Below are 144179 nucleotides of genomic sequence, written 5' to 3' on the forward strand. Positions count from 1 at the left end.
TAGTTTTGACATTAACATTAGTTTTCACAAACCCCTGCTTACACTTTAAAGACTCAACTTACACAACGATGTATTGCTAGACTTTTATACATCAAGCTTTCAACATGCAAGAATTTCATATAATACTTATGTTTTTATCGATGGCTTACTAAATTCTGATATAAAAAAAATTTAAAAAATTCTGGGGTACAATAAATAATACATTACTGTTATTATTACTAATTTCTTGTAAAAATTAAAAATAAAAAATTTCAAAATTCGTTAGAATATATATATATATATATATATATATATATATATAAAGTAAGTTGTTATTGTCATGAAAAAAAACACCGCAATGAATTTACCAAAACGAAGCTAATCAAAATTATTAATTGAAGAATATTAAACAATAGCAAGATATCGCGGGCAAAACTCCTCGGGGAGACGTTTAATTTAGATTATTTATAATTTCGCGGCGAGTGGGCGCGGGCCAAGATGCTGGTACGAGTCTACGAGCTAATTTCCAAAATAAATATTAGTTCAATCAGACTCCACTGGCCGTAATATTAGTCATTGTGGGGCTACACCGATGTTATTGCAGAGGCTTAATCGTCATACTTACTTATACAGTCTATATTGTTTTAGGTTTTAGTTATTATTTCATCTAAGTTAAAATGAATGTTTTTGCAGTAATTTTATGTCTGTGAAGTAATCATAGTTATATATTATTCAAATTAAAATAATATTAACTTCGAAATGTATGGTTTATGTTTTAGTTATTATAATATCTAACTTAATATATTCAAAGTAACGCTACGACTGTTATGTACATACCAATTATTTTTTGTATTTAAACTATAACAATTACGTAACATACATTAAAAATGTTTATGTTAAAAGACTACTAGACTCCACTTTATTAAACGGTTTTTAAACGGTTTTATTTAGCTCACCCCGTTTGTTTTATTTTTTATTTATTATTCTTGGGTCAAATTTAGTAATTCAAATTTCACCCTCTTCCTGTCAACCGATTAATCTGAAATTTTGTATACACTTTGGATTTTGGTGACAATACAATTATGTTTATTCATTATCATTATAAATTCAAGATGGCCGCCGCTACAAAATGGCGGATAATTTATGTTTTATTAATCCCATCAATATGGGTATCAAATGAAAGGGCTCAACAAGCAGAATACAATATACTATAAAAAATTGAAATCCAAGATGGCGGCCAAAAATGGCGGATAACGTAGGTTTTATCAATCCCATCAATATGGGTATCAAATGAAAGGGCTCAACAAGCAGAATACAATATACTATAAAAAATTGAAATACAAGATGGCGGCCGCTACAAAATGGCGGATAACGTAGGTTTTATCGATCCCATCAATATGGGTATCAAATGAAAGTGCTCAACCAGTATAATCAATGTACTATATAAAATTAAAATCCAAGATGGCGGCCTCTACAAAATGGCGGATAACTTAGGTTTTATCAATCCCATCAACATGGGTATCAAATGAAAGGTCTCAACAAGTAGAATACAATTTACTATGCAAAATTGAAATCTAAGCTGGCCGCCGCTACCAAATGTCTGATAACAATTTTTTATCACTCCCACCAATATGGGTATCAAATAAAAGGGCTTGACAAGAAGAATACAGTGCACTATACAACCTCAATATTTAAGATGGGCCTTGCAATAATGAAGCACTAAATGAATTAAACAGAATGCGAAATAAAAAATAAAAACTAGAAAATAAAAATAGGTAAAAAACCTTTTTAAGTTAAACGGTTTTATGTTAAACATACATTGCAATGTTTAAGATAAATGTACTAAAAACCAAAAAATAATAAAATAGATACAGTCGTGGGAATTATAAACATATGCATAGACTAGACTAAAATAAAACCGTGGGGCACGTCAATTGTCTACAAATTATCGACTTAATGTGCGATAGAAGAATCGTTTAATTCGTCGTTAAAATAGGCAGTTGGCCCGCAGACGGTGAGGAAATTACTTACTATTTTCTTGCTCATGGAAATTCCAATAGTTATACACTCCATGTAAATAAAAGAGATGTTTCAACTAGTTTATCGTTGGACATTCACACTGCTGGCTGGCGAGGAATCGTTTCACTGCTCGTAGTTTGTCTTTAATCGACAAAACATATGATAAAAGTACTACTCGCTCACCACTATGAAACCCTAAAACTCGCTTATAATCGAGCTTGCTAGCTTGTTTCCACATTCTAGCCCTACTTATCACACGTCCATCGTTGTCGGTTGAACAACTGCCTAATTATAGTGTAACATTACAAAACAAACATTTTAATCAACGATTGTAGACAATTGACGTGCCCCACGGTTTTATTTTAGTCTAGTCTATGCATGTTTATAATTCCCACGACTGTATCTATTTTATTATTTTTTGGTTTTTAGTACATTTATCTTAAACATTGCAATGCATGTTTAACATAAAACCGTTTAACTTAAAAAGGTTTTTTACCTATTTTTATAATATTTATTTATTCAGATTATTTTTGTTGTCGTAATAAAAACTTAAAATTTTTGTTTGTTGAGACTGGTTTTAGATTGAGATTGGATTTAAAAAGAATGTTTTTCTTAACGTGAATCAAACCTAAAGTTACTTATCAAATAAACGACCAATGATTAGACGTAACACTAATGGCTTACTTAGAAAGTTAGTTACTCCTATAAAAAATCTAAAACTTTTGGATTTACAGGTTGCAATTAAAAGTGTCTCACTGATAAAAATGGTGTAAAATAAAAATACAGAACATTTTTTCTATTTTTGAATATCATATCATAATGCGTCATACATCAAATAGATGGTTTTAGCAGCTTCATAACGTAATTTCCTGAGTAAAATTACAAGCTATGTCTCCAAAATATTATGACACGTAGTAATTTAGCAAAAGCGGCCTGAGACATATCCCTCGAAGGAGGCATTGTTTTCAATAAATTAAACGGACCAGGCGCTCCGCAAACAGCCGACGGGCTCCGTCAACACAATTATTATACTCGGACAGCCACCCTTGTTTATAAACATCTCTAAATAAATTAACTGGACTACGTTACAATTGATAAATCTAAGAACTGAAGAATTAACATTTAGAGCTTATTTTTTGGGTTCTTAGTACAACATATCATATTTCCTATTATTACTGTCTACTCTTTATCTGCATTTTTGTCGGTCGTTTCCGCTGTATGACCATTAGGTCTAAAACTAATAAACTATACCAAAAAAAAAAAACAAAGCGTTATAAAATAGAGGAATAGTGTTTTCTGTAATTTCGAATGTAATAATAATGAAAATTTTATGTGAGGATAAATAGCTTGGATACAACTATATAATGAAAGTATTTTATTTTAATTTTGTTGCACTAAATATACACAATAATTTCGAATTGCCGACCCTATATATATATAAATCCCCCTCAGGAACTACCTTACTCACCAACAGGAATACAACACTGATTGGAAGCAGTATTATTTAGCTGTGATCTTCTGTAAGGTCGTAGTACTACCCCAGTCGGGCTGGTCCAGATTTGAAGCAGGAAATTTCCCGCTGGCTCTACCTTAGTGAATTCACTAGTTCACTATTCACCTCAGTAAAATTTAAATCATCCTTTACCAAACACAAATATCTTTTTCGTTTCAGGCAACGGGCGAACAATGAGTGCACGGCCTACAGCAGCCGGCACTCGGACGAAAAAGCAAAACCACGCTAACATACCATGTCCTATCGAGGATTGCGCACGATTTACATATGGAAAGCTTCCTGACCATCTAACTAAGATCCACGGCCTCACCGGAGCAGAAAGAGATGCTCTTAATGAGCAACAGAGAAAAAGATTTTTTAATGGAGAACTTTGTCAAGTTCGGTTCTTGAAGGAATCAGCTATTCGAGATCTCTGGGGTGCCGATTATGAAGACCCCCGAATTCGCGCTAAAATTCATCAAAGCTACGCTCTTGTTAAAATAAGGATAATTCCACTAGCTGCTACTCAACGCTCCCGTCCTCTAACAGAACAAGATGCTAATGTTTTAACCGCATATAATGCAAGAACTGCTCCACGTCCAACTCGAGTACAAAGAACCAGAGCTCGTCAACGACCATATTCCATTCCAGCAACAAGCCCCGTGGAAAGTCGAGTATCTAGTGAGTCAAGTGAGGAGGAAAATGCACGTGGCTCTTTGCCTCCTTCACCCCCGCCATCCTCACCTTCTTTGCCACCATCTCCAGCACCTTACGAATTACAACCTGTCGAAACTCGATTGCGAGATATATTTGATTCGAAAATTGATGCAGGATATAAAGCAGTGATCGATGATATGAAAAAGTCGATGACATTGGGTCGCAAGCTCGGAACGCGAAAGCGAAAAGCATACAGAACATACCGACGATATGCAAAACGATTAATCGCATATTTGCATAGACAACATTCACCGCTAGCGTATGATGTAGACGTGTTGCTGTGCGGGGAAAGTCAAGTATGTGCATTTTTGGAAAGAATAAGTAGCGAACACAAAACGAAAACGCTGCGCAACTACATCGTCGCTGCAATTAAATTGCTCGATTCTCGACTATTTGCAATAGAAACAGATCCTTCCAGTAAAGAAAAAGTTGCATCAATGACCCGTGTGTATGATGTTTTGCATGGGCGTTTGAACGCTTGTGATAGGTTACTAGCACAAAAGGAAAGTTGTCAGAAAGAAACCGCTAATTTCGACAATGATCCTATGGATCAAACCTTTAACGAAAATTACGATGATTTGGTATAAGAAGGGATAACTTGGATATTCTGAATTTTAGTAATTTGAATTCGAATCGTATTAAAAATACTATGTAAATAATGCTCGATCTAGTATTAATTTTTAACGTAGATTTTTATGTGCTATTATGTTATATTAGCTCAGAATACATATAATGACGTTGTACATATATCGTAACACGTGTGGAAAGCAATAACCTTCTTTTAAAAAGTGCGGTGGTAATAATATTGTAGTAAATAGAGTAGTTGATTGGAATAAATATTTAAACACAATTTGTTAAGTCTATACTAATATAATATTATAAAGCTGAAAACTGTGTTTATGTGTTTAAGCGCGCTAATCTCAAGAACAGCTGGTTCAATTTGAAAAATTATTTTTGTGTTTGATAGCCCATTTAGCGAGGTCAATTTTTTTCTCATATTAACGCGTGTTAATTTACATTATGTAATTGTCACAATATTTCGTGATTGGAAGAAGAAAAGAAAATAATAATACCATAACATAATAAATAAAATAGTACAATATACGCGACTTAAATCGTACTACAGCAAAAGTCATTGTTGACAGTACACATAATTTTGTATTGGATCGGAAAATCCGTGCGTGAAGAAATCATCCTGCGGATGCCATTGCTGCTGTCTCTCAACCGTCTTAATAATGACCCAACCTTTTTACGAATTAGTGCTAACTTAACCGCGGGGCACAGGATTTACTACAAAAACAACACAAGATTATCATTATTTATATGGTCAATAAAATCAAATCAAATAAAGTATATTTATATGTCCAAATTAAATTGTTATCGTAGTAATTTAATTTTTAACGATTGTGTAATGATAATATAAAACACAAAGTAGCTACTTATTCCTAACACTTAACATATTGTTTTTGTTATAATTTTTTATTTCAAACTTTTTAATTACCAAATACAGATGTAGTAAAAGGGAAGGAGTTGGTATTAAATCTAGTCGATTATTGTGCAATGATTAGTATTTTTTAATCTTATTTTTAAACTTTATATAAATATATTGCCATACTAGAAAGTTAATGTAAATAAAAAATTCTTGCATATAGTGCTTCGAATACTCGTTTTCTTAAATGATATAAGAATTTCAACATTATTTATTAATTACTAACTTATTTTATTAACTTAAGGTAATAAATACTTTTATTTATGTATGTGTCAATCTTCCAGACGCAATTGTCGCTAATCTTCTTTTAAACAGATTTTTGATTAAATATCATGTATGTATAATAATATAATGTATGTTGTTTTTCTTCGTTGTTTTGGTTTTCCGGAAGCTTTAATGCAAAATTGAATTTAATCGAAGACACTGTAATTGATTTTACACTTTTTGGGCAGTATTAACTCAATCCGGTGTATAAACTTTAAAAAAAGTGTGTTGGTGCAATTCACACACGGCAGAAGTGAAACTTCTGATAAATCGTAAGAAAGTAAGGCCAATGGCAAGGCCAGGCAATGCAAAACCCGTTGCTTACGCGTTTTCAGCAGTAATATATTCTTTTTATCTAATTTTCCCTGTACATTTATGTGTTTCTTTCTTTATCGTGACGTATTTTCGTTTCATTAAGTTTCAAATCACAACGATTCTAAAGAAGTTTCACTTCAAAAACAATAAACGAAATTAAAAAATTAGCTCTAGTCTTTTTTTGTACAATTATATATAGTTTTTAAAATTTAATAACTATGCTCACACTAGAACTCTTAATGGAATAATAAAATCTAGTCATCGAGTAAATTAAGACTAGTTTGTTTGTACGAATTTTACTTCTAGTCACTTACTTTATACTTCTATTAATTAGTCCTAGCTCATAAGTTTAGAATAATTGTTTTTATTTTGTTGTAAATATTATATTCGCCCTTTATGTCGAGCGATAATAAATGTCATAGACAAAATAACAACCTGTTATTTTATTAACCAAAGAAACTATATATATAGGCTTAAATATAGGCTTAACATGTACATCGTGTATTTTATAATTATATTATATAACTCTCAGAACATCTTTATAACAGTAGAATCTCTCGCAGCTAAGATCGCATTTATTATGTAAAATATTTGTGTAGGTATATAACACGGACATCATTAATTTCACTTATTCCTCGCTGTTTGATCTATAATATTAAAACGGTTTTTATTTTATTCACTACTATGATATACTAGAGTGGCAAAGAGATGCTGCCTTGCGCCCGGTCCTTGAGCGGTGGATGCGTCAAAAGCGCAAGCCCCTCACCTTCCGTCTGACGCAGATTCTCACCGGGTACAGCTGCTTTGGTGACTACTTGTGTCGGACGGCCCACAGGAAGCCGACGACTGAATGTCACGATTGTGGCGTGGCGATGGACTCGGCCCAGCACACCCTCGAGGTGTGCCCGAGATGCTGCGTCGCGATTTGATGGCAGTCATCGGAGGGGACTTGTCACTCCCGAGCGTCATCACCGCGATGCTCGGCGACGACGAGTCCTCGAAGGCGATGGTCTCCTTCTGCGAGACAGTAATGTCCCAGAACTACTTAATGCGCCACCAGTAACGCCTCTGTGCCAGTGTCGAGCTGGGATGGGAACCCAGTCCTGCTAGACCCGGTGTCGTCGGGATTTTCAGAGGTGAACCGGATAGTCCCCATGGAGGAGAAGTCTGGCCTTTTCGCCGAGGCCAGTCTGCCGCTGGAAGAATCCTGTTGCTTGCAGATCCGGGACCCTCCAATTAAAGCGGCTGAAGGATCCCCGCAGGGGTTTGGTCGGTATTGCACCCCCAAGTGCTAAAGCCGACACCGGTCTATATCATCCGTAAATGGGTTTCCAAAAAAAGGGTGGCAAAGAGGTGTACGGTTCGTTTGATTGTAAACAGATACCGCGGCCTAGGGACGCCTGTAACATCAGAAGTGTTGAATACGTATTGTGCTGATCCTACCACCGACCGTTTCCAGAACTGTGGCTACCTCACTCACCACAGGAAGAAAACTGGGCAAAAACAGATCTAACTGCGATCTTATAAATGTTAGTTTAATCTCTATTTTTAACCAACTTCATAAAAGGAGGAGGCTACTCAATTCTACCGTATATATATACATATGTCGAAGAGGTGTGTGGGTCCTGACTCGGTAGGTCTTCCTCCATACTCGTCCTCGTTATTTAAGGGCAGCGCGTCGATCACCCCACTACTCTAACAGCTGCTAATTGACAACTGACATTATCTGAGGCGGGATAACTATCTAAGCGCTGGCTTTGAAATACACAGGCCGAAGACGGGCAGCAGCGTCTTAGGTGCGGCCCGTCCGCCCTGCGGTCACAAACCCGCCTGCCCAGCGTGGTGACTATGGGCAACACAATAAGTTCGCCCCATATTTGACGCGAACTTGTGAAGGCCTATGTCGAGCAGTGGACTGCAATGGGCTGAAATGATGATGATGATTATTATTATTATCTGAATACACCCAAGTCAAACTTGACGTTCAGTATTCATACTCTGCGACATTATATTAGTGCGTTTGTTAATGATATTCGTCTACTTACGTTGTATACCTATTTCACAATAAAATGGATCCCATGTAAACTTATAGAAAAAATTAACAATGGTAACGTGTAAAACCAGATTCTACGGAAGTCTTCCAGCTAATAGGTAATTGGTTTTAAATTCGTGGAAATAAAAAGGTTTGGTTTGGCGGTGCTTATATTATGGTGTTAAAAGGTAAACTTGTGATCTCATAACATCTAAATAATCAGAAACCTTATTACAGCAATACTACATTTTTTTACTTTAAAAATGGTTTTTACGCTAATAAACAGTAAAAATAATACCACAAAATGTCTGAAACAACAACCATGACAAATTTTGTTTCAAAAATCTTGTTCTATTTTTAACACATTTAATACTTATAAGTTTTTCTTCCATTTACCACACGAACGCTTAGAATAAAAATAAAACTCAATCTTTGTCTTTTCTGGGTAGCGCTATCTAGTGTCGAGTAGTGACAAACTGCAACAATGTATTTTTAGATGAGGCGCTGAATTTCCACATACCACAGTCTCTGGTTAACTTATGATTCCCTAGTACATGGCGATTGTAAGTGCCTGCTCCAGATTCTCCACTAGCGGACGCCCACGTTCCTAACGTTCCGAAGACATTCATGAAGTGCCTTTTCTACCTACTTACATAATATTCAGAGAGTCCTCCTTCGAGTGACTATTCTTTGACGTTTTATTATATGTATCGTTGAATAAAAGACTAGTGCTGCCACTCTTTTTATTTGGTAGCTATTATGTTTTTTGTTTTATCTATGATAATTTACTAAAAATTAAAAAGGTACATATTATAGGTATTTAGGCTTACTCGTTACACATACATATTCTTATGAAAATAATTGTTAAATAAAAGAATATGATAAATAGCATTTAAATATGTTTATTTGTGGAAACTAGAAGCATTAAAAGTTTATTTACTCCTTTTTACATCATAATCTATTAATTTTATTTTGTATTCGTTCTGAGTAAACAAAATAAATTAGGGTATGACTTTTTATTTTCTTATACCACGTAAGTAATAAAATAAGTACAAGAATAAATAGTGGACGTAAAATGTTAGTCATGTTTAAAATAACCGTAGGGCAAGCGTTTGACGCTCAGAACAGGGTAAACATACGACAAGCCGTTCGATTTCTATTTTAAACACTTATTCATAGGTTATTCCTGTACCCACTGCCTTGAACCATCAAGCACGACCTACATAAGTTTCACGACTACAGAACATTCGAGATGAAATAATTATTTTAAAAACCTTCAATGATTCACAACGAAAGGTTGGCAAGCATCTCCGAATGGCTTCATGGGTATTTTTTACTTCGTCTAGCATTAATGTACTCGTAGGTTGTATAGGAATTCGTGTGGGTAGGTAACGATTTGGAGCAAAATAAACCCCGTTAGACGATTGTTGCAAATAGATTTTCTGTCTGTGTTGGAATTCGTTATATATTTTTTTTCGATGGAAGAAAAAATGGTACTTGCGTGTAATTTAATTTTAATAAATTCAGTATATGTATAGAATGGTTGTTATAACTTATTTCTTGTAATAAAGTGGAGAAAATTGATTATAAATACAGTATTTTCTAACTCAATACTTCATAATTGTACCGTCATAATATTTGTGAGGCAAAGAATAAATATACTTCGAGATAAAATTCAAAGTTAATAACCACTCTTTAAAATAAGAAAAGAAAGGTTAATTTGAAAAAAAAACTTCGATTAACTTCTTTATTCAAATATTCTAAAACAATTATTATTAATAATATTTCCTGTCTACATATCAATCTAAATATAATTAAATATATTGAAGCCGACGTACTAGTGATTAACAAGTCGCACGTGCGTTGTGCGGGTATAAATGAATGACAGCAACCAAGTTGAAAAGTGCACTATCAAACAATGCAATACAAACTGGTTGACGTCACGCGCATTCGGTGCAAAGTGCATGTATGCACCTTAATCTCTTCGCATTCATGTTGCCCTGGTGATCGTTCCTTTTGTGAGCGACACCAAAGGGGCCCTATCCCCTTCGAGAGCACCCTTCTCTGGGTCATCGCTCGTCAGTCGTCACTCGGTCACTGGCCTCGGCGACCTTCCTTTGCTTTTTACGTTTTCTCGTTTATTTAATAGAACTTAAGAATTATTTTTTAAGAAAACACATTCATTTAAGTTTATTTGTAGAATGAATTAATTACCCTTACCATAGATTTAAAAAAAAAGCATCCAAAATTTATTAAATTCGTTTCTCAATTGACTATTTGTATGGTGATGAGTAAAATAGGGACATCCACCTAAGCTGGATGGATGTACCTAATTTAACATTTCTTTTATTTAATCGACTATAAAGCATTTTGATTTCTTATTAAAAAAAATTAAAGGTCACCACCACCATGAAATGGATATAATGTTATATACTTACCATGAGAAAAACCTTTTTCAATAAAGTTTTATAAGTGATTTTTTTATATATTTAAATTATAACTTAATTTACAGCTTAAAATAAAATAAAATAAAATAAATGTATCCAATCACTACATATCTAAAAACATTTTTTTATTTAGAAATTACTCATAAAAAGTGAGACGTATTTTAAACGATGATATGCAAACAAACAGATTAATTAAAATGCACTTCATTCAAAGACTGTTCTTACCAGGAACTCGATGAACACGGAGTGCAGAAATCGAAAGAGTACTGCTATGCAATTTTCTGCATTCTGTTGCATTTTATATGTAATTATTAGTAAGCCCTTTAAACTGATATGACTTAACTATAGTTTTATCCGTGAAATTGCAAAATTATTTTAATGTCTAAGTTAATGTATCTAGGTATAATAATATTATCTATCAGTTTATTTCACCGATTACCGAAATCAACTAAATTTTTTGTTATCAATGCAGAAAAAAAATTTTCAAACTTATTATATTAAACTAGTTGCTGCCCGCGACGTCGTCTGCATGAACGCTATACAACACTAAAAATACCTACGATTATACCTTTTAAAATAATATTCATTTACCCGTTTCTTCTTTACATTTTATATCTACAGAAAAATCTCACAGATGACGCTGCTTTAAAATTATCTTGTCTACTTATAGGTATTCATTTAATTATGTTTATCGGCTTAGTTACTTATGTTGCGTGATTTTTATAGTGTGAAGCTAGCTTATATAGCATGGTTATTAACATAATAACAACAACATTCAAATATGCGTCGTTAGATTACACGTTGTTACAGAATGCGTTGAGGAAATAAAGGTTCACTGCTCGTTCCCGGTAGGTGATAGCATGATAATATGTAGCCTATATGTTGACCCGACTTTTTAATAATATTTATGCCGAAGTAAATCCATGCGGTACTTTTTGAGTTTATCCCGGACATACATACAGACAAACAGACAAAAATTCTAAAAACTATATTTTTGGCTTCGGCATCGATTTAATATCACACCCCAAGTATTCTTTTAAAAAAAATATTCAATGTACAGTTTTGACTTTCCTACCATTTTATTATATGTATAGATTAGATTTTTGAATACTTCTTCAAACAGAAATATAATGTAATTCAATGCAATGCTTTGGTTTAAATATTGTTATGTATTAGATACCGAAGACAAACAATTACGGTTATAAAATGAAGCGTGTCATACCTTCTAATTATTTTCCTGAAGATGGCAGCACCTTCGGGTGATTATGTTGAGACTGATACGTCAACGATTGAGAAGAAATTTGTAAAAATAATTAAAAACGTACACACAGTAACACTCTATTTTCTTTGCTTGATCATTCGCACAAATATGATGTCTGACGATCGTGATAATAACGACGATCTCGATCCAGTATCTTAGCGTATAACGAGTAAAATTTTTTTATATAAGTTCGTTAACGTGTTTTGTCTGATCAGTTGCCCAACAATCTCCTTCAGGTTAAAAATAGTCGCAAGTTTTCAGGACAAGTTGAACATTTTATCAATAACGTGTAAGAGAAGTTATTTCCATGTCCATTTGACTGTCTAATAAATAAAATAATATAAGATAAGATAATTAATTACCACTGTTTGTTCGCCCAGTAAAAGTAACATGTTACTGGTAGGTACTTAGACAAGTACTTTGCAAAACTTTTTAACTTTTTTGTGGGTGATTAAATACTGAGGCAACAAACAAAGGATAAAACCGTTTGTTCATTACATAAATTTTACTTATTAATAATTTTACCAGGTATAACTTAATTGTAGGTTATCGCATTTATATACATCATTCAATTTTGATGGTCTTCATTTTAGCAACAAGAAGAACATACATACATACATAAGAATTAGGACGTTACCTCAAACTTACCAAGAAAAGTTTATGGCTTTGGTACGTATTTCTATAACAAAGTATTTCAGTAATCGTTTCTGTCTACGTAAGGAGATATTTTCGTCCGTCGTTAGCTCGTTTCTGCGTAGTGTCCGTTCTCGCTGGTATTTACACCGATATCGCTTTGCTCCGTATAAAACACGTAAGGTGACTCAGTAGCGCTTATTTTGTTCTCAACTTTTGCGAGAGAGCCATCTAGTGTCACGCGTGTCAAACTCGCGCGTGTGGACAGTGTAACCGTGTAGTGTTTTTAAAATCCTAGTTATTTTATAATGCCTGGACGTCCTATTTGGCAGGTAAATACGAGATAAATATAAAGAAATATAAATAATCAGTATTTGATTATAATAAAATGCTTCAAAGTATTTATAAAATACTTTAAAAATAATTAGAAATGTATTTCATTAATTAGTTGTTTAATCTTTCTTGTTTAAATTTGTTCATAGCCTTATTAATATCATTACAGCCTATACAGTCCACTGCTGGACATAGGCCTCCACAAGTTTACGCCAAAAATAACTTGAACTCATGTGTTTGTCATTAATAACAGATTGGTAATTATTTCTATTTTTCATGAACAAAACAAGATGAGTAAGTCACATGACCTTGGCGTACCTGAAATATCAGGTAAACGAAATTAACTCATTTTATTTTCGTACTATTTTAGGTGATTAGTTAGTTTAAAATAATTGACAAATATCTCTTATACAAAGTTTATTATTTACATTATCAGTTGCGTTTAAAATAAAAACTACATTAATATTAGTATCACTCAAATAGTATTAAAGCAACATTTTTAAAATTATAGATTAAGTATGAAAAAAATTTAGTACGTTGACAATACTTAATTAGATAAGTAACCCAAATTTTAATTAACTTATGCTTCAATGTACCTAAAAGTCTTTATTAAATAATAACCTATACTCATATAATATAGACATTGTGGCATATATTTATTCAATTGCCTTTTTATTTAATAAATGTGCTTTTACATCCCCGATCATGAAATTTGCGGGGAGATTGTGAAATATTCGTTGTATAAAGCCCAATAATATATCTTCGATAGTCTTTGATAAAATTGGCCTCAAAGACTCGGAGACTGGCCGCCAGTTCGCATTTAGATAAGCATTAGTGCTATCCTCTGGAAAAAAAAAACAGTTTACCAATACACACCACATTGACATGACAGACGTATCACTTCATTTCATTATAATTAAAATATAAAATTAAAAAAAAAAATAATACCGGTTAAATACAAATCATTATGTTTCACGGTGGATTTGCACATATCATACATATACACATATCACATAATAATGGAAAATAAAAAAATACAATAGGTAAAAAGCCAGTTTTGTATCTAACGATAACAGATTACATAAGTACAGTGAATATAATTGAAGTAAAACTATTGTCTTTACGCCATTGAGTTATTTAGTAATAATAGTTCAATGCCTGACTTGGGGAGTAAGGTGAATGCGTGACGCTCGCTTCATCTTCGACCTCGTCTCTGCTCTAGAGCTAGACTGGGGTCAAGAGTAAGCCCATAACATAATAAATAAAAACAAAGACAAGTGTGATTGACCGAGGCGAACGAAAGTTGAGAGGGAGATAGATATGTTAGTGAAGAGTTCTAGCTAATCTCTGAAACGACTGGACCGATTTTGACGGGACTTTCACTGGCAGGTAGCTGATATGATAAGGAGTATCTTAGGCTACGTCTATTTCAACACTTGCTTAATTTTATAACTCTGCGAACATAAACTTTTTTGTGAAATTCCACACGGATGAAATCGCGGGAACATCTACATATTTTTCTTATTTAATTTGAATAATTTATATATATACATATAGATGGAGCTAAAAAAGAGTTACTTTAGTCGTACTGTGGTCGAAAACACATTCGTTTTTTATGCGTGTGTTATATACATATAAAAAAAAATTTTTTTTGATTAGATGAAAAGATTATAATTAATTTCAATTGAAAAAGGACTACTGAATGCTATATCACATTTACATTGCTAAATTGCTTCGACGATTGGGACGAAATCCCGTCGAACAAGACAGAAAAACACGGGTTGCGAAATAATAGGCCCGTTGATCTACATAAAAAAATAAACAATGAAAAAAAAATATTTATTTAAATGATCTATAAAATATTTCTGAAGGAGGAAAAACGAAAATACAATAGATAAATTTTCTTTATTTTAGGAATGATTTTATGGAAATATGGTTGATGAAGTTGTTTCGCAAATAATATGGCGAATTGGCAACGAATAAACGTGCTTCAAGGTTAAACAGAGCAACAACGTCACGGTTCAATGTTGCAATTTGTAACATGAATGTACTAGGGACTCATAAGATTTAAAGATAACAGAATATTTTGTAATATAATTACTATTTAGTGCCATCTATTATAGAATAGTAAACTCAGCATTTAACAAAAGTTGTGTAAATATAGTGCGACATACATACGATAGATGGCGCTAAGGGAATTAATTTCGAGACATAAACTTACCAAGTGAAGAAATACCATCGAATAAATTACTCATATGTAATTTGAGTCCTCCAATGTTATATTTTACATGAACCTTAGTTACATTGAAAAATAGTAAGCCATCCTTTTCATATAGCTTTACATCGCTTACAATATCTATTGTCATGTTACCTAAAAGAAGAAAAAGCAGATTATTTTCAGATATTCAATTAAAATGCAATTTATTATTTTTTTAAATATAACTTACTTGGTTCAAACCAACATCGCCCATTACCAACCAAAGGTATTAATAATATTTTTCCTTTTAAGTCGTATGTGCCCTCTATTCTTATTTTAGGGACACGAACTCTTGTATAAAAATCGTATGTCTTACCGTCTACCCTAAAAATTAAATACTATTATACATAAAATATAATATTAACGTCCCAAATCTTGTGATCAAGTGACAGACGTAAGAAGTTGTGTGTTTCTTGTATTAATAAATGTGCCAAAGCAAACTTACTGGCTCAGCAACACTTCAGTGTGTCCAAAACCTGTTACCACGACGTTATCAAGAGCGGCATTAACATTAACTGGCCCATCACCTTGTAATATTCTTATTTTAGGAATATTTAATGGATCTATAGGAGGTAAATCTATTTCTGGTAACCCTGTAAAAAGAGGTTAATCGTCATACCATAAAAATTGTCACCATCGTGCTTAAATGTAAACAAGATGAAGAAATAGCACTTTCGCTTTCTGCAAGTGGTGTCCCACTATACTAACACATTTCGTAATTGAGACTGTGCCACCAAAGTAGCTTATGAACCTACATATATTATGACTTTTAAAGAGATCTTTTATTTATTTGTTGTAGTTACATCATACCGCAGTGATTACGATATAATCTTTGATCTTTTTTCACAATTCTATTATCGATATTTTTTTATTAAAAATGTATAACTTATGAGTTTATACTGTCTTCGCAATATAACTAAGAGAGTAGTAAAGTAAAATGATGAGGTAACATTAACCAAAGGCTTACTACAAGGAGTAGGTGAGCAAGATGCATTACCGTTGTGCAATATAACAGACACTGCAACGACGACTTACGCAGCTGACTGGTCTACTAACCACATATTACCTACTTGTTCATAATATGCACCATCATTGGAAATGATGCGTAATAGAATGCAATAATGTGAGAAAGATGGAAAGTAAATAAATGGCGAAATATACCGGGCCCCAAAACATTGAAGAGTTGTTGTACGGCTTCTTTAGAACAATCTTCGAAATCTGGATCACTTTTAAAGCACGTCTGCACGAAATTTGCTAAAATAAACAAGATTAATAATAATTAAATGTACACAAACATGCACCTACCTACACTATTATAGGTATACCACCAAAAAAAATATTAAATTCTTACTTAAATTTTGTCTTGCTACAATGATAATAATAGTTGCTAATATTCAAGAGTTATGATGTTTAAAAATTCATTCGTTACCAAATCAGATTGATTGTAATTAGAATTAGAATAGTGTTATTATGGGAGCACTTAAGTAATAAAATTGTATCCAAAAATACTTACGCTTCGTTTTATAATAATCAGCAACCGTCGCTGAATACTGGAGCACAACGGTCACTATAAACAATTTTAACTGCATGATTTATTTTAAATTCGATTGATTTCTTGTATAAACCTTCGGTTTGCGTGCCCCGAGCTGGCTGCTCGAGGTGGTAGGTTGTGACTGTCGCTGTACCGATTTGCTCGACGCCGCATTAAAAAGTGGGGATCACCACGCAATTGTCTGCTAAGTAAACATGATTTAAACTTTGTCCTTCTCGACTAACTAATGTTGACGGTACAACCCCTTATCATTATTTAGATTTTTTTATTAACTCTCGCGCCATGGCGTTTTATGTTGCAATAGATACTTAACCTGCATATTCAGCGACAACTGTCTACGGTTATGTAATACTTAGTTTTTGTTCATTCTATGTTTTTGTTCGTTCTATGTTTCCGTGTAAGTATTATTACTACTGATGGAAACTTCTCTGTTACGATGTTATTACTAAAAACTTAAATACATTTGCACATTACATCAATTTTCTTTTTCGTGGATATAGTTCAATAATTCTTGGGTTTATTTGTTATAACCAAGCGGCGTTGTTCAATTTTAGTGCACGAGAAAAGTTGATCTTGTTATAGTTTTAGAATTCCTAAGGTCAGAAATAGAAATCGTAGCGTCAGAAAGTAAATTTCGAAATTTAATTAGCTATGTTCAGATAGATTTCATCCCATTTTGAAATATTACCTCAGTCAGGGGTTACCTGTGAACTAGAAACCACTTAAACTATTGCCACCAAGTTCCTGTGTAACTAGTTTTTCTAGTATATTGGTCGGTGAAGCGATGCATTCGTAACAGAAACCTAATTATAATGGATAACAAGTGTTACGCTGGTTCCATATCAATGGCTTGAACATTACGTCTGTTAGGTAATCAATATTTTTGTTTACACCATTTTATAAAATCTTAACACAATATCATAATGAAAAAAACAAAAACAAAAATATTATAGGCATATCTACGTTTTAAATACTGGTTTATTAATACGGCTATGTAGGTACATAACCAAAAGGGAAGTATTATGAAATTATTACATTAGTGGGGTGAATAGAGAATGGCTTTGTAAACTTAAAAGGACCTTGAACGGTGAATGCTTATGAGCTTACACAACAACAGTGAAGTGTAGGATAAGGGAACGATTAGCCTAATGTAGTTTTTACATAAAGTTCAGTAACGTTAATAACACATACTCTTGATAATCTGAAATTGTAAAAAAAGGGCATATAAGATTTAATTTATATTGACTACATTTTTTGTTCCTATAATATCGTGTTTTTTGTAAATTTTTAGCTACAAATTCTGTAAATCTTTATTTTTTCTCGAAATGTAGGTACTCTTAGTGTAAACTTTAACTCTATTTGCTGCTAAATGTATCAAAATAATTTGTAGAAGCGTATTTATTTTATTACATAATAAATAACACGAAGCAGTTTAAATAAATAATTTCATATAAACCTAGTAAATCATTACAATAATAACTATAAGTACTAATTGCTTTAAGTACCTATGTCAAGGCCTTGTAGTTAATCATGAGTGAGGATAAATTCAACAGTCCATCTTCGCTTCTTGGCTCCTGGTCAAGATAAACAAATCATACAGACGCCTGAACCCACGCATGAATGATACTACCGTTCTTTCTGGAATTTTAAATAAAATTACAAGATGGGTTGAAAAGATCTTTCGGTGTTTATGCTACCCTGATACTTTGACTTTGATTGGACCACTCCTGTGTGTTGTCTTGTATATAAAAATTCTCGTGTCGTCAATGTTAGTTAAAATACTCCTCCGAAACGGCTGGACCGATTTTTATGAAATTTTGTGTGCATATCGGGTAGGTCTGAGAATCGGCCAACATCTATTTTTTATACCCCTAAGTTATAAGAGGGGGGATTAAGGGGATTTATAACATATATGGCAAAACAACGTTATTTATTATTATTATAATAAAAACATTTAAGACCTGTTTCGCCAGTTGCGGGAAAAGTTTATCCTGCAAAAATTAGTTACGATTTACGCCGTTAGGACCGGTTTCACGTCAATTAATAAAGTACAGCTCTAAGACTCATTTTTGCGAATAGAAATCTCACAAATACATTGGAATTCGATGGTGAAAAACAATAATACTTATATCAAAATCTTTTGTCTGTTAGATATCATTTTTAGTAAATTTATTGTTCTTTAATAAATGTTATGAATTGTTCTAATAGTGTTTACCTAACTATCAAAACAAAAAATTTAAGCAATGTATTCAAAAACATCGCAGCTTCTGTGGTTATTTTTGTGTTACCACTCTATTTTATTGCTTGAAAACGGGTTAGGATTGATAAAAATACCTATAAAGTTGCATCGGCCTCATATGTTCTCTATTGATATTCTTACTAAGATTTTGTTTTGTTTGTGTAATATATAATGCTGCCGTTTTAAGACATTACATCAAAGTGAAAATTTATTTTATAGTGACCTACAGTTGACAGGTAAGGTCAGTAGTTTTTTGATAAATAATTATTCCTTCATGTTTATTTATTTTGTGACACAAAAAATGTATATTTCGACTAATTAATACAATAAGCTGATGTGCAGATTTCGAAAGTCGGTATACTCTATAGAGGCAAAGAAAATAACAACATAGAACACTATTAATAATACGTGTATAAGCCAAAGAACTGTTAAAAATACTTTAATTAATAATGTCACACTCATGCAATTTATTACTCATGTCTGACGGAACATATGTGTGTCAGATTTCGAGACTCTATACAGAGCACAGTTATTACAAAATTCTTAATGCTTCATTTACTAAATATATAAATATGAAAAATAGGTTTTTTTTAAATATTACAAACGTTTTATTTGTTTTCCTTTATAAACTTTTATTAATTTTTATTTTTTTAAGTAGGTATGCTAAAACGTACGGTACGTTTAAAAATTGTAATGTCATAAACTTGAAAAAACTTATAAATTGTATTAAACTCTTTTCAAATTTTAAAAAAATTCAAATTAATAAATTAAAATAGATGTTGATTGGGTTTACGTTAATTTTCGCAGTTACAGGTCTAATTTTAAAAAAATGTGTTACATAAATTTGTCTATTGAGGAAAGATATAAGTTGGAAACATGAACGGTAGGGGTAGGACAAAATTATTAAACGGAACTAATCTAACAAGGGCAACATACATGAGTTCACGCATTTTTGGCGGAACTTTTGGAGGCCTATATCCAGCAGTGGACTGCAATAGGCTGAAATGATGATGATGATGATGAATCTAACATGTACCGAAACTACGCACAAGTGAAACCGCGAGGGTTACAAAGCTGTCAATAAGTGTTACTACACAAAAAAAAACACTGTTTCTTTTTAACTATACCATCTCAAATCTAAAATATTACATGGACATAAGATATTTTGAAATATCCATAGTGTTGAAATGACAGGTTAAGTCAATTACTACATTATACTTTCGCTCGCATCGTTTATCTTTCAACAATTTTGCTCATTTTGTAATAATCGAATGCTTACTTGAAATAAAATTTACCAACACAATATCTTTGTGTATTATAAAGTTACAAATAATCTTAACTATATAATTATGTATGTAACTTTAACTATGTATGTAAGATTATTATATATTTGTTACGTTTTTACGGTTTAACGAAAAAAAAACCGACTTCAATTACATCGACAAGTAATACAACGTAGGTAGACGAAAAAATAGTCAAGTAAATACGCATTATCAAAGATTACTCCAAAAGTTGTAATCAGATCTCGATGAAATCTAAATGTGACCACATGATAAACATCGGCTTTCGATTAAATTAAAAATGATCAAAATCGGCACGGTACACCCAGTAAAAAGTTATGCGAATTTTCGAGTTTCCCTCGAATTCTCTGGAATCCCGTCATCAGATCCTGGTTTCCTTATCATGGTACCACACCAGGGATATTTCCTTTCCAACAAAAAAAGAATTATCAAAATCGGTTCATAAACGACGAAGTTATCCCCGAACATACATAAACATATATACGATCGAATTGAGTAGCCTCCTCTTTTTTTGAAATCGGTTGAAAAGGGAAGGGGTTGGTATTTTTTAATATTATTTTTAAACTTTATATAAATATATTGCCATACTATCCCCCTATCTCCGAACATACTTAAAAAATATATAGATATGTTCGGGGACAGGGGATTATATATATATGACTAAAAAAGGTCAAGACATGTTTATTTTTATTACTACTTACGAAATTAACTACCAATACAATTTTAACAAGAAGTTAACTATTTCTTAACTCACATCCTGTCTAGTACGGTTTTAGATTTTACCATAAGCTTTCAGTGAACAGAAATTTCTAAAAGGCTAATAACTACGAATTACCTTAGTTTTTATACTGAGTTTAAAAACTATTAATAATTATTTGATAAAAAAAGGCTAAATGACTTCTAACGTTAGGTCTCAATAATACTTATGTTTGTTTCTGAATTTGTTTACCAGAGACAGAATTTTTACAAAAACTCCATTCAAATTAACAAGAGACAATAATTTCGTCAATGCAAATATAATTTGTGACAAATATAAAGAATTTTAAGTATTTACTATTTATTAATTATTCTCATGTGTATTTTGTTTCCTTTTTTATTATTCTTAATATTTATTGACAAAAGTGACAAAAAGAAAAACAAACTTGTATAAAACGTTTTTATTTAATAGTATAAAATATGTACAAAATTACATTAGTCAGGTAAAGAGGTCTTAACAAAATCCAGAATAGATTTTTTTAAGATATTTAATAATTTATTGCATTCCTCTACGATAAATCCGTTACGTTTAAATTCAATCCAAAACAACAAACTAAAATAGTACAAACATTCATCGAGCAACATAAAAAATTAGCAGACGTAACCCTGAGAAGTTAAAAGATAAATTAGCTAGTTTTGAAAATAAAATACTGATTTTCCGCATAAATTGACGCTGGTCTTATGTTTGGCATGGTGGTGAAAGGTAATTAGTAAGTTAATTACATATGGCGTGTGTTGCCAAAACCACCATGGCCGGATTGGGAGGCGCCTTTATTATAGCCCATTTGAAGATTGAGCTCGGCGTTGTGGGCACGAAGTTGCTCTTCCGTGAAGGTTCTTTCATTCTTTTCCGCCATCTTAGGTCCAAGATGTGGGCCGTTAAATTCAGGATGTTTTTGAGTCTACAAAATAAAAAAATGTTTTTGTTATTTCTTTCATAATGATAGAACTATAATGAAAGTAAAATTTTTAAATAAAACACTTACTATTCTGCCAAGCGCATACAGGCACAGAGTGACTTGAGGAATGTTACGTCTCTCAAACAAATCAGCCGTCTGGAAAATTTCTTCTTCTGGAACACCATACTTTTTAATGGCAGCCTGGAACCTGAAATAAACGACGTTTGAACGCTATAAATAAAGCAGTGTACGTCTGAAGTCATTTTTATTTATATCAAATGGGAATGGTCACGATTTTCTAAGAAAATGTGTTATTATATGGATAAAAATTACCTTTGGATATTTTCCATAAGCTGAAAATTGGTTCCTCTCTCTTGAATCTTTTTAACTGAACCAGGAGCAAGTTTGTTAATCAATTTACAAAGCACAACACCATCCTTGAGGATGTCTTCATATTCACCCTTTGGTCGAGCCTCTCCTAGGATATTGTAGATCCAGGTTAGAACTTCCTCCTCCTGATCCTTGTTTCTAGCCTGAAAATATTAATGTTTATGTCAGAGACGTGAATAAAAGGAAAGTTTTTGAACAACAGCCATAAAATAGCTGCTCCTTTGCCAAGTCGTTTGATGGTAGAACGACCGGATTCCAGCATCATATCCGAAAATAACATTACGCAAACCAACGGATGTTAAATCAGTGATGCGCCTGGAAAGCTTGCGAGGAAGAAGGACGCGTGTACTTATCCATTATTGAATGCACTCATTTTTTAATATGTCATTTATCATCACGTTTGTTAATATGTTATTAAGACCTATTTAGCGTTGTGAAGGGTTAAAACTACTCAAACTTTTCATACAATAACAACAAGTATATTTTTTGAAAAGCCAATATGTTTATGTAGTCACGTCCGTCAAAAAGAAAGAAAATATTAAAGAATATTAGAATAACAAAACAATCAAGTTCTTACTGGCATCTTGTGTGGTAGTACAACTTTTTAATGAACACTAGTATGAAACGGGTGTCCTGATCTGTATCAAAATGTTGACTGACTTCGAAGCCGCCCGCCCAAAGCCGGCGGCCAGCGTCCGCGGGGGCGGCGAGCGTCATTTCGCCAGTTGTTTGCAACGCTTTTTAAACTCAAGCGCAAATGTAATTTTAGTTATTACACCATTGCCATTCAGACGAAGATTGCTTGATGGGTCGTGATTGTGACGTTTCGAGATAGACGAAATCATGATTTAATAATGAAATAATTCATGTTAATTTGTCGTATGATAAGAAATAGTTTTAAGACGTTCAGTACGTTGTATATTTGTTCAATATTGAAATTTTACTTCTTGACATATCAATAACCAATCTTTACAGTTTTATTAAGCACCAAGCATTTTATAATACGTTTTAAAAAGTTTATAGTTCATATTATTCCCAAGATTATTTCAAAGCTGGAATGTATGAACGAAAACTTATTTTATTGTTAGGTACTTTATCTGTTCTCAGTTGTTTAAATTAATTTAAACTAATACCGAATTTATAGTATCTACATCATTACAGCCTATACAGTCCACTGCTGGACACAGGCCTCCACAAGTTTACGCCAAAAATAACGTGAACTCATGTGTTTTGCCCATAGTCACCACGCTGGGCAGGCGGGCTGGTGACCGCAGTACTGGCTTTGTCGCACCGAAGACGCTGCTGCCCGTCTTCTGCCTGTGTATTTCAAAGCCAGCAGTTGGATGGCTATCCCGCCACCGGTCGGCTTTTTAAATTCCAAGGTGGTAGCGGAACTGTGTTATCCCGTAGTCGCCTCTTACGACACCCAAGGGAAGAGAGGGGGTGGCTATATTCTTTAGTAGTACCGTAGCCTACAATATGCGAGCATAGTATCTACAATATACGAGCATTTATCTGTTCCCATTTCCATCGATCGAATAAAGTCTGATGTAATTTCCGGCTTTTAAATCTATTTGTGTTTTAAAAATAATCTTTGCCTCTTTTGATTCAATCAAACTGTAATAAAGAAGAAACAAATACGATAACTAGTTTTTAACGGCGTAAAAAAGTGTGCGACAGGATGATGTATAAATTACCAACTTGGTAGATTTCAACTAAATCCATTAAACAGGTAGCACTTGATTTATACCGAGTCTAAAATATGTTTTCTAAATTACTTCGGAACTTAAGGAACTTAAGTCACACATTTGTATAGATTTTTTACATAAATCGTAGTTATGTACTTGTTATTAAAGGATTTATAAAAAAAAGGAATTCATTTATTCGACTTGAATTGAAGTTGATTCATTTTTTTTATTTTTTATTTCTGAAATGTTTTTAAGGAGACGTTTTGGATTTCTTTTATTTTTATTTCTAGTCAATCGCATAAAAGCATAAACATCGTCGCTTGGCAAAGAAAAATAAACTGCGTCTTATATCGTCAGCACATAGATTTGAGGATTAATCCCAGTTACGAAAAAATTCTAAACTTTATGGTTTCCTAAGGTAATAAAAAGATTTTATTGGTACACATTTGTTTAATAATAAATTATACTTAAAAATAATATCCTACATTTAAATTGTAAGGCTTTGTTTTGTGTTAGATAAAAAAGTTACATACAAATACAAAAGTTTCAAGAGTAGGTAATATGTATAAAGAAAGAGCTTTTACCCAGCAGTTTACAGGCCGTTTCAATTAGTCAGTAAATCGTAAAAGTAAGCATACTTTTATCTTAATTGAAATTTGGTATTGGTGACTTTATGCAATCTCTTTTCCTGATATAGGTACTCGTAGACAAAGAACGATAAAATTGATACGCAACGGAAAACGCCAGGTTTAAACACACTTTTGACACGTTGTGGATGAAACGGTAAAACAATATTGATCTTCGAAATAAAATACTGATTACCTATTTACCAAGGTACAAAAATTCCTTTTTATGTTGAGAGGGCTAATAAAAATATATATTCGTGGTAGTACTCTTTAGTTGATCATAAAGTATAAATTATAGTTATAAATTCTTGCCAAACTAAAATTGAGCATAACCGCAAAGACTTGTTTATTTTAAATTATGATTTAACCGAAGCTAAAAATAAATAATGCTTGATATTAAAGTTACGTGTTCATATTTATATTTGCCGATAAGCTGGTGTCTAACGAGAATGCAATAATCTGGGGGCACGGTAGTGCCCCCGCCAAGACGAAAAAAAAAAAAAAAAAAAAAAAAAAAAAAAAACGAAAAGCACTACCTATCTTTTCTCGAAGCGCTTCGTCGTTTTTTTGAACCCTCATAACTTGGGTTTGGATTATACCAGATAAACAAAATTCTGGGGATATGATGTCAATAGCGGATTTATTAAACATATAAAGTATCTAAGATTTTATTTTTGTGTTACCCACATTAGGAATTCTAAACATTTTGAATATCATATCAAAAATTGACCGCTCCAGCGGGGTTCGAACCCGCGTCTCCGACGTACCGTGTCGGCGCTCTAGCCAATTAAGCTATGGAACGATACACCCGCTCGAGCGAAATTTTCGATATGATACTTTTTAATTTCGGTTTAAGCGAACCGTGGCGCCGTCTATAGTGAGCTCTTTACAGAAACCCGTAACTATTCAAAGTTTCATATTACAATGAAAATCTTTGACAGGAGACGACACCGTGCTATTTTTAATATCTAAGATTTTATTTTTGTGTTACCCACATTAGGAATTCTAAACATTTTGAATATCATATCAAAAATTGACCGCTCCAGCGGGGTTCGAACCCGCGTCTCCGACGTACCGTGTCGGCGCTCTAGCCAATTAAGCTATGGAACGATACACCCGCTCGAGCGAAATTTTCGATATGATACTTTTTAATTTCGGTTTAAGCGAACCGTGGCGCCGTCTATAGTGAGCTCTTTACAGAAACCCGTAACTATTCAAAGTTTCATATTACAATGAAAATCTTTGACAGGAGACGACACCGTGCTATTTTTAATATCTAAGATTTTATTTTTGTGTTACCCACATTAGGAATTCTAAACATTTTGAATATCATATCAAAAATTGACCGCTCCAGCGGGGTTCGAACCCGCGTCTCCGACGTACCGTGTCGGCGCTCTAGCCAATTAAGCTATGGAACGATACACCCGCTCGAGCGAAATTTTCGATATGATACTTTTTAATTTCGGTTTAAGCGAACCGTGGCGCCGTCTATAGTGAGCTCTTTACAGAAACCCGTAACTATTCAAAGTTTCATATTACAATGAAAATCTTTGACAGGAGACGACACCGTGCTATTTTTAATATCTAAGATTTTATTTTTGTGTTACCCACATTAGGAATTCTAAACATTTTGAATATCATATCAAAAATTGACCGCTCCAGCGGGGTTCGAACCCGCGTCTCCGACGTACCGTGTCGGCGCTCTAGCCAATTAAGCTATGGAACGATACACCCGCTCGAGCGAAATTTTCGATATGATACTTTTTAATTTCGGTTTAAGCGAACCGTGGCGCCGTCTATAGTGAGCTCTTTACAGAAACCCGTAACTATTCAAAGTTTCATATTACAATGAAAATCTTTGACAGGAGACGACACCGTGCTATTTTTAATATCTAAGATTTTATTTTTGTGTTACCCACATTAGGAATTCTAAACATTTTGAATATCATATCAAAAATGACCGCTCCAGCGGGGTTCGAACCCGCGTCTCCGACGTAGACGGCGCCACGGTTCGCTTAAACCGAAATTAAAAAGTATCATATCGAAAATTTCGCTCGAGCGGGTGTATCGTTCCATAGCTTAATTGGCTAGAGCGCCGACACGGTACGTCGGAGACGCGGGTTCGAACCCCGCTGGAGCGGTCAATTTTTGATATGATATTCAAAATGTTTAGAATTCCTAATGTGGGTAACACAAAAATAAAATCTTAGATATTAAAAATAGCACGGTGTCGTCTCCTGTCAAAGATTTTCATTGTAATATGAAACTTTGAATAGTTACGGGTTTCTGTAAAGAGCTCACTATAGACGGCGCCACGGTTCGCTTAAACCGAAATTAAAAAGTATCATATCGAAAATTTCGCTCGAGCGGGTGTATCGTTCCATAGCTTAATTGGCTAGAGCGCCGACACGGTACGTCGGAGACGCGGGTTCGAACCCCGCTGGAGCGGTCAATTTTTGATATGATATTCAAAATGTTTAACATATAAAGTTTCAATTGCATAGCTCTTATACTTTAGATTTTATTGATACCTAAAAAACCCCGATTCCGTCACTCACTGATGATCATCAAAATTCATAGAGTACTTCCTGAAGTCCCAGAAAGCTGAAATTTGGTATGTAAGCTAGTATTAGTACACAAACAACAAAAAAATTCTAAAACTTGGAACTTTTACCCCCCAACCCCTTAAACTAGGAGATGGAAGTTTGTATGAGACTTCCGCAAATTTTGATGCTAGAGGTCTGAAAATTGATATAGGGACTCCTTGATATAGGGACTTCTTTCGCACTGTCAAAAAGTTATCAGATCTCATGTAGAACCAAGCTTCTAACTCTACACGCCCTAACTCTGCAAACCCTAACTTTACAAACTCTACACCTTAGTCAAAATATGTGGCTTGGCCGTTTCGTTACTACCGGCTGCCGATGTTGTAGATGACGACTTTCCTGTCTCATTTATATATATGTATATTTTCTTTTTATTTTTTATTATATGTATATCAATTATTCTTCTTCTTTTTATTTTTTCTTTAATAGAACTATTGTATAACAGAAACGTAATAAACAGTGAATAAATTTTTCACCTTACGCCCACGTGACGGTAGCGAAACGGCCAAGCCACATATTTTGACTAAGGTGTAGAGTTTGTAAAGTTAGGGTTTGCAGAGTTAGGACGTGTAGAGTTAGAAGCTTGGTTCTACATGAGATCTGATAACTTTTTGACAGTGCGAGCCATATGATCTCGTCTTGGCAACATTTTACATGAAAATGTTTTTGGTGGGATTAATAATGTCACGGAAAGAGTAATTTCGCATTGAAGGAATAGTTTTATATCTATTTATGTGACATTCAAAGCTAAAGGTTAGACTTATTTGTAACAGATTATTATGACAACATTAACATAAATAATTTCTAAATCTAAATTATGAACAATCTAAAGAAATATTTTTGTGTCCGTTAATTCTTAACATGATTAGTTTGTACATAGCTATTACAAATACTTATTAAGATTGTATCTATCATAATTAAAAAGAGGAAACAAAATATCACTAAAGATAAATAAAATATTCTTTCGTCCCCTAACGGACTACAGGTCGGTAATGTTACCTGAATACTAGATAAGAGTATAGAATATTTAGTTACAGACTTACATTTCTCGACAATGAGACAGAGATCTATCAACGCGCATTGAATTTGCCAAAACTATTTTTCAATACATCATCTTTTAAATTTCAAAATTTCGTAGAAATTAAATAATTTTCATACATTTTCAGTATATTGTGATTACAAAATATTGTTGATATTCATTTAGTTGTATAAATACATCTCGCACTGGCGTCCTTCCAACTTAAGAGTCGAAGTACCAACGCTTGAGTTGGCACGTGTCGGGAAACCCCTTAAAAATTAACATTTACAGTTAAATTGTGTATTATTTATTATGACATTAGTTGAAGGTTGCTTTAAAAGTTTTAACGTGCAACTTTTAAAATAAAATATAATATAAAGCTGTCTCAATTTCTTAATACCTACTTGAAAAGACTGAGTTATAATAGGTATACGTTGAAGTATTTAAAATTTCTTTTTTTTTATTTAAAAGCATTTTAAGAAAAGTATGGAATTAAATCTTTGTGATATAAAACCTTCTTGTCATAAACATTATAGTTATATTATAGGGTAGTTGTGTAGACGCTCATCGAGCTTTTAAAATCCAAAAAAAAATGTATAAGATCAATGTGTGGCGCCGGATATTTAGAAAGTTGTAGACTATTATTTAAATCGTTGAAAATACTACCATTACCTTCGCTGTACATCTTTGAAGTTTCTGTATTCGTAAAAAAGCATTTGTACCTCTTCAAGACTAATTCAGATATGATATCACGAACAACAAGATACCCACAAAAGTTATATGTACCTACCGTTTCAAAAACTACCTATTTATAAAAAAAATGTAAACTGTATAATCAAGATTTATAACACGTTGCCTGATACCTTAAAAGATCTGAAAATTGCAATGTTAAAGAGAAAATTGTTTGATCTGCTGCTGGAGAAAATTAATTACGATGTTATTGACGTTTTGTTGCACGGAATTTAGAATACCAATTTAATGACCTTAAAGATAGTTAAAAACGTGACATCTAAGAATCATTTTAATTGTGGTATATTAATTATATAGTTTTAGGAAGAAATTATATCATAATTATATGAATAATGTATAAATAATTTAATAATGTATAAATAATTCAATGATAAATAATCTATAGTTACTATTAATTAATAAGCACTGTCCTATTATATAGTACCTATATCTATAAGTAGGGACTACTCGATACACTTTAAGGTGCTCATTATTTGGTGTCCTTTTTGAACAACTATGAATACTGTAACTTGAAAACCTATATCTTGGTCTAAATACCTTTTCATAACCTAGAAAACACATCAAGTAGTTTATACAAATTAGGTTTGCATACATTTTAAAAATTGTTATAAGTATTAATAATTTTTCAAAATAATTGTGTTTGCTCGCAAACGAAAAAAAAAACCGACTTCAATTACATCGACGAGTAATACAACGTAGATCGACGAAAAAATAGTCAAGCAACTACGCGTTATCAAAAATTACTCAAAAAGTACTTATCAGATTTCAATAAAATTTATATGTGACCACATGATAAACATCAGCTTTCGATTAAATTAAAAATTATCAAAATCGGTACACCCAGTAAAAAGTTATCGCGGATTTTCGAGAGTTTCCCTCGATTTATCTGGGATCCCATCATCAGATCCTAGTTTCCTTATCATGGTACCAAACTAGGGATATTCCCTTTCCAACAAAAAAAGAATTATCAAAGTCGGTACATCCAGTAGAAAGTTATGCGGTATAATACAGCATAGGTCGACGAAAAAAGCGTCAAGTAAAAACGCATTATGAGATATAGCTCAAAAAGTAGTTGTTAGATCTCAAATAAATTTAAATGGGACCAATTGGCACACACCACCTTTCGATTAAAACAAAATTTGTCGAAATCGGTCTACCCGGTCAAAAGTTCTGATGTAACATACATAAAAAAAAAGTCGAATTGAGAACCTCCTCCTTTTTTGGAAGTCGGTTAAAAAATGTACGCCTGATAGCGATCATCACTCATAGTAGGGAATATATCCGCCAACCCGCCTTGGAGCAGCTTGGTGGATTAAGCTTTGTTCCTTCTCCTACATGGGGAAAGAAGCCTAAGTCCAGCTGCGGGATATTACAGGCTAGTGTAAGCGCGTATTAATAATTTTTCATATATGGTAAAAGTTAACTTGATATACAAAAGATCGAAAAATAAAAATGCCTGTTTAACTGTATTATTTTTCTCTGCAGTGCGCTGGTAAACGTGAACCAGAAAAAGAACAAGAGGCACAGAGATGGATTGAAGCAGTTATAGGAGAGAAGTTCCCAGCGGACCTACCTTATGAACTGGCTCTTAGGAATGGCATCATCCTTTGCAAGTTAATGAACAGACTACAACCGGGCATCATCTCCAAAGTTAATATTTCCGGTGGAGATTACAAGTTTATGGATAATATAAGCCAGTAAGTGTTACATATTATAATCCTTAAAATATTGTCTTTTAAATATTTTTACTGACATAGTACTGTAAGTATACACTAAGTATATAATAAAAATTACAAGATACAGTTATGTCCCTGCGGTGAGTAAAGTGATCAGAGCTCCTGGGAGGGATTGGGGTTAGGGTTGGCAAGGCGACCTAGTTGTATAAAAATAAACTAACTAATAAATTAAAAACGTTAGTATTTATGTTTGTAATACTTTGTATAATTGTTAACTTAGTATTAAGGTAATGCTTCTTTTTGAATTTTTTACAAGAAGCATTTATTTTCTGTAAGTGTTGTGAATAGTTGATTTTTAAAACAAAGAAGTTACTGATTTATTTTAGTAATTATTTTTTCTCTTTTATTAAAGATTTCAAAAAGCTTGCATCAAATATGGAGTTCCAGACGTCGATTTATTCCAAACTACTGACCTTTGGGACCAAAAGAATATAGCTCTCGTGACACAGACCATATTTGCTCTCGGCAGAACGGTAATTTTCATATTTTAGTATCATATTATTAGTACATATTAATCTTTATTTCTTAATTTAGTAAAGGCACAGCAAGAAATATCCTGCTAAATCTGAAGCAGCCGGACTGAGGATGTCTATTATAGAAATATCAAGAATCACAGCTAAATAATATTACACTCACGCAGTGCTGTTCCTGTGCTGATTTAGGTAGCCAGAGTTTCTTAGGAAAGTCAGGGGTAGGGTCGGCAATCCAGTTTCGATTCTTCTGGTGTTTCAGGCGTCATTATATTGTTTCTGAACTCTCCTTACGTAACCTACCAATTCTACCCAAAGTTGCCTGTATTTTAACAGCTTACAGATGAATGTAATGATAATACGAAAAAATTTTTTTACAGACATACAAACACCCAGAATGGCGGGGTCCCTATCTTGGACCCAAGCCCGCTGAGGAAAACCGACGCGAATTCAGTGAAGATGTCCTTCGTGCTGGAGAGGCTGTTATCGGTCTTCAAGCTGGTACAAACAAAATGGCGTCACAATCTGGACAAAACTTTGGCGCCTCACGCAAAATTATTCTCGGCAAATGAAGTGCTAGAAGAAACTTGAAGATATTAGCTTGCGTTTCTTTAGGCTTAACTATTGTATAATAAATTCTAGTATATATTTTTAAAATTGTAACGAACATTGACCAAAGATTATTTACTTTGTGTATAGAAATAAAAAAAAAAAAACATATTCAGACATTGTAACCAATTAAGTAATATTGTTAACATTCAGATATTAGTTACTACTCAAAAGATTAACTTTAATATTTAAATTCAAGAGAATTCTACCATGAATTTGATAAGTACAAGTTAAAATCAGCTAAGTTTTTTTAAATATATATCTTTTTAAAGAATAGATTCTTATCGGTTTTTTTATTTTTTCATTTATTGTTCATAACTTATTACACTTTAAAGTTTTTGAGTATATTGTCAAATACCTATGTATCAAACAAATAAACATTTATGATATTTTACTATTTGTTATTTACACTTATAATAAAAATGAGAGATGAAACAAATAGCAGTTGAGCCGCACACTGGATATTAAGCAAACCTTGTAGCCGCATATCCGAGTATTTGGACGCCGACTGTCCGGCTGAAAATTTCCGTTTAATGCATCGCACGAAGGTCTTCTTCAACACCGGCATAAAAAGTAAAAGAGAAGAAACAGAGTCAGCTGTATCTCGCAAAGCTCATCTCATCTCACAAAACACGTCTTAGGATTGCTTTGATGACGTAAAAAATGACAAGAAAGAAACGCAATATCATATGAGCTTGATTTTACCATAAGTTTATTCAAATCGATCGCAAGTGTGACCCTTATTCTTGGTGGGTAGCAAATACTAAAGAATAATTATCCAAATTTAAGAAAGTTTGCAAAAATCTACCTTTCAGAACCTTGCAGCATAGTGAAAGACTTTTTCTGAAGCTGGCCTTATTTGCGAAGACAAACGGAACCGCTTGCTACTTCTTAATGCAGAGAAATTAGTAGGTAGTCATTCAGCATAATTTGCATAGTACTAGGTAATTCAATTTCTAAGTTATAGAACTATATTGTGAATACTGATTTTATTTTATAAATGAGATTAACCCCTAAATATATATTTTCTTAAATCCAGTATTCAGCCAGGTAGTATTCAGGCCTCTGGATATGCCAGATACCAAATAGAATGAATTCAATTTCATCTCATAAAAATATCTGTCATCAATGCCAAAATCAATTAATAAAAAATATGAAGAGAAATTTTGGAATTTTGTAAAATATGTAATTGAAATTTATGACTTCTTTAACCATTAAATTAAAATTAAACTTTATATTATTTCCTATAGTGATTTTTCTTTTAATAATATATCCATACAAATCAAAATTTATTGGCCAAAGAATTATCTTTATATCAACTTAAGTCAATTTACACACTAGGCTTACTGCTATGTATTAATGGCACAGTTATAGACAGATTCGTATGATTGGTTTTGTTTACAAAAAAAATAGAGTCTAAAATATTTTGGTGTCCACTGGATACCTAAATATAGGATTATTCTATAATCTAAATGTCCCCCTAAATCTTCAGATATATTTATATCCAGTATCCAGCTACATTTAGGTATCCAGGACCAGTAAATACTGAAATATTTACTGGCAAAGCCATTGTCATACTAAAAACCATCCTCTATGACCTCTCTCATAACTTAAGACAAACTGTTACACTGACTTACTCCTTATGCTATCTTTTAGCTATTAAGAGCCATTTCACAAAAATCGGTAACAATTCGCGAAATTGTAATATTTTGACGTCGTTAATCTCAGTGTTGGATGCAATAATGTAATTTATATTCTTGAAATATAATAGAGCAACCTTTGTTGTAGTCCATAGTCAGATCAGAATTTTGATTTATATTATGTGTATAGAATTATTAACCTTTTCATCAGCCTCCTCCCTGGGTAAACGGTCGTAATGTATACTTTGAAGTCCTACTTTTCAATAACTTCTACGTTGAAACCATTTAAAAAAAATACGTAATATGTGGAACATAATTTTGTTGCGCACTATCGCAGATTTTTATTCAATTTGTATCTCTATTAAACGATAAAAAAAATTTAAAGTTACGAATATTTTCCAAATAAGTACAATTTTAAAAGCGATATTTTTCTTAGAAAACTAAGAAATTTCAACGAACTATCTTCATCAAAGTAAACTTACATCATTAAGGAATACAAAAAAAAAATTAAAAGATGTAATCATTTTTAATACATTTTATATTAAATAATAAAAAGATAGTATATATTACCACGCATCAAGCCCAGTAAATCAGTCGAGCGCTAGCGCTCTTAGAGGTAAGGTCCACGCCAAATTCTGCGCAGCCGTCTCTTTCGCTCACACGCGCCAAGCGCCCGTTGTTATAGCGGATAAACCGCATTTGATACTTTCATAATAAAATATAAATAAAATAAACATATTACGAAAATGACTGTAAAATAATATAATGATAATTTCTGTAAACAAGTGTATAATTTAATTTTCTTTTCTCACATTATCAATACAAATAGGCATTTCAATCTGTTTGTCTTGTTATTTGTTAATTAATATGTTTGTCGGTGTCGATGTCATAAAATGCTATTTTATTCATATCGTAAATATTAGATTCATTCGTAAACTGAAAAAAACTAAATCAATTTAAAAAAAATTGTTTCATAAAATTGATTTTTTATTTTAATTTTAAATTTATTGACTGTTGTTATAATTATAACACACTTGAAATTTTTAACAAATTAATTACGTAAAAAACATTTTATACCATAGTTATAATTTTTATTATACATCAGAAAATGATCAAGATGGTCTTTTGGTTGTCACACTATACTTGCTAGCACAAAGATCGTGCGGCTCGTACGACTCGCGCGATGCGACCAAATTTACCTAAACTTGCAGAGCGTAAAATTGTGAAATGGCTCTTAAAGAAAACCTCTTTGGTAGCAAATTAAGATTTTCTATTATTTTAAAGATAAGTGAGGCCCTGTTCCTTTGCCAGCAAAGAGACATTCAGATCTGCCTAGATTCCAAGCCTTTTTGGCATTGCTGGAAATGAGAATGATTTAAATTCTGAATATTATTATATGTTAGGGGACATATAATACTTGTTTAGACGTTGCTTAAAACAGGCTGGAGTGGAAGCGGAGGAGAATTCCAAAGGCGGAAGGACAGCTTTAGCAGTGAAGGAATTAGAATAGAAGGAGGATGTATGAGAATCATATTTAAAAGTACACACACCTTCCACAGAGTATCAGAAAGCTTAAAAAATAATATTAACGGAATTGGTCAATCCGTACTGTAATTTTGAGCTTAGGACACATTTATTTATTCATTAATCACAGTCACAGCACTACCGGTTGCGTTAGCGGTCGCAGGTTCGATCCCCGCTTACGACAACAGACATTGGTATTGACCATATATTTGTTTGTCGTGGTCTGGGCGATTGTGCTTGGGTATTGTGTGTGTTTCCCGCGACACAGGAGCAAAATCCTGCTGAGGGCCGTTGAGCGTGAAGCGTTTATTTATTATTTATTTTATTTAAATGTAGGTACTGTTTCATTTAGTACAAAAGCTTAAAAAAACAAACCTCGTCAATGACTTTACACGTTGTCTTTCCTCTATTTTTTAGCTTCCTCTAATGCCAGCCTTCCCAGCCAGCAGGGACTGCCCTATCTCTTAAAACAATTACATCTGGTTTTTAGTTTGCTTTTGGACCAGCTTAAAATTGTAGGTAATTTATAGTTTAGGTAGATACTATTTCGTTTCAGCTACTTCTTAGCCAAAATCAAAAAACCTGTGCGAAATTGAATGTGTAGCTAAAATTCGTTATTATAGAAATTAACTGCAACATACACATTTTTTTCAATTAAATTATTAAATTATTTTCTCTATTGTACAGCTCCAGCAAATATTCTTGTAGATGACAGTGCGGTATTTCTGGTGTGATGCGTAAAGCTCTATTCACAGTGACGTATAGAAGAAGCATTGCGTCATCTATTTACATAGTATGTATTGAACGTTGTTTCAGTTGGGTAATTAATACATAATAGGTCGGGGGAAAAGTCTTTTTTTATTTTCTAGTAAAAAGTTGCAACAAAAACTTTTTAGTTGTATTGTTTGTAACTGGCTGGTTGTGATACCATGAATAGTGAAATTTTAAAAATGAAATAAAAAGCAAAAATTAATTTCTTAACACTTGTATTTTTTTCAACGAAGAAATTCGGAACATTTTAAAGTTTTACTTTAAAAAAGGGAAATGCGACTCAAGCGGCAAAAAAAATTTGTTACGTTTTGGACATAATGCTGTGTCAGTAAGAGAAGCACAAAATTGATTTAAGCCCTTTTAGGCAGGAAATTTTGATTTGACCTTTCATATAGCTTTCAAATATCTCTTCAGAATTCTTTAAATAGTGTAAAGTTAAATTAAAAAAAATCCTCAAGAGAATCTGTCACTGCTATCGTGCACTAGCCGTGTTGTTGCGGCTACTCGGTCTTTTCACTATTATAATTATAAACAAAAATGCCATAATTTTATTAAACGATAGTAGTGTGTTTGTACCAGTATTGCATAGTAATTAAGGGTACTGGAGTTTGCAAATGTAGAAACCTAAGTCGCGAACCGTTAGAGTTAGCACAAAATGGATGCGTGCAATCGATTTAGATGACCCCAAAACCCTGAGCCAGAACTGGTACAAACACACTACTAACGATATTGAACATTTTATATACTATTGATCTAAATATGTTTAGTCGCAAACGAAAAAACCCCGACTTCAATTGACATCGAATTGATCGAAACCTAATAGGTACAACGTAGATAGTCCAAAAGCAAATCAATTAGGAGTAAGTAAGTAAATAGCATTACTCAAAACGTAAACATCAAATGGGACAACATGACAAGCATCGCCTTTGAACTTTATTTAGTGTCTGTTTTTTTTTTGTTTCATTATGATGTACTTATAAGTGTGCAATAAAATTTAAATCAATAAATAAATTCATTATATTCCAGACGAAATTAAGGACACGAGCGCGCGAATATATTCGCTTGTGTTAATAATATGATTCTTAGATTAGCTTACCATTAATATAAATCAAAATATAAACTGAAATCTATTTAACTTCTAGCTGGGATTTTATATCCGCCTGCTAAAATAGGCCCACCGCCGCTTTAACCGCGTTAATTTGAGAAAAAAACGTACTGAAATATTAAATAGCCTATAAAATAATTGTTTTATTCGAACCAGCAGTTCCTGAGATTAGTGTGCATAAACAAACAAACAATTTTTATAATCTATATAAATAAAAAAATGAATGTTGCTAAGCGCATAACTTGAGAATGGCTCGACCTATGTTCCTTAAGGCCCACGGAAAGTCTTAATATTAACAATTCTTTTTTAATTTAATTTTTACTATTAGCTTTTAACAGAGCGAAGACTGTCTGGGCAGCTAGAATTAATATCGAGTAGTTTGTTTTACCTTCTTTTAAAGAAAGGAAGCGCCATCTCTTTTTTCAGACTTAAACTAAATAAAAAGCAATCAGCAGGGCTTTTATTTGCTTAACATATTTTAATATAGATGGCAGTAAGGGAAAAGGGAAGCTCAAGGTCATCAGTGATGTCACAATATCTTAATGTTGTCGGTTTCAACGAGAAATCACTTTTTAAAATAAATCGATTTAATCTTATTTTTTATTATCAAATCCTAAAAAACTATTAACCGTACCCTCTATCAAATTAGCTAGTTACATAATTAAGCAAGCTTAGATTATTACGTAAATACTAATTTTGTTATAACTTTTAATATTAGATATTATTATTGAGAATTTGAGATTTCTCTTAACCTATTATAGCTGAACTTCCACCAAATCAGATAATTACGTGCAAGAATTAAACTCGCTACTGTCAGGCATAAATTACATTTTTGGGAGTTTGCTTGTTAATAATCCAAAAAGAATTCAGGACATCTGACAAACCTTTGTGACAAACCGTAACGTATTTAGGCTGTTAAGTTTGTTTTTTTTATAAATCTTTACATAAAATTGCATATAAAAGTAACAGAAAAAAAAAAACGTTTGGAAAAATATAGGTTATATCGATATTTTGACAACAAGCCAGCTGGCGAATAACTAACCGATCATCGATATACTCACTTAAAATACATCACTATTATTAAATAACAAGCTGACGACTCTGACGAGTACTTGTTGTGGTTCTGTTTAGTGTTGAAGAATTTATTTGTGATCATTTAAATTTTGAAATATATTTTTAAAAATATGATAGCCTACTGTGAGCAAAGAAAAAAATGATAACATTTGGCGGTGCGAATACTTCCACGGCTCAAGAAGAGTCTGGTATGAAAATATTTAGCGTTTATTAACGGCGGAGTTTCATTAATTTTCAAAATATCTAATAGGATTTTTTTTGTAGGCGACGTGAGAAGCATTTGCGAGAGCATATGTAGCGATGGGTCAAATGCCACAGTGCAACCAGGGGCTAACCAGAGACCCCGTATGGACATCGCATGTGTTTTGGACGTGACCCAAACAGTGAACCTTGCACACAGAAAAAGGGCACTGGAGGAAGTTCGTCTGGCTTCCGAACTCGTCAATGCGAACGTACACCACATTCATGTATGTTTTTCCAATAAGTTTTATAAAACAATTTTATTATAATAACGAAGGTTATTATTTAAACAAATAATAGCTTTACAAACTGAATTAAATTAGAAAAAATTGTTTTGCATCTGAAATGGTTTTAAACAATTGTTTGTTGACAAAAATGCAAAATTTAATGATACATGTAAATTGAAAAGGGTATTTAACGCAGGCATTTCTTATTATGAGAAACTAATGGAGGAAAACCTTTAAATATTCTAATTTTAATTAATGTTTGACAAAACTAAATTCATTTCTGGCCCTGTCTACATTTTATTTGGACTTTAGTAGATAAAGATTTCCTTATCTGTAATTAACTAGAAATAACAATAACTATTTAGTATTTAAAAGGTATTAAATTATTTAGTAATTCTTATAATTATCAATTAAATTAAAAATCTCATTTTTCAGTTTGAAAAACTTGATTTTGGAGAAACAAGTGTATTGGATACATTTTACAATGCCGACGTGGCCCTGGTCGATCTCAGTATACAATTACAACAAAGCTCGCTACTTTATCATCTTGGTGTAAGAGAGAGTTTTGATATGAAAGAAAATGTACTACTCTATAATGATGTAGATTCTGACGCTACACTCCGCTTGAAAGTATGTATTGTATATAATATGAATTATTATATAAATTTCATTATTTTGAGCATGTTTGATAAAAAAAAAATATCATTTATTTTCAAAGTTAATCAAAAACATGCAAATTTAAAGTTTGACAAATAACTAAAATGTAAAATAGAAACTAGCCTTGGCTATTAGATGACACTTAAAATATTATTTAACATACTCTACCATTGAATATCATTTGCAACAATGTGCCACAAAAAAAAAAAAATTAGAGTTTGTAAATTGTTGAACGACACATACTTTTATTGGGTAATAAATAAATAAATACTCTACACTCAACTCATCAATAAACTTAGTATGTAATTTTTTAATGCAAATTTTAATCAGACATGTTAAGCAAACATCATTAATCTTAAAATTTTTATGGTGTCTGGGTTATTATTTGTTTTAAGCTGTTTCTGGCATCTAGATGTATTAATAATGTTATATAATAGGTTAGAGAATTGATGCTACCGTTGTCTTGTATGTATGTTTTATATACATGGTATTTCAGTGTCCTATTGCAAAACATAAGAGCAAAATGATAAACAACGTATGTACGCAGTTACCAAAGCCTTGAATGATAATATCTCAATAGTTATTACTCTCAATTTCTCAATTGTTGAATGGAGACTATATTACATAGTTTGTAGTACCATATTTCACATTGACTGGATGACATTATGTTTAAGATGACTGGTCAAATATCCATCTGAAAATGACTAAGCAACTTTACTTACAGAATTACTGTAAATTAAAACATTGTTTATGATGTTGTGATGGTTAATATTAGAGTTGTATGTATTAAACATTAATATTGTGTCTACGGTAGTAAAGAATATAGCCACCACCTCTCTTCCCGTGGGTGTCGTAAGAAGCGACTAAGGGATAACACAGTTCCATTACCACCTTGGAACTTGAAAAGCTGACCAATGGCGGGATAACCATCAAACTGCTGGTTTTGAAATGCACAGGCCGAAGACGGGCAGCAGCGTCTTCGGTGCGATAAAGCAAGCCCTGTGGTCACCTGCCGAGTGTGGTGACTATGGGCAAAAAAAAATCAGTTTACGCCATTTTTGGCACGAACTTGTGGAGGCCTGTGTCCAGCAGTGGACTGTGATAGGTTGAAATGATGATGATAATGATGATTAATATTTATTGTTAAAATTTCAAATTATTTTCTTATTGCCAGTTTCAATGTTGCATATTATAAGCCATATATGAGAACAAATAGTATTATGACAGGTATTGTAATGTGACCAACAGTTTGAACAAAAATTATGCAACAATTGACAAAGTTGTTTTTGATGGGTCAGTGTGTGCAATATGTATTATTCATTAAATTTTTAGTTATACTTGTTAACAAAGATGTTGTAAACTGCATAAGGTTTGCTCGTTATTTTGATTTTTTTTTAAATAACATGACGGAAAGACCAAAGCTAGTATGAAATCTCATTTCGCTTGCTGTTGAACTGTTTCTACATTAATAATTACAATTTTTAAATTAATACAAACTGACCCGGCAAACGTGTTCTTGACACTAAACGCTATTAAAGAATGGGGGTTAACGGTAGAAGGTTGAAAATTTTGGGGTTGAAAAGTTTTGAAAATATAAAATTTTGTCAAAAAAATAAAAAAATATTTAAGGGTGGGTCACCCTTATCATTTAGGGGTATAAAAAAATAGATGTTATCCGATTCTCAGACTTACTCAATATGCACACAAAAGTTCATAAAAATCGGTCCAGTTGTTTCGGAGGAGTTTAGCAACAAACACGAGAATTTTATATATTAGATTTAATTGAAATTGCTTAAATAAAGAAACTTAATAATAAAGAGTTATGTCGAGATTATTGAAATTAGGTAAAATAAGATATCTGTTTCATTCACATTTTTATAATTTTTTATAGCTAGATATTTTTCATTTGTTCCTTAATCCCAGTTAGTGAGGCGAGTCCACGTTCACCTGTCGCTTTATTGAATTACGACTATTGTATTCGTCTTCAAATTCTTTTAGACTTGTTTATACCTTAGAATACATTCTATTAATATAAACGCATAATTTGTATAGGTGTTTATTTATTTATTGAACAATTTATGTACACTAAGATAGCAGTAGGAAAAAGCTCTTATAGAAACTTTAGTCTTGAAGGGTAAATTTTTTTGTAGTGCTTTTAGAGTATGGAGCGAAAAGTATACCTTACGACTGATCTCGTTGATATAAGCTCCAGTTAAATTGGAATCAAAAACAACATCTAAGTTCTTAGCCGAGTCGGAAAAAGTAATAGGAACGCCGTCGACGGTAATAGGGGGTAGTTCAGCTATTTCAAGTCGAGAGCGAATGCGTTTACTACTTATGATTAATACTTAGTTCTTCTCGGGTTAACAGTAAGATCGAAACTATCAGCCCATTCAGTAATACGCCTTAGATCATCATTGTTTATTTATTATACGCGCATAAATATAATAGGATAAAGGATGTTGGTTACTTTTTTACGTAATATTGTTGCTAATCGTAATCTAATTTAGGACGAAAGTTTGAAATCTAGAAAATCCCATTGGTTACTGTTTATTCCGATATTTTCACGGGATCTATTATCGCATAAAACTGCAAGATGCAGCTAGTTTTATTTAAAACTAGCTTCTGCTCGCGACTTCGTCCGCGTGGAATAGTTACTTTTAGCTAACTGGGGAAGCTCTCAAAAGGAAAAAAACCTATTTTGAAACATTCTTCATTGGTATTCCGCTCCTATTGGCCTTAGCGTGATGATATATAGCCTATAGCCTTCCTCGAAAAATGGGCTATCTGACACTGAAATATATTTCTAATACTGACATATTTTTTCAAATAGGACTAGTAGTCCTGAAATTAGCGCGTTCAAACAAACAAACAAACTCTTTAGCTTTATATATTAGTATAGATATAACAAAAGCTCTAGGTACCTATAGCACATAATTAATGATTTGTTTTTGCTATGGGTATTGCGGGTTTGAATTGCGTGTTTATTACTTTTTTGTTATTAAAATTTCGTATTTCAACAACAATAACGCTTTTATATAAGTTTTAAGCAATAGATTCCCAAACGTTTTTGTTCCATGATGTTTTAATAACTTTTCCGGTTTTATTAAACTGTATTTTTCCTAATAGATATGTATATTTTTTTTAAATTTAATTATTGTAGTTTAATGTTATGTGATATTTGCGGTTGAAATTTACATTGACAGTAAAAATAAATAAGTACCATTTTTAAAATCAATATGCTTTATATAACCGGATTAATATTAAGGCTAAATTTTTTTTTAAATAGTTAAATGCATATAGCCAAAAAATATGTTTATAATTTTTTACAAAAGGAGGTCCATCATTAAAATACCATATTTATGTTTGTAAATAAGTAATTTAGCTATAAATAAAGTATAATAATGTGTTATAATAACTTTTATAACATTTCATAATTACGTATATACAATTTTTTTTGTTATTTATTCTAAAATTTAACATTCAAATATTTTTCAAATTTAAATCAAATTTTTCTGTTGTTCTTACTTAGTCGTATATATAAAATTGTCATATATATCGTATATCTTTGTCACTAAAGCAATTTAGATTCGTTTATATTCAAAAATAAATTTGATTTAATTTTCAGATATCTCTTCCCAATTTCCTATTCGTATCATACAAGCTCACCGATGCAGGAACATGCGTCACTACTAACCCGGCAGCAGCGAAGTTCAAAGGCGAAGAAGCTCCAGATCCAAAGCAACATCTAACTCTGAGACTCAAGAATATACTCCAAGATGTTGAAGTTCAAACTAAGTAAGTGTTTATATATTAATGCTTTATTGCACGATACGTTGTTAAATTGCACAAAAAGTTTTGATTAAAACTACAATAATTATCTATCAGCAAATCATAGGACGTACAAGAGTAGATTTTAGAATTTTATAATTTCTATAATTACATTTAACTGAGGTAGAGTACAGCAGGAAATTTCCTGCTCAAAACATGGAGCAGCCCGACTAGGGTAGTACCTCGACTTTATAGAAGATCACAGCTAAATAATACTGTTTTCAAGCGGTGTTGTGTACCTGTTGGTGAGTAAGATGACCAGAGCTCCTGGGGGAATTGAGGATAGGGTTGACACCGCGATTGCGATGCTTCTGGTGTTGCTGACGTCTATAAGCTACGGTGATCGCTAACCATCAGGTGAGCCGCACGCTTGTTTGCCGATCTAGTTATATATATATATATATATATATATATATATTCTATCTTTGCCTGCACTCATTCTTCTATAGCATTGGTTTTACAATAGTCATTAATGTGAAGTAAATTAGCTTCACATAGGTTAGGGAGAAGTCTGGCCTTTTCGCCGAGGCCAGCCTGTCGCTGGAGGGATCCTGTTGCCTGCAGATCCGGGACCCTCCAATTAAAGCGGCTGAAGGCTCCCGCAGGGGTTTTGGTCGGTAGTGCACCCCCAAGTGCTGAAGCCGACATACGGTCTAGGAATGCCTACCCGGGCATCCTGGATATCACCCATAAATGGGTTACCCTGCGATAACAAAAAAAAAAAAACAAAGCTTCACATAGGTTGTTGATTGAGTTTTTATTTTTAAAAATAACAAAACTTATGGGGAAATTGATCCCCCCCTGATTTTGATGATAAAATCAACATGAATTTAAAAATGGCTACGTTTCCCCGGTGGCTAGTAAATCGCGGATAATTTTCCGAATTATAATGATATCCAATCGGTAATATCACATATTTCCATTAACGATTCAGTCAGTAATATCCCACTGCTGGGCATAGGCCTCTTTCTATATGTAGGGCTTAATCCAGCACGCTGCTCCACTGCGGGCTGCGGAAATATTCCCTACTATGAGTAACGTCAGTTGTATATACAACCGGGTCCGACAACTTAACGTGCTCGGTGGGGTGACCTACAAGGACAACCATGCAAACCGAAAAAAATATTTGTATAAATACAAAATCTATTCCGAACGGGAATGAACCATAAACCGTCGGTGTTTAGGCGCGTACATAGCGCTCGCACAATTACACCGGAGCCGTTGTTCTATTTTTAAAGGCCTTACAAAAATAAAGAAAAAAGAAAAAAACCTAGCTGACACGGCTAGCTAGCGGAACTTTGTATCGCCATATTTACACTATGAAAAAGGAATTATCCAATTCGGCGCAGTCCTTCTGAAGTCATGCTCGTAAAAACATTTCAGCGATTAACTTTTATATGTACGACGAGTATATAATTATAAATATAGATAAATACTAGCTGAACCCCGCAAACATTGTTTTGCCCTATATTTTATTAACCCCCCTTTATGTTAAGGGTATGAAAAATAGATGTTAGCCGATTCTCAGACCAACCTGAAATGCGCACAAAATTTCATAAAAATCGGTCCAGCCGTTTCGGAAGCGTATTGTAACTAACATTGTGACAGGAGAGTTTTATATATAAGACAACCCAATTGTATAAAATTGTTCATGAAGTTTTTTATGCTATCTATAATGCGTGGGTAATCCAGTTATTTTTTAGTCGTTGTTTAAAATATGTATGCAAATCGATGCATAAGCGGGTTTAATCGTGACATTTTCTCGTGTTATTCAATGTTTATTGCGTACATTCGAATAGATAAAAACGCCCACACCAAAACGTATCATTTGTGTTCATGAGTAATTTATATCCTTCAATTAATTAATATTCATTTCATGTTTATAAATACGCTTTATAAAAGTAATAACATTTTTTTTCGAAGACTATTTAGATGCCTAGGAATTATTCATGTTTGTTCTTTACATTTTACCGTTTATCTTAAATACTTAACAGGTACTATATGGATGCGTGTCCCGGAATAAAGTTCGAGATGAATTACATTTTTCATGTATTTTGTTCCTCAAAAAACGAGCTGAAACACATTCTTGAAAACTCAGCAGGTCTGGTCCATATTCCAACACGCGATCAATGATCACTACTTACCTGTTATAAATGTAATATAGGGGTTGCCTCCGCTTATTGTTTCGTTTCGTAAATATCTAACTATTATACAATCACGTGTTTTAATTTTTATGTTACTTATGATTGGAACAATTTTCAGGGCTCATCTACAGGAAAAGTTTCTGTCTGATCTACGGAAAGCTCGTGAAACTTACAGCGGTACGGAGTTGGCAAATGTTCTGCATGCAATGCGAAGGAGGCTCGACGACCCCGCGGTTCTGTCAGGCGACACAATACTTAACTTACTTATATCATATAGAGAGATACAGGATTACGACGCTATAGTTCAAATTGTGGATGATCTGAAAACTATTATGAACAGAAAGAATTACGTCAATATGCCTATCATAAGATTTATGTATGCTTTCGCTATGAACAGGTAAGTTTCATTTAAATTATATATATTGTTTTGACTTAGGAGTATGTTTTAATTAATATTCTGGTTGCAGGAGGAATAAGGAAGGTGATAGGGAGAATGCTTTAAAGGTGTGTGTTAAGGCGCTAGAGAAGAAAGAAAATAGATTTCCTGATATGTTGTGCCTCTGTGGTCGCATATACAAGGATAAATTCGTAGAATCTCAACACACTGATACAGAAAGTTTGGCGAACGCTATTCATTGGTAAGAAATATTTTTGTTACAGAACTAAGTTGGCAAATAAGCGTACGGCACACTTGATAGCGGTAACCGTTCTGGCTACCTTACTACAGGAACAGAACATTGCTTGAGAACAGAATTTTTTGACTGTAATCTTTCTTGAAATAATTGTTTCTAACACAAAGATCCTTCTAGGTGTATATTATAACCCATCATCTATTGTTGACTATTTTGCCTAGTCTGAAAATCTTTTAGAAGTAAGTATACACTCCTCAATATCGAGGTATATCGATGTATCGGGTATCGATGGGTGATTTTATCACCTGCCTACTAAAACAAGATTGCAGAGCTTCCCGATTCCACTCTCTTGTTAATTCTGCTAACATGAACATCCTCGCCCAAAAAGCCTTTTTTTATTCATTTCCTAACTGTTCTCGCACTCTCTTTGACTTAATACTTGTCTCCTCCCCTGACCATGTTGACAAGCATGGTTAGCACAGCCGTTGAGTTTTTTTACCATGACCTCATATTTCTTTTCTATAAGGTCAGATTTCAAAAAGCTAAGTCATACTTCTGCAGCGCAATTTTGGTGGCATGGATTTAGATCTATAACGTGAATATGTCGTTATTAGACTGGTCAGAGGTATTTAATGCTTCTGGGGTTGATGATAAATTACTTTTTTTAAATTCTCCTCTGATTATTATCAAACATGCTCAAATTCGACACCCATGATCGTTCTCTTCGATCTAACTCAAATCTGGTTCTAAGAACTCCACATCACACTTTTTATTTCTACTCTAACCTCTCTGTAAAAACTGTAAAGCTCTGGAATTCTCTTCCTCTCTCTATAAGACAAGCCCAATCTAATGTGGCTACGGCACCAAAGAATATAGCCACCTCCTCTTTTCCCGTGGGTGTCGTTAGAGGCGACTAAGGGATAACAAGGTTCCACTACCACCTTGGAACTTAGGAAGCCGACCGATGGCAGGATAACTCATCTAACCGCTGGCTTTGAAACACACAGGCCGAAGACGGGCAGCAGCGTCTTCGGTGCGACAAAACTATGGGCAACACACATGAGTTCACGCATTTTTGGCGCGAACTTGTGGAGGCCTATGTCCAGCAGTGGACTGCAATAGGCTGGAATAATGATGATGATCCTAACCGCTTTTCTATACCTTGTCCCTATACCCATAGGTGGTCTGGAAGAAATCGCTCTTTTAGCGATAAGACCGCCTTTGTACAATTATAGTACTACTTTTGTTTGTATCTTTTAATGGTGTACAATAAAAAATATTATTATCAACTTAAATTAAAGGTAATTCCCCAGTTGGGTTGCTTTTGATTTTGTGCAGGTTATTTCCTGCTGTGTACCTCGATAATATTTAAGAAATACTGTTAGTACTTAATATATATTTTTTATTTAGGTATAGACAAGGGTTTGAAGTTCAACCAAATGAATATGCCGGTATTAATTTAGCAACGTTACTAGTCATAGCTGGGAACGACTTTAAGAATTCTCAAGAACTGCAACACATAGGTATGTAATAAATGTATCTATATCCTCTTTAAAACAGCTTATAATTTTTTTGTTACTTGCTTTCTTCGTTTCTCAAAAATTTTAGATCTAATTTTTAATCCTTGTTCAATAATCTTAAAAGTATATTTTTGGTTGTTGTCATGTTTTCGCTTTGTATTATAATATATTTTTTTATATTTTTAAGTTTTTGTCTTTATTATCTATAAAGTGCTGCTAAAGTGCTGCAGTGCTGCTTGTGACAACTATATTATTTGATAATTGTTTATATTGTATGCTCTGTTAACAACCTTTGTTTAAATAAATCAATAAATAAACGAAGTTTGATCTGCAAATACATTACGAAAATATTTCTCAGAATTCACGATCCACAGATGTAAAATTTCCATATAGCGAGAATAAATAAGCAATTCAAATGAACTTGAGGAAAATCAACAGATTTAAATATAACTATTTCATTCATCTTTTTGTTTGATTGTGGTATAATTATTTTGATTTTATTCGTAATTTAGCACTGTGGTATAATTGTGGTAAACTTATTATACGTAGATGGTAAAGCTATTTTTTTTATAAAACTATAAATTTTATTTTTTAAAAAAATTAGTTCCTTTTATTTATTACCTTGTCTTTATATTAAAATTACAATTTTACTATCTTTCTTCAATCATAACATATATCGAATTAAGATAGGCTTCTAATCGAATTTAAACTACAGCTTTAAGTAAAAGTTTGTAATAAAAATGTTAACAATTGTTTTTAAATTGCTGCTTCTATTTGACAAATATTTTGTTTGTATGAAATGTAACGTAATACGTACATTAATTTTTCGCCTTTCACTTGGATTCAATTTCTTTTTTTTTTTGTATCTAATTATGCCAAGAAAATCGAAATTTCATATAATTTTCTTGTATTTAATAATCTGTTGTACTATTAGTTTTAACATAAATTCGCGTGGAAATAAGAAAAAAAACTACATTTTATATACACAATACTTATAGTTTTCAACTATATTTGTTTTTTTTTTTTTTATAAATAGGCATAATATAATAGGCATTTATGTATACCTATATTTCATCTAAATTGTTTCGCGTGTTGTATATTGATTTTATTTAAATTTAAATGAATTGTTTTATATAACTATATCGTTTATATAATTTTAGGAATGGTGCTGAATCATTTAATTGGTAAAAAAGGCAGTTTATCATCGCTGAAAGAGTACTGGGATGTAGCAACATTTTTTGAGATCTCAGTACTGGCTCAGGATTACGTGAAAGCGATACAAGCAGCCGAATGTATGTTTAAATTAAAACCGCCTAATTGGTACCTGAAGTCTACTATAGGAAATATTGAACTTATAGATAGGTTTGTATTTTATATAATTAACCAATTTACTATAAAGTTTGTTACTGTTCAAGTACTTTATAAAAATACTTTACACCATACAATCTATAATTTAGACAATTTTAAATGAAAAAATATATCACTAATAATTGTAGATACCTATTGATGTGTGTTTAATGTTTATAGAAACTTTACTCTCATAAAGAATCACAATAAATTCAATTACATGAGAAATTTAACTATATAAACAATTTGAATTTTATAACATAGTATTACTGCGAGTCCAACACAAAAGAAAAAATAAAACGAAAGTGGGTAGAAATCCAACTCAGTTTACACAGCGATCGAATGCGTGGAATATACATAGATCAAACACAGACCAGAAGTGGCATGACATTTCAGGGCACTTAAGTTAATTTTTCATTATGTATATTACATATAATATTTCTAATAATTTTATTTTATTCAGCAATTGTTTATTATATAATGTTTTAAACGTTTTTTATATGTTTGTAATGATTGTGAGTTCTTTACATCACTAGGAGCTTTATTATATCATTTTACGCCTTCAAACAAGATTTTTTTTGCACCGTAGTTAGTTCTTGGTGCTCGACATATAAAGTTATTTGCGCTCCTCAAGAGAATTTTCTGTACTTGCATTTTTTTAGTGAAATTTATTTGTGTATGTATATTTTTTGTTAAAATTTTTCTAATTAATAGAAAAGTATTGTATGTGTAAATTTGAGTAACATTCAATGATTAAGTTTTTTCGTATAAATATTTCGTAGGCGTTAAGTAGTTATAATTAAATAGTACCTTTAACAATTTATTTTGAGCTCTTTGTATTAAATTTAAATTGTATTTTGCTGCTGCGCCCCAGATTTTTTAAAGGTATGAGTATTATATTATGTTCTTACTCTTAGCGGCTGTGAGTAGCGCAGGGTAGAAATAGTCGCATTAAGCGAGTCTTGTCATAGGTGGGTTTATCCCCTCCCCCCCTCCCTATTCACGTGGTGTTCATTCTTAAGACATTAATTTAAATTATATGGTGTAAAGGATTATTTTAATGTAATTCATTATGATTATTGTGTTATATCAAAGACAATTTTAAAAACCTAAATAATAAAATTGTTATGTTTTAGGTTTAGAAAGAAAGGCGATGAAACGTCACCAGAACAGCAAGTTTTTTCCTTCTGGATGGAGTTTTTCGTCGAGGCAACTAAAAGCACCTGTGAAAATATTATACGTTTTCCTGTAAGTCTAGACATTGATGTTATGTGATATTTGGTCTTTTAATTTACTAAGCTTATCCTTAAATATATCCTTATGACATACATATTTACGTCGGCCTATCATAATTGTGTTATTAATACTATGTAGTCTATATTTATAGTGGAATAAACTGTTTAATTTAAGGTAAATACAAAAAAATCATACTATTTACTTGATATTGATTTATTCTCTCTTTTGATTAAATTAAGTTGTGATTTTTATACTAAGGTTAAAAACATACAGTTCCTTAACACTACAGACCAAAAACTACGTTCCCGATCATCTGTTGGAGTGAATATATGCAATTGTGCAAATATTTGTTTCTGACCTGAGTCTATCCTTGCGGTATCCACCGTACTAAAGCTATTTAGACATAGTTCGCGATTGTTAGTACAAAGAAATAATAATTATAAGTCTCGGTAGGGAAATTATTCTTAATAGATTAAGCTTTAAATTGTTTTTTCGCATGTTTATTTGTTTCGGCGTCATGAAAAAACTAATGCACAGATTTAAGTGGTGTTTACACATTTTATGTTCATTGAGATAAAATAAAATAATTTGGTGTGTGTCATCTCAATACGTCTTTGGGAATCTGTTCTGTCATATTATAGCTACTTCTAATTGATATCACAGCCAATGGTTGGTTAATAATATTATTTTAAATCAATTTTCAAAGGTGGTGATCTTAGAGACTACGAAAGTTTACATGCCTTCCTACCTAAACGTGAATATGGGCGCCGAACAAAAATCTGTGGAGATATTCAATCTTTGTTTGGATTCGATGCGAGGGGACTGCAGGCAGGTGCATCGGTGGCTCTTCACTTCCGATATGATAAGAACTTATAGGTAAACTTATATCATTAAATTTTGCACACTAGATTATATAGAGAACGAATGCAGAATGCTATTTTTTTTTTAATTATGCATAAAAACTACATTAAATCAATAAAAAGAAAAAAAAACATTACACACAGTACTATGTCATTTTGACACATACACACAAATTTAGTGTTTATTATTATATTTAATTACGGTCGAATTTCGACCACTGGGCGGCCACAAGTATTATGTAATTTTACTAAATTAATTATTTAACTAACTTCAAAATAATTATGTTTGTAATGGGATAAGCACCCGCTTTCGATTAATAAAATAATCATGAAAATCGGTCCACGCAGTAAAAAGTTATAATGTAACACACAAAAAATATAAAGTCAAAAAATATAAAGTAAAAGTAGTAGTAAGTCAATAAAAAATATAAATAAAAATATAAAGTATATTTGTTAGGGTATAAGAGAAATATTTAAAATTTTAAGTTACATAATATTGTATACGTATGAAAAAAATGACATAAAAAATAATTTCAGCTTGTACAAACGCGACGAACGCTGTCTATTTTTATATGTGAGTGAGAATTCCGATGATTTTCAAATATTTCTACCGTCAGAAGCGTTTCGTCAACACCTTTATGATTTACTCGGAGAATTAACTGCCGATCACGAAAAGGTCGCTGACTTGGACACCAGTGTGATGCAGGATCAATTAAAGGTTTGCGTATTTACTAGTTTTATTTTGGTGTTATTTAAAAATAAAAAACGCGCAGCGCACAAGTAATCTCTTTCAGACTAACTTCTTATATAATCTATAAAATAAATAAGGGCTTCACACTCAACAGCCCCCGGTAGTATTTTCTCCTAAATCTGGGGTCCGGAAATACACAAAATACACAAGCACAAACGCCCAGACCTTACAAACATCTATATGGCCAATTCAAATGTTTGTCATAAGTGTGGATCGTACCCGCGACCGCTACAACAGCCAGTACTGTGATCGCTGCGCCAACGCGTCGCCAAATAAAAGCGAAAGTTTTTAATTTTCATATGTTTTTTTTATGGGACACATACATCTTACATTACTTATCTATAATCTATAATAATATATATAAAAGCGAAAGGTCACTCACTCATCACGAAATCTCCGAAACTATAACACCTACAAACTTGAAATTTGGCAGGTAGGCTTCTTATAGGACGCAGACATCCGCTAAGAACGGATTTTACGAAACTCGACCCCTAAGGGGGTAAAACGGGGGTTGGAAGTTTGTATGAAAGTCCTATGTTTTTGAAGTAAGAGACCTGAAATTTAAAATGTGTGCTCTATAGATGGTGAGAAAGTATCCAAATAATGTATCTTTAGAAATCAACCCCTTTTTGGGGTTGAAACGGGGGATGGTACGTTGACTCACTGATCACGAAATCTCCGAAACTATAACACCTACAAACTTGAAATTTGGCAGGTAGCCTTCTTATAGGACGCAGACATCCGCTAAGAACGAATTTTACGAAAATCGACCCCTAAGGGGGTAAAACGGGGGTTGGAAGTTTGTATGAAAGTCCTATGTTTTTGAAGTAAGAGACCTGAAATTTAAAATGTTATGCTCTATAGATGATGAAAGGGCGTCCAAATAATGTATCTTTAGAAATCAACCCCTTTTTGGGGTTAAAACGGGGGATGGTAGGTTGACTCACTGATCACGAAATCTCCGAAACTATAACACTTACAAACTTGAAATTTGGCAGAAAGGCTCTTTATAGGGCGTAGACATCCGGTAAGAACGGATTTTACGAAACTCGACCCCTAAGGGGGTAAAACGGGTGGTTGGAAGTTTGTATGAAAGTCCTATGTTTTAGAAGTAAAAGACTTGAAATTTAAAATGTATGCTCTATAGATGATGAAAAGGCGTCCAAATAATGTATCTTTAGAAATCAACCCCTTTTTGGGGTTAAAACGGGGATGGTAGGTTGACTCACTGATCATGAAATCTCCGAAACTATAACACCTACAAACTTGAAATTTGGCAGGTAGACTCCTTATAGGACGTAGACATCTGCTAAGAACGGATTTTACGAAACTCGACCCCTAAGGGGGTAAAACGGGGGTTGGAAGTTTGTATGAAAGTCCTATGTTTTGAAGTAAGAGATTTGAAATTTAAAATGTATGCTCTATAGATGGTGAGAAAGTGTCCAAATAATGTATCTTTAGAAATCAACCCCTTTTTGGGGTTAAAACGGGGGATGGTACGTTGACTCACTGATCACGAAATCTCCGAAACTATAACACCTACAAACTTGAAATTTGGCAGGAAGACTCCTTATAGGGCGTAGAGATCCGCCAAGAACGGATTTCACGAAAATCGACCCCTAAGGGGGTAAAACGGGGGGTTGGAAGTTTATATGAAAGTCGTATGTTTTAGGAGTAAAAGAAATTTAAAATGTATGCTCTATAGATAGCGAGAAGGTGTCCAAATAATGCATCGTAATCTATATATATAAAAGAGAAAGGTCACTGACTCACTCATCACGAGAACTTAATAACCGCTGGATGGTCCATCCATCCAGGATGGACAAAGATGAGGCAGGGAAGTAGATTATAGTTAGTTGACGTCCGCTAAGAATGGATTTTGCGATATTCCACCGCTAAGAGGGTTTAATTAGGGTTGATAGTTTGTATGAAACATATACAGCCTGAAAATAAAACTAAAAATGTGGTGTATATGTAGGTTTTATAAAAATAACTATTAAATTATACTAAATTGTGCCTTTTAAAAAGTTACTCAGTTTGATAAGCATTTCAAGTGACTGAAATAAAAAAATAATTTGCGTTAAACATCTTAATAGTAATGCATATCTTCATAACCACGCGGACGTAGTCGCAGGCGACAGTTAGTGTATTATAAAACAAAGTCCCCAAAAGTATATGTGAAAGATTCCTTCAAAATCTACTGAACGGATTTTCATGCGATTTCACCAATGGAGAGAGGGCTTGGAGAGAAAGGTTTACGGTACGGCTAAGCCGATTTCGATAATAGTTTCACTGGAAGTTTGCCGGGAAAACTTTGTGACACACTGATTTCTACGCGGGCGAAGCCGCGGGAACAGCTAGTATATATATATATATATATTTATATATATATATATATATATATATATATATATATATATATATATATATATATATTAAATTCGTGCTATATTTAATGATTACAGTTTGAATACGAGTTAGACGATTACAATAAACGCGTAGTGCTCGGTAAAGGCACGTACGGCGTGGTGTACGCGGCGCGGGACCTCAACACTCAAGTACGTATCGCTGTCAAAGAGATCCCCGAGAAGAATCTCGGTGACGTACAGCCTCTGCACGAAGAGATATTGCTACATTCACAGCTGCGGCATAGGAATATTGTACAGGTACGATTTACTGTACAATACAAAATTATTGTTTGTTTATGTAGGCATGTGTATATGTATTTATGTATGTATACTTGTGTATATATGTGTATGTATCAATAAAAATGTATGTCATATTGTATGGTATTACAATTTTTTCCAATGTTTATTAATGTGTTTTCTCACATAACTAACTCATTTGGCACATTATCAAAAATTTGTTAATGATTCGATGTATAAATTATGCTTTAATTTAATTTCAGTATCTCGGATCAATATCAGAAAACAATTACTTTAAGATTTTCATGGAACAAGTTCCGGGAGGCTCTTTATCGGCTCTACTGAGATCTAAATGGGGACCACTCAAAGAAAATGAAGCTACAATTGCCTATTACACTAAACAGATATTAGAAGGTAAAATAATACTTTAGTGTATTAGGATAGAGATAGATAGTTATAGCAAGAAATTGTTCTTACTTTTAATGTCTAAACCTCAACCTAAACATTTAAAAAAAAATTGTCACTCAAGTCAAGGCGACCATAACGATCGTACTAAACTATATTATATTCAAATTAATTAAAAATCACACAATATTCAACAGGTTTAAAATACCTACACGATCAGAAAATTGTTCATCGTGACATCAAAGGTGACAACGTCCTAGTGAATACGTATAGTGGTGTCGTCAAGATATCGGACTTCGGTACTTCCAAGCGACTCGCTGGTCTGTGTCCTTCAACTGAGACCTTTGCTGGTACACTACAGTACATGGCCCCCGAAGTGATAGACAAGGGACAGAGGGGATATGGAGCACCGGTAAGATATTTTAACATTTGTTATTTTGTAAGAGTGAGCTTTGCATTACCTATCTTCGATAGATTGGTTCCGTAGTCACAAAACATTACTCTAGTTAGTGTAAGTGGTTGTGGGTTGTGTGTTTGTGTGTTGTTTTCTTGGAACATCATAATATTATCGCTAATAGATCGTTAGTAAAAAGAGAGCGTAAATCAACTATTGTAACTGTCAAACTATTTGTAATGTCTAAAAATGCAATGTCGGTGAAACTACGAAAATCATTCGAGCTTGTGTCTAAAACTCTAAATTTTAATACTGTTATAACCAAATGTTAAAAAATTATCCTATCTTTTTTTGATTCAAAAGATCAAAATTGAATTAAAAAAGAAATATTTCCATATGAGAATCCACTGCTGTTGTTGTCTGTAACTTTATTTTTAACTTGAAACCTTACATTATTATTATTTTATAATATATTAGCGACCCGCCCCAGCTTCGCACGGGTGCAATGCTGATAGTAAATATATTACAAAATGTCTTTATTTATAGTGTAGAAATAAAGGTTCACTAATCGTTCCCCGTAGGTGATAGCGTGATAATATGTAGCCTATATGTTGACCCGACTTCTTAATAATATTCATGCCAAATTTGAAGTAAATCCATGCAGGACTTTTTGAGTTTATCCTGGACATACATACAGACAAACAGACAAAAATTCTAAGAACTATATTTTTGGATTCGGTTGGTAGATCACACCCCAAGTATTCTTTAAAAAAAAATATTCAATGTACAGTTTTGACTTTCCTACCATTTTATTATATGTATAGATAATTATGAAATATTATTATTCTGTTGCCAAACTACTATTACCAGTATATTATAATTTTCATTCTAAAATTAAATTTGGCAGCAAATACTTAATTGTTTTACCAAGTCGAACATCGCTTCTATAAATGAATGACACTATAATTTATATCACAATTTAATTGTAATTACTCATGTCGTCTGTGTATGAAGATGTACAGACGAGACAGCAGTTGTAATTAAATGATAATTAGTTGTAATTGTGCTAGCTGATTTTAATTGAAAACGTTATATGTATGTGTTATATTTATATGTTCATTTGTTATCTTTGTTATGTTTATTATACGTTTTTCACTGTTCTTATTTTTGTGAACAAAATTTATGTATTATTATTTGATATATGATCCATCTCTATCTCTATATCTCTATCTCGCCCTAGTTATTTATATTGAATTACAATTTGCTGTCAAAATTGATGTATCAAGTAAACTTTAGTAATAAAAATCTCTAGAACATACTTAACTTGTATGGACTTTAATACATAAACGAGTAGGCCTCGTAGTATATATTAGAATCGTAGTAGTATATTAGAATTTAATTTAACTGACTAGCTTTTAAATTATGGATAAAGCTGCTGATTTTAAATCTTCCTACACAAGACGCTTTCACTCGGCAGTAGAACAATTCTAGGCTACAGTACAATAGTAATATGTTTATATACTGAATCACTACAAAATAGATTTATAAATGGGGATTACTATCCTATATATTAATATCTTTGTTTCTTTTAAGGTATTTATTTTTAATTATTTTTAGTTTAAATTACAGAAAATATTGTCATGTGGTGTATGGCAACATTTTATAAAAGGTCGATGTTTTTTTTTAAGTATTTTAATAACTACAAAACAAAAGAAAGATGACATTGGTATCTAAATTTGGAGAAGATTTATCATTCATAAAATACAGTTCGCCGTTTACAAATCTATTCTTTGATCTAGCTATTGTTGTTTAATCGATCATTTCTATATATATGCTATTTTGTTTAGGCTGATATTTGGTCTTTGGGATGCACGGTGGTAGAAATGGCGACGGGTAATCCACCTTTTATGGAGTTGGGGTCCCCTCAAGCAGCTCTGTTTAAGGTGAGAGCGCTGTAATTATTAGTCTGACAAAATATTAGAACCTGAATAAATTATAAAAAAATTTACAGGGTAACATTATAATTATAACACACGTTTAAAAACATTGAAAGTGTTTTCATTAATTTTTATACATAAAATATACGGACCTAACAATAATTTATAAGATTATTTATGATTGTTGTTTAATTCGAATCAATCAGAAGGCCACACTCAAATCGATATAACATTATTAATATAGAATTTATATTTTTAATTATATTTATTCCAATTCCTTTTCATTTATATATATTCTTTATTGCACTAAGTAAATTTTACAATAGTCATAATAATAAAGGAAGTTGGCAAGGGCGAACTTATCTCTAAAAGAGATCTCTTCCAGTCAACCCATGGCAGTGAGTTATAATGTGAAACGCGGGGCAAAGTAGTGCAGGAATAGAGTAATAATAATAATAATAAAACATATAAAATGCATACACCACACATACATAAACATATATAAACATACACAGATACATCTAAATTCATACATACATACATACATACATACATACATGCATACATACATACATACATACATACATACATACATATATACATACATACATCTACATACATATATACATAAAACATAAATATAATACATATATACATCTCATACATCTGTAGTGATTTTGGAAAGCAGATAGTTCTTAAGATTGTTTTTAAAAGTGGACAGCGATGAGCTTTCTTGGATGAATTTTGGGAGATTATTCCAAAGTTTAGCGGCGTATACGGAAAATGAATTTAATCGGAAGTTGGTGTTATGCCTAGGAACTTCAAGCATTGTTGTTATGCAAGAACGTCTAGAGCGGGTGGGGGTAGGAAGCAATTTGAAACGGGAACGAAGGTAAGGAGGAGATTTTTGATCATGGAGTATGTTATAAAGGAAAGAAAGGATGTGCATATCACGGCGAAGGTGGATAGGGAGCCACTTAAGTTTAGTACGAAAGTGGGAGATACGATCATATTTGCGTAAACCAAAAATAAAGCGTATGGCAAGATTTTGTAAACGCTCCAATTTACCAAGTAGCTCCTGTGTCACATCTAAATAGCACACATCTGCATAGTCGAGAATGGGTAAAAGAAGGGATTGCGCAAGCAAAATTTTGGTTTTAAATGGTAAAAAGAATTGGAGACGCTTCAGAGAGTGAAAGGTATGGTGCATTTTTCTGCTGACCTCGCTGACATGAGCTATCCAAGATAAGTTTTTGTCTATAACCAAGCCCAAGTTCCTAACTTTTTCACAGTAAGAGATAGGTGTGCCACGGTACAAAATGGGAGGAATAGCACTCCAATCGATTCGGTTTCTTAAGCGACTGCTACCGACAATTATTGCTTGTGATTTAGCTGGATTAATAAGAAGACCGAACGATTTAGCCCACAGGTCAATAGCTGAAAGGTCTTCGTTTAGAGTTTTAATAGACTCATGCAGCTCGGTCAGCTCAAAATGACGATATATTTGCACATCATCCGCATACAGGTGGTAGGGAGAAGAAATAGCACGAGATATATTATTAATAAATACAGAGAATAATAAGGGAGACAGTACGCCGCCTTGTGGGACACCAGCGGTGAGATCCAACCAGTCAGAGGAGTTATCATCGGACGTTACTCTCTGCTGGCGTCCAGAAAGATAAGAATGAAACCAGTCAAGGACAGCAGGTGAAAAGTTAACTGCACGGAGTGAGCCAAGAAGTATGTCATAGTCAACAGAGTTGAAGGCACTACTGAAGTCCAACAAGACCATTGCAGTGAGCTTGGTGTTATCCATAGCCCAACGAATATCCTCCGTGACATTCAGCAGCGCTCCAACAGTGCTGTGGGACGGACGGAAGCCAGACTGGTAAGGACATAAGAGAGAGTTGGAATTAAGGAAAGAATAAAGTTGATTGTGTACTATAGACTCAAGGACTTTGGATAATATTGGGAGGATGGAAATTGGACGATATTGAGCGGGGCCGGAGGGGTTAGCGGTCTTAGGAAGTGGAATGACAATTGCTTTCTTCCACAATGTTGGGAAGACACTGCATGACAGTGAGAAATTGATAATGTGAGTGATCACAGATGCAATGTCGTCCAACACCGGAAGAACCATCTCCAAAGAGAGATTGTCACTACCTATGGCCTTCGTGGAAATGGAACGGACATACTTCTTTACTTCTTCCGCCGAAACTGGTTTGAAGGAAAACAGAGCCACGTCGGGGAGAACAACATCACCCAAGAGAGACAAAGTAGTGTTCTTGACGCTGGAGTCTAATGTTATAGGTGGAGTAACGAAGTGTGAATTTAACAAGTCTAGATCCATTGTGCTCTGGGAATCTTCAGTGGATTTGCCCACCCCTAGTGACCGCAGGAATCCCCAAACTTGCGTTTGGCTAAGATTCAGAAGTGTGTTGTGAATATAGCGACGTTTAGTATCCCTACACAGTCTGTTGCAGAGGTTCCGCAAAGTTTTGTATTTGCTTAAGTTTTCTGGCGTCGGAAATTTTTTATTAATAGACTTAGCTCTGTCTCGCTTAGACATGGTCTTTTTTATTGCAGGAGTTAGCCAGGGAGCTGGAGCCTGTTTCATCCTTACAGGTCTTACAGGTGCATGTGTGTCATACAACTTGATCAGTTCAGTAGTCAATGATTGAACCATATAATTAATGTCACCTGCAGCAAACACCGAAGACCAGTCGATTTTCTTCACATCTTCTCTTAATCGTTCCAAATCCATTTGTTTAAAATTGCGCTGAAGGAAAATTTTACCTCTAATTTTAGGAGGGCGTACTTTGTACGTTAGATAGATTAGGTCGTGGTAAGAAAAGGGGGACGTCATTTGCCCATGAGAAAGAACAAGGTTAGGACTGGAGACAAAGGCTAAGTCGATAAGAGATGGTCTGGAGTTAGGAAAGTAGTGAGTAGGATCAGACATCGGCAAAACGCACAGACCGACGGAAGAGGTTAGCGTATATAAATTTTGCGCTCTAGTGTCATTCTTTAACAGGCAGGTGTTAAGATCACCCATGCAGATAACGTGTTCATAATTAGGCATCAAGTTTACAAGAATATCTTCCAGGGTTGCAAAATAATTTAATTTGTCATTTGGACTGTAAGCAACACCAATAAGAATCTTTTGACGCCTAATTACAACTTCCAAGAAAAGGTATTCCAGAGCGCCTAACGAATTTGAGGAAGAGCAACAAACAGTAGTGGCAGGGATGCCACCGCGAAGATAAATACCAACGCCACCGCCACCTCGTTCCGTGCGATCATTACGAAATAACCGATACCCGGGGAGAGAACAACTAGTGGATGGAATGGAAGGCTTAAGCCAGGTTTCGGATATAAGGATGCAATCGACTATGGCAGTGCTAAAAGATGCGAGGAGGTCAGAGTAGTGAGCAAGTATACTTTGCGCGTTGATGTGGACCAGAGAAAGGAAATTATGGTCATTGCTGCAGATTTGCGATAATTTATCCGCAATTGTTACCGAGTCTGAAAGTGAAGTATAGCTGCTGTGTCCAGTACTTTCGAGTTCATCAGAAGAACATGTAAAATAATCATCCTCTATCATATTTTACCATAAAATACATACACACATATATATACAATAAAAATAAAGTAAAACGAATAAATACAAAAAAATAAATTGAATAAAAATATAAAATAAACAAGAATAAAGAAAAAAGTATACAAATACAATAAAATAATATGCTGATATAAAAAAATAATAATAATGTAGCACAAAAACAAAAACAACAAAAAAAAAAGTAAATACTAAAACGGAAGAAAAAATATTCACTCTCGCCCATAAGTTGACTAAAGTATATATAAAAAAAAAACATGTACATGAAAAATAGGTAAAAAAAAAAAAAAAGAAGTAAACAATGGCAACAGTTCATAACGTTCTAAGTGCAGTACTCGTACGCAACTTAAGATTAAACATCAATTATTTCTCAATACAAGAGTACAATTCACTTACATGAGAAACTACAAACACTAGAATTAAACAAAAATATGAGTATATAATTTATGTTGGGTACATCGCAATATAATATGTAAACAATTCATAGTCGAGACAAGAAATTAATAATATGTAGGGTAAAATATATTCTCAAGTTAACAGAAATATGCGCAACTGGAGTGTCATTGTTAAGGAGTTATATTATGTTTCATTATATCACAAAAAAAAAAAAATATTATAATAGGAGTCTATTCATATTTAATTATTTATTTAATTTATAAAAGTGAAAAACGTTGTCATGCACTGTTTTGCTTTACCGTGTGTATATAATTTTAGCAAATTTTTTTTATTATTATTCGTAAATAAAGTTTATTCAAGTTCTAGTTATTTTTTTTTAGTGTGTCAGGCTATATAATTATCATTTCGGCTTTTTCCGTTAAAATATTTCTTCCCTTTCTTAGTCTTCTGTGTAGTGTCGCTAAACTGTTGCTTGTGGCTTTACAGCAAAATCTAATTTTTCAAGATCAAAGATTTCAGTATACCCAATTCCAAAAGTTATAAAACCAAAGTTTCTATAAAATACAAACAAGAACTATAGTTTAAGTAAAAAACCCTTGTCTAATATTTAGAATATAAGCTATTTCAAAACTTTGTGATTATAATTTTATAACCATTTTATTATTATTTTTTTGTTTCAGTGTACTGTTTTTATCAAAATTTTATTCAATATTCTCTCTCTAGTTAAAGTTGAAAATAATATATATTTGTAACTTCATCATGTTCTCTTAAAATAACCTTTTTTAATATTTTTTTTCAAGGTGGGATACTACAAAATGCATCCTGAAATACCAAGTGAATTATCGCTGAAAGCAAAGAATTTCATACTACGCTGCTTCATACCCGAACCAGAAAAACGGGCTACAGCCGCCGAATTACTTGAAGATCCGTTCTTATGCGAGTTAGTAAATATTTTTAAAGACTTTTATTCTTAACTTATTTCAGCTTGTCTTTAGCGGTACTCGTATAAATTAGATAGTTTTTACAAAACCAAAAATTAAACTTAAAAAATTCAATACGTATAGAATTATCTAATATATAAAATTCTCGTGTCGCAGTGTTTGTAGCTAAACTCCCCCGAAGCGGCTTGACCGATTCTCATGAAATTTTGTATGCATATCGTGTAGGTCTGAGAATCGAACAACATCTATTTTTCATACCCCTAAGTTATAAGGGGGGGATTGAGAAGGTTAATAAAACATATGGCAAAACAACGTTTGCGGGGTCAGCTAGTATAATTATATTTGTTATTGAGACTTACATAATGGGTGTGCTTATCTCTTTGAGAGATTGAGAGATTTTGGTACTGCGGTGCAGGTGTTGCGGTTTCGTAGTTATTTAATTGTGAAGCTTATTTCATTTATTTATATTATGTTTAATGATATTGGGAATCATCTTTTTGTGAACAGGAAAAAAAAATCGAGCAGCCGTCTAGGGAATAGTATCGACTACAGCCGAAGTATATCAGTGCCCGCAGACAAAATCCGACCTCTGGTCTCGCAGAAAAAGATTTCTGAAACAAGTCTACCCGGCAACCTCCCCAGTTCCCCAGAAATTGAGTAAGTTGCACAGATTATAATAAATCATATTTAGTTAATTTCGCTTCCACTTCTAGATATAAATTAAAAGGCATGGATTTTGTTCTTATATTTAAAAAAATCACGTTTTTGATTTAAAATAATCACTTTTTTATTGGCATGATTTAAATAGCTGTTAGCTGTTACTTGTGTTTAGATCTTGTTACTGAATTATGAATAGTTTTAATCTTGTTTTGTGGTGATAGGATCATGCATATATGAGGTCAAAGGGACTATATGTTTTCGTAGTTCTCACTGAAGGCCATTTGTATAAAGAAATCGTATCATTATTACTAATATTCCGAGGCCCATTTATCACCTGCGACATCGTCTTATGCATCGATATGTGTGTACGATGTTATGTCTTCAACGTTTTAACCATTTTCGAATTGTCTGTTCTCTAAATTATGAGTCTTGAAATCATTTTCTATGTGTTTACACTTTACACAGAGAGTTAATAAAGATGATAATATCTCTTTTCTCTCTACACAACAAACTAATATATATGTTTTTTGGTATATTATTAAAAGAAAATAATTTGAATTAACTTTATAGAACAAGACACTTTCCATAACAGTATTCCAGATCAAACACTCACAAAAATATGTTTTGGTTAAAATAGACCAAATAAAAATAACGCTTTTACATACATCACAACTCTAAACAGGGTTTGGTGTGTGCCTAAGCATATATTTGTTTCCGTGCAAGGGTTAAAACGGTCCGGTCTAATCCAACAATCACTAGGACGGCCTCGTCGATGCTTTCGCCGATACTGATATATCCGCCGGATTATTCGAATAGCAGGTAAATTGAATCAATAAATAAAGTAAATCTTATATCGATGATCAAATGATCACTTAGCGAGAGTAATATGAATATGTTAAAAAGAAATGACACTTAATTCTTTTAAAAAAAGAATTATTGTCCGATATATATATACTTATTATTAGTAACAGCAATATTTTTATAAAGAAAAACGTAGTTATCTAATATTTATGTATATTTTTTATTATTAAATTTTGTTTTGGAAAGATAATAATAAAGTTATATACTTAGACTTTTTGGAATCACATTGTATAAATTTCAAATAACATTATTGAGAGTTAAGTTGAATTATGTAGGTTCGAAAATTAGTAATTTCAGTAGAACAATATATCAAATTAATGATAATTAATAATAAAACATTTATAATTGAAACACAAGGTAAGATGTACACAGATTTAAAAATATTATATATCACATTGAAAATGTTTTGTCTTAATGCACATTTGCTTAAATTATTCTTTAAATTTATAATGTTATGCTATGTGTAGCGACCAGACCGTATTTATAGATATTTTATCTTATTACAATCGGCTACGCAAATTCACAGCTACCATTTAAAATATATCACATTTTTTTATCATAAAGCTTATGTACTAATTTTCAATCACTTACTCTATATTACGCAAGAATATATACAAATTGTAAACAAAATACACTTCAGTACCAATTACATAACCTCGTAAGTCCCCACGTACTTGTACAAGTACAAATTAACGATAACAGTTCAGACCTGAGATTTGTACTACATAGATGGAGTAACTGCCTAATGTACTTACCCAAGTACAAACGAGGGATTGCTTATTTACCGGGTAGTTTTTTGACATCGCCAATACTGCTACTGCTATTATAATTCTTCACTCTGTAGTCAATTCCGTCATGTTAGACAGGTTACGTCAACTGTCAGTGTTAGTGTCACTTTTTTGCAAGATGACCACGCCGTCGGCTCGTCGGCTAACACGAGGTAAGATTATGTGTTTATATCAATTAAATCATTTGTTTTTTTTATTGTTTTTGAAATGAAATAGTACTTTTAAATTATGAATATTGTAAAACAAGCTATATTTGTAAGAAAACTATATATTTAGAGTGGTTCCTGATCAGTCAAAATAATTTGTACTTGACATGGTACGTTAGGCGTTTGTTACATAAATAACTGTTTATAATTTGTACTTGAGGTGGTACATTCGGTCTAAATAACTACTGTTTTTTTTTTCGTATTTGTAGCTTTCGACGAAATACAAATAGCAGAACTTCTTAATAATTCGGAGTTCGAAGACTCGGATGATGAAGATGTGTCTGACCTGACCTCCCTGACCTAACCTAAACCTCCTCGGAATCTGAAGGTGGAGAAATAGAAATCGCTCTAAGTGGAGGTGGATCTACTCGTCGTATTCAAAGTGCTCGTGACCAACGAGTTGGACGTGGCCGTGGTAGAAGTACAAGCTCAAGGGCACGACATACCGACATATAGTGCCTGTACCATCAAAAATGCGACTCTTATATGGCAATATCCACTTATCGGAACATCTTCAACAAGAAATTGTTACAGGGCCTTTCATCAACAAGAGAATTAATAATAAGCAATAAAAACCACATCTTGCCGACTTTAGTTTATAAAAATATTGATCTCGTATACTTACTTGACTGTGATTTTGAAATAAGATGTCAATTAAACTAGCACGTAAGGAAGATTGTTTTGTCCTCTATCCTATTTCGATAATTAGAATAGTGATACTGTTGTCCTCTGGTTTATAAAAGTAAATTATGCTAATATTGTCTTTGAGGGAGTATCTTATAAATGTTTCTAGAAGAAAAATATTGTTTATGTTGTAATAAAATAAAATATATACTACTAAGTGATTTTTAGAACAAAAATAATATTTAATTTTGATACGAAATAAAACCTTTTAACTTTTTTATATTATTTTATTATACTGTGTTAAAACCTAATGTACTCCCACAAGTACAATATATTTTTATTTATTTCCTTTTTAAGAAGGTGCTATACATCACAAACATACCGTAAAAAATACACACAACGAACCCTCACTTCAAAAATTGCCTAAAATCGACATAATTTTGTCTCGGTCTGAAGCATTATTGTTAGTTTGTACTTGGTATAGTACAGCCGGCAGATATGACTACTGGTGTTAATAAAACACAGGACTTACGAGGATAATATAAAACTGCAAATAATCTCTTATTACCTCATTTTGAATAATTAATTATTTTCACATTACATTGTTTACATTTTGTATAAAAATAAACTAAAAAATTCTAAATTCATTTGATAGCATTACTTAATATTTTATTATCGCTTTGATAAATTTAAACTCTAAATACTAACAAAAAATATTTGAAATTACTACATGTTTGTATATATGTAAATATATGTATATGTGTCTAATATGTCATTTTTTGTATGTTATTTTTTGTATTTCACATTTTAGTACTATGCCGAATACTCCATTAACCGATGAAATGGATAACAATGATACAATTTTGAATAGAAGAAGCTCTTCCGGAGGCTTGCTTTCACCTGAGGTAACAAACTTATCTATTACTATATATGATTTATTTCATTTTTTAATTACTACTCATTCAGAAATAACTTTAAGATCAAGGTGTGCATAGACACAAGTGCATCAGTCTTGTGCAGTCTTCTAGTAGAAAGATCGTAACAACTAAAACAGAACATATATATATCTTTGAGTTATTGAGGAAATATTGTAACGAAATATAAATCAAAATAAATGTCAAGTTACAAATTTTATTTAGAATAACGTAGTTGTATAATCTCTCTAAACATTATTCTTTTTATTCATTCATTATTTGAACTCTCTTTTACGATAATATATTTTTAAACTAAATTTATATTTATACCATTATAATAAAGAAGTCCATTCGATTGCTTGCTAAATTGAAGAAAAAAAATTACTTGTAAACTTATTTTTCTGGTAGATAGAACACCTTTTCACATATATATATGTTATAGATGCTAAAACTGAACGCAGTGATTAAAACGAGTGAAATCGTGCTTTTTTTATCTAGTTCTTAAAAGTGCTAATGCTCTAATATATAATAAATAATATATAATTGTAATAAATAATTGTAAGCTCTAATACGAACATTTATACTGTGTCAATAGGTCGACATGACAAACGTGCCTCGATCATCTATCGATATAGAACAAGACGGTTTCTACTTACTGAAGAAGGACTCGCAACGCCGTCTCACTCTGTCACGAGTGTTAGAGCAAGACAGCGAAAAGATTTGCTCTAAGTGGATGCTGAGTATTCAACAGGACTTCGGCAATACTGTTTTAACGTTGGTAAGAAAAAAATAAAATCTATCATTTATTCGAGGCCTTACTAAAGATTGTTCCCAAAAGGAAATTTTTCTTTTAAAATTTAGCTACTAGTCCGGCATAGAATTTTATTTTCAAAACTAAAAGATAATATACAAAATAACAGACACGGCTCTTACAGAGTATAGTTTTATAAGTTACTATGGCTGCCGCAGATATAAGCTTATAATAAAAACACAGTTAATATTATATTTGTGAATTTGTACGACGTTGGATTGGATTGTGTAGTTCGATATAAAAATTTTGCAAATCTAAATCACATTTGGCCGGAATTTACGTTTATTTTCTTTAAATATAAACCACTAGCTGTACTCAGCCGTTTCACACGAGTTAATTTGAAAAAAGAATACCCTATAGCCTTCCCGTTATATATAGCCATTTATAGTAAATGGGCTATCTAACACAACAAGAATTTTTCTAATTCGAACGTTTAAACAAACAAATAAACTTTTCAGCTTTATAATATTAGTATAAATTACTTCTTTTAAATATCTATTATACGTTCTGTAATATATTTCTGTTATGTTTTTATTTTATTATCATTATTGTCGGTCTACGGTATCACTGGAGTGATTACTACATTCAAGTGATCATGACCACCTGCGAACAAAACTGTTATAAATACAATGCAACAGATGTCTCTAATTCGTCATCCCTGACGCTTTCCATCCAAAATAAAACCTTAGTCATATGTATTTATGCGAAACTGAAAAGGGAATCATTTACTTATCTTTTCAGAATCATTTAGAGACGCTTCGTTGTGCGCTCAAAGATTACATAATGGATCAAAATAGGAGTGTCATAGAGCGCGCAATAATTGCTTTGAAAGAGGAATTAGATTTTGACGCGAATGCAATAAATGAATTGCATTCAGCTATATACATGTTTCAAGAAGCAGTAAATGTGGTGCTGAGAATGCATAGCATAAAGCCCCATTGGATGTTCGCGTTAGATAATTTAGTGCGAAATGCAGTTCAAGCTGCAATAACAGTCTTGTCACCTGGTGAGTGGATTTTTATGTAATATTTTATTAGATTGTTTCGTCTCTCGACCTCGATAATTAGGTTTTGTTTCCACGTCTGATTATTGAATTTTTATTCTTGTTGTAACTAAACTACTACAATGAAATGACACCGAACTTATAATATATAAATAATTTTGCATAATCTTTTAATGCTATTTCATTCAAAATTCGAAAAGTTGAAATTGGTAAAAATATAATTCTAAGGTTAGGATAAAAACTCGCCTACCCGCATTGGAGCACCGTGGTGGATTAAGCCTTCTCCTACATGGGGAAAGAGGCCTATGCCAGTAGTGGGATATTACAGGCTGAAGCGGTATATATTATGTATATACGGGGATAACTTCGTTGTTTATGAATCGACTTTGATATTTTTTTTTGTTGGAAAGGAGATATCTCTGATGTGGTACCATGATACGGAAACCAGGATCTGATGATGGGATCCCTGAGAAATCGAGGGAAACTCAAAAATCCGCATAACTTTTTACTGGGTGTACTGATTTTTATAATTTTTAATTTAATCGAAAGCCGATATTTATCATGTAGTCACATTTAAATTTCATCGAGATCTGATTACAACTTTTGGAGTAATCTTTGGTAACGCGCATTTACTTGACTTATCTTTCGTCAAGTTACATTGTATTACTTGTCGATGTAATTGAAGTCGTTTTTTTTTTCGTTTGCCTGCAAACACAATTATCATAAAGGTGTTTAGTTTACGGAAAACAGACACTAAAACAGACTGGGGACTAGTATAGTCAATATTTAACTAAAGAATAGAGCTAGCTAGCGGGCCTTTATAAAAGTGAATTGTTAATTAAAATTCTATTTAATGGGATAATAATTTTTACCAAATATTCAATAGTCAATAAATGAAAGCATTTGTTTGAATATTTTTTTGTCGACCTACGTAGACCTACGTATCGATTTTGATGACTCTTGTTTTAGTCGAAAGCTGACGCTTGTCTTGTAGTTTCATTTAAATTTGATCGAGATCGAAGAATGACTACTTTTTGAGTAATCTTTGATAACGTGCATTTACTTGACTTATTTTTAATCAACTTACATTTTATTACTCGTCGATGTAAAACAATAATGTAAATGAATGGAACGCCCGCAGAGCTGGGCGCCAACCTGGCGGGGCAGGAGGCGGAGCGGCGCGGCGCGGCGGACGCGTCGCCGTCGGCGCTGTCGTCCGCCGCGTCCGCGCGCGAGCCGCTGCCGCTGGCGCTGCAGCTGCGCGCCGACTGCCACAAGTGAGTGCGCTGCTGCCTGCTGCCAGTGTCGCGAGTGGCGTGTGTTATAATAATAATAATAATAATAATTTTTATTTCAGACAGTCCATACAATCAAACAGCATTATACAAACATGTATGTGCTGTGTGGCTACGGCACTAAAGAATTTAGCCACCCCCTCTCTTCCCGTAGGTGTCGTAAGAAGCGACTAAGGGATAACACAGTTCCGCTACCACCTTGGAACTTAAGAAGCCGACCGATGGCGGGATAACCATCCAACTGCTGGCTTTGAAATACACAGGCCGAAGACGAGCAGCAGCGTCTTCGGTGCGACAAAGCCAGTACTGCGGTCACCAACCCGCCTGCCCAGCGTGGTGACTATGGGCAAAACACATGAGTTCACGTTATTTTTGGCGTAAACTTGTGGAGGCCTATGTCCAGCAGTGGACTGTATAGGCTGTAATGATGATACAAACATAATTAATGAAGAAACAAAGAAATAAAAGAAAACAAAAATAAACATAGGAAAATAATGACATAGGATATTTATATCAAATTACACACACACATATATAATATTCGTTATACTTTACATTGTGTGACTCTACATTGTTCATTTGCTGTACTGATTTTGACTAGCCCATTGGTGCAGTTTGCAGTGACCCTGCTTTCTGCTCCGCGAGTTGTGGGTTCGATTCCCACCCCGAGTCTGGGTGTAATGTATATATCTATTTATATATTTATATATGTATTATTTATAAGTATGTTTATCAAAAAAAAAATGTCACTACACCAGTCGGCTGTTACCTATAACACAAGCATTAAGTTACTTACTTTAGGGACAGACGACCGTGTGTGTATTGTGTAGATATTTATTTATTTATTATTATTTATTGTCGACGGCCACTCTCATTTTTCTAAAACAGCACCAGTTTTGCGAGCACATCCTCAATAACATTCGCATCCCTATTATGGATCGCCATTTTGAGGCTGTGCTCGAGAATTTGCCTACGGTTTGCCTCCACCGCCCTTCTGACGAAGTGGCCGATGGTGATAGACACAGGTGTTAGTGTGTCTGGTCACCGCGACCACCGCATGCGAGACACTCGCCGCATGCGACACACTCATAGCAGACTGGCGTGCGGCTCATCTAGTGGTTAACGATTACCGTAGCTTATAGACGCCTGCGACACCAGAAGCATCGCAATCGTGTGCCGACCCCCCTCCCCGAGAACTCTGACCAACTTACTCACAACATGTGTATGTATGTATATATATGCATGTATGTGTGTATATTTGGTTTTCTTCATGTTCTCTTGTGCTGTGTGGCTACGGCACTAAATAATTTAGCCACCCCCTCTCTTCCCGTGGGTGTCGTAAGAGGCGACTAAGGGATAACACAGTTCCACTACCACCTTGGAACTTAAGAAGCCGACCGATGGCGGGATAACCATCTAACTGCTGGCTTTGAAATACACAGCCCGAAGACGGGCAGCAGCGTCTTTGGTGCGACAAAGCCAGTACTGCGGTCACCAACCCGCCTGCCCAGCGTAGTGACTATGGGCAAAACACATGAGTTCGCGTTATTTTTGACGTAAACTTGTGGAGTCCTATGTCCAGCAGTGGACTGTATAGGCTGTAATGATAATGATGATGTTCTCTTAATTTCAATTCTGTACACCCTTTCCATTATTCACACTATCTCCTCCAAGCTTTTCACATTATCTCCTCCAAGCTGGTTGTCTGGAAGAGATCGCTGTTTAGCGATAAGACCGCCTGTTGTACATTTCTTTTTGTGAATCATTTTGTAAATTGTAAACATTTTTTTGTGTACAATAAAGAGTAAATTAAATTAAACAAGAAGGCAACACTGCTTAAAATCAGTATTATTTATCTGTGATCTTCTGTAAAATCGAGGTACTACCCCAGTCGGGCTGCTCCATGTTTTGAGCAAAATATTTCCTGCTGTGCCTTAGTTAACTACTATTAAAAAAGACCAATTCATTATCCCAGACTTTTTTTGTTTTAAAGATTGGTAACAACTTACCTCGTTCTAAATTACCTTAAGTGCTTATTGTTTGAAAATGTCTATGACGTAGAAAAGTTGAACCTGACCCACCGTTATTCTTGTTTTGAATTTGCGAATTTGTGTAAAATACAATTTTATTTATTTTTCAGACTTCAACAGGAACTCATTGACAGTTACCAACAGTACCAAACTCTTCTCCGGATAATGTTAGAAGAGCAGAAATCACAAGCTCAAATCTTAAGAGAAATCGTTGATAAAAAACCAAAGTAAGAAATATTATTTTACTAATATGAATTGGCCATCAGTTTCAGTTTTTTAGTGATGTCACTTTTTAAATATATAGATATTAAAGCCAGTTTTTTTTATTTTTTTTATAACAAGTGATACTGACATACTGGCTAATTTAGAAAATAATTATCGACCAAATCGAATTCTTTATTTTACCATGATTCCCTACAGGACAGTACCAACATCTAACCAAGTGAAAAGTATAAAATTCTTTAATAATAAATATATGTTGTTATAATGAAAATAACATTATAAAATACATTAGAATAATGAACGCCTAAAGCTCTGTTGGTATATTCGGAAAAAGCTTTCTTTACTAACCGTTAAATTTTGAACAAGAATGTTTTAAGGTTAACAGTTTGTAACTTAACTAGAATATTTTCTGGATATTACTGAGCAAAAATCGTACATCAAGTCTAATTTTAAATTTATTATACAAATAGAACCAAAACCCCTACCACGGACCTAGAAGAGGAAAACCAAGAGCATCTGAAAGAGTTGCGTGATTGGGCTTCGAGTCGCAACGTACCGGACTCTGCCGTTCAAGCGCTTGCGTTGCAACAGTTTCGCCTCACTGATATGTTACAACACGCGCAGAGAGAAGACATCGCTAGGCTGGACTTACCGTAAGTATCCGACACAACGACCAATGTTGTTCAAGTTTTTATATTAAAAAGCGATAATTTGTACAATTACGAATTACGATCTTGACCAAATTAAGTTCTATTTTTTCGATCTTAAAATCAGTTTTCAGTTGAAATACTATTTTTAAGATTTGACTCAATGTACATATATGATTGGTTATGGTATATTCTTGTTAATCCACTTTTTCATTTAAGAAACTCTTTCGTTGGAAGCCTAATTTTTATTAAAATTATCTTTAAAAAAAATTGCGATGCTAAATTGAGGAATCATTATTTTTTTTTTTAGTTTAATTATTATTTTTAAAATAATTGTTTGACGAAATAATTGAATGACGAAATTACAAAAAAAATAAAAAAAACTATGAAAGCTCAGTCAAATTAATATTCTTTCATTCAATTATAATTTCAGGATTGGCATTGAACTTCGTCTATGGCGAGCAATAGTTGAACATCGTCTCCAAACCAATTCAAATCGTCTACGACGAACAAGTAGTACTGAAACGGATATGGACACGAATTCTATAGTTGTAGTAGAATGTCAGAAGTGCAAAACCTCAAGAACGGTTTCGACCAATTCCTCGTGTTCGAATAACCCAACTATAGTGATAAGAGACCAGCAAGTTAACGGCGATGACACAGTAGGTGAGTATTGTACGGAGAATGGGGTTGTAAACCTTTGACTATTGCGTGGGTGGTGCACTCTACAGTGACCGAGGTTTTGAACTTCTGGAAACGGCTTCTGGTTAGGCGGTTATTTCCACTGACGATTTAATAATTTACGTAATGAATTAATTTTCTTCTTTTATAGAACGCTTATCTCCAAGTTGAGCGTGTTTGAAATCACGAACTTATTGTTATTTGAATAGAATTGAATTTTGTATTTCCTTTATTATTCTTGTGTGGACTAGAGCTTAATCTAACCCTGGTATTATATTTTTTATATTCGCAAATCAATTTATGAAGTACTCAATGAAAATGAATATTCATCACAATGTCATTATTTATTTATATCTTTATCTCAAAAATTATGTACTTATTTATAAATAGCATATAAGGTTTAAATGTACTGAAGTCAGTGGAAATAGACAAAAGAATTATTTTTCTTAAATTCAAAAACTAAAGATCAGGCTTACAATAAAACAGTAATTTAAATAAGCAATATTTTTTGATGTTATTAATATATTTTAAAATTTAAAAGCAATTAAACGTTTATTGTATAAGTTATTTTAATATAATGCGGTGCTTAATGATTAACTATTAATGTAAAAGTATGTTGAGTGTTACATCTAAAATCAAATGTATGAAATGTTTGCAGCTAAAGCTATTATTGCAATACATATACGAAATAAGATCTGAATTAAGGTATAATAAATAACACGTAGGAAAAAAATGAGCAATAATGAAAAAATAGATAAAAATATTTTCTTATTAGATTGCCAATTAATTATGTATATTGCACTTTGAACGCCATGTTGAACTACCGAATATAATGTAAGCATATAAATAACCGCTTGAAGCCTTGAGTGTGTCACCGCTAATATTGTACACAATATAATTAATACGAAGTTTATTTACAATACTAGTCTTTTGTAAATATTTTCTCAATACGTCATAATAAGCAATCGTTTTTATAGCGCACGAAATGGTGCTAAGTTATGTGATTGAAAGCGACGTGCCTTTGTATAATACGCTTTAAATAAATTATCATAAGAGCTATTTTTGAAGAGATTAAGGTGCTTCTAGAAATTACCATTATTCAGTGTTTTGGTCAGAACTAATGTCATTTAGAATCTATACTGGTTTATATACTTATAGATGTGCAAAAACTTATAAAACGAATTAAATATCTCTTTGTTTATACAAACCTTTAAACAAAAATGCCTATCGCTCGATATCTGTCTAAAATAAGTTTTGCGTCAATTCGTTATGTCACAAACTATGTAATGTCACGCCACAGGTGCTCCATTATATTTTAAAACATATCCAGTAAGTTGGGCAGTAGCCCTTGCAATTCAGTTGCATTTTGTATTGTTTCAAAATTTACGTAGGCAAAACAAAAAGCAAAAATGTGTGAAAATAAACTACTATCTATAGTCTCAGTACTAACTATATTACTCCACTGAATATAATTATTATAAAATTTATTTTTAAAAGTTTTTTTCTTATTTGTTACAAAGGTCGCCTTATCTATAATTGACGAAAAGTAATACACTAAAACACAGTCTAGAATTATGCATTTGCCTTCATAATAACCCTATTTAAATACTATCTTATTTATGATGTGTTAGTTTATAACATATCAATTTCAGACTCGGACCCTTTTTTTTCATCTGGTGCCTTGGTATGTAACAATAGTTGAACTCAATTCATTATTTTGTTTCTCAATCAGATTCGAATTCTAATTTTACAGTTTGCAGTGTATAGAGTATAAATTTTCAATGTTCAAGATATATTATTTATATAGAATGTTAATGTTAGAACTTACTATATCCTAACATATAAGTGAGTATTTTTATAATAACAGTTTTCTTGGTTAATATATTAAGATTAATTTTAGTGTTTTTTTGTGCCATAAATACATAATGTCGACGTAGATAGTAACATAATTTTATTTACTAATTGTTATAATTATGTTAAAGAAAAAATTAAATCTATAATTAATTATAATTATCTTAAGAATGTAGTGATAAGTTGTCTTTGATTTTATTTTGTCGTTTTGTAATTCAGTATTTAAAATTGATTTCAAAAAGATTTCATTAATTTTTCAAAGTGAACTCACAGCTTTATTAATTAAATATTACTTATATTGTTAATGATAAAGGTTATTTGATCAGGCAGCTGAAAAAAATTTTTTATGCGTTATAAATGCGATATACAAATTATATAATTAATACTTTTGTTATATTATAAAAATATGTAATTTAAAACTATATTTCACAGAGGCTTTGAAAAAATAAAAAAATAAAAATAAGACGAAACAATACTAAAGTTATGGCCATTTATTTATCAATAATTCTATTATTATAGTTGTTCTATGAAGTTTACTGTATTAAATACAAAATGTACTAGTTCTATACTTTATAACGAATTATTGTATCTTCTCATAATGTTAATTAATATTCAGCTAAATTTAATACTTAGATTATTTTAAATTTCGCATTGTAACATATGAAATCATACATAAATGCAAAGAAGTCGAGTTGCATAAATATATTTTTAAAATATAAATAGCATAGTGTAGTTAAGCACTACCTATATTAACAATACTCAATAATACTGTTGTGAAGTACAAAATATATAATGTTATGAAAGACAACGTATTTTATTGTTTAGCCTTTTTGCTCCTTCATTTCCAGAGAGATGAAAAGTTATACTTTACACTCCCATAGACCATATTCATTTTTACTACTGAAATAAGGCAAATCGTCATAATATTTTATAGCCTTTAAACCTTTTTAATATTACAAGGTTTACTAACATAAAAATTTTGAAGTAATATTGCCTTGTTGATATAGAGTTTATCGCCCAACCTGAGGTGGAGCAGTATTGTGGATTAAGCTCCAATCCTTCTCCTACATGGAGATAGTCCTATACTCTACAGTCAGCAGTGGGATTTTCCAGGCTGAATGCGATACAGAGTTTAACTTTATGAAGCTAGTGTAGCTTATACAATAGTTTATACAAAACGTGTTTTCGACTTATTAAAATATCAATGCTATAGATGTCAAATAACTTAACAATATTGTAAGATTTTTTATCAGATCTATAAATAGACATCATATTAAAGAAATACACCTTGTTTAAATCTATACATATACTAAATAAAGAACCCGTGCTTAGTCAAATTTTCTTATTCACAATTACTTCTATGTGTGGTTTTATAAGACCCTGCACCATTTATAGCTCAGACACTGACTTTAGTCTGACGTAATATGGATTAATGTATTTAGGTTTTGGTATAAACAAGTTTTCGATGACTGCCAATTGTGTTGTGACTGCCATTGGTAGGTAATGTAAACACAGGTGTCAGTTGTACCTAGACACCATGTGAGTAAAACGCTTACTATTAATCACGACTGTGGTTTTGTAGGTCTGTCCCTGCTTTATGTGGCGCTGTATTGCTGACGACGACGTTCGATTCTTCTGAGAAATTTACTTTGAATTATTTCGTAATGAAAAGTTTAAATCAAACCTACATAAGCCGTTACGAGTAACTTTAATTGGGCAATTTAACAATACAGATTATATTTATAGGTAAAGTAATCCCTAATTAATATTATAAATGTGAATGTAAGTTTGTTTGTTACTACTTAACCGATCGTCATGAAACTTTGTAAACATATTCTTGGAGGTATTAGTAGTAACATAGGATACTTTTTATTTTAAGAAAATCATCGCGAGCGAAGCCGTGGGTAGAATCAAAAAATTTGTAAAAATGTCATAATTGTTTATTGAATTACGATATTTGGCACGGAGTAAATTATTATAATAAATACAACAGTCATTTTTTTTAACATTCATGCATATGTAATGTGATTACGTTTACCTACAATTGAATACGTACATCTATAAACATAAATTCAAAAAAATGCATTGTTAAATAATATAAAAAAGTAACTTTACAGAGATCATTATTCCGGTGAACGAAACCGCGGATATAATAGCTTGTTAAAAGTTTTCTGAAATAAATGAACAACATAACTAACTTTCTAACTTAAATATAGGGATAAAATAAACACGTACCTAAGTACAACACACTTGTCAGAAACGAATCCAGACATACGCTTATACAAGTATAACACTCGTAAGAAGTAATTTGAATACGTTCTTATTAGCGAGACGTGTAAGAACCGATATTGTTACAATTTAAGTTCTTAGCTCCCTCGGGCTCCAGGCTCGCGAGACGTAAGACATTAATTCACCCACTGTTTGCGGGCTAACTTATTTACATATATCGCGAAACGTATTAACTTCACATTACGTACCCATAATGAATTTTCTATTCGTTGTTTTAATTAAGTCTTGCGTGTAGTATACTTTTAATGTATGTATTATATAATATAAAAATGCCTATTATTTTTCTTATTATTAGTAAACCTAAAATATCTATTTTTGTACTTAAGCGAAACCAATATTTGTTGCAACCTAACTACTATAAAAACACTTCGTTTTTTATTTACATGTTATATAAGATATCTTAGTCATTAAAAGATAGGAAATCTATAATACGGTAAGTCTACGTAACTAATTAACATAATATATACACATACACAATATACAAATATGTACCTATCTGGTTTTATGTTTAGAGAGGCATGCGGTTAAGATGAAATCTTACACTAATGTTTACTGACAAAGCTATTTTGCTAAACTAATTTTGGTTCGGGATGACGTGTGGCAAAACTAAGTAATAAGATAGAAAGGCAACATTTAACATTATACATTTTTACAATTAACAACTTAAGAACTAAATATTTACAGATAGTTTTGGTATAAATCATGTCCGCGTGGAATTGTGCCAAAAATGCTGGCAGCATTTCCCCGTTGTATCGCTAAAATTTAACATTTAACATGTTTGTTTAGTTTAGTTGACAGTTAACAACATATAAATTAATAATACTAAATTAAATTCATAAAAAATTGTTTATAGCTTTACAGTAGTACTCGACTAGTAGTTGAACATGAATTATGCTTCGATCGCATGATTTTCAATAAGATAATTAAATAATGAAACAAAAAATCACAAAAAGAAACCTTTTTTATTAAATGCTGTTTTATTGACTGAAAGTTTTACTAAAACAAGGGTGGATGTCTACTCAATTACTGAAGCGTCTTAATTATATTAGATATGCTGGAGACTTCGGATTTGAATTTCAATCGAGAAGCCCAAGCCCGTGTCAGACAGACGAAAGAATTGTTAATTTTATTAGATTCGCCCGAAGTCTTTTTGATGTAAATCGAGCTCTGATCTCATTATACAGAATTTTGTAGGCGATCCTATTAAGTTGCTACAATTAGGTACCTATAACTTTCGATACTTCAAGACGTTCAATGCGGGCTTAAGATTATTTATTTCTTCGTTTAAAAGTTTGAATAACTTGGAAAGTATTTATAATAGAGAATTTCTCAGAACTTTAATAACAACATCAGTGCGAGGTATTTCTAACAACTTAATAGTCGTAAATTGTCTGGATACATAGAGATTGTTAGTTTGTATCCTTTCAATTAGTGGAACGTCGAGTAAATTAAATAAGTTTCGCTCAATAAGAAAGTACGATAATACTTCGATCAATTCTCAATCCAACTCGTTATTTTATCAAGACAAAACCGAACAATTGGCTATTAGTGTGATAATTTGACAAATTGATGCGGGCACGAATGCAACGGTAACAATTTGCACACACAATTTATAAAAGTCGATTGTTCAATAAGTCAAATTGGCCGCTTAGTGAGCATTGTTTGGTATTAGTAACTCCTTTTATGAGTAGGTATATGCAAGTGTCGGCGTCGGAAACTGCTGGCAGTGAACCAAAACGTTGTAACTTGCATAATGTGGATTTATATCAGGCGCGAGTTCGCTAAAGCGGAACCCTGGCGTCTGAGCCCTGCCCTAAGCAATTTGCACAAGTGATGCTCAAACGATCCCATCTCAAACGTTCTCTTGGCCTTAGATTATCTTATAATAAGCTTTGTTGTAGCATAAGCAGCAGTTTTCATATTCGAGCATATTATGCACCTGCGAAGTTTCTGAATATCTTTCATAGGGGCATTTTTTTCATGCAATCGGAACGTTTGTAAATGAAATTCAAGAACTTAAGTCGTATTCAAAAAAAAAACACACTATCGTATTAGTCAATTGGCGAAGTCAGAACAAATTACTTAAAGCACCTATTTGCAGAGTATAGGTACACAAATTCTTTTAATATTGTTTCTCTACTTTTCATGGTTTTTACTTGCTGTCTGTGTGTTGGTAAAATAAATGACTATGGTAGGTATTATGTTAGTTTGAGTCTAATCGTGTGGTATTTCCCAGGTACTATCGTCAACACCGGGTTACAATCGTTATCCTTGGTTGAAAAAATATTAGTCAAGCCGTAATGGAGCAACTTAACCCCATCCCTTTGGTTCGTCCCTTCGGTCCGTTCGGTTTAGCCCCCACTGTCCTCCGGATTTTTGGGGGACGACAATCCCCCACCCCTATTGTATGCGTAGACTATTTTCCGGCACTGGTACAGATGGCGCAACACAGAGCCCCGGTTCTCCTTCTTACCGCACCAGTAGCACAAACCATTCCTGTCCACAGCGAAGGGACAGGTCGGAAGCTAAGGGACAGGTGGGCACACGGGCACACAGCGGAGTTTGCCGGCTCAAGCCAGAGAGTTCGCAGTGGGATAGAGCACCGAAGCACCAAAGTGCCCATTCCTCCCGGTCGTGCCATTATTACGCCAACTCTCACGACACTGGCGTCGTAGTCTCTGGCCTTGGCCTCAGCCACCATCTCCTTCGTGAAATTCTTTTCTATTCTATTCTATTTTTTTTATTCTATTGTATTTTTGTTCCATTCTGTTCTATTCTGTTCCATTCTGTTCTATTCTGTTTTATTCTGCTCTGTACTATTCTGTTCTATTTTATTCTACTCTATTTTAATCTATTCAGTTCGGTTCTATTCTTTTCTATACCGTTCTATTCCGTTCTATTCCTCCGTTCTATTCATTTTTTACAATTTTTGAAACCGATTTTGATGGGACTTTTACTGTTACATAGCTGATGTAATAAGAAGTAACTTAAGTTACTCATTTTAAAAAAATATTTATTTTAAACACTGAAAACTGAACTAAAACTTTTTTGTAAATTCTACGCGTACGGCATGTTTACAATAACTCATTCTTTCTTCTTTCGACATTATACGGATTTCTTTTTTTAAAAACGAAACTGAAAATAATTATTATTTAAAAAAATTAATAACAATTATCTTAAAATGAGTAAATACATGATCCTTAAAAAAAGAAAATTAAAAATCCTTACAGGTGGCCAATAGCCCTTGGAGTCATCTCATTCGTGTACCGACGCTACCCTTTACCCAAGAGATGAGAGAATCGAAATCGATTGATCGCAACGACAGACGGTTCCCACGTGTTGAAAGGTCTTAGATAATATAATATAAAAGCTTTCAAGAGAATAGCGCTTCACGGCGTGTCTGAAGTATCAATTCAGCTTGTAAGACTACCTCTGATGTTCCAGACCTCCAATGGCTGTATTGGAAAATTGCTACGGCACGCTCTCAGAGTTACAAAAATCCCAAGAGAGTTGATTTTTATTAAAACTTTATAAAGGATACTGCTACTTGATCATGCATATTTCGGTTTATATCTCCGTTATGAGCACTTGTTTTTATTACCTTATATTTTAACAAGTTACAAAGAGAGCTTGTCTTACAAATATTAAACGTATAGAAAATATATAACAATAACGATTGTTACGATTGTTATTCTCTTAGTACTTTTCTATTTAGTTATTATGTAAACGTTAAATGATATATTTTTAATAGATTGCAAATCCAAGAAAACTTATAAGGTGATGAAATGATCCACAAACTTCACTTTTCTCTGCTGTAGTCTCATTGATACAATTATTTCATGGGCGACAAATAATGAACCCTTGACTATATGTTAAAATCTTTGCTCTTAATCTAATGGGCCAACTCGGAAAATGTTTATTTCTACCATTATAAATACTTTAAACTATATCCATAGTAAGTTTGCGTATTTTCCATAGAATTTATATCTGAAAGGGATTATTTTATTTGTATAATATTTATGTTACTCAACTCGTAGTTAATAATGTGACTGTAAGATTCTGCGGTATCGTTAAACACAAAAGTGTTTTCCGTGCCGCTGGTTTAAGCTGGGGAATCGAAAGAATGCGCTCGAACTGCCTTGTGATATTTTATCACGGACTGAAAGGAACTTTGGGATTCTTCTGTTTGTTTGAACAAACGAGCAACAAATACGCTGCGGAAATGCAAACCGCTTTTATTTTACGACATGAAGCAATTCAAAGGAATATTGAGATTTCAAGGTAACAAAGGGTAGACGCAATGGTCCTTAGTTTCGTGTAAATAACTACGATGAACGCCGTTCTATATTTCAATAAAATGATTGAAATTAAATTTCTTGGAACACAAAAACGAATTTTATTCATATTTACATAGTATATAATACTACTTTTACAAGTATATGCGATTTTTTTATGAGATTGATGGTAAGGATGATGATAATTAGAATGAAATAAATTAATATGGGACGAAAAAAATTTGAGCAATCTTGTACTCGAAATCGTACAAGCAAAGACAAACTTTAATTTCTCACAAATATGTACAAAGGACTGCGACTGTTATAATAATTTGCATAACGCTCATCTGTATATGTTGCAAATGTCAGTTATGAAAGACAAAGTGTCTGTGTTATTACAAACAATATTTGTTTAGGCTTTCGTACAGGCTTGGAACACGGGATTTGCATATTGGTAGCTGCAAGCTGTCTTAATTTGGGCGTAATGTGTCGGGGTGGTATTGCAGTGGGGTGTGTCGCGCACATGATGCCATTACTCCGCAATTTATTGTCTCAATCTGTGCCGACTGCCGGCTGAACTTACAATTTGTTCCCATACAATCCAACCGGTATTGGTTTTGTAACGAAAACTTACGTAGATATACGAACACTTATGTGAACGTTTCATTTATTCTCCAATATTTATTATTTTCATCATAAATGTGTGTATATCCGCAATTATCTGTTCTTAGCTTGTAAAAAGATGTCTATATACAAATCTAATATTGCAGACTAGACGGCTCACGTATCTCTACTTGCGCTGACGTTTATTTTTACTAATCCGCTCTTAAGAAGCATAGCGTGTCTTATATATCCTTGCTAAGATTGTCGAAATATTCTTCAATAAATAGATTTTCCATAGTAATATTTTTTTTTCAAATCCTGTATGTCTCAAGACTAGAGCATTAAAAAAAACTCTTCAAATACATCGTTATACATTAAACTTTAAAACCGAATTATTTAAAAAGGTAAAAACAATAAATACACGTTTATTACATAAGTAAAATATTTTATTTATATAAAAAATAGGTATCAACTTGGAAAAAAATTCAAGTAATTCGATGGAGGCAAATGCAAAAAAAGGACGAAAGACCGAGAAGCAATAAAAATACCATCCGAGGGTCAATCAGGTTAAGTGTTTTGTCCGTCGCGTATTTGCCTCCAAATAATATATATCCAAGATTTATACCCCGCAGTAAGTGGTGGAATAGCTGGAATAATAGCATCGCGTATTTTAGATAGATTTACTTGGGGTTATTCTAGTGCGTCTTTGTTACACTCCCTTACGATTCACGAATATAATATAGTCAGTTATTAAAATTTCCTTTCGTAATATGTACGTTACAAACTTTGAAACATTTTGGCGACATAACGTTAAATTCACACATTAAAATTTGTACCTACCTATCAATACTTTACAGTACACCTGAAATTTTCTCATACATTATAAAATATGAACTTCGTTATTACACACAAGTTTACAATGTACATTCAGCTCTAAAATACGAGCAATAAGTTTATTAAGGATTTGGTTCTATTCAAATATTGTCGCATGGGCTTAGTCAAGTCGACTTATCAAGTAGGTAGTGGTCGGCAACAGGTAGCGTCTGAGACAGACGATAGCCGAGCGTCATATAAAACCTTTCAAGTTGTTTGCTCACTAACATTGCCTTATGAGATGACTTTTCATGAGCTTTTTTATTTGCATCCATGAGATAGGATTACGTATCATCATATTATAATTGTTAATTAAGTAGGTTTACAACAGATACATACAGTAAATAATTGTTAAACAGTACGTAAACTATAGTTGTATGAAAACTTGTATTTATAAAATCAGTAAAAAGTACTTTAAAACATTACGAGCATTGTAATATTTTCATTAATAGCCCTTAGAATTGCGGCGATTATTAATTATTTGCAGCCGAGTTAGAAAGATTGTTCTAACGATCATCTAATTTGTTTGTGAGCCATAATAGCTTAATAATAATTGTGTTTGCTCGCAACCGAAAAAAAACGACTCAATTACATCGACAAGTAATACAACGTAGGTACACAAAAAATAGTCATGTAAATACGTTGTCAAAGATTACTCAAAAAGAAGTAATCAGTTGTCTAATTGAATGAGACCCCATGAGCATCAGCTTGCGACTAAAATAAGAATCATTAAAATCGGTACCAGTAGCTAGTAAAAAGTTATGCGGTACCTATAATACAACGTATTTCGACCGAAAAATAGTCAAGTAAATACGCATTACTAGATATAACTCGAAAACTACTTGTCATATCTCAATTAAATTTAAATGGTTCACCCAGTCGAAAGTTTCTGAACTTACCTCAGGGAACAAAAAATAAACAATCGAATTGAGCACCTCCTCCTTTTTTGGAAGTTGGTTAAAAACAACGCGAACATTCGAAAGTCACGTGACAATTATTTATCAAACAATAATATTGTTGTGGCAGTGGATCAAAATATTGTTTGACTAGCTTTATTTGCAAATTATATTGATTATTCTTATTAAGATCTTTTTATTTATATTTTTGTAGGTACTGGTTCTGAAAACTTGTTATAAATAAGAATACAACTATATTTGGTTTATTTTTTCCTGAATTTTTTTTTTTTTGTAAATGCATTTAAATATATCTGAATCTTGGAACCTTGCTCTAGCAGTGTGGAAAATTGGTTAGTCAACTTAACTTATATCTCTATGCATCGCTGAGCACTCCCGTGCGCCGTGTTAACAGCAATCTAATTTAAATCCTAAAAGTAATTAAAAACCATCTACAGCAATAGTGTGATTCTATTTATAATTTGATATTCGTATATACTCGTATTATTGAATTTTACTAATACTCGATTTTGCACACCTACAAACCTCTGCTCTTGTAAGGTTGGCTGGTAGAGAATGCTTTTAGCATTAAGCCCGCCTTTTGTATAATTCTTTAATGTAATGTGCAATAAAGTATTAATTAATAAATTAATAAATAAATTCGTAATAAAATAACACATAAAATGTTATATAGTTAATGAAATAACATAACTTGTACTCTAATATAACAATTATGCTTAAATGAAATAACTATTTCATTACTATAGTATTCAATAATTATTTATTATTGAATACTAATGGCTTAAAATAAATTTACTGTTTAACTGCATTTTTTTTTTACCTCCATTTTTGTTTCAATTTACAATTTTCATTTCCGATTATATTTACTTAAGTTACGTTATTACGGCTACTTGACAGAAAAGACGACATTATTTACTTTAGAAATGAATTGCAATTAAACCAATCTTTAAAAATGATTGAGTAACTTCAACATAGCTACATATACTATTTTTAATTACCAGTATAAAAACGTTCAAATTAGCTTAAGGACGTCTGTCCACCGACTTAACATTTTTATTTATGAAATAACATTTTTTTTTTTTCACTCACTACGTCCCGAGACGTCGACGTAATAACGAAAAATTTAATTGGAAAGTGCCTTCACGGTGACATTTTAATGCCCAAAATTTGTTACCGATCTCTGTTCATGACTTCTAAGATAATTGTTGAAGTTATATAAATATATTTCGCTTTTAAATATGTTGCATACGTTCTTAGCGTGGCTGAACTGATATGTTCTAATATTTATAACATCGTCTTGTAAGACAATAGTATAATAAAGAAAATAGTTATTAAAGAAAATATTGGAGAATCTACTTAATAATAAACATCTTACATCTCGGGGGTCCAGAAAAACAACACACAACACATAAGTACAATACTCACAATAGGACATATAAGTACATAAATCATATATCAAATTAATAATTGATCCAACGACCGCTAGTACATCAACCAGCTGATGTGAATACTGCGTCATCTTCCTTACAAAAAACTATAACTTATGAAAAGTATGTAAAAAACTTATTAATTACTAGTTTCGCTGGTTCATATAGTCCATGCAAATTATTATTATTATTAGTCATACATTATACACATACATTCATACGTAAAAACATTTCCATGAAAAACTAATCTCTCGCTACTGGTTTTTATGTGACATTAAAATGTTTAAAGCGGTCCAGGTGTCGTATCGTCTTGAAACTCGAGAGGATCAAAATGTATTATTTATAAACTGTAGACGTCTGGGGAGTGCTGGAGACATAGGCATTCTCGTTATACGAGTACTTACCGATATATTCAAGTTTCGAAAACTCTTAACAAATTCGAATCAATAATAAGGAGTAGCTTCAATCATTTCTATATTGCATACATTGTTGTTATTTGTTTTTTAACTTTTCTTAGTTTTGATATTGATAAGTACTCAAATTATTGTATAGAGATCAAATCATTTACCTAAGATTATACAAAGAAGTAAATTTAATGACACCTGCGTTCTCACTGTTTAGCAAAAGGCATTCTCAAGGCGTAGCATATCTCCTTTTGTAGGACTCCATTTTATATAAAGTCACAGTAGCCGAGTCTATCTTTTGAGAGAGTAGAGAATAGTAGAGCAGAAGGAATAATAGTTAGTAGAAGAAATGAGCTCCATTCATCAAACAGCACCAGAGGATAGTCAGCAGTAAAATATAATATGACATTTCTTACTACTCCGTCTTTCGCTAACAGTGGAAATCTTGAGTTACATGAATAGGGGGAGGTGCTAATTGGAAATACATGAGAATTTGCATTTTACTTTGTCCTCCGAATTCTCCAAGAAATGATGTCTGCAAGAATCCTTTGTCGGTGTCGAAGCTCACTTAAGACTACACTTTAGAGGATAGACATCACACTTATACATTTAAAATATGCAAAGCAAACAGTTTTTGCTTTCATTTAAAATTTTAATAACAAAATATTAGATATCAAATAGAAGATGTTACTATTGCCTCTATCTTTCTGTTCATTTATATGATAGTTGTATATTTGTATACATTATCAAGAAATCAGATTAATGATGATAAGGAAGAAAAATTAGAAAATACTACATTTCAGATTTTATTTTCTTTAAGTTTAATATAAGACATTAAAGAAAGAAAAAACACGATTCCATATATTTACATCTGCTTTTATGCGTATTTATTTTGTAAGTGTAGTCTCAATGGTATGCTAAAGGAGCTATTTTATATTCGGTCTAAGCGAAGTGGAAGAAGTATTCACGACGGTTGTAGTCCTTTTTTTAGAAAAGGGGTGTATACGAGCTAACTGTACCATCTGATATTAAATGGCTACTGTTCCTCATGGACATCTGTAACATTAGAGGAGTTTACCCTAGACCATTTTTACTTTGCACATGAATGTATAGATATAGTGTTTTTAAATTGGTCAATTATACATGTTCTCATATGACGACGCAAAAATTATTTTACAAAAAGGATTGTGAATTCTCGTAACCCACCTTTACTTCGACATTCGGAAGGCGGACGAAATGTTTCGAAGAAATACCAAGATGTTTAGGTTAGCATTCCGAAAACCCAAATTGAGTTATTTCCCTACTTTTATCTATCATTATTAAGATAACAACGTTATTGTCATATGAAAATGAGTTCGTGTCATAAAAATCTTTTTCGTCTCATCGATTTCGTGATATCGTTTAAACAATATGCGCAAGTCTTAGAATATTTGACAATGGAAGTCTGTATTAAAAATAAAAAGAATTATTATAACCCAATGGGCTTAATATGATGCATTGACGCGATTGGGGATTTTTGACGCGTTAGCGCAACGGTCACAGCGCTGGATTGCGGCTGTTGCGCTGGCGATTGCTGGTTTGATTGTCCGCACATGGCATATATTTATGTTGGCCATACAGATGTTTGGTGGTCTGGGCGTTTGTGCTTGTAAATTGTGTGTTTTTCCAGACCCTAGAGTAAATTCTAGTAAGGGCTGCACACACACAAAAACATAAAGAGCTATTAATGTATGAAGTAAAAGTTTAAGCGTAATTTTACTTCTACGTCCATTATTTGTTCTGTATTACAGCACAATGAAAATAACTTTAAACTTCAATATTCCAATACATATTCATATGAATATATTAAAAGCTTAGATTATTTTAGAATAAGTATATAGGTATCAAAGTATTGTGTTGCGAAGATATACACGCCCCCGGGGGAGTCTGGCAATCAGAGCGAACGCCGCTGTTGCGAGCCCATTAAGGATAAATTAAAGAAGATCGCGTAAGCAAATTTAGCTATACATTTATACAAACTTTGCATAAATTAAACAAATACACGTCAGATTACTTGCTTTATATAATACATGAATGTGGTTCACAGTTATCGGTGTTTCCACGAACACGAAAATATTGGAAAAAACAGCCTCAATAACAATATGGAGTTTTTAAATTATGTCTTTCATCCGTATAAATTTATAAGGATGCCTATAAAAACAACAAAAGTAATTGATATAAAACCTCCATGAAGGTAATAAATACCTGTGCGGACTACACGAAAAACAAACCTTTTTGTCCACCCTCCTGGAATTTTTTCTACCTGATCCTCAATAGTGGAATGCAATATAGCTTTCATAAAAAAAAAACTAAAGTTACATGACTGTTTTCAGTGCTTTTATATGAAACTAGCTTTACCCCTGCTACGATTTTTTAATTTATGTTTTTATTTTTTGGTCGTATGAACTCAGAAACCTTTGTGGGCTCATGCACAACACTTTACTGAAGATCATGACATGATCAAATGCATAGTTTACGATTCTATGACAAACGTTCAGACAAACATTCATTTATATATATATAATTTATATTTAGATGACGTCTTTTTAGTTTTATGATACAAGTATATTCCTATTACAACGTGTGTAATTTTAATAATATTGTACTAAATTCCCTTTTTTATTCATATCATCATCACAGCAGCCTTTCGTAATCCACTACTGGACATAAGCCTCACAAGGTCACGCCAAAAATGGCGTGAACTCATGTGTTTTGCCCATAGTCACCACGCTGGGCAGGCGGGTTGGTGACCGCAGGGCTGGCTTTGTCGCACCGAAGACGCTACTGCCCGTCTTCGGCCTGTGTACTTCAAAGCCAGCATAATTTCATAATTTCATCCTAATATATAATTATCCAATCTATACATATAATAATCTATAAAATGACCGAGAATATTTTAAAGTGTTTTCGTCATTATAAATCTAAAATGTTCCAAAGTAATAGATTATATCACAGCACGCAAAAATACTTTATAGTAGAAAGGTAATACTAGAGATTCTCAAGAAGCAGATAAGTGGAGGTCGACCTTACTTGGGATCTTAGACTATAACATCAGACGCTGGTCTAGCTTCAACGAAGTGCGATGCGATTTGAAATATTGTGATGAATATTCCAGTGACGAGTAATTGTGACTATTTCACATAAAAGTGACGTCACGTCATCCAGTTTGTTCTCAAACTTAAAGAAAAATCAAGTTTATCCCAAGAACAAATCATAGTGTAAAATACCCTATATGAATAGAAAAAGGAAATTCACTAACATGGCAAAGATTAATGTCTTCAAATGCAGCGTATTTTTCAATATCATATGAACGTGGGGCTCGCACGTATTAGGGCTGCGTCATTTGTCTTGCCTTTGCCCTTTGCGCTCTAATGGCTACAGCTTAATATTCAGTTTTTCCACCTAATTGTGTTACTATAGCCGCGGAGATTAATGATGAAGTCTAGTTCACCCTTGTGTTAAAAAATTACGTTAAAGGGTCGCTCGTATCATTGCGTCGTTAGTGTCGCTGACATCAGTCATGCGTGCAGTAAATCTGTTTTGAATCGCGCCTCTCGTTCCAACTCAATTTCGACGTCGTTTAGCGAGATTCACATATTGTTTTCGAACAGACAATAAAGACAGACTCTTATTAAAAAAACCTACCAACAACTTTTTTTATATATTTTTGTACAGGAAAGCTTTATTAAAGAGTAGATTGCAAGTAAATTAACGATACAATTTTTTTAATTCATTGATCTCAGATTTATGAGAACCGCTCTGGTGTAGTACATGCGCAATGCACGTACCTAAATACCGGCGGTTTGCGGGTTCGATTCCCGCTCCAGATAGATGTGATTTGTATTTGTACAAATATTTCTGTCCGGTTTAGATGTCTGTCGTTGTGGTCCTCCCCTGGGAGAGCACGTTAAGCTGTCGGTCCCGGTTGTTATCATATACAACTGATGGTGATCGTTACATATAGTAGAGAATATATGTCAACACGCAGTGGACCAGCGTGGTGGATTAAGCTCCGATCCTCCTCTTACAATAAAGAAAGAATCCTACACCCAGCAGTGGGATGTGCAAGGCTGAATCAAGGATCGAGGAGATTAAGAATTGATTTATCTTTAACAAAAAGCTATCTTATCTCTATTTGTCTATTGCGGTAGGATGTCTTAATAATGTAGGATCTTTCCTTAAAACTTGGAGCAGCGTGACTGGGGAAGTACCTCAACCTTTCAGAAGATTACGATCAATTACAGAAGATTACTATCAGGTACGTATGCTTGTTTACTACCTTTATATTATATTGAAAAAAAATTAACATTTCAATAAAAATAATGTTTTCATTAAAACGCAAATATCCAAAGGACCAAACAAAGAAAAATAAAATAGAAACACGTAAACTGATGTGCAATTGTCAGTTTATTTAAGCGTTTGATAAAAATATTACGCGTGTAAAGAAAATTAATGTTTGCAATTAAAACTCCAATTAGCTATGCAATAGATGTGAGGTCTCCACCGCAATCAATCAACGAGATGGCGTCGACCTAAACCGCCACTCCACCGCCCCGGACCGGCTCTGTTCATAATGTATGAAACTTAACACGAAAGTTTACACTCAAGAGAATCCCGAAATTATTATCTTTATTTTATGGCATTGCCCGATGCAATCGATTTGAATATTGAATGGAAATTTCAAATATATTTTAAATAATATACGATATTTAGAGCCGAATCAATATTTTGAATACTTATCTTTTGATATAAAAAACCGACAAAAAGGGTGAAGAAAGTAGACTTCAAGTAGCAACTGCAACTTTAGAGGTCTTGTGGGTGCATTGACAGCCTTTAGATTTTCTTTTGTTACTAGAGGGATCAATTACTAGAAATAATTCTAGTTTTAGAGTCTGGACATTCATTTGATAGATTAATGAATGTTGTGGAACTTAAGGACAAAGCATTTTAGTTTGTATTTGTTATGTTTAAGTTAATGAGCACTAATAATAGCCGGAGTCTAGCCTTAACTAGAAAACCAAAAAATTATATTAAAACACATAACTCGAACTGAAAATTGAAACTAAAACGAAATAATCCACAAGGGCTACAAAGACAAAATTTCTAACATTTTATTTAGTAGATGATATTTGCAATTTAATGTACCATTTTAAACATAGGAGAACTTTTTTGTTTTCTATTATATATTTAACTATCTTTGAATATTTAATACAAAAGCACTTTAAATCATGAATAAAATCATGTACATATATTTTTCAGAGGAGATAAATTTCATTCATTTTAGTAAATATGTACTGTCGAGTAAGGGTTGAAGTCTCGATTAGACGTAACGTAAAAACGCTATATCCATTATACTGTATATTTATAACGGCTTTTGAACTCATTTCGCATATTAGACCATTTTATGTACCTACCACTACGTAATAATAAAAGAAGAAGCGGGTCTATTTTTTAACAAACACAAATGTTTAATTTATCCTAAGGTAGGTGATTAAAAGCCAGCGTTTTAAGTAAAGATTCTTCGTAATTATTGTTTACTTTACTCATAATTCGATTTAGCCTGTAATATTCCACTGCTGGACATAGACCTCTTTCCCCAATTTAGAAGAAGGATCAGAACTTAATCCAGCACCGACCGTTGCACCAACGCGTCTTCTTTTTTGTTTGTAAAATAGTATAAATAATATAATCTTTAAAAATGTTTGAGGGAAAATGCCATTACTTAAATAAATTTACGAATATAAAAACCTATGTACTTATGAGATAATGGTAAATAAATTAGACCAAAGAGTTAACAACAGTCTGTAGAGTCACTGCTGGATACGTTTCTTTTACAGGCTTACGAATTTAAAAGAGTACTTTACGAATGTAAAAGAGTAATTTATATATTTTTAATTCAATGATTTTAAAACATAAACAAAGGTTATAATCAAAGCATATTGCAATAAAACCGTGTTTAAAATTAGTCTAAATGTAATACCATTATTGTATTAACACGCATGAATGCGTTAGAATTTGACGGGGCACGTTGCTCCGTCGAGATACGGGGCTTATAATAAAACAATATTAATTATCAATCGACGCTCCACTGCTTCCTTTGTTCCGGACTCGCCGGTTTAATAACAGAGGAATGCTTGCATTAAACCTCCGGCATTTCAAGGCACTTTTGTTTAAATAATAAATTATATTTCTATAAACATAGCTCATCAAAGAATAACGGGATTAAAATAACTCTATTGCTTATTTCGTTTGTTGAAAATTTTACATAGACATATGACAGCTAGTTAAAATTATTTGCTTTTAAAGAGGTTATTTTCTTATAAATAAGACATACCTCACAAAAAGTAATGATATATTTACATAGGTCCCGCGAGTTCTATATCCGCGTATTCAAATGTAGGATTCGAAGCTTAATTCAACGCGTTATTCCACCGTTGGAAATATTTTCAACGTTTCTTTTACCGGGCGAATGATAATATAAATATATTTATAATTAGAAACATCGAAAATTCTTACACAGATTTTAAAAATCAATCTCTACCTACACGACGACGGTATCAGCTATTTAAATTCAACTAATGTGAAAATTTCTGAGAAAAAAATAAAGTGATGAATAGTGAGGTTGATCATCCGGATCTTCGAATCATATATGACCAATCATATTATGATAGACAATAAATCTATCTAATTGTAAACCATTTAGTAAATTTATTGCGAATTTCTATCATTTATCCTTCCAATAGGTAAAAGGCTTTAGAGTTTAAAATACGTGTTAGTACGGATTAGGATTATTATATCGTTGTTATCGACAAGGACAGTTTGCATAATTCAATTTATTTGGTTACGAATTTTATAATGCCTCCTATAATTTTCGTTTAACAAAAGCGTTGGAATACAAAAAAAAATCAATTAAGTTCCCCTTGAACTGTCGACGAAATGGGCGGAGGCAAATCAGTTTGTTAATAAATTCAAATTTATTCGTTGATCACGCGCGCGTTTCGCTACTAACGTATTTAAAAAGTGATTAGAAGTTAAATTGACACAATATGAACTTTTTGTCCCCATTGCGAAACTTAATCAAAAACAAAATTATTCAATTTACATTGAATTATATTCTGAAAAGTATTATACATTCAATATTACGTTTCCTTAAATTATTTGATCTGGTTAAGAATAATCTCAGACTAAAACGTACTTATTTTATTTTATTTAAAAATACATACTTAAAATAAAATAAATGCAAAATTCACATAATTTAATACGAGAATCAAGATTAAATTTACATTGTTGTCTTTATGGCTAAGGTTCGTAGCGTGTATTATGGTAAGGTATTCATGAAAGCAAATGTTTAGTCCCAGAGGGCGCGCGCAACGTAATGCAGAACTCCTGGCAGAAATGCGGAATCACCAGCATATGTGAACTAACTTATTATAATTACTTACTAGCTCCGCTGAAAGTAATAAATGCCATACCTTCTCATTTATTCCAGACGATTTCGACTGTGAAGGAGAAAAATAATTTAAGGCTCTAACATATTTTTAAACGATGCAGTGCGCATGTTAAAAATGTTTTAATAGATTTTTAGTAAATATTAGGGTTAGGGTTTAGATTTATTATCGTTATATTATTTTAGTAAGAACTTATATATTTGCCGCAAGATGTAAACATCATACGGATGGCGTTAAACAGGTTAAAATGACTTCGGTACGCTAAATGTCTGATGTGACCCTTTTTAAATTAATTGCTTCCTCTCATAATTTCGAAGCTTACGAAAATTAGCTCATAGCGTTTTATTATAATTATTTCAACGTTTTACACTTTTTATTTGTAAATCGTAAGGTACCTATATAGAACCTGCGTAGGATCTAAGACAAATTGTTTGTATCAACATCATCATCAGTCCTAAGTCTCTTGAGTCTCTTTCATTAATTCTGACATTTAAATCTAAGTCATTAAATATCTGCGACACATTTGTGATATCTATACAAATAAATAAAATTGAAGTGTCTGTTTGTAATATTAAAATAACCATTTGTGACCAAATGCATAGGATGTGTACACGGTACATGTGCCAAAATAACATTTTTTTACAATTTTGTCTCTCTGTCTGTTTGTTCCGGCTAATCTCTGAATCGGCTGGACTGATTCTGATGGGACTTTTACTGGCAAATAGCCGATGTAATAAGGAGTAACTTAGGCTACTTTTATTTTAGAAATTTATTTATTTTATAACTGCGAACTGAAAAATAAACTTTTTTGGTAAATTCCACGCGGACGAAGTCGCGGGAACAGGTAATTACAGTATAAATTACATTCTAGTTTTTACAGAGTACAATAAAGAATAAATACCTTATATATAAAATTCTCGTGTCACAATGTTAGTTATCATACTCCTCCGAAACGGCTGTACAGATTTTTATGAAATTTTGTGGGCATATCGGGTATTTTTGAGAATTGGCCAACATCTATCTTTTATACCCCTGAGTTAAAGGGGGGGGGGGTGTTAATAACGTATACGGCAAAACAACGTTTGCGGGGTCAGCTAGTATGAATAAAAAATAAAATCATCTATCAACAATTCATTACCAACTAATTGAATATTAATTAAGTACTATATGTGAAAAGAATTTTTTTGTACGTGTTTCAATTGGAAACATTCACATCGATACAGACTATTTATTAGACTATCCATTTTGGCCATCAACCACGTACCCTTCTTAACATTTGTCCTAAGGGACTTGTAGACATAAGTAAGCTTGTCCGTCAAAGTGACGCCTGCCAGTGACCGCAAGAACGCTTCAGGCAAATTGACCCTTGGACCTTGGTGTCTTAAGAAGCGTTCCTTTTGACACGTGCGTGGTTTAAATTGCAAACTTTTTTTATTTACGCAAAGCGATTTTTTATATATTTTTGCATGTTTGACTAGCCCATTGGCGCAGTTTGTAGTGACCCTGCTTCCTGCTCCGAGGGTTGTGGGTTCGATCCCACCCCGAGTCTGGGTGTAATATAAATATTTATTTGTATATTTATATATGTATTATTTAAAAGCATGTTTATCGATAAAAAATGTAGCTATACCAGACGGCTGTTACCTATAACAGAAGTATTAAGTTGCTTACTATAGTAACAGACGACCGTGTGTGTATTGTGTAGATATTTATTTATTATTTATATTTATTTATGTTAAATTATTTATTGGTTCGTAATACAGCAGGTAGCCGCCTGGCTACTAAATATACTAAAGCTAAAGCTATATGTTTGTTTGATCATTTCAATTGCAGTCAGTTTTAAAAAATTAAAAAAATCTACCAATTTTATACCTTGCCTATTTTTTATACTTCATATTTTATAACTAACTTTTTAGGGCTTAAATTTTGATACCCTTTTTTAAAGTCGCATCATTATGTTTGTATATACAAGAAAAAGTATTTGAGTAGATTACTTTAATATACGCGTATTTTAGTATAATATTGTTTACTATAGAGGTCTATATACAAATAAACAGCATATAAATTTGTATATAACATATTGCATCGCGTAGCTCTTATCACTTAGAACAATCAAATGTCCAGTACCCTAAACGCCTCTTCAATTAATTTACCCTAAGAAGGAATTTGTTAATCGAAAACTTCTAAATTTTCAACTAAATAGTCAATTTTAGAAATATTTAATTATTTATATAGGATAAATTAATTAAACATCTACTCAAGTTCAGAAATCACTTTGAATATTATTTAAATTGCAAATATAAAATAGTTTTATGAAAAAACAAGTTTCCCCAGAGGTTATTATGACTGAGAAGTTTCAATAACTTAGTTTAGTGGTCGTACGCCGGCAGCCGAACTTACCTTATAATAAGTTCCTCGTGTTTTATAGTTAACTAATAAAACTTGTACGACACTCAATTGCTTCGACTTCACTTCACGTTGTAAAATAATTATAATATAAACCGTGCTTAGTTGAATGCGTACGTTTTAAAATATGTTATATACAAATAAACAGTATTATTTTTAATGTCTAACCTTATTTTATGTGAAATAAATAATAATATCCATACTAATATTAAAAAGAGGTAAAGTTTTTAACTTTGTTTGTTTGTAGGGGGTAATCTTCGCAAATACTGATCCGATTGTGAAAATTCTGTCACTAACAGAAAGCTACACTGTTCAGGAGTGATGTAGGCTATATTTTACTGCAATTGAACAAAAAATTCAGTAAAAAAAATAACAGTATATGTAAATCAAGCCGGAAAAATGCGAGCGAGATGACAACTTTAATATTTGCAACACAAAAATAATAATTAACGCCCAACGAAGTGGGCGCGGGTCGGCTAGTTGTATATATAGCTATACAGAATTTTGCCGAGCTCTATCCTCACTAGTAACATATAATCCTGTGGGATTAAGCAAATATTTGGCATATGCGGAAATCGTACCCACGACAGATATAGTGCATCAGCTAAATACTAAGATTGTTGCGTCAATGCGACGCATATTTTTATAACGATGTAGGATTCCTTTATCGTAGAAATCCGACTTGCAATTGTATGATAAAAAGTAGACGCGCAAACCCGAAAAGATAATTATTTTTTTTAATGGCGTGTAGCGTTGCATTTTTTTATCGTTTCCAAATATTATTAAGATACTAGATCTATATGTAACATTTTTTTGCTATAATTAAACATCAACAATTAAAATTATTTACTACTAAAGTACTTAAATATTATGCTTGCTTCTCAATAAAGGCAAATAACAAAATTATATATCTATGTATTAAGCTTTGCCTGTAAGTTTTAACGTTATATTAAAGTAGAATTAAATCTAAAAAAAGTAAAAAATTTAGTATGAGTTAATATGTGGATGTCTTATTTCATTTATTTTAAACGAATATATAAAAGTAAAGAAAACTTAATAGTGATATTTTTTTAACAATAAATCCACTTGTCGTAATCCTGCTGTCATGTGACTAAGAAATTCGTTATTTTCTTTTAGTATCAAATAGATTTATATTTTACTGTCTCATTTATTTCTTACAATAATATTACAGACATCAGTTTACATAGACGTTAATAAACCAAGCACACAATATTTGTCTTCTGTTAACTTATCAACTCATCTGAAGCTTTCATTTACTGTAACAATGACGTAACAATTGTCTCTTGAAAAACACGTTCTTGTTTCTGAAAAAGGAGATGTCATATTAGGTTTGTAAGGAAGTTGACATATTACACTTATTTTTCTTCCGTCTCTGTTTTCATGGCATTTTTTTTAATGATTCTTATATTTTTGTTAATATTTTCAGTAACAGAAGCACAGATCGAAACCTAAATGGGTTATTTGTTGGTATAATTTTGTTATTTTACATATTGTAAAATTTTAAATGAAATGTAATGAATGTATGTAAAATGTAATAATAAATCAAAATAAATAAATAATGGCACCTGTCGCAAACAAAGCACAGGTAGCCAATATGATTTAAAACATCAATTACTCATTTATTTAAATCGTTCTTAAGATTGTTTATTTATTATAGCAATATAATCTTTAAAGTCGGTATGGTAAGTATTAGAGTTGTTTACATTCAATTATAAACGGTTAGTAAGAGATTTCACAGTTTGTACAAATTTAATCAGCCCCCGGCGATTATGTAAATGTGCTAATGAATGGATTTGCTTACGTTCGAATTAGCCGAATCGACTACACTATGAATATTCTATGAAAGGTAAATAAGATTTTTTAATATACTACACCTCACATCAATCAGTTAAATTCAAACAAAAGTAATAATCCATTATTCTTCTAATAGAGATCCTACTATGAAATAAATGATAATAAATTCAATATTATTATGATAACTTGTTATTAGATTTTTTATTTCTATTCTGTATTAGTTATAGTTACAATAAGCTGTCAGCTATCCTAATAAAATAATAAGTAAAAATAAAACAATGATGCCAATCCTAGTTGTTGCTATACATACAAAAAATAATTTTTAAACTTAAATTAAAAAATGTATAATCGTGAGTGTGCAGTGTAGGCGCCTAAACACCGGCGGTTTGTAGGTTTGATTCCCGCTCAGGATGCCTATTTGTACAAATGTTTGTTTCTAATTTGGATGTTTTTCCTTGTGGGTGCCTTTGCTCTACGTTAAGTTGTCGATCCCGATGGTTATTATAAATACCTGATAGCAATCGTTAATGATAGCAGCAAATATATCCGCCAACCCATCAAATCAATTATAACAACGTAATTGTTCAATTAGAATAACAAAAATGTTAAGATAAAATGTATTGGAAAAAAGTAATTCAATTCCCGTGAGTGTAGCCGTAACTGAATTGAATAATTCTGAGCAAACCAATTAATATCTGCTTGCTCGCTGACCGCAGACGGTCTAAGATGCTCCAATTATTCTTTGGGATGGGCCGGACTGGGCCGAAGTGACTTTAGGTACGATCCTTGACCGCCGTCTACGGGAAACGAGGGTCATTCATTTAATTTACCCGCCTTGTTAGTGTTGATGGATAGGGTTTAATACCACAAACCACGACATATTGATCTTGTGGCGCGTTTGTATGATGTCGCCAGTTCGTATCATTCGAGTTCAACAATTTTTCAATTAACCTATATAAATTTAATTATATCTAATGAAAATTTATTTTACAATCTAGTTATTTATTCAAAATGTTATATTGTTTTCGAATTTTATTGGAACGAAGTTCCTTACGGCAGGCTTGACATTTGGCTGGGCGACCGAACTGAAAAAAAAATGTGATACTAAAACCGTAAGGAAAATATATAACGGAAGTGACGTGATATCAGTCACGCGACTATATAATATGACGTTTGTAAAACTAAAATATTACTAGAAAACTTTTTTAAAATTATTTATGTAATTTTATACTGTAAACAAAAATAAATAAAGACACATATTTTTTTTATTTCACTTAATAGTTTGAATTATTATTATTATTTTGTTTGATTTATTTTATTTTACGGTATTTGTTATTTTCTAAAATACTAAATTTCCTATACTTATGTACTTAATAAAAACCAATCAACAAAATTAAAAAAAAAAAAAACCAAGAACTAGAAAATATATATAAAATTCAACATTTTTTTTTCAAATTCCGTTGCTTTTATACTATCCGAAGGAACTTCGTTCCTACATGGTGTCACATGACATCACATAATTTTTTAAGATTATTTATTATATTTTTACAATAAAAAATAAGAAGGGTGAATGAATATATCAATTTACCATTCAGCATTTTGGGAAAATTTCAGTTTTTTTTTTTTTTTTTAATAATAACTGATTTAAAAAAAAGATCCATTCAGCTGTTAGTTGGTTGTTTAGTCCTTAAGATAATTTTTTTAGATCTTGTTTGGAAAGCCCAACGCCTGTCTATCGTTGTGTTTCTTCTGTCTACCGTTGTATGTCTACCGTACTAGTGTTTCCTTAAGACAGGGTTGATATCCTATCCACCTTGTCTTGTTTTCTCCGCCGGATTGCTGGTCTTTAACCTTTTCTAAGATGTGTCACTCTTGGTAATTCATACGTTAGATACCAAATTATAGCATAATCAATTACAAACAAACTCCATACAAATTTGTGATTATCTTACCAACCCTTTGATTTGGACCAAAGTAACACAATTACAAAAACGAGATGTTCAATTTATTTGTATATTTTATAAAACCAATCTGAGAGTCACACATACCTATAGTGGTTAAATAAAAAGCCAAGCTAGCAATGCGGTCAATATTTTTATAACCTAAAACCCAATAAAATAAAAATATAGTATGAAGACATTTAAATGCAACAATACAACGTAACAGTCTATATGCAAGGAAATTGAACCATAACCATTGACTGTGCGACTCCCCAATCCTTAGCAATAAATGCCAAATAAAAACACTTCAATATCGAAACGGATTTGCCACGATATTGAATTCAAAATCCTTTGATGATACGGTTATAACACTCGATGAATTTAACTAAACGTCCCAATACGGTATAAAAATAAACGATGTCTTCAGATATTAGACGCGCTTTGTATTGTTAATAAAGTTGCTGGTGTAATTTTTTTTTACTGGCCTGCCGAGGCGAAGTTTGCAGTAGCCCTTCTTTCTGCTCGAAGGGCCGTTACCTAAAACACAGGCATTAATTTGCCTACCTTTTAACAAACGACCGAGTGTGCTTTCTGTCACACACACATGTACAGCGTACGTAATTTTTTTACAATGATTGCACGCACAATTCGGTGATACCGAGTTAAAAACTTGACAAATAAAAATGTAATCTTTCTGTGCATTAAATATAAATATAATGCATAAAATTCAACATTACTACTTCTTTAACGATCCAAATACGAGTAACAAAATTAAATATTCTAATAATCAATTCTTTGTTATATACATAAAATTTTCGCAGATTGTTACTATTAATTCGTAGCTAAGGCATAAAGTGAGTGATAAATAGCATTATATAATACACGAATCCTTTACGACATCAGCGACCAAATGGCAATTTGACTAAAATAGTCAACCACGATCAGAGAAGTGGCGTCGTGCCAACTTGTTACGGCGTAATCTCTATAATATGCCTCCAAGTGCTAAACTTACGTTTTATTATCTAAGAGAATTTGTAGGATCATAATATTCGCTTAAATTATTTACTATAGGCAATAAAATGAACTATATTTATTCAGACAATCAAATGGATAGTAATTTCAGGTGTGACAGCTATAACTAGTTAAATGACTGGTCGCAATACAATAATTATTATCTTACGGTATTTCAAATTGTTCTTGCTCGTCATTCAGTGTTAAGAATAATTAGGAGAGAGATTGATGGCTGTCAAACAATTAAAAAACGATAATAACATACTAGTCATAATAATCGATGATTGTAGTAACGTGTAGGACTATGAATGGATGAATATAAAGTTTAGCGGTAATTAAGGGTTTCGTCCAAAGAGTTAGTAGATAGACATGTAATAACTTTATTAACTGCCTTTGCTCATTATATTTGATCGAAATAATACCGTCTATTCTTCTACTTTTGCTAATCGGCTTCAAAAAAGGAAGAGATTTTAAATTCAATTGTATTTTTTTAGTCTATAAGCAATTATTATATTCAGATATTTCAACAAAGTAACAATCCTTGTGACTCTTGTGGGTGTGTTATTAAGCTTTTAGGATAAAATTTCATAGATAATCGTTAGATATACTTTGGCTTTGTTGCATACATTTGTACACGTTGAAATCTACAAATACTAAATTGTACAACAAAATAATTGATAACAATATTTATAAGGCTAAAACAAATTTTATTCAGTTGGATCAACATTTAATATTACATTAATAAGCAAATGCATACGTAATTGTTTCGTTTCCAAATATTAATTTATACAGTGTGTGTATAATACACATAATAAGTTCGTTAACAATGTCGACTACAGTGTATAATTATTGATATATTAAATCATTCAGAACTACTTTACAATTCTACCATTACATACTATTGTGTTCAGCATTGCAAAAACTAATGTGTAGATTTGTTTACATAAGTCATTAATTATAGTTACCTATAATTGATCAAATACAAATTTAGTTCCGGTCAACAAATTTGTATGGAACGGACTCAACTCGATTAACAAAAAGCTAAAAGTTACTATGGAATATAATTGTTTGCTAACAAACGAAAAAAACCGACTTTAATTACATCGACAAGTAATACAACGTAAGTAGACGAAAAGTATTAACAAACGCACTAGTCGTCACTACAATTTTCGAAGGTTCTCCTCGATTTCTCTAAGATGTCACCACTAGATCCTGGTTTCCTTATTATGGTACAATCCGTGATATATCTCCATTCCAACAAAAAAAGAATCATCCAAATCGGTTTATAAACGACGAAGTTATACGCGAACACATAAAAAAATATATACATACGAGTATATACGATCAAATTGAGAAACCTTCTCCTATTTTGAAGACAGTTAAAAATACCATATTTTTTTTATTATTTACATCATACTTAACTATAATAATTAACCTCGTTTAATAAATGTATTATAATAAAAAAAATAAGGTTACTTATGTTTAGTAACAGTCTATAAATTTTTTTTTACCAAATTCTATCTGAAAAACTAAGAACGTTCTTTATAAGGTATATGTAAATTCGACGTCGTTTTTTATTACGTTTAGTTTTTACCTCTGGAGAAACATTATTGATGATCATGTTAGGAAAAAAATATTATAAAACATAATTGTAATGACGATATAACACAGACATTGATTTGTTACAATGATAAGAGATACATTGATAATTCTATGTGTTTTACCATAACAATAAAATCTATTTACCTGATGTGTTCGTTATCTAAATTCATCTATCGGGAGGAAAGTAGCATAGCATATGAAAGTTCGTTTTAAATTAAAAAAAAAAAAAATCTTCTTTAACAGGGACTTTAATACGATTACTTAAATGTTAATTTTGTATCGTTATAATTTATTTTCCTTTTTTTTCACAAGTATGTAAAGTTGTTAAAGTTCAAATAAATTAGATGTAACGTTTTTTTTTTTCATTGAAGAGATTTCGTTTAGAGGGTGAAAGTGGTGATTTATCTAATCCACAAACAGCAGTTTTTTATTTGGTCGAAGGTCGTTCTCGGTGCAATTTTGCCTTGAGTGTAAGTAAACAGGCTGAAAATGAGAGAAGTAGCTTCATGTTAATTAGACGATAGGATGCCCATGATGAAGTTGAAAATAGGACTATATGGTTTGCTTCAATTCTACTTATTTTTACTTTGATTAAAAAAAAATTACGTTTTTTTACTTTACATAGTGGATTTTTGTGAACTTTAAAAAGTTACTCTTTTCTAATTACACAACTGTAAATGGTATAATTTTTAAAATAATTCACGGTGCTGAAAATTACAAAAATATTTGTCGCTTATCTTAAATCGCTTTTATTTCAGTTGACGTTGACAACACACTATTTGAAAACCTAATATATATCATCTTTAGTACAGAAGTTATGATCAAATTTTGTTGTGGTTTATTAATAATAATAATGTGGTTAATTAATAAAATCAATTTATTAAACATCATTATTAAACAGTGTCACCTTATATATAGAAATAAATGATTACAATAAAATAGAAAAATGTTCTATTTTTATTAATTTATGAAATACACTTTTACGTTGAAGCTTTAGCTGTGACGAGGACGATATTTACTTAAGAGGAAAGGAGAGACTTAAAAATAGGTATTTGAATAAAATGTTCCTGTCTCGCTGTATGCCACCACCGCGCCCCGAGCTACAAAAGGGACAACTGCAGCTCGGACCGTTTTAGGTAGATAGTTATTGACTAAAACAGAATTTCGTAGTCGAATATTTCCTCCTAAAAACATGACATTTTTTTTATTTATTTTTTTAACAAAAAAACTTTTAGATATGCCTTTGTTCTCGTTTTTTTTTTTTTTTGTAAATATGCTACTTTTTTTAGTAAGTGTCTGAAAGTGTATAAAAAATTAGGCAGTATTTCTAGTTTTTGTTGACTCCTACTCCCTATGATAATAAGAATATAAAAAAAAACCAAGACATAGAGCATGGTTATGGCAGTTAAAGGTTTTATGTTACGTACAAAAATATTTGATCTAGTGTCATTATCCAGGGAGGAAACAGTCGACTACGTTTTTATGGAGAAAGAGCCGGTATCCTCCCCTTAAAAAAATAGATGCGTAAGGCGCATCTACACCACGTACTTATTATGTGTTAATAATCATTGCAAACTGATCTGGTAATGACTTTCGAAATATGTGCTATGTATAACAATTATGATGTAATGTTTGTTTCCATTAAAATAAATAAATAAATAAAATATAATTATAGTTATTCAATCAAATCCTTTAAAAACAATATTGGTGGTAAACCTAATTTGACTGATGCCGCCGGTACGTTGAAGTCGAGAGTAACTCTTAAGCCCGTAATCGGTATTCCCCACCTACTAATGTCAATGCTTTTTGACGAGACTACTAAGACGCTGTCACTAATTAGACATTGTTGAATATCTTTTTATTAATAAATTCAGGATGTTTCTTAACACACAATTTGTTCAGAAGAAAAATGTATTAAAATCACATTTGCGTGATCATATACTCATCAAAAGCGTTACTTATATACATACTTACTTAAACTACATCTACATATAAAAATCTCGTATCATGATGTATATTTGAGGTCACACTCTGAAACTAATGGACCTATTTAATCAAATTTTCTAGCTATCTGTAATTTGGTCGAACTGAAAAGATAGTTTTTATTTATTTATTGATATTACGTTAATTTTTAAATGTTAGACTTTGATACATTATTTATTTCTGAGGCTGTACAAAGTTCGCAGGGTCAGTTAGTTTGTTTATAAATACGTACTTAAGTGACGCGTAAATAGTCTATATACATATATTTAAATCCTACAGGTGATTTACACCCCAATAACACACTAAGTAAAAAATAAATCAACATGTATGATTAATATAATAATAATAAATTATATATTAATATAATTATAATGTATGATTTAAAAAGTTTTATAAATTAAAATAAACAATTATAATTTGTACACTTACGCCGACATAATAACAACTCCTCTACCCCTAGGTTGCCTGTTGAGATCGCTTTTCAGCGATAAGGTTGCCCATTGTACCTTATGATACTAGGTTAAAATCAATTTTGCTATGTATATTTATTATTCTGTTTTGGTGTACAATAAAGTGTATTGGAAAACTGTTAAAGTAAACCAAATCAAGTCATTAATTTACATGTTTATCTACATACGTTAATCTCGCAACAAGCTTTTATATAATATTATACAAACTGTGTATGACGTTATATATTAATAGTAGGAGTTTTAAAGAAAAAGTTTATTCTTTTTAGTGCATTTAAATAAAACCTTGTTGTGTTTTTATTTAACATTTTATTTTCATTTTCTTCTTAATTTCTAATTGTCTACTATAGCTTTAATCTAAGAAAGAGCGGTGCCTCATAACACGTCTATATTTAAAAGGAGACCCGAACCATAAGGTAGGAAGTGTAAATTAATGTACAAAATGTTTTTTTTTTTTTTTTTAATTATTAACTAGCCGACCCATGCTCACTTCTTTGGGCGTAATTATTATTTTTGATGCAAATATATAGTAAAGCTTTCATTTCGCCCGCATTTCTCCGAATTTATTTACATATAGGTACTATTATTTTTCACTGAATTTTCTGTTCAATAAAAATCAAATATAGCCTACATCACTTCTGAACAGTGTAGCTTTCTGTTAGTGAAAGAATTTTCATGATCGGTTCAGTATTGCGAAGATTACCCCTACAAACAAACAAAGTTAGAAACTTTACTACTTTATAATATTAGTATAGATTACATGAAAGAACATTTTTTTTGGTATGGGGTTAGATAAATACATAAATTTTAACCGGTTATAGTCGTTGGTTCGATTCGTCTTTCCTTACGACTTTGACTTATCTCCCTATCGTGCCGCGGGGGTCAGGTAAATCTAATCCGTTTGTTATCATAAACACATTTTAATGGTATAATCTCTTGGTAGGAAAACTAATCTGCTGGGAAGGACAATAATTTTTACACTAAATTATAAATGAAAAGACTTGCCTGCATGGGTTGTGGAGAAACTTTTTTATAAATTAAGAGTTAAAAACTAATGTATTAAATTCAGACTTATATTATTTAGGTAGAACGTGGAAAAAAATATAGAGGCAACACATTACCGCCTTATTGTAATTTTTACACATTAATTATAAATGTAAAAGTTATACATTTTTATGTTTTACATTAAAGAATCATTCCTATCACAGCCAACTCAATTGCGATTTGCAATGAAATTGTATATTATTTATTATTTCGGAGGCACGGACAAACTACAACTTCGAATCGTGTACAAAATGTTATTTTTATTTTTAGCTAGCATGAAAACAAATGTCTTCTGTGTAAGTTTGTAAAATAAATAAAAGAGAAAAGCTTTGTAAGGCGTACTTTGTATTTTATAGCGTCTTACCTTTGACAAAAAAAAACTAACAAATCCTTAAACAATTGGTAATAATTTCATAGGGTCACAGGTTAACGACCGCATACATTTTCTTTGTTTGTAAGGACTTTAAGCCAGTTTAAAATGTCATTTCCTTCTTATTTTTTGTAAAAAGTATTTACAAATTGAATTTCTTTGCAACAATGTGCCACTTGCATTATTTTAACTAAAATGAAATTGTTATTGTTTCTATATCTCGGTGGTCATATATATTTTTCTTATTTATATTTACATTTTCTCAATTTTGTCACTATTCTTCTCATAAATGAAGCTTTCTTCTGGCCTAGGCCCAGCAGTGGGATGTTGGTGGATGGTACAGGCTGAATTGTGATATGAAAAAAAAAATATAAAGTAAGAATACATTTTAAATATTTTAACAGTAAATTTAAGATAGTATTTATCGTGATTTTCACAAACATTCTTTTCAAAAATAAATAAAATACAAAGCCTTCACAAAAGGCGCTCTTTTATAAAATAGTCAACGTCGAGACGTCAGAGTGAAGACCGCATCCACGAAATAATAAATACTTCTAAAAGCATTTTATATATTTATACACAAGCACCTGTATGTAAATATATCGAAACCGTATTCACATGGATGGCTATTCAATTTCCAACGAAAGGACCGAAGCCAGTTTTAAATATTCCATGTGCGGTCAAGCATAAAATCTACAAAGAAAATGTATTATCTATCTTTTATTGCATTTCTCCCCTCTAAAACATCGGCCTGAGGATAACACAAGTTTATATCATTTTATCAATATCGTTAAATGGCTAAAAATGTATTTTCACTTCAAAGAATACTAGTAGCGATAACTTATATGTATATACATATATTTTTTTTATTTAAAAACAGGTTGTGTATCTTTATATATTCTTAACATTTGATTCATTTAACTTTTTGCTTAGCTTCTGATACGACGTATGATATATACTTACATACCTATACTAATTAAACAAAGTATTCATCATTTAATTATAAAAATGATGAGTTTGTTTGTTTGTTTATACGCTAGGTAGGCTATAGGCTATATAACATCACGCTACGACTAATGGGAGCTGAGCATTTATAGGAAATGTTGCGAAAACGGGAAAAAATATTCTTTTTTGAGAGCTTCCATTGTGTACGCTGCCCAAACGGTTAATTAAACCTACCCCAAAAACTATGTATGACGGAATTGACAACAACATTTTTATGGTAATCAAGTTTGTTCTAAATAAATGCACTATTTGCGAAGCTGGTTTTATAGACATGATATAAATCCTTATCCAAATGAATACGTTATTAAGTATTTAATTTTGAACAAAATTGTCCTTGACATCAATGTTTGATTTCAATGAATATCTTAGAAGATATTATAGTTTTAAAATATCTCTGCAACGAATTAATGATCACAAAAAATGAAAGGTGATTTTATTGTATTAGTATATCAGCCAAGCATTACACTTGCGAATGAAAAATACTTTATCAACAAGGCAATTTTATGAAGATAAACTTTGTCCTTTAAAGCGTTTAATTCGAACGCATAATTTATGAGATAATGTAAAATCAAATGAAACGATACCGCGTCTCGCCCCGCCTGTAAGTCGTCTGAGTTGCACAGTAATTGTTCCAAAATATTTATTACGTTTTCTGCTCAAATTGACGCGCCGGAAACTTCGGAGCACATAGTAATATAATATATGTTAATGCACAACTGAAAGCCATTAAACCAATCAATCAATCAATATATGTTAATGTTTTGTAACAATTCTTAGATAATGAGAAATGTATATGAGTACTAGCTGACCCCTCAAACGTTGTTTTGCCATATATGTTATTAACTTCCTCAATCCCCCCACCCCGTTAAAACTTAGGGGGATGAAAAATAGATGTTGGCTGATTCTCAGACCTACCCGATATGCACACAAAATTTCATAAAAATCGGACCAGTCGTTTCGGAGGAGTATTTTAACTAACATTGTGACACGAGAACTTTATATATGTATAAGATTATGGTCACATTTTATATTAATTTTATTCATATTACAGAATACAGAGAAAATGTTCAAAGGAATTCTCCTATTTTGAGTGAAGAATTCAATTCATGCTCATTCACAAATAACTAATTCACAAATAAATACTTGACACTTCTAAGGCTCAGAAACTTCTAAGCGAAGAAAATATGATACGTACAGTTAGAAAAGGCTCTTACCCAGTTAATTAGGACTGCAAAAGACTTAAGAAGAACTCACTCAAAATTTCGAACCATTAAGAAACCCTTTTTCTCTTGGATGTCACCGATTCCTTTGGAGTCAATCACAGGCTGAGGGTGGATTACTAATTGAAATAAATATTTGCGTATCTAACACCCTTCAGAAGCGACACTTGTTTTACTCGTCAATTAGTAATTTACCCCTTTCAGATACAAATGCTCGTACTTTTAAATAAAACTCTTTTAAAGGATGAAAATCTTCAAAGAGGTTGGCTACTTTGGTATTTTTTGACGTTGGCTTAGTTTCTTTTACCAAATCCTTAATTTTTTGTATTAAATATATACCATTTAATGATTCTAATTAGTTGTTTTGAATAGCAGGTATATATGCTTTAGCATCAATCTTGAATCGTGAACGTTTGACTAAATAACAATTATTCAAGTTACGATTTCATGTCTTCATAGTTCATAATCAGATCACATTATTTCTAAAAAAAAATATACAATTAACAGAATCGACACCCAAAATATATATGTATACATATATAAATAGACAAAAAATAAACGATTTTAATTAAGTTTATTGTTAAATACTTTTTGGGTTCTTAAATAAAAAACTACACTCTAAAAGGTTCATTTAATATTCTATTATACATATCATATATGAAAGCTTTTGCTTCTTTATTGGAATACTACATCGGTCACTATATAAAAATACTTTTCAATTTCGAAGTTATATAAATAATTTGTGTGTAAAGTCACGAATATCTGAGGACATTATAGAATTCTATTAAGTTTTATCGAAAGCAGAGGCAATCGAATGCCGCTAATGGGATGGTACAATTGAAACTGCTCTGTGGAAAATCGAGCAATAAGTATGCATCACGTCGAAGAGCCGGTGGCTGATGCTTCCAGAGATGTCTGGCCGACTCAATACCATTAGTACTGCTTGCGTTCGTCTCCGTTTTCAACGTACATCCCACGTGTCAACGTTCAATGTAGATACATTTAACTTTTCTATATATATTTTCAAGGAAAAGTATACCTTATTTATTTAACGTAAAAAAACTATGTAGTAATATCATTTAGTAATATTTTTATATGTAACAACTTATAACACAAGCAATAAGTTGCACACCCTAGAAACAGACGACTGTGTATGCGTGTTCTAGAAATTTGTTTATTTATTGTTTATTAAAATTGTATTCTTAAAACGCAATACATCTTACTTCATTATAATATATTGTAATAGTAATGATTTCATTAAACTATAGTGTCAACTGAGGTAGGGCACAGCAGGAATTTCCTGCTCAAAATATGGAGCAGCCCGACTGGGGTAGTACCTCGACCTTACAGAAGATCACAGCAAAATAATACTGTTTTCAAGCAGTATTGTGTTCCTGTTGGTGAGTAAGGTGACCAGAGCTCCTGGGGGGATTGGGGATTGGGTCGGCAACGCGCTTGCGATGCTTCTGGCGTTGCAGGTGTCTATAAGCTACGGTAATCGCTTACCATCAGGTGAGCCGTACGCTTGTTTGCCGACCTAGTGACATAAAAAAAAAAAGTGTAAAAACTTTTTAAAATGATTCTAATTGCGTTTTATTCACATGCTAAAACGTACAAAAAAAATGAAGAAAAAGTAAATTTACTGTCACCCAAAATATAAAATAAAAGTAAAAAATAATTTATTACTTTAACAATTGTTTTTATATATCAGCAAACACAAAGGACTCGTAAGACGTTATCAAAGACGTGCAGTTTTTGTGTACTTTTTTAACAATTTACGTCTTAGCTTCAAAATATATTTTATTCAATAGTAACAAAACTATAACGTTTTAATAACAAAACACTAGTTTATAAAATGTCTACCTCATGATATATACCTCATATCCACGTTAAATGAGCACGTTTAACACTGAATACAGAAAATATATTTTCTTTCCTAACTTTTCGTGTACAAAGCGAAATGAAACTGACAAAGGGAGCATACGCAAGTGCAGAAAATGACCACTAGACTCGCTTTACGATTATTTGAGTGGGCCCAGACGTTAACGTCCTAATTTATAACGTTAATACAGCTACATGATTGCGGCCAGCCACATTACCGTCCATGATATTAGCACTGACAATGGGTTTGCTTATGTGAAGTATTATGAGGTATGCTTGTGATATAACCTTTATCAAAATCAGCTGTCATGCCAAAAGAGTTCTACTGCGTTTGGTTTTAGATACAATTTTGACTAAAAGGATCATGGTAGAAGTGACAATGGAATTTTAATATATTAAAGTAGCCACTTAATACGAGATATTCTCTACTAAAATTAAGCATAAGTATAGAAATGAAATGTTTTATACATATATCATCAGAGTGCTTTATTTGAAGAATATGTCTATGCAAAATTATAAAAAACGTTGTAGAAGCTTCTGCCTAGTCTTTGCATCAAGTCCTTTTACACGTATTTAATTTTTTTTTTAGACAAAATATCAGAACTTATTGCATACATTTATAAATAAAGTATTAAAATTTTCTTCCGAGACAGATATTAATGATATTTTTTAACGCTGTGATTGATATGAATCTTCAATTCTTAGCGCATAAAACTCAAGCAGGATTTTTTTTATTTTTTTTTTAAAGAACGTATTATTTCATTTTATATTATTATTAATCAGACAACGTTTTTACCAACGTCACCAACTTTTCCTATTTACGTAAATCGAAATATTTAAGCTAAAAACATAAATGTTCGATTTATTAGTTTTGAGAAATCAATTTGATTTTTGTTTTTACCGAAAGGACTAAAGCATTAAAAATATTGATTTAATTGTTAAAAACGAAATCATGTCTGAAGATATAGTTAAACCACTACGTAAATGTAACCCTGAACAGTTTAACAGCAATAAAAATGAATGAGTTGCAAAATGTTGCGTCGAATTAAAATTTGTAGCAATCAAGTCACGGGGGAGTCGCGATAGCTGTTGTTTGATTGTTTGCAACACTAGTAACGAAGACCGCTACACTGTCCGCATAGCGATGCTCAGTCCTTATCTAGCTCGCACTATCAAACTGCAACGGCAGCCATAAACAATTTATCTCGCATTGTATTTGCTACGTCCGAAAGTTGCGAATGGCTAATTCCCAGTTCATTTAAAGCTGGGTGTGAGTGAAATTCATTTATTCAGAGAGCATTTTTATTCATTACTATAATTACAGTTTTCTATATTTAAGTTTGTTTCGACGTCTAGTTTTCAGACCGTCGTGTATCGGACGGCTTCTCTAGAAATTGAATTATTTGTTCTTTTAATTGAGTCGAGGATCTGTGGGAGGGTGTTGGCACTTAGCAAATATAGAGAAAATCTTCATAGTTCGTAATTTAAATTGTGAGTGATATTCTGTACTTATTATTTTCAAAGCAATTTTTGATATGTAAGAAACATAAAATATATAAAGTTACATATTTAGAATACTGACAGTAAATTTAGTTAAGAAAGTTTAAAAAAATACGACTGAAAACTGTTATAAACAGTTTTAAATAGCATTTATTGTAACAATTTACTTTTAATTTCATGTAATATTTAGAATTACATATTGTTACACATGTACGTATTACACTATTATTATTCGTATAACGTACATAAAAATCTTACATGCGATCGCAAAAATAGCATTAAAACTACTTTCTTTCTCGATTGATTCACTGGTGAATCATTCGCTTCGAGGTCAAACTCGGAGTTTGACTCACCATCTAACAAAAATAAAGACATGCAATTTGCGTTATCCCACCCAGTTATTATGTACACGAAATCTATCATGTCAGATTTAGCCGTCTATCAAAACTATTCAACTAGCATGTAATTACGGCTTTATATATTACAATTTTATAATACTGTAAAAAAAAGTGTGTATATAAATACGAATAACTCCATTAGGCTTATATAAAAAACGAACACTTTGAATAAGTATCAACCCTATCAGTTTTCACGGTGGAGTCAGCGAGAGGATGCTCGGAATAACTTAAACAATGCGTCTGAAATCTTGTCTAACTGCTTGACATACCAAATGTTCGATTCCTGACTCGACTGCCTGCGCACGTCTGCGGTCCGGGTACCTATTTCATCTTCACCAAGGTTTAACATTTTCAGAGATAAATCTAGTGAAATGAATGTAAAATTTTATATTGCTTTTTAGTGCACTTTGCTATTTATAAACTATTTTTTAATTTTTAAATTATTCTTATATCCGAGATCTATTCGAAAAGTCCTTATCGAGGTTAAACGACTATTGCTTATATCAGAATGCTATAAAACTTGAGGAATAAATACGGAAACAGTAGACAAAAATACAATTTGAGAAAAATTTAAACTCATCGAACCTATTCCATGACATACTTTTTTTTTAGATTTATTAAATCATATAAATAGATAATAAATTATGTATTTCAATTGTATTTACTACAATTAAGTAAAACTGCTTACTCTACATATAAGTAAAACTAAAAGCTATTTTTAACATGTTTTTAATCATATTAAAAAAACGTTCGTTCTTTCTATAATTTAATGTAGTAAGCAAGATAATGTTACAAAAATTAGTAAGACTAATTTATTTGATCAAGTGACAATATTTAAAATAGTGCAGAGTAATAAACTTCACAATTAGGTAAAGTTCGGCGTTCGAAACATTACGTATCTTCATTAGAACGTTAAGCATAAAATGTAAAAGACGAATACATCTTTACAAATGCGAAGCTTTCAGCGGTTAGTCATTTAAGATTACAAAGGTACAAACACATTATTTTCTTTCACGAGAAAATATGTCTCGCTACAGACTACAGAGCATGTTCTACACAATTCTTAAACGTAAGTAGCGGAGAGAAACGAGCAAACTAAAATATATTTATGTTCTTAAGCAGCTGTATCATATTTTTCTTTGAACTTGATACTCCGCCTTATTAGATACAAAATAGCTACATTTTGTAATTTTTATATTGTTATTTTTGTAATAAAGAAGAAAGACGATGCTTATAAGAGTTAGATATTGTTTTTAACATTAGATTACTCGTTTAGTCTCACCCACGTTTTTTATTACTGCTCTGCCGTTATAACTATAACGATTAGGAGTTGTATCAAGAACTTTTCAGTACTACAAGTATGAGTCTTAAAGTGGCGATTTCTAGCGACAACTATTTAATTATTTTTGATTTATTTGCAACCTTGTCAATAGAAGTACAAGTACAAAAATAGGACAAGAAGCACGGTTATAAAATCCAAAAACAGAAAAAAACCGTAAATCGTGAAATTGTGGAATGTAATAACAGCAACAAATGGAGAACGATTGAGAATACTTGAATTAATTTGATCATCTAGTACCAATCTACCGCAGTGTATAAAATTTAGAGCGTGGTTTTTAGGGTTATTTTAGTAATAGACAGACAGAGAGACAATCGACCGATCAAACCGACGATAGACAGACAGGTAAACAGATAGACATAGACATTTCTTAAAATAGTACGTTTCTATTACCGTATGTAATATTTATTTTTAGTCTCAATTTTTTTTTACAAATATCTGAAATTAATTAGACGTAAATATATATTTTTTTCTATTATATTTATAGATTATTTTAAGTCTTAAGCTAAAATTTAAGATTGTATTGCTTCATGAAAAATATCAATAGTAAAGGACTTATAAATAATTCACTATACTAACTTACGTTTAAAATTTTTTATTCTTCAACTAGCTGTGCTCACGACTTCGTCCGCGTGGAATATTGACTTTACATGTTCAATGTGATTATTTAAATTGGCATAACTATTTTATTTATGAACCGATTGGCATAAAACAAACATTAAATGTTAAGCTAAGCTTGTCACAATATATTAGTAAAAATCACATCGGATAAATCGGATACACGCACGCACAGACTAACAGACAAAAATTCTGACAATCATTAAATCCCAATAATCTTTTTTCTCATATACCTTAAATGTACAGACAGCGACCCATTGCATTTTTATTGTATGTATTGAATTTCATATTTTATTAGCTTCTAGCTGTGCCGCGCCCGGATTTCGTCCGCGTGGAATTAAAAAAAATATTGTCAAAATAAATAACTTTCTAGAATACAACTAGTCTGAGTTACTCCTTATTACATCAGCTATCTGCCAGTGCAAGTCACGTCAAAATCGGTCTAGCGGTTTCAGAGATTAACCGCAACAAACAGACAGACAGATAGACAAAATTGTAAAAAAATGTTATTTTGGTATATGTACCGTGTATACATTCATAGCCATTTATTTATTTTTTTATTTTTTTTTTACTCCAATTTTATTTATTTTTATAGATATACTAGCTGTGCCCGCGGCTTCGCCCGCGTTGAAATCAGTGTTTCAAAAAGTTTTACCGGCAAACTTCCAGTGAAACTTTCATCAAAATCGGCTTAGTCATTCCGTAAACCTTCCTCTTGAAGCACTATCCATTGGTGAAACCGCATGAAAATCCGTTCAGTAGATTTTGAGGGAATCGAACACATACGCTTTTGGGGACTTTGTTTTATTGTTGCCCGCGACTACGTTCACGTGCTTATGAAGATATGCATTACTATTAAGATGTTTAATGCAAACTATTTTTTTATTTCAGTCACTTGAAATACTTATCACACTGAGTAACTTTTTAAAAGGCACAATTTAGTATAATTTAATAGTTATTTTTATAAACTCTCTCTATACACCACATTTTTAGCTTTATTTTCAGGCTGCAGTATAAATAACCTATCAGGCGAACTTATAGCTGCTGTTTATGTTTCGTACAAACTATCATCCCCAATTAAACCCTCTTAGCGATGGAATATCGCAAAATCCGTTCTGAGCGGATGCCTACTTACTATAATCTACCTTCCTGCCAAATTTCATCTTTGTCCATCCTGGATGGATGGACCATCCAGCGGTTTTTGAGTTCTCGTGATAAGTGAGTCAGTGACCTGTCTCTTATATATATATAAATTACGATGCATTATTTGGACACCTCCTCACTATCTATAGAACATACATTTAAAATTTCAAGTCTCTTACTTCAAAAACATAGGACTTTCATACAAACTTCCAACACCCGTTTTATCCCCTTAGGGGTCGAGTTTCGTAAAATCCGTTCTTAGCGGATGTCGACACCATATAAGGAATCTACCAGTCAAATTTTAAGTTTGTAGCTGTTATAGTTTCGGAGATTTCGTGATGAATGAGTCAACCTACCATCCCCCGTTTTAACCTCAAAAGGGAGTTGATTTCTAAAGATATATTATTTGGACACCTCCTCATCATCTATAGAGCATACATTTTAAATTTCAAGTCTCTTACTTCAAAACATAGGACTTTCACACAAACTTCCAGCCTCCGTTTTATCCCCTTAGGGGTCGAATTTCATAAAATCCGTTCTCAGCGGATGTTTACGTCTCATAAGGAACCTATCTGCAAAATTTCAAGTTTGTGAGCATTATAGTTTCGGAGGTTTCGTGATTAGTGAGTCAACCTACCATCCCCCGTTTTAGCCCCAAAAGTGAGTTGATTTCTAAAGATACATTATTTGGACACCTTTTCACCGTCTATGGAGCATACGTTTTAAATTTCAAGTCTCTTACTTCAAAAACATAGGATTTTCATACAAACTTCCAACCCCCGTTTTACCCCCTTAGGGGTCGAGTTTCGTAAAATCCGTTCTTAGCGGATGTCTATGACTTATAAGGAGCTTACCTGCCAAATTTCAAGTTTGTAAGTGTTATAGTTTCGGAGATTTCGTGATGAGTGAGTGACCTTTCGCTTTTATATATATTATAGATGAAATTAAACAAAGTTTTGAATTGATATACCTTTTATTCTAGACTATCGTTTTTTACGTACATTCATAATTCATAGTACAGAAATTGAGTTATTGATATTTTTTTAAATAAATTATTTATAACTGCCTCTACACAATAAAATTTTTTATACAATTTTAAAGATTTTAAAGGTTACATTTTTTATATAAAAAAAAAAAACAACATTTAAATCTAAAATTACTTTCAGATTTTCTCTTGTAGATACTAAAATAAGACTGCCGACGATGATACCGAGCCAAAGCCAGATTTTATTAATATTACATTAAAATACTTCAGTTTGAAGACCGTTTTTTATCAAGCCTTCTTTACCGCAAACGATTTCAGCATCCATTTCTTTTCGTAGTTAATATTTTAATTTACACAAAAGTTAATTTTTTCGCTTAGATGCTCTTAAATTAGTTATTTATATGTAATTTTTATATGTATTTTTTTAAATAAAAGGAACAACTATGAGAAAGTTTTTGAATGAGCGTAAATGCATAAACCAATGCCTACCGTGTGTCTAATATTAAAATATAAAATTATTAGCTACTTTTGGTTCCGTAATTAAATATACGTAGCATAATTTGAACGGTTTATTTAATAATTAAAGTTGGATCGGAATCGAGATAAACAAAGTTACATATCTGGAATCAAGGAATTAAAATAGTTTAGAAATTAAGAAAAAATGTTTAAATATCATATTAATTAGTGTATCGAAATGTGGGTCATATAAATATGGCTTAAAATTTGTCAGTGCATGCATGAATTTGGACTTGCATTTCTTCGGCTAATAATCACATATTTTAATCACTATTTAGCCCATATCAGCTTGAGTCCTACCCGCAAGTACTTTAAGCTTTTCTTAACCTTATTTGCTCATCGTTGAAGCCATTTTACTTTAAGTTTATGTTTTTTCTACTATTTTTTTTTTAAATTATTATTTAATATTTTATAATAAAAACTTTTTAAAGATCGTTGGATGGCCTCTCCACTCGTACACGTGTTATTATAACTATAATACGAAGGCCACGTACTTGAGAAGTTAACTAACTCGTCAATAGCCCTTATAAAGTTAGAGGCCTATACTTAACGTACGAGCTAAAATAAAACACACTCAACGACTTGCGTTAATGAAGTATGCCTTATAATTAAATAAAAATTCTGCTTACATTTAAAATACACAGTATCGCATGAGACGAGTACTTTCAATACTTTTGTTGGAATATTTAGTGACGGCCGTGTACAACTAATTGACAGTATTTAATTATTTCATTAATACTTGCATTTCTAAAGAGTCAGAACTTATCTAATACTGATGTGCTACAATAATATATATTATATTTGTATGTTTAAGTTACTAAGTAACATAGATAAGTCTTATTATCTTTACGTAAAAATTACTAAGAGAAAATAAATTTAAGTATATTAATGTGCCCATAACGAGGTAAGAGTAATTCCTTTTAAGCAAATGATGGTTCACCACTGCGGTATGAAGTGTAATGACGCCAATCGTCATAAAGCGCCTCTGAATTACGAACCTCTTCATCAAAGACCGCCTCCTAATCGCCGCGCATAATTTTGTGAGCTGCCAACCTCTATGAGGCTCTCGTTAAAGAGATTTAGAGCAAAATATTCCCAAACAGAAACCGTAGTAACATTAAACCATGTAAATTTGTTCGAATCGTTCGTAGTGTACATTTTTGCATCCCCTCACCGTGTCCCCTTATTACACCTCTCGTTATTTAAATACCGCGTTAAAAACTTTCATGTGATTATAAACTTATCTACTGATATTCTTCTATTTTTATATTTACTAATTATAATGGCTGCTTTATTCTGGTCACCTTGTTCTTTAATCTGACTTTTAGTGAATTCCAAGTAAGTGTTTATATTTCTTCTACGAATTCTAGTTTATGCTTTTTTGAAAAAGAACGAAGAAGTATATTACGTTGATTTGAAATTTTAGTTACAACGTGTAACATGACTAGACCTCATATAACGTTAATTATATATTTAATCTATTATAAACATAGCTCAGTACTCGTACCATTGTTAAGTTTTTGACATTAACCTGAATTTCAGCTTTTCTAGTAAGTATAAATATTTGTACCACATATTTTATCACACCTATTCATTAAAAACGAATTTTACGAACGTTTATTTGCTGACTTAAAAAAAGAAGAAGGTTTCTCAATTCAACCGTAAATATATTTTGTTATGTGTGTTCACGGATAACTTCGTCGTTTATGAACCGATTTTGATGATTCTTTTTTTGTTAGATAGGAGATATACCAAGGGGTACCATGATAAAGAAACCAGAATCTGATGATGGCATTCCAGAGAAATCGAGGGAAACACTCGAAAATGTTAGTGGTGACGTTTGTTAATTTTTGCCGTCGACTTACGTTTATTACTTGTCGATGTAATTGAAGTCGGTTTTTTGTTTGTTAGCAAGCACAATTATTTAATTATTATCTTTAGTTAGTGCAAGTACATGCAATGCTAACATCGCCTTTTGGGTATGTTTGACATCTAGTTTTGTCATTAATTTTAATACAAAATTCTTTTTACTTTATGTAATTTACTTAACATAGTATTGTACACAATAAATATTAACAATTTATAATATGTAGCTAATGAAATACCCTTCGGAAAAGTAATGTTTTGCTACTGAAACACAAAGAAGTAGACTCAAAGAAACGTTTACCTGTAGCAGACATTGTTGTTTCTTAGTCAAAGATGCTTTTGTTTTGTTGTTACCTTACACTACTCCATACATTTAAACGATTAAAGGAAACAAGTATTCTTTTTCTCATTTTTAAGTTATCTTCACAGACTCAGTTTTTATAAATAGCTTACAATATATATTTAAATACTCCATGAGTCTAAACATTAAAGTGATTATGAGTGAATAAAATAAAGTTGTCGCCTAACGTGTTGACGTACCTATACGAAAAAAATCGTTTTCCTAGGAATACAACGTGCATTTCGGGCGAACTATTTAGAGCAGCCTTAATGGCGTTGAACCTGCAGACGACTGGGGTGGTGAAGTCAGCCACTTAGTATCAGTCCCCACTCGGGTAATGGCCTCGCACCTTTCCCAAACATGTTAGCTTTCGTAATGGTAAATGTCAACTCTTCGCTTTTTGTGTCTGATTTAACACTGAATACGTAGAGCTTTCGAGTGTCTACTAAAATGGATAAATTTCATCTCCCAGTCCAGATACTCGATAGCTAAACGCATTTGGAGAGAGGTGTTCAAATATAAATTGAAACGTTTTAAAATGTCGGTCGGTAAAAAGTCGCTCACTCGCTTCGGAAATTAGCCACACCGAAAAATTCAACGTGTGTACGAAAAAGGGGCGAAAGTGGAAAGTGTCACGAACGGCATTTGGCATTCAGCCACCAGTGGTATTGATGCGGCAGACGGGAGCTACTCATTTATTCATAAACGCTCAAAAACTTCTCACTGCTACCCGCGACACTAACGCAATTCACATATTAGTACGCTTCGTTTATTTTGTTATCCAAATATTCATATGTAACGATGTCCAGACCTGAATTGCTAAACGAGACCTTTTGTTTCCAATTACAATGTCACGATACCACTGCTATTCTACTTAAATGTATTAATTTATCTGTAAAGTCGCTCGTAATATTCCTTTTATAATTCCATATAAGGTTAGCCATTTTTAAATTATACCTTTGATAAATAATAAGTGTAATTTATAAAAAAAATGTAAGGGGATTACTTAATACTTTATGTAATAATACAAAAGAATCAGATGAAAAAAGATTGCTTATGAAATCCTGTCGCGTCCTCCCGATTACTGGTTTACAAGCAGTCGAAGCGATAGCTTACGCTTGCATTGACCAGGTTTGTACAGAATTAATGACTCCTTCGTGACCGAACTCACTTTTCACGGGCTAGGGAAAGTTTTATAGTCTGTGGGCTCCATATTCGTTATTTTTGTGGTTAATCTATTAGCTTTTATTCTTTAAAAGCGTGCTTATATATCGTTTATCGCTTATTCCGACCGATTGCCTCGTACAACGATGTTTTGTGTTTTACTTCCATTAAAATGTAATTATGGATATAATATATATCCCTTTTTTGGTAATTTCTAATAAAATTTATCACGTCTTTTTTATTTATTTTTTTACTTCTCTTCAATAGGTATAAATCAAAACCAAAGTTAAAAAAAGGTCTAAACTGTTTACCTGTAGCTGTTGTTTTCATTTGTCACAAATTTATTAGATTTTTTTTTCGTTTTAAAATTAATAAAAACATATTAATTCACAAAACTATTTACTCAATTTCGTTTTAAAATAATATATAAATACCGATAGGTCTGTTACTACTATAACTAAAGACTTTTAAATATTTGAAATAAATACAATTTTGCCACATTTTTATAAATGTTGATAATTTAAATTTTTAAAATCTGCCAAAAAAGTACGTCGACATACTTATGACATATTTTAGATCCTGTTTTATCTCCTACTAATGAAATCTCTGTTAGTTTATTAGTATTTTATGTGCGAGATAAAGGTAACAACTTTTTTTGAATATAAAAATCTGAAATCTGCGTTTGATAGTAAAAAAAAATATCGTATTTGTGTACTTTGTACGCAACGTAAGAAGTTATAGTATAGTTATAGTTTGCGCGCGCATCGTCAAATTGACTCTCATCATTTTTCCCTAACATGCCAAAATAAGTACTTATAACTTAAATAAAACATCAGAGCTTAGATAATATCTATAACTACTATCACTATCACTACTATCGTAAATTTATTAGAAACTGGTTAAATTAACGCTTAGTCTAATAAATTACATCGACACCCCAACAACATAAATAAAAGAAACCGTTTTTATTTCTCACAAGCATTATAATCCTCCAACCCATCAAAAGTTTTTCTATTAAGACAATTAATTTAATTTCTACATAAGACTGCGATATCGATGTCATCATATAATGGATTGAAAATACTGAACTTCGAAGAAAAATTTAATATTATGTTCAACGATCTCGGAGGTAGAAAAGGAGAAAAGCATAAAAGGTAAAAATTGTGGTACGATTGTCGTGAGGCGAAGAATAATAGTGAAAAAGTCACGGAGCGTTTTGTCTAGACAAGAGATGACAAGTAGGAGACTTGCACAACGACACTAAGTCGATATTATTACGTTTTGATGAGTTGTTGACGACGCTTTTTAGCATTTTACGTGTGTACCATTCTACTAAATCTTATTGAAAAATTGTTCAACTTTTTTATAATTTTACCTTTTTAGTTCATTTTTTAATTCTTATTAATATTGTAACGTATATACGTAGAGGCATCGTATGGGGGTTGTATATATTTAACTTCTATATCTAAAATCTTCTTCATCTAACATATTGACGGAACACTAAACAAATTGCAGCAAACAACGCATCTGTATGATTCACAATTATTGAAATAATTAGGTACCTTCTCACAATTTTTTTTTCAATTTGCAGATTTGATCAATTTGTCAAAATAATAAGCATTTGCTAAAGCCTAATTAACATTTCATAAGCGTTAATCCTCGAACGTCCTTCACTGACTCCGTTGTATGGAGTCCAGAAAACCTCCGCCCACGATACAAAATACATTATACTACTAGATGCGACCGCACTCAATTTCCGTGTGGAAACGGTGCTCTTGAGAGCTATCATCTAGTCATTCGATATAGATATTATATTTAAACTTTCAACTTCATCCGCTACACTTGTTTAATATTTATCACGCATGATTCAATTAATTACGTCAAAAATGTTTAAGTTTGTAACGTAGAAATTGATGTAAGTACGCAAAGGCCTTTTATATACTTTTTTAAAGTTAAAAATATTTTGATTACCAAGAGTTGTGGGGGTTAACTAAATGAATCAAAGTAATTTTTAACATTTAATAGTAACTGAATGAGGAAGAAATTTATGCCATTCTTAATTGATAAAAAAAATATATTATCATTTTCTATGTTCTAGTTGTATTATTGGATGCTATAATCTAACAGTTATTTTTATGTACAATCATATAGTTAAATGTGTTATCTTCCTATTAGTTGAATAGGATTGCCGAATGACTAGCCCGCTGGCGCAGTTTGTAGTGGCCCTGTGTTCTGCTCTGGGTGTAATATTTGTATTTATATATGTATTATTTCCTGACCTGCTGTTAATTATAACACAAGCATTAGGTTGCTTTCCTAGGAACAGACGATCGTAAATGTTATAAGATATTTATTATTATTTATTTTCGACATAAGAAATATCAAACGTGTCTCATATAGATCATTGTGGAAATAGTCACCTCATTCGGCCGGCGCCGTAGCTGATATGTGACAGGCCGATATGTTTTGGTACAGTCGCATGTCGGAACTCACTGAAAACAATGACACGACCGAACTGATATTCGCTCGTGTGTTTATATACCAATAGCCTCTATGTATGTCTCTATTGTTACAGCTTTCAGTGTAGATCAAAACGTTTTGAAAAAGTTCCCTCGCTTACTTGGTTTGGTTTATTACGTTTTTATTTTGTTTTTAACCGACTTCCAAAAAAGGAGGAGGTTCTCAATTCGACTGTTTTTTTATGTATGTTACTGTTTTTTTATGTATGGACTTTTGACTGGGTGGAGCGATTTCGACAAATTTTCTTTTAATCGAAAGGTGGTGTGTGTCATTTGATACCATTTAAATTTATTATGAGATCTAAGAACTACTTTTCGAGTTATATCTAATAATGCGTTTTTACTTGACGCTTTTTTCGTCGACCTACGTTGTATTATACCGCATAACTTTCTACTGGATGTACCGATTTTGATAATTCTTTTTTTGTTGGAAAGAACATATTCCTAGTTTAGTACCATGATAAGAAAACCAAGATCTGATGATGAGATCCTAGAAAAATCGAGAGAAACTTTCGAAAATCCGCAATAACTTTTTACTGTGTGTACCGATTTTGATAATTTTTAATTTCATCGAAAGCTGATGTTTATCATGTGGTCACATATAAATTTTATCGAGATCTGATAACTACTTTTTGAGTAATCTTTGATAACACGTAGTTACTTGACTATTTTTTCGTCGATCTACGTTGTATTACTCGTCGATGTAATTGAAGTCGGTTTTTTTTCGTTTGCTAACAAACACAATTATGTTAGATCAAATCTTTGATCATACATTCATTAATAATTATTTGAGTGTTAACTACACAATTAAAATTCACAGGTATAGCTTAAGAGCTACATTTGAAAGCAGTAGGTAACAGATAATTTATGTTATTGACTTAAAAAAAACTTACGTTAACCGTGAACTAAGTAAATTTTCTTACTACAGCAACTATTTTTTACTTTGTATACATCAATTATTATGTAATCAAACTATATTAACTCTATATTAAAGTTTCAAAATAAATTTATCAATCGATCTGTTAGGTGTATACCTACTTAAAAATACAATAAATCTCTTTCTGCTATTACAAATACTTTCTGCTAGTTCGACTTTAGTGGTTAAGTAAATAAATCAATGGTAATATAATTAAAGTAAGGAAAATATTTTAAAAATATATTTTTTATAATATTTATATACATACTCCTTTAACAAACAATATCGACCCAGACAGGTCGATGAGGTCACATTTATATTTACTATATAATTTCTTACTGTATTCCATAGCTACTAATTACTACGTATTCCATTATCTCGAAACAGAATCCTAAACATATTAATTGTAAATGATTATAATTCTTAATTTGCTTTCTGCTATTGTATGCAATTAATAACCAGCTAATTCGAATTCACTAATATTATTACTGTTATATTTTTTACAATAATGTATTAGCATAAAATAAATAGATTTTGCCTTTGAATCTAAAAAACGCTACCTAATTTATAATTAATATGGAAGATTACAAGCAAGAAAAAGTGTGTATGACAACTCTGACGCACGACTGGAGTTTACTCCTTCAGATCGACTGTAGACAGTCGATCTGATATCTGATCAGTCGAATAGGCAAAAAAAGGCTTACTAGTTTAAGAAAAAAAATGATTACCATATCAAATGGTAAATAAGCTAATTAAATAACGCCATCTATCTGGAGTTACTAGAAGATATCTTTACGCCTTTAGACTTTATGCGATAGATAGGCGATACGAGAAACGTAACGAGGTCATTCGTTCAGTAGATTTTACTCCTCATATTTTTTCATACCGGGGTCCATATATACATGAAAATCGATTCTTAAGAAGTACATTTCAAAAAGAACCATCTAATAAATTTAACTTACTAAATTTATATTTATAGATGAATATTAAAGTATAAATATAATATTTCCAAAAAAAAATATTTTAATCAAGTCTCATAAGTCTCACGTATTCAAAATATCATTGACGCAGTACAAAAACAACCTGTGTACATACAATTTGTCGAACAATCGTATACAATACGCCCAATTTGTTTATGCTAAACTAAGCTGTATTGTGTGCTAATGAAAGTCAAATTAGCGTGTAAGTCCGTACGTATAATACATACATACTATGTCAATCTGTCAATAAACATACATACTATGACCGTCTGCGGCTTATCGGAACGTACGAGTATACAGAATGTTCGACTCCTACGTTCCTTGAAGAGGGTTCAGTAGGTATAACAGATCACGTTCATTTTTAAATTTGACTTTATTAAAATGGACGGGTTACTTTGATAGACTCATTAGTTTCGCATGATACATTTCATGAGCTGATAAACACGGCTAAATTTAAAAAAAAGCATTGAAAAAATGAATTCGTTTCCATATGCGGTTCTTTAGTTGTATGCGACAGTTAGTATTAATAGTTCACTTTATCGACATTTTAGGGCTATGAAAAATAGTGTTGGATGGTTATGCAAAATAACGCTGCCAGAGTAGCTCGTATATTGAAATAATAAAATTTAAAAAGGGTTAGATTTTTTTTTTATGTGGAACGTAATGTATAACACCCACATAACCTCAAGTTGAAGCAATGCACTTAGAAGTCGAACACTCTATATATAGATATACACTTAGATTACTACACATTGTTCTAACTCGCCCTACCGTGACTGCGGAGATTAATAACAAGTTCTTTAATGCTAAGAAATGAATCAGATCTGACTTATAGCCATTTGGACTTTAGCATACTTACTTGAATTTAAAAACTGACTTTGGTAAATGTTACATTCTGTTTTACAAAACCTTTGTCTCGTGACACATTCAGATTGTTTCTATCTAAAGTCTATTAAATTTTTCCATAACATGTAATATGTAAGTAAATTTATTTTGTTTTTATTTTGGGACTGACAGATCAAATCTTTGTATCAAGTTTATACATCATGCATGACAAATTTGAAATTTCTACTGCAACGAAACCACCTTTTTCACAAATTCCATAAAGTCTCAAAATTATAAAGTCTCGTTGTATGTGTTATGTTAAACATTCCTTTTTTAATATATTGGCGAACACAAGTTATATAATACGAGTATACGAAAACGCACTAGACAAAACGCGAGTTCTCAAATAATATTGCTTTTTGAAGTAAAATTTGTTAACGCACGCTTGACTTGAGGAGTAATCTGGTGAATGCGTGACGATGGCGTTACTAAAAGTGTGATCGGGCGACGCGAACGGAACAACATCTTAAAAAGTTTTACTTCAGTCGTGTGGTCTAAAGCACACTCGTTTTTTTTGTTTTAATTTGTTATACTTTTATATTATGATTTGATTAATATGGCTAAATAAAAGGACTTTAATTTTTCATTTAAATTTTTCACATTTAATTTTTAATTTCTGAAAAATTTCGTCACGGATAACATTTGGTGCTGACGTACATCAATTAGCGAAAAGCCTCCGGTTTTAATATACGAGAGTTGTAAATTATGGTTGCTTAGTTTTTTTTAATGTAATATTTTTATAAAATTGTACTGTAATATAATCTGTAATAGCCTGTTAATATCTTACAGATTTCTTAAACTGAACAAAAGTTACATATCAAATCATATCGATTCATATCAATCCTTCTCTGTTGGCCATGGCCATTAATCATTTATATTTTTATTATTTATTATTATAAATGCTTGACATCGTAAAATTTTAATATTTTTAGAGTTGGCAATAATACAAGTAATTTTAGCAAAAATTAATATTTACAGTGTGACCTCAAAATGGAATCTAAAAGCAGTAGAAAACAAAGGGGATCATTCAATATGGAGGTCACGGTATGAAACTATATTTTTCATAGAATCGTTAAACACTTAGCTGTAATTCAAATTAGTACTTGTCACACTTTCAAAGAAATAAAAATGTAAACGTTAAAAACGTAGCGCTTGTGTAAATGCATAATAACAATAAATAATGTCGTGATATTCATCGCGACATACAAACACTTGTAACGTTTTAATTTAGAGTAACATCAACCTTTGAAAATGTTAATAGAATCGCAACATTCTAGAATATATCGTCATATTTTTTTAAATTGTTTTGTTTGCAAACAAGAAATGTCTATTTATTTGTTTTTGTTTTTGATTGTAATAAAGGTGCGTATAATTTAAATAAGACAAAACAACTATTTTACAAGTTTTAATAAGAAAAAAATATTAATAATTAAACCAATAAAATAGTACGCCGCTCTGCTATATTGGTGCGTGTAGTCGCCTAAAACACTGAGGCGGCTTTGATTTCAACTCAGGATGGATATTTGTATTTGCAGAAATATTTCTTTCCGCTTTGGATACCTGTCCTTGTAGGTCTCCCCATCGTGCCTCGGGGAGCACGTTAAACTGTCGGTCCCGATTGTTATCATAAATACCTGATAGTGATTATTACTCATAGTAGGGAAAATATCCGCCAACCCGCAGTGATTTAAGCCCAAATCCTTATCCTACATTGAGAATGAGGCCTATGCCAAGCGGTGGTATGTTACAGACTGAATCGTGAATAACATTATAAATCGCACAAACAAATAAAACAATAAAACTTGAATTAACACAAATTACAGAAACACGATATCGCTTTTATTTACATTTTCATATAAGAAAATTGTGCTGGAAATATTTTTAGTTTCTAAAACATTTTAAATATTAAATTTAGAAATATTCGTATGGATTTGGAAAACCAAAGAGGTTTTATATGTACAATGTTTTATTCAACTAGCAAATACGACGCTAATTTCTACGTCAATTACTACTTAGTATATTATCGTGGCAACGGTACAGTGCAGATGTAATTCACGTAAATACCTTATCTAGACAGGAGCCGAGCTTTTAAAAGTGTATAAATAACGCTTTATCAGTACACTCGCGGTGTATTTTATAGCGTAAATAACATTTTGTGTTCGTACACAAATAATCAGTAAGTTCGTAAATGTTGTTAGGTACAATACTTTTTTATCTATTCTTTAAAATTATACTCGTTTTTTATTGTTATAGATATAAAATGTTAGAATTATATTAGTACATTTTATCAATGGAAGTACATTCACGTGTTATATAACGATGTACATACATTTTGTTTGAGAAGAGAAAATAGGTTACATTACTACTACAATAATATCAGATCGTACGAGTACTCGACAAGTCAGACAAAGCGCCTCTTTCTTATAATTAAAGCAATGGAGTCTAAGTAAAACTTCAGAAAATATTTTTCTTAACAAGAATAGAACTTGAAATGAAAAGAACTGCCTCGGTAAAATAGGCAGTATATAAATAATACTTAATAAAAAAACATGCGGACGTGCGCTGTACTTTTATTCCCAACTTTCATTGTATGTTATAGACAAAGACAACGCCGTAGGGTGAAGGTATACCGTAGTAAAAATAAAGATAATTAGTAAAGGCAGTGCTTCCGGACAGCTGCCAGTTACACCTGGGTAAGTGAAAGGGTACAGTGAATAATGTTCGAAATATTGTATTCTAGCTCATCTGATATAGACGTACAGCCGGCACGGTGAATTTTTGTTTAGTATTTTGTATGTCAATAAGCAGGTGAAATGGTAATTTTTATATTTTTTGTTATGTAATCTTATACTTTTATCACAGCAATATTATATTTATTGGTTTATGAAGTATTTTGTGATATCTTTGTTAGATATTGTAGTAATAAGTAATATTTAAACGAGTTTGAACCTATAACTATTTCAGATAAAAATTATAGTAGGGATTTAACATATTTAAAACACAAAGTAAAATAAATAATTATTAACAGCCAATGAACGAGCAACGAATGTTCGAAAAATAAATTTCTGTTATAATGATTAAATTAATTAAAAGGACTTAAAATACCGTGTTTCAATAAAAGAACCTTTTAAGTTAAATATTATTTAGATCAAGCAATCCATTTATTATTAGCGTACCTTACTCACTCATTTTTTTTTTACTTTTATTTATATACCATAAAATTAATTTACATTCCCGAATACATTATCCGCGAATTACGATACGTCTTTACAACTGAATATTACACGCTCAAAATCGTGAAGCGTATATCTATAATGTATTCGAAAGAACATCAGTTGTAAGGATCGTGAGAGCGAGTCACGTGAAATATCCATTTATGTAATTATTCGATAGCAAGAAAATTATCTCCTTATCGTAATCGATTCCAGATTAAAACTCATAAGGTCGTAACGACGTGAGAGCTTCGAATTTAATGTCATACGTGAATTATATTGAGCAAGATAAAGAAGTTCTGTGCAAAGTTCTGCTCGTTAAGGAGACACGTATTTTTCGAAGTAATTCAGTTTATTACAACGTTATTATTAGAATTCTCTATATAATTGAAGTTGGAAAGATTAAAAAGAAGCTAAGCAAAAAGAGATGCTTAGAGGCCTATTGTATTGTTAAATAGCAATGTAAATCTATTGAAATAAATTAAGCCTTTGATTGTTTTGTGTTTCGTTCAATCAAATTTAAATATAATACATATTTGAGCTGGTTGTACGTATGATCAAGGTCTTTCTACCGCTCTATAGTTGTGTGTTCGATTATCTCGAGTCTGAGTTTGATATTTATACAATTATGTATCAAGTAAAAAAAATCCATATATTTAATATTTTAAAACTGAATCTGTCTATAACCATCCTCTGCTGGAAGGCCTCTCACCGTATTAAAGAGAAGAATCGAAACTTAATCCATCACTCTCCTCCGTTACAGGCTGTCGGATAATTACCCTACCACGAATAACAATCGCGATCGTGTGGTTATGATAACAATCTTGTCCGATAGCTTCACGTACTCATCGAGGCGGAGTGATTCACCAGTACCAAATATTTGTACCAGTACACATATCTGCCTCGAGGGGCATTCGAAACCGCGACGATATATCTATCGTACTGATGTAAAAATATTTCGTAGTTCACTCCCACAGCCAATGAAAAATTAATTATTTTTCGATAACATTAAACACTACACGAACACTATAAATAAATAAAAAAATCTCCTTAAAAATTTAATGAAGAAAATTAAATGTTTCCTAAGCGTAAACTTTCTAATTAATATTTCAAAGTACATTAGCATCGCTTATTAATAAAGACAGTTTTCAACATCCACTCTCTTCGAAGTATTACAAGAATGTTCCTTAGAAATTCGAGATAAAAGTATCAAATTAATTTTTAACAAAGCACCGTTAATACAGCCGAGTTTTTCTTTTGTGGTACAGTACAATGAAAATTCGTCTTGAGCGTGACGCTAAGCTTCTATCGCATGGAAAAATAATGATTTATTTATGTCAATGGGCGATAGCCGAGGGCTGTGTTTTGCCGTACAAATTGGTTATTGTTGAAATAAAATTCTTTTATTACATCGTTAGTAAAACGAGAACAGGTAGCTCTTTTTTCAATTACCCCTCCTTCAGATAATAAAAAGTAAGTATGATGGTTAATCCACGTTTTTTAACGTTCGACATCTAAATTGTATCGTATTGTGTTCGCTTTTTTGTTTTCCTTCATAATAAACGAGATATTTGAGAGGAGCGAATTTTCTTAATACAAAGACATATTCCAGCGTCTAGACTTGGCCATGTGTGAAATAACCTGGGGAATTGTACACCCACTAATAAACCTTAAACGTAGGATATAAAACTAATAGCGAGCGTCACTCCGTCGTAAACTGCGTTATTAACCGAGAAGAGGCTTTGAGTGTGTTTCCTTTGTGGATACCGAATAGAAGCGTGAAGATGAAATGCAATATTAAATATTTACTGAGAAATACTTTGTTACAATATTGATGCGATGCTATTAATATAAATTGATATTTTTAAAATTTTATATTTTACAACTTTTAACTAAGGGAATTCAGTATTTTTTTTTTCAATTTTCAGGAAATTTCCTGCTCAATAAAACAGCCCGACTGGGCTAGTACCTCGACCTTACAGAAGATCACAGCTAAATAATAATGTTTCACGCAGTTTTGTATTCCTGTTGGTGAGTAAGATGACCGAAGCTCTTGGGGGGAATCGGAGATAGGATCGGAAAAGCGCTTGCGATGCTTCTGGTGTTGCGGACAGACGTTCTGATGGTAAGCGATTACCGTAACTTATAGACATCAGGTTCCATTTCTAGATATAAGCTTCTTGAATTATTCTTCAGACAATCATTTCCCTCGACTCTCCACAAATAGCATGGGCAGAACTTAAAATGGTAGTCAACATTAACAATAAACTATCAGTACGGACACAGCTAAGCAACCGATTTGTAAGCTAACGTTGTTTCAATTTTTTTCTTAAATTGATAATGGGAACAAACTCTCAGCATAGTTTTTACTCATGAACAAATATAAATTTCAAAGTTCCTAATTCTGTTTAATATCTTTATCAACACATACATACGTAACTTTGTTTTTATTATATTATGCTAACAATAATCTTTTTAATGAACTGCTTTTGTTTATTATACTTTTAATTTTTATAAAAACGGCTTTGAATGTCTTTTATAATTTAAATCTATTATATCATTGATCGCTTACCGGCAGTGAAGCAGCGTGTTAGGACTAAACTCTAATTATTCTTCTCCTATTATGAGAAAGACGCCTCTACCCAGAAGTGGGAGCTTACAGGCTAAAGCCGCTACTTCCAGTTGTACTTAAAACTTTACTTATAAAAATTTAATTAATTTATATAATTTATTAAATTACAGAATTAAATAATGTGTCAAAGCACAATAACTAAATATTAGGCGTTAAAAAAAATGTGAAATGACACTATCCTACCTTTTAAGTAGGACCAAATACAGATAAATTAAATTTCATCAGTATCGGTTCAGTAGATTCGGAATTTATTCTGTCATACATCACGACACGAGATTTCTATATATGTATGTATGTATATAAAATAAGAAAACTAGTTAGAAATGTCGACATGTCTAAAAGTCTAGACCCGTAAAGAGTTCTAGTTTCTAAACAAAAACACATACAATCAATAAATCTTACAAGCGCCGTAAACGCAAAAGCTTATCTCGAAAGATTCTCCTATTCAGGTGTGATAATACGAGAATCGCATACCACTTGAGGGAGCGGTTAGATAAAGCCGAGTTGGTCTCAGGGATTACTGTTGTAATGGTCACCTGGCTCTATTAATCTTTGTAATGGTCATCTGGCTGTATTAATGCCGTCTCCGTGATGTGGTTTGTTATGAAATCTCGATTACATTTCATTTTACATTTAATATAATGAGTTTTGTAAAAGAGAAAATAAAATTAATAGAGGGAAATTGATAGATTGTCTAATTTAACAAGTTCGGTGAGTTACATTTTTCCCTTACCTACTCTTTAGATCTTACGTCAATATTTTTGTTTCTTTTTGATTATGTTAAAATGTGATACCATTACTTGTCAAGTCAGGAATTTTTGGATAGTTCTATCAAAGAAAAACGCGTCGGTTTTCTGTAAAAATGGGTCCTATAGAAATATCCTGTATGAAGTTACAAAGTTGTTAGGTAGTCTGCCTTTCAGTAGATTAAAAAAATATCAATACTTTTCTTATTAAGACATTGATAATCTTATTTAATTGCATTTCATTTATTTTACTCCAGTTTTATACCATTTCATTTCAGCTACCAGAAGCTGCTGTTCATAAGCCATCTTCGACTGCAAACTCATATGAAGCTGTTATCTTTATAATCCTTTGTTGAATTAGGACTTAGGTGTCATTATATTTTGAATTATTATTGGGAAATTTACTTACAATATTTCTCAGTAATTTTTTATTATTTTTGTTCTTACAAAAGTTTATAAAACACTTATCACAGAATTTTCAGATTTCGATATTTCAGATTATCTACTCTTTATATGTAAAAGCACTGTCAAATTTCTCAGAAAAAATCGCAGCGAGAATACTTTTCACTTGTCTATGTAGTATGTTTAGTAATAAAATGTAACTTTTCACTTGTCTATCCTGTTTAGTAACAACATGTACGTACTCAATTCGTTACGATTCTTAAATGGATTATCATCAAAACGTATTTTAAAACTTAGCACAGTCTGGTAGAAATTGAGTAAGTACATAAAGCTCGAACAAAAAAGTTTAAAGTTCGGATTGAGTGCAAAATGCTTAATTTAAAATTAAGGTAGGTAGTAACAATTTAATATAAATACGTAAAGCATTTGAAAAACGTATAATAATAAATGCAACACAACCTCTAGCTGGACGAGCTCCTGTGTCGGTTGTTCCAAAAAACACAACACAAGTAGAAACGCCCAGACTAGGTACGTAAAACAGCTATTAACACAAATATTCATCATGATCGGGATTGCATTTCTGACCGCTAGCGCAGTAGCGTAAAAAGTGTTTTTTTTTTTTACATTTATTTTATCTTTTTTTTTAACTTTGACGTTTCTATCTACGGGTAAATTGTATGTAAGTAATATTGAAAATAATTTTGTACAATCGTGAAATGTTCGTCCATATTATTATTATTAACCAAGCAAACATTAAGCAACAAGTTACAAAACATACTGTTGATTGCTAGTCTCAATAAATTGGTATACAGTTGCGAAATTATTAACGAATTCAACTTAGCAAGTAAATAGCGAAATATATTGTTTCGATTAAGTATTCCTTCGAATTAGCATGACCATAGTATTTACCTAAAATATAAGCACTGAAAACTCATACATATATTAATAGCAATTAAGTAACTGAGTCCGATTCTAAACCACTTAATATTTTACTTGATTCATTTCATACTAAATATTTTCTAAGATCAAGCTATGAGAACCTCGTTTAAGCACAAGCTGTACCAGTAATTTTTATTACAATTACACATTATGAAAAATGTCTTCTCCATGGATGCGTAATTACGTGATGAATTTCGAGATAAAACGCATCCAGTAAGATGTCAAGGCTCATTAATATACATTCAGTAATTTCAGAGTGATTCGTGGAAAAGATACAGACACAGGCAAACGTTTCAGAATCGAATATAAAGAGCACCTAATAAAAAATTATACAGAATTATGCGTGTCAGCGCCGATACGCGACTGGAGTTGATTCCTTATTAAATGATCAAGTTATGATAACTAATTAAAATAACAAAAGTCTAAAATCAAATCATACATTGACGCTAGCTTTTTGTATCGGTACAGTTAACGCCAGTCTACTATATACTAACTATTATACCTATATCTTACATGAACAGCTAAAAACTCTGTAACAACGTTACTCTCAGCGTCACTGTTACGCATCACTATCAGTTATTATGTGAAACAACTGATACTGATATCCATATTTTTTTCATACCACCGGCTTTATACAATTTCTTAAAGAGTAAACTCCAAAAAATCTTCAATGTTTGTCCTCTTAAAAATTTTATTAGTAGGTCTAGTTACTACGTCGTTATTGGGCCTACATTAAAGTGTATTCTATAAACCTTTTTGACATCTATCAGTTACCTATGGTCCCAAATGTACACATCCCTGGAATACAATGTACATAATTATATTGGCACCGTTGACAAACAGATCCCCAAAGTCGATTGTCGAAATACACAGGTTTGGTCCCAACTTCAGTAGAGTTATTATTTTTTATCGTAGACGTCGTTGTCGTATCTGTAGAAATATAAACAATACGTTAAAAGCTTTGAAATATTAAAATCCGTTAATACTACCTTATGAGATATTTTCGTCATAAATTTGTTACAGTGCTTATATTAACAATGAAACTAAAGTTTTAGCATTAGTGTACACAGAGTACGCGACAGATGGCGCTAGACGCTAATGACGTCGGCGGCGGGGCATTAAATTATTTTTACGATCTACCCGCGCGATCTAACACAACCGTCCGGTATACTGCGCTGTTTCTTTAGCTTTAATATTGAATTATGAGTTTAAAGAGCTAATAAAAATTGTTGAAGAAAACGTCTGAACCTTATTAAGTTATTTAGTGTTGTAATTAGTGTTTAGGAGAATTATATATTATTCCTAACTAAGATATAACTTTTTATTAGGTTGCTGGTGAAATTTTGAAATAAAATTTGTAAAAAATTTTACATAAATTTTTTAACTTCATTATAATTAATAAAATGGAAATATAATTTTAAAAGTAAATACTCATACTAATCATTAATTCAATCAATAATAGCTGCTAGCTGTTTTATACTTCACCCAGATTGTATTAAAACGTAAAGTAAATATGACTGAATTAGGTTTATGCGTGAGAGGTTAGAGTAACAAGCATCAGCATCAAAACGTTCGTAAACCTAGTCTAGACTCCTCTCCTTAAACACTTCAAAAATAGACACAAAAAACATCAGTCGCTACGTGAATAATAATAAGAAGAAGAATCACTGCAGCACAACAGCACTGCAGCACATTAGGACTGCAGCACAGCAGCACTGCATAACAGCACGACTTCTGCACATCAGCACAGCAGGACTGCAGCACTGCAGCAATGAAGTTCTGCAAAACTGCAGCACTGCCACACAGCAGGACTGCAGCAATGCAGCACTGCGGCACAGCAGAATCGCAGCACTGCAGCACAGCAAAACTGCAGCACTGCAGCACTGCAGCACAGCAGCACAGCAGGACTGCAGTACAGCAGTTGTGCAGTACTGCAGCATAGCAGTACAGAAGTACTACAAAACTGCAGCACAGTAGTAGTGCAGCATTGCAGCACAGGAGCACAGTAGGATTGCTGCACAGAAGCACAGCAATACTGCAGAACTGCAGCTGTTTAGTACAGCAGCACAGCAGCACTGTAGCACAGTAGTACTGCAAAACTGGACACAGCAGGACTACAGCAATGCAGCACAGCAGCACTGCAGCACTGCAGCACAGCAGGACTGCAGCAATGCAGCACAGCAGGACTGAAGGACAGCAGCACTACAGCACAGTAGCAGTGCGGCACTGAAGCAAAGCAGCACAGCAGGACAGAAGTACAACAGTAGAACAGCACAGCAGTACTGTAGCACAGCAGCACTGCAGCACAGCAGGAAAAAAAATTAACTGTACGCGTATAATTGATCACATAGTTAAACACTTCATAATTGTGAAAAAGATACTTTGTTAAATATTAAATAATATAAACTAACATACTTTCAAATAAATATTTAGCAAAAAAACTTAAATACATATTGAAAGAGAATTCAACATTGTGTGGTTTCGGCAATAAATAATATAGTAACCCCCTCTCTTCCCTTGGGTGTCGTAAGAGGCGACTAAGGCGACACAGTTCCGCTACCACATTGGAACTTAAAAAGTCGACCGATGGCGGGATAACCATCCAACCGCTGGCTTTGAAATACACAGACTACTACAAGACAAGTATCAACTTTCGATTAAAATAAGAATCATCAAAATTGGTAGGTATATCCAGTGAAAAGTTATGCGGCATGGTACAACGTAGGTTGACGAAAAATATATTGAAGCTAACACCTATCAGTACATATAGCTGTGTTTGCTCGCAAACGAAAAAAACCGACTTCAATTACATCGACAAGTATTAAAACGTAAGTAGACGAAAAAAATTAACAAACGCACTAGTAGTCACTACGATGCTCGAGGGTTCCCTTGATTTCTCTGGGATTCCATCATCAGATCTGGTTTCCTTATCATGGTGCCACACTTGGGATATCTCCTTTCCAACAAAAAGAGAAGTACCAAAATCGGTTAATAAACGACAAAGTTATCCCCGAACATATATAAAAAATATAATATATATATACGGTCGTATTGAGTAACCTCCTTTTTTGAAGTCGGTAACCAAAAGAAACGTGATACTATCCGTTTTTATTATCTATTAAATTTACTTTTTTATCATACTTATTTGCTTCACAATAAAGTATAAATTCGTCTTAGAATAATATGAACTACCGTGAGCCCGGGGGCATTTCGAAGGTATTATTAGGATCTGTTGAATATAACGGAATTTAAAAGCAATTTAACTAGCTGTTTAGCACTAAACATTTTAAGAACTTCTCTCGACTACTAGTGTTGTAATTTAAATAAATAGAAATATCTTGTAGCATACACACACGGTCGTCTGTTCTAAATAGCTTTTTTTTATAAATATACATAGGAATTATATATATACACCCAGACTGCTACGTGTTAACGAATTGTTTGTTGGGTTGGAGAGTTACCCACAGTTCCTAATACGCGACTACAAGAGAGAGAGAGTAAAAAAAATCTTACAGAATCTTAAATTAATTATGGATGAAGAGAAATAAAAAAGTTACTCCGGGGAGAATAAAATAAATAAAGTACATAATTTGCCTAATTCCTGGACAAGTGGATGGAGAATTGCTAACAAAAAAAACTTAACACTCGTCTCGCCGTCGGTAGCCCCGGTTCCAGAAGCAGTTTAATGTAAGCCGGGTTGAAGAGAATTCGGGGACCAAAGGCCAACCGCGACGTAATACAATACGAGGGTATTCCAAAAATTAAATCAGTCGCCAAGAAAAAGAGTAAATAGCAACGCTAATGCATAACTGTGCTATTATACATCAGGGGGAACGAAACTACATGCTATTAAAAATATATGCTACAAGACTCAGGCGGGAATCGAACCCGCATCCCGCGGAGCAGAAAGCAAGGCCACTGCAAATCGGCTATCACAGGCTATCACGGTCGCCAACGGGCTAATCAATCCTATTTAAATTTTTTACTAATCAAAACTCATTTGTTTATTTTATCAGCTAGTTTTAGAACTGTAAAAACGAAGTAAATTGACAAATCAATAAACTCTTACGTAATTGTAAAATGTCATTGTAACTAAAAATATATTTTGGTAAGACATAACTTCTGCGTCGTTCAAAATTTTTGGTACTTTATTACGCAGCTGAAGTAGTACAAATGTAGTAAATTACATTACCCTTCTTTCTCTAAACAATATATTATACTTAATAGTATAATGCCAGTAGTTTCTCATAGTAATGAAAAGAAAAGCTACTTTCTCCAGGGTCATCGCGATCGGATCAAGTCCCGTATAGCCTCATAAAACTAATATCACGACATAAAGTAAGTTATTAAGTAGAAAACAGCTGCGTCCGAACCTACGATCTAGCTACGAGAAACACGATCAAGTTTAATGATAATTAGAACTGAGACCACAGCGAACACAATTCTGTTTTACAAGTGAATAGATTGTCCACGTTTTTGTAGTTAAACAGCCCGTAAAACATTTTCGTGAACGACTGAGTTTTATTTTACTAGTTTATTATGCGAAAAAAAAATGATCGCTTCACCGCGCTTTACGCTTATACGTTAATACAGCGTAGCTATGAGTAGTTATTATAATATTATAGTTTATGTATTTTCTGACAGCAATTCACGACAGGCGTATGTATACAACCTCTATTAGTGTATTATGTAAAAAAAATTAATGTTCAATTGTTATTCGTTGGGTTAAAGACTAAAACTTTAAAAAAATATACTTTAGCCTTTTTTAAATTTAAAACTAAAAAAAACTCTTATTTTTCGTCTGGTATTTCTAAAAACAATAGTCGTAATATCGCAATACAATAAAAGTGTAATTAACGAAATAATATCGTGTTGGAGACTCCTAAGGGCCACGAGAGTTGAAACTGCATTCAGGAAAGCAATAAGACGCCTATTAAGCGCTGCACCCGAGATAATCGCTACAATAACAACAATTTCTACAATCTAATTACAGCAAATTCAAATACCAACTAGAACAGTCTGGCTTGCTAAAAATGAAATAATTAAAGTTGCGAAATGTTTGCTAAGGTTTCTACATAAAAAAACCGTATTGATTTTATAATTATTTGTTTTTAACCGACTTCAAAAAAAGGAGCAGGTTACTCAATTCGACCGTATATATATTTTTAATGTATGTTCGGGGATAACCCCGTCGTTTATGAACCGATTTTGATAATTCTTTTTTTGTTAAAAAGGAGATATCCCTAGTTTGGTACCATAGTAAGGAAACCAGGATCTGATCCGCATTACTTTTTACTGGGTGTACCGATTTTGATAATTTTTAATTTAGTCGAAAGCTGATGTAGGGTCATTGCGCCTGTTCGCGTCCACTTAGTGCAGTTGGCAAGTTTGAAGAAGAAAATAAAAATGTCCCCGCACTAATTTCTATGAAAAAATTATTCACTGTGTTCATTATATAGTCTATTTAAAGATTAATTTTCAGTTTTGTTCGAAACATCTTCTTATTATTTTATTTAAATACAAACTTCAGAATTAGGCGATTTACCCAGTTTGCGTCCATAAAATCCAATTTGCGTCCACCCGCTGGACCACTTCGCGTCCACCAGCTTAGAAAAGGAATAAAGAGGTGATATTTTTATGATAATGTAAAGAGAGATTGGATTTTAATAATTTATTTATTAAAGAATTATAGTTATTTAAAAATCAACATATTAACATTAATAAATCACTATAAAGAAAATAATACACATATTTATTCTTCTAAACATTGATAGAACTTAAAATTAAAAAACAAATTAGGTACCTATGTAGTCAGTAAATAGTAATTCCACCTTTAAAATTCAACAATTATCTGTTCTGTGAATTTTAAAGGAATGTAAGCAAGCTAAAGATCAGCCTGCAATTACAATCACAGCAGCCTTTCGCAGTCGACTACTGGACATAGGCCTCAACAAGTTCACTCCTGTGTTTTGCCCATAGTCACCACGCTGGGCAGACGGGTTGGTGACCGCAGGCCTGGCATTGTCGTACCGAAGACGCTGCTGCCCGTCTTCGTCCTGTGTATTTCAAAGCCAGCAGTTGGATGGATATCCCGCCATCGGTCGGCTTTTTAAGTTCCGAGGTAGTAGTGGAACTTAGTCGCCTCTTACGACACCCACGGGAAGAGAATGGGTGTTTATATTCTTTGATGCCGTAAGCACACAGCACCACAAAGATCAGCCTTGATTAATAATAATTATGGAAACAAAATACGGGGTGGACACATATCGCCATTCGCATTAAATATTAATAATACCGCTGTTTTCTTCTTCGTTACTTGGTTTTATTTGATACTAGCTGTGCTCGCGACTTCATCCGCGTGGAATTATAATTATAATAAAAAAATATTGTTCTGTTCGTAGAATTACAAAATAAATAAATTTCTAAAATAAAGGTAGCCTAAGTTACTCCTTATTTCATTAGCTATATGGATGGTAACGTCAAAATCAGTCTAGTCGTTTCAGTGATTAGCCGGAGCAAACAGACAGACAGACAGACAAAAATTCTAAAAAATGTTTTTATTTATTTATTTATTTTATTTTCTTACATCTAATATTACAGGCATAACCCAATCCATTAGACATAGTAAAGGAGACACAAAGCAAAAGGAAAAAAATGTTAAACTATAATTAAAAAAGAATTAGCTGACTTGAACATAATACTAAAAACAAACGAATAATAAGTATAAAAATATTAAATTCATTTCTCATAACATATTATATACAAAGTAACTTTAGCGAATTCACTCTACGAGCAAGAAAAAAGGTCTAGTGTGTCAGCCACCAAGTTCAGCGTTTTCAGCTCGGTTCTGCCGTGGGGTACTGCAAATAAGCTCGGTCGCTGTCTTCGTTGTAGATGATACCTATCGGGTACGCTCAAACCTATCCACTGCAGTACCCCTGGATTATTGACAACAACACGGAATAATTTTAAAATATAAGTTGCCAGAGCCAGCTCTCTCCTAGTCTCCAACTTGTTGTATTCAACCATGCCCAATACAAAAAATGTTGGATACATCAAGGGATACAAGGGATACACGCCATAAAGCCTATGGTAAAGAAACCTGGTGAATTTATTTTGAATACGTTCCAGTATGAGACTGTATTTGACTTCATGTGGAGACCATACTACCGCATTATACTCAAATTGACTTCTTATTAGGGCATCATACAGTAAAGAGATTGCTTATTTTAGTATAGGTACCGTGTATAAATCAATATACATTTAGTAAAAAGCTGTTACTTTAATATTACAAACAGACACTCCAATTTAATTTATTTGTGTAGATAAGTTTTGTACCCTCTTGGTCTGCACCCACTGATTTTGTCCAATATCGGAATAGCATATTTTTTGCATAGGTGCTTGTCTTATCGATTTCTTCTTCTCTTGGATGTCATGCAAATCTTCCCTTAAATCTTCCTCTGTGTATGTTCTTCTTTCCTTCTTCTTTCTTATTTGCAAAGAACTCATCTTAAACAGAAAAAAATAAGAAAGAAATCACTTATTTCATTCAAAGTAGAATAGGTATTAAACTTTTAGTTTTATGTATTAAACTTATAGAATTAATAAAAAAAATGGACGCGATTTAGTTTTATTACTAATCCCTTAGGTATAGTTTGCGTCCATTGCGGACGCAAAGTGGAAGTTTTATAAATTCGGTGTAGTAGTTCGCGTCCACCTTATTTTAACTGTTAACTATAAAAAAAATAAGCAAATTCATAATTATTATAATTCCTTTTATCATAACCAACGCCTAGAAACAGCTATGTATCCAAAATAGACATAAAACAATAAAAGACTCACCTTCAAACAAACCGCTGCCCACTATTTTCTTCTCATTATTCCGTGCCTTCGCGCTCTCTTGTTGAACAGCCCTCACTAACTATTTTTTTTACCCAGGATTGCTTGGACGCACGGAACTTTTGTCTATGCGTACGTGCCTCTTATACATTGAGGTATTAGCCGGTAATTATTTTTCGACTTATTGGTGTCTTAGTATACTTAATTTCGAGACTTTTCAAAGTGAGATCCGTAAAATGGACGCGAATTGGGCGATGGACGCGAACAGGCGCAATAACCCTATATCATTAAATTCTGATAACTACTTTTTGAGTAATCTTTGATAACGCGTAGTTACTTGACTATTTTTTCGTCGATCTGCGTTGTATTACTTGTTGTGTTAATTGAAGTCGGTTTTTTTTCGTTTGCAAGCAAATACAATTATTTACATACCATTCAGTTTATTTGTTACTAAATGTAATTTTTCTTTAGTTGGTAGAAAAAAAAGTTCATTACATTCATGCTCATTTGATAAGATAGCCCGTTCCATCATATTTATCCGTTATTTATATATGTATTATTTATAAACTAGCTGACCTGGCGAACTTCGTATCACCTTATTTTTTTCTGAAATATAATAATAACATAATATATCAAAATAAAATATAGCCTATCTTTTAAGTTGGATCAAACTGCACACGGTGTGCAAATTTGACTAAAATCGGTTAAGTAGTTTAGGAGTCCATTGAGGACAAACATTGTGAGAGATTATATATATTAAGATATGATTATCGAAAAAAAAATTTTTTAGCTATACCAGTCAGCTGTTACCTATAACACAAGCATTAATTTGCTTACTTTAGGAACAGACGACCGTGTGTGATTGAGTGGATATTAAAAAAAAAATTATTCAAATCTAATTCTATATGTAGACTTAAAATTTATTCAAAAATGATAATTAAATTAACCGTTTTAATGACTGTTTATAAGCAAAAAAATCATTGTTTATTCACGGTACCAAATCTCTAACATATAATTTATCAAATAAGCCACTAAAACTAGCAACTCGTTCGTTACACGTGCCTTCTTTGTTCTCCAAAACTAGTTCGCCTTGAACCCATCGGTTCGGATGTATGGACTATTTTTTGGAATAGATATTCTAAACCTATAATTAACTTCGGAGGCTTTGTGGATCGAATGGTTTTTTATCTATTTCACACAAGACAACACTAATTATCGCATTAGAATTAGACAAGACCGATATTGGTGGCCGCAAAGAATTGTAACAAAAAATCTTTATAATTCTAATACAAATTGTTCTAACTTTTTTATCATGCTGCATGATCTTAACGAGGTATTGAAAATAATGTATTTTACCCATAAACAGCTATAATTTATATATGCAAAATAATAAACGTTGAGTTTGTCTGACTACCTCTGTATAATAAATATTGTTCGAGTACATTATAGTAAAAAAAAAACATTTTATGTTATTTAATTAATATTTAAGTATTAAAAATAATAATGGCCAGTTAATGTAATTTATGCTAAAGAAAATTTTTAAGAAACGGAGGGGCGTGGCCCATATAAAGCCAAACAACAAGACTTCTTTTGTTGATTGTTTGGTTCATTACTACAGCTTTATGATGATAAGCATCGTTTATTTAAAAAGGGATCATCTGTTTTTTTTTTTTTTTTATAGTAGTTATGTTTTAAAATTAATACTTAATAAATATACAAACAATAAAGTACTTCGTAATCTGATATTAAAATACTAGCTGCTGCCCGCGACGTCGTCTTCGTGAACGTTATACAGCACCAAAAATACCTACGATTATACCTTTTAAAATAACATTCATTTACCCGTTTCTTCTTTACATTTCAGAAAATCTACAGAAAATCTCTTAGATGGCACTGCTTTAAAATTGTCTTGTCTACTTATATTCATTTAATTATGTTTATTATATTGCGTGATTTTCATAGTGTGAAGCTGGCTTATATAGCATGGTTATTAACATAATAACAACAACATTCAAATATGCGTCGTTAGATTACACGTTGTTACAAAATGCGTTGAGGAAATAAAGGTTCACTGCTCGTTCCCGGTAGGTGATAGCATGATAATATGTAGCCTATATGTTGACCCGACTTCTTAATAATATTCGTGCCAAATTTGAAGAAAATCCATGCGGTACTTTTTGAGTTTATCCCGGACATACATACAGACAAACAGACAAAAATTCTAAAAACTATATTTTTGGCTTCGGTATCGAAAGTAGATCACACCCTAAGTATTCTTTAAAAAAAATATTCAATGTACAGTTTTAACTTTCCTACCATTTTATTATATTAAAATATATATTCGTGACTATTGATAAGGATTGGCAAGGTGACCAATGTCATTCTGACAAGCTATAATACATTTTTTTAAATTTTATAACACATTATCTGTACATATACGTTTACTTTTTAATACATACATATAATCACGCCTCTTTCCCGTAGGGGTAGGCAGAGACCACTTCTTTCCACTTGCTACGATCCTTACATACTTGTTTCGCTTCATCCACTTTCATTATTCCCTTCATACATGCTCGTCGGTTTAGGGTACTCTTGACTTGGCCTTTTTTCAAGACGTCCCCGATTTGGTCTTGAAATGTCCGCCTAGGTCTACCCCTTCCAACACTTCCACTCACACTCGCCTTATACACTTTTTTCGTCAGTCGTTCTTCATTCATTCTCTCGACATGACCAAACCATCTCAGCATACCTTTCTCAATTTTTGTCACTACATCTTCTTTCAGACCACACCGTTTCTTTATCTCACTATTTCTCATCCTGTCACTCAGTTTAACTCCTATCATACTTCTTAACGCTCTCATCTCAACTGCATTTATTCTGCTTTCATGTCTCTTCTGCCATACCCAACTTTCACTTCCGTACATGAGTGTCGGAAGCAACACCCCCTCATGCACAGCCAAACGAGCCTTTTTAGACACCTTCCGACTGCTCATAAAGGAGTTCAAAGCTCCGTTCACCATGTTTCCTGCATTCACTCTTCTTTCAATATCACTCTCACACTTTCCATCTCTTGTAAACTTCGAACCCAGATACACAAACTCATTCACCTGTTCAATTTGTTCATCTCCAATCACGATATTACAGTCTGTCACTACCTCATCTCTTTCAAACACCATCACTTTCGTCTTCTTTACATTCATCTTCATTCCCTTTCTAACAAAAGCTCCACTCATAGCACTTACCATCTCCTGCAACTCCTCGGCCGAGGACGCAAGTAGTACTTGGTCATCAGCATAGAGAAGACATTTGACGAGTAACTCACCCATTCTCAACCCACTTTCATTCTCTTTTAACTCTGTCAAGCAATTGTCCATGAACAAGTTAAACAGCCACGGTGACGCTACACATCCCTGTCTAACACCTTTTTCGATATTAAACCATTCAGTGTATGCCTCGTTTATCCTTACACAAGCACTAGAATCCCTATAAAGAGATTGTAGTGCTCGCACGAGTGCGCCGCTCACACCGTACACGGACAATGCTGACCACAATTCATTCCTCACCACTCACTATCATAGGCCTTTTCCAGATCCACGAACGCGCAATAGACCTTTTTGTTTTTTGCTAAAAACTTTTCGGCTATGCACCGCAAGGAAAAGACCTGATCCGTACATCCCATTCCCTTTCTAAATCCCGCTTGTGCATCCCATACTTTTTCATCTGTTTCATTCACAACCCTTTCAATCAACACTTTCGCATACAATTTACCTACAACGCTGAGAAGGCTTATACCGCGGTAATTTATGCAGTCCTGCCGTGACCCTTTTCCCTTATACAACGGCACGATTACGGCTTTGCACC

The 144179-nt window shown here is 32.4% G+C and overlaps 5 protein-coding genes across 6 annotated transcripts; 3 read left to right on the plus strand and 2 right to left on the minus strand.

The window, feature by feature from the left end:
* The first annotated feature begins 3684 nt into the window (after positions 1-3684).
* On the plus strand, positions 3685-4794 carry LOC123655680. The gene has a single exon (XM_045591436.1). It carries the CDS (start codon positions 3685-3687, stop codon positions 4792-4794), a length of 1110 nt encoding a protein of 369 aa, XP_045447392.1.
* Positions 4795-12819: 8025 nt separating this feature from the next.
* LOC123655476 (muscle-specific protein 20-like) lies at positions 12820-32272 on the plus strand. Of its 2 annotated transcripts, none has more exons than XM_045591260.1 (4): positions 12820-12980; positions 30549-30760; positions 31152-31272; positions 31650-32272. In XM_045591260.1, the coding sequence occupies exons 1-4, from the start codon at positions 12957-12959 to the stop codon at positions 31839-31841; spliced, it is 549 nt and encodes a 182-aa protein (XP_045447216.1). In that variant the 5' UTR covers positions 12820-12956; the 3' UTR covers positions 31842-32272. The 2 variants fall into 2 exon arrangements, with proteins under 2 accessions (XP_045447216.1, XP_045447215.1); XM_045591259.1 differs by lacking the exon at positions 12820-12980 and adding an exon at positions 13270-13311.
* Positions 13384-16973, minus strand: LOC123655475. The gene is made up of 6 exons (XM_045591258.1): positions 16752-16973; positions 16400-16492; positions 15684-15831; positions 15429-15562; positions 15203-15352; positions 13384-13825 (listed from the first exon to the last, which is right to left on the minus strand). Exons 1-6 carry the CDS (start codon positions 16825-16827, stop codon positions 13638-13640), a joined length of 789 nt encoding a protein of 262 aa, XP_045447214.1. The 5' UTR covers positions 16828-16973; the 3' UTR covers positions 13384-13637.
* On the minus strand, positions 21473-23056 carry LOC123655478 (myophilin). Its single transcript, XM_045591261.1, has 4 exons — positions 22953-23056; positions 22319-22518; positions 22073-22193; positions 21473-21988 (listed from the first exon to the last, which is right to left on the minus strand). The coding sequence occupies exons 1-4, from the start codon at positions 22956-22958 to the stop codon at positions 21806-21808; spliced, it is 510 nt and encodes a 169-aa protein (XP_045447217.1). The 5' UTR covers positions 22959-23056; the 3' UTR covers positions 21473-21805.
* A 5711-nt stretch (positions 32273-37983) lies between the features above and the next one.
* LOC123655479 (mitogen-activated protein kinase kinase kinase 15) lies at positions 37984-75169 on the plus strand. Its single transcript, XM_045591262.1, has 25 exons — positions 37984-38180; positions 38257-38459; positions 38895-39089; positions 42745-42914; positions 45210-45488; positions 45559-45729; positions 47134-47246; positions 48404-48605; positions 49727-49838; positions 50533-50702; positions 51224-51404; positions 53903-54103; positions 54346-54496; positions 54685-54899; positions 56729-56824; positions 61631-61770; positions 62279-62428; positions 63155-63250; positions 65722-65815; positions 66420-66602; positions 67377-67641; positions 68780-68915; positions 71074-71190; positions 71656-71838; positions 72266-75169. The coding sequence occupies exons 1-25, from the start codon at positions 38132-38134 to the stop codon at positions 72534-72536; spliced, it is 4143 nt and encodes a 1380-aa protein (XP_045447218.1). The 5' UTR covers positions 37984-38131; the 3' UTR covers positions 72537-75169.
* The last annotated feature ends 69010 nt before the right edge of the window (positions 75170-144179 follow it).

Source organism: Melitaea cinxia, chromosome 8 (genome assembly GCF_905220565.1).
Source record: "Melitaea cinxia chromosome 8, ilMelCinx1.1, whole genome shotgun sequence".
Classification (NCBI taxonomy): Eukaryota; Metazoa; Arthropoda; class Insecta; order Lepidoptera; family Nymphalidae; genus Melitaea; species Melitaea cinxia.

Excerpts from the sequence above, each read along its gene's own strand:
- LOC123655680 (XM_045591436.1), top strand. The coding sequence starts at position 3,685 with ATGAGTGCACGGCCTACAGCAGCCGGCACTCGGACGAAAAAGCAAAAC.
- LOC123655476 (XM_045591259.1), top strand. The coding sequence starts at position 13,285 with ATGACCTTGGCGTACCTGAAATATCAG. Across the intron at positions 30,761-31,151 it reads TTTATGGATAATATAAGCCA|ATTTCAAAAAGCTTGCATCA; the intron begins GTAAGTGTTACA and ends CTTTTATTAAAG. Across the intron at positions 31,273-31,649 it reads TATTTGCTCTCGGCAGAACG|ACATACAAACACCCAGAATG; the intron begins GTAATTTTCATA and ends ATTTTTTTACAG.
- LOC123655475 (XM_045591258.1), bottom strand. The coding sequence starts at position 16,827 with ATGCAGTTAAAATTGTTTATAGTGACCGTTGTGCTCCAGTATTCAGCG. Across the intron at positions 16,493-16,751 it reads TGATTATTATAAAACGAAGC|CAAATTTCGTGCAGACGTGC; the intron begins GTAAGTATTTTT and ends TGTTTATTTTAG. Across the intron at positions 15,563-15,683 it reads ACTGAAGTGTTGCTGAGCCA|GGTAGACGGTAAGACATACG; the intron begins GTAAGTTTGCTT and ends TTTAATTTTTAG.
- LOC123655478 (XM_045591261.1), bottom strand. Across the intron at positions 22,194-22,318 it reads CTTATGGAAAATATCCAAAG|GTTCCAGGCTGCCATTAAAA; the intron begins GTAATTTTTATC and ends CGTTTATTTCAG. Across the intron at positions 21,989-22,072 it reads TGTATGCGCTTGGCAGAATA|ACTCAAAAACATCCTGAATT; the intron begins GTAAGTGTTTTA and ends TTTATTTTGTAG.
- LOC123655479 (XM_045591262.1), top strand. The coding sequence starts at position 38,132 with ATGATAACATTTGGCGGTGCGAATACTTCCACGGCTCAAGAAGAGTCT. Across the intron at positions 48,606-49,726 it reads AATATTGAACTTATAGATAG|GTTTAGAAAGAAAGGCGATG; the intron begins GTTTGTATTTTA and ends GTTATGTTTTAG. Across the intron at positions 49,839-50,532 it reads AAAATATTATACGTTTTCCT|GTGGTGATCTTAGAGACTAC; the intron begins GTAAGTCTAGAC and ends CAATTTTCAAAG.